The following is a 143,295-nucleotide window of genomic DNA, read 5'->3' on the forward strand; positions in this document are numbered from 1 at the left end:
ATATATATATATATATATATATATATATATATATATATATATATTATAGGTATATATAAACATTGATCCCCTAAGCATCTAAATTAAGTTAGCTACTTTTTGTTTAATAGTTTTCCCTGAAAAAAATGTGGTTTCATCAGTTTAACTCAGGATGTTAATGTATCCCAGACAGCTAAATAGTTTCTGCCCAGATCTGGGCCACATATGGTACATGTGGATTCCACGTGTACCAGATGTGGGCCGGATCTGGGCGAAACTATGTTGCTGCCTGGGATGCCAAATGCTTTTTTCTCTATTTTTTTGGGAGGGGATTAAGTTAATGTGTGCTCCAAAATGGCAAAATGGACAATATTCATATTGGAATCATTGCTCAAAATGTTTACACTAAAAATAAAAACATTTAAAAAAAAGACGAGAGTATTGTAGGATTTCACAGCATCATTCTATTTTGTATTGTCTGTTGAATAATTATCAAAATCTAATAATTTATATAAGATATGTTATTACAGATTCTAGTATTAAATATATTCTACAAAAGGATTACTGTAAAAAAAAAAAATTCAAGTGCAAATACTGTACAGCAAATATATATATATATATATATATATATATATATATATATATATATATATATATATATATATATATATATATATATATATATATATATACAGAATACAAATTAAGAATTATGAATAAGAAAGCAAATATTTAAATATTTCAACATTGTATTAAACATACCTTGCACGATGGAGGGTCCATGGATTAAAAATAGCACTGCTAAAACATAAAGACTTAATCTGTCCATTATTGTTTTATTTGGTCAAAACTTGCAGAGTTGAGGATAGCAGGCCTTGGACTGAGAAGAACTCTACACGTCTAGCTCCGTAACTGTCTCAGTATCCATTCAAGGCGAGTTTGTCTCCAGAACACAAAGGTCCTTGCTTTTCTCTTAAAATAAGCAAAGACTGGATGAAGGAGACAAAGGTGCAGCCCTTTATGACCCTGACTCTGTATGACTTTAATCTAATATTAACTTTTTCCAGTTAAACATGTGAGCATCAGCAAAAAATCTTCAATGTCATTTTTGTATAACAGGAGGATGTGTCCTAAACAATAAAGCCATAAAAAAGGTCAAACAGTAAACGAAAAAAAAAAAAGCTAAATGTATATATCTTGACACTTTTCCAGCACGCTGGTATATAAAACTTATTTTTCACTATACTGTATATTGCAGATATCTGTTTGTATAATATTTACTTCTTTGATTATACAATTTGTATTTAATCTTGGGCAAAAAAAAATAAAAATAAAATATATATATGTAATTCTCAACTCGTTTACTTATTATATGAATTTCCTTTAATGGATAAATGTCATTTTTCTTTGGGAGGTAAACACCTAATTCACAACCATCTATGGGAAAAGAACATGCAAATCTAAAATAGTGAAATAAATCGTAGATACATCTTGTTTGGGTATAAGAAAGCCTTCCATAAGCCAGAAAATAAAAGGAAATGTATTTTCAACAGAAACATTTTTCTTCTGTCCCACTTTCTCTGAGGTGTTTTTGCAAATAGGACAGGGTGATGCTAAGTAAGTTATGAGATGAGTTTATCATTAACTTATATAGAATTAAAAATGAATAAATGTCAGTGCAGTCAAGTCAAGTCAAGTCATCTTCATTTATATAGCGCTTTTAAAAATGTAGATTGTTTCAAAGCTGCTTTACAGAGATAAACGTATAATTTAAGGTAACAGATTGTTTTGGCTTTATAGCGGTTCTTGAATAATGTTACTTTCCAGCTAAAGTTAGTTTTGATAGATTCACTTCTGTCGAAAGGATAATTTGTTATTAAATTAGGGGCCGCTAAGACGACACCGTTCTCTCTACACAGACTTTAAACGTGAACCTGTGAGAAACGCTGATGGCGCTCAGTGCGCATCAAGAATGAATTCTATAGTTATGTGTGTTTGAATATATGTGCGCATGTTTGTAACTCTCTACAAACCAAGCCAATACAAACTACTTGTCCTGCCTATAAATTTGATACCGAATTTTATTTTATCACTACGGGGGAGATACGGGAAATTTCCACAATGCTTTATCTGTAGAGTGGTAAAGGGATCCTCTATAGGGAGAGGCTAGTTGGCACTTCAGCACTGCGTTTACATCGGGTCCAGGCGAAGGTCCTTCGTCAGATCTGGATACGGCCTGGATCCGGCAGGCTGCGGGAAAACCTTGGGATAAACAAAGACACTAAAATTAGCGTAGATGCCATTCTTTTTATGATGTAACGAGTACATCAGGATTTAAGGGAAGTGTTCCCAGTTACGGCTGACCTAATCTATGCAGCCTAACATTGAGTTATAGAAGTCTATAATGCATTATGTGAATGCTAGGTTAAAGAGATGTGTCTTTAATCTAGCTTTGACCTGACAGAGTGTGTCTGCTTCCCGGACAATGGTAGGAAGACTGTTCCAAAGTTTTGGTGCTAAATAGGAAAAGGATCTACCGCCAGCAGTCGATTTTGATATTCTAGGTATTATTAACTGGCCTGAATATTGAGATAGCAATAGACGTGAAGGACTATAATGCGTTAAGAGCTCGCTCAAGTACTGCAGAGCTAAACCATTTAGTGCTTTGTAAGTAATCAGCAATATTTTAAAATTTATACGATGTTTAATAGGCAGCCAATGCAGTGTTGACAGAACGGGGCTAATATGGTCATACTTCCTGGTTCTGGTAAGAACTTGAGCTGCTGCGTTTTGAACTAGCTGTAGTTTGTGTGTTAAACGTGCAGGGCAACCACCCAGTAGAGCATTACAATAATCTAGCCTTGAGGTCATGAACGCATTAACTAATTGTTCCGCATTTGTCAATGAGAGCATATGGCGTAATTTAGATATATTTTTAAGATGGAAAAATGCGGTTTTACAGATACTAGACATGTGACTTTCAAATGAAAGATTGGTATCAAAGAGCACACCCAGGTTCCTAACCGATGACGAAGACAGAGCAGCCATCAAGTATTAGACAGTACTCTAGGTTATTACGTGTGGAAGTTTTTTGTCCAATAATTAGAATCTCTGTTTTTTCTGAATTTAGTAGTAGGAAATTACTAGTCATCCAATTTTTTATATCAGCTATGCATTCCGTTAATTTTGTGAATTGATACGTTTCGTTAGTTTTTGAAGAAATATACAGCTGAGTATCGTCGGCATAACAGTGAAAGCTAATTCCATGTTTCCTAATGATATCTCCTAATGGTAGCATATACAGAGTGAACAGCAGCGGTCCTAGTACTGAGCCTTGTGGTACGCCATACTGAACTTGTGATTGATAAGACATCTCTTCATTTACTGCTACAAACTGATAACGGTCAGATAAGTTTGATTTAAACCATGCTAGTGCAATTCCACTAATGCCAACATAATGTTCGAGTCTATTTAAAAGGATGTTGTGGTCAATGGTGTCAAATGCAGCACTAAGATCAAGTAACACTAATAAAGAGATACAACCACGATCGGACGATAAGAGCAAATCATTTGTGACTTTAACGAGAGCTGTCTCGGTACTATGGTACGGTCTAAATCCGGACTGAAAATCCTCGCAGATATAATTTCTTTTTAAGAAAGGAACACAGTTGTGAGGATACTGCTTTTTCTAATATCTTTGACAGAAAAGGCAGATTCGAGATCAGACTGTAATTGACAAGTTTTGTAGGATCAAGTTGCGTTTTTTTAACAAGCGGTTTAATCATAGCTATCTTAAAGGTTTTTGGTACGTATCCTAGAGACAAAGATGAGTTAATGATATTAAGAAGAGGATCTATGACATCTGGAAGCATCTCTTTCAGCAGCTTAGTCGGTATAGGGTCTAACATACAAGTTGTCGATTTAGATGATTTGACGAGTTTGCAAAATTCTTCCTCTCCTATAGCAATGAATGAATCAAATTTTCCCTCAGGGAGACTACAATGCACTTCCTGATGTGATACTGTAGTAGACGGTTGCATAGTTATAATTTTTATCCCTGATATTATCGATCTTATAAGTGAAGAAGTTCATAAAGTCATTACTGCTGTGTTTCTTGGAAGCTTCTGGGCTTGAAGCTTTCTTTTTCGTTAGTTTAGCCACGGTTTCATATAAATACCTAGGATTATGTTTATTTTTTTCTAATAGGGTTGAAAAATAAGCAGATCTAGCAGCTTTTAAAGCCTCTCTGTAAGCAATCGAGCTCTCCTTCCTTGAAATCCGAAATACCTCTAGTTTTGTTTTCTTCCAGTTGCGCTCCATTTTTCTGGCTGCTCTCTTAAGGGCCTGAGTGTGCTCGTTGTACCACGGCGTTGGACTATGTTCTTTAATCTTCTTTAAGCGCAGCGGAGCAACTATGTCTAAAGTGCTGGAAAAGAGAGAGTTAAAAGTTTCCGTTGCAATATCAAGTTCTTCTAAGCTATCCGGGATGCTGAGATGATGAAACTGATTAGGAAGATTTTTGATAAAGCAATCTTTAGTGGCAGAAGTGATCGGTCTAACATATTTATAACACGGAGTCGGCTTTGCAGCCTTGGCTAAATGTTACATGAGACTAGATAATTATCTGAGATGTCATCGCTCTGCTGAAGTATTTCAACGGCATCAACATCTATTCCATGTGATAGTATTAGATCTAGAGTATGATTACGGCAATGAGTAGGTCCTGACACATGTTGTCTAACTCCAATTGAGTTTACAATGTCTTTAAATGCCAATCCCAATGCATCTTTTTCATTATCTATGTGTATATTAAAATCACCAACAATTAGTACTTTATCTGCAGCCAATACTAATCCTGATAGAAAGTCCGCAAATTATTTGATAAAGTCTGTATGGTGCCCTGGTGGCCTGTATATAGTAGCCAGCAGAATTTTCAGACGTGATTTATCGTTTACACTAGATATTTTTACATTAAGAACCAACACTTCAAAATAATTATATTTAAAGCTAGATTTCTTAGTGGTTTTGAAAATATTACTATAAATTACAGCAACACCTCCTCCTTTGCGTTTCAGACGAGGTTCATGTTTATAACCGTAATCTTGTGGGGTTGACTTGACTCATTTAAAGAAATGTAATCGTTTGGTTTTAGCCAGGTTTCTGTCAAACACAGCACATCTAGGTTATAATCTGAAATCATATCATTAACTATTACTAGCGCTTTTGAAGTAAGAGATCGAATATTCAGCAACCCAAGCTTTATCATTTGCTCATCCGTATATCTGTTTTTTATTTGTTGAACATCAATCAAATGTTTAACCTTAGATGGGTTTGAACGTTTTTTTTGGATTTCCAAATTCGGGGAACAGACACAGTCTCTATATGATGATATCTAGGTGAAAGAGTTTCTATGTGATGGGATTTATCTGACCTTGGTGACGTGAGGCCGCTAGCAGCAAACAGCAAAAATGATGGCATGAAGGGAAATTTTTAATAGGCATATGCTAGAAACAAGCAAATGTTGTTTAAGCTTTTAGTGATCACGTATTTCTAGTTCCTATGTCAAATTGAAATATGAATGTGCTTTGTAGAAATGAGAGCAATGTTTCATTAGAATATCTCATTTTTGTTTCCCCGAATATCTAATATTTGAAGAGCTGTTTACACGGTGGTTGATTATGATTTCACTTTTTTTAACTTTAGTCAGTGTGTAATGTTGCTTTTCGAGCATAAACAACATAAACAATGCGATTTATAGATTATCATGACAGAATATGCTAATCAATGACTAGAAGATAGTTAACTCTACATCAGTTACATAAATTCATCAACTAACCATTCAGAAATGTCTTGTTGCATTCGACATGTTGTCACTTCTTCTTGAGTCTCTCCATCACTGCCAGACTCCGGTTTGAACATAAAAGCCTATAAAAGTCTTTGATATTTTCAGTGTCTGTGTGAGGTAATCAGAGAGCTGCTAACACACGAGCCCTTGAAGCTCCGCCTTCTGTGCTCACCCTCAAAAAGTGACAATTTGAACATGCTATAAAAATATCTGTGTAGTATTTTGGGTTAAAACGTACTCGGTTACTAACGTAACCTCGGTTCTCTCTAGGAGAGGGAACGAGTACTGCGTCGAAAGAACGCTACGGGAAAGTATTTCTTTGTCGAGATTGAAGCCTAAAAATTAATCCTTAATTTTGTAAACATGTAAAACGCTTTTCTGTAGCATACAACCTTAGGCGGAGCAATATCGCTCACCCATTGGCTGCTCCGCCAGAAAAGCACAGCCTATGCGAGGCCAGAGACGCTGACCAATGAGGACGCTTCGCGCCCATTCTGCGTCATCTCCCGCCGAAACAGGCGTGGCCTAGGCCTATAAATACGAGCATAGCTGTCTAACACACCGATTTTCGTCACGAAAGCGACGCAGCGTGGGCACGCACGGCATGAGACGCAGTACTCGTTCCCTCTCCTAGAGAGAACCGAGGTTACGTTAGTAACCGAGTACGTTCTCTTACGTAGAGTTCTCTCGTACTGCGTCGAAAGAACGCTACGGGAACCCCATGTAAAACGCCGTGCGTGCTCTTGGACCGACACAGACACCTAAGGGCGCGCGCGCCCTGGCATACAAGTGCCTACCCCAAGAAGTATAGGGAGAGCGGCTAAAATAGCATCATCCCTTTATAGTAGTGCCTCTAAGGGCATAATAACATATATATGATTAATATAAATATATATATGAGGGGTAATAGCATGCTCATGGGACACCATGTCAGTGAGTGATGCTTAAACATTGAAGTGACCTGGGCCGCAACGCGGGGCAGGAACACCAAAACATAGTCTTCTAGACCGAGAGCAGTTTAGCCTGCAGCGCAGGAACCTCTAGGTTATAGAACCGTATAAATGTAGACGGGGAGGCCCAGCCTGCCGCCATACAGATATCTTGAAGCGAGATTCCACTATACCAAGCCCACGAAGAGGCCATGCCTCTCGTAGAATGTGCTCTGATGCCCAGGGGGCATTCCAAACCTCTAGATGCGTAGGCTAGCGCAATGGCATCCACTACCCATCGAGATAGACTCTGTTTCGTCGCGGCTCGCCCTTTAGAGCGCCCACTGAACGAAACAAAGAGCTGCGCCGTCTGTCGAAAAACAGCAGAGCGGGACACATAAGCTCTTAATGCCCTGACCGGGCAAAGGGAGCTATTTCCGTCCTCCGAGGCCGGCAGGGCCGACAGGGAGATGACCTGAGCCCTGAACGGTGTGTTGAGGGACTTAGGTACGTACCCATGCCTTCGGTTTCAACACGACTACAGAGTCGTTTGGCCCGAACTCCATACAAGAAGCTCTAACTGAGAGCGCTTGCAAATCCCCCACACGCTTCACTGAAGCGAGAGCCAGAAGAAACACGGTCTTGAAAGACAGGTGTTTCATGTCAACTGAGTGAATAGGCTCGAAAGGGGCCCCTTTCATAGCGTTCAACACTGTAGAAAGGTCCCAAACGGGGACTGAAGGAGGCCTTGGAGGGTTTAACCTCCTGGCTCCTCTAAGGAAACGGACCACCAGGTCGTTTCTGCCCAGTGAATGGCCAAGCGTTGGATTAACGAACGCTGATATGGCAGCCACATAGACTTTGAGCGTGGATGGGGTTCTTCCCTTATCCAACAGTTCTTGGAGGAAGGAGAGAATCTCCGTTTCCCCGCACTGGAGCGGTGACAGACCTTGGTCTGAACACCAGCCAGAGAACACCGACCATTTGGAAGCGTAGAGCCGTCTAGTAGACGGAGCCCTAGCCTGTTCGATCGTGTCTAACACTCCCTTTGGGAGGTTAGCGGGTACCCGTTTATGGCCCATACGTGTAGGGACCAGAGCTCCGGGCGAGGATGCAAAATCGAGCCCTTGGCCTGCGAGAGGAGGTCTCTCCTCACTGGAACCGGCCACGGGGCAGTACTCTTCAGCCGCATCAAAACTGGGAACCAGGGTTGATTCGTCCAGTATGGAGCGACTAGTAGCACCGAGCATCCGCTTTCCTTGATCCGCTCCAGCACTTGAGGCAGGAGTGAGACAGGAGGAAAAGCATAGAGCGGACGGCGGGGCCAGACACTGGCCAGCGCGTTCGTGCTCTTCGAAAAAAATTCTGGGCAGTGAGCGTTTTCCTGGCTTGCAAACAGGTCTATTTCCGCTCTGCCGAACGTTTCCCACAGCAGACGCACTGTCTGCGTGTGTAGGGACCACTCTCCTGTAGGAACGTTGTTCCGTGAGAGTCTGTCTGGGCCTACATTCAAGTGGCCTGGCACATGCGATGCTCTCAGCGAGCGCAGGTTGTGCTGGGCCCATACCAGTATGCGTTCCGCTAACCTGAATAGGTTTCGGGATCTCACGCCACCCTGGCGGTTTATGTAGGCTACTACCGACGTGTTGTCCGAACGGACCAGGACGTGGTGTCCTTTTATCCGGGGACAAAAACGCCTCAGCGCAAGGTCCACCGCCATCATTTCCAGGCAGTTTATGTGCGGTAGTTTGGTCCGTTCTGCCCACTGGCCAAAGAACGGTCTGCCGTCGAGCAGTGCTCCCCAGCCTGAGGTGGACGCGTCCGTGGACACCACCTTCAGGCTCGAGGAAGTCCCCAGGCTTACACCTGACCGGTACCAGTCTGACGCTCTCCATGGTGTCAGGGCTGAAATGCATTCCTGAGTGACCTTGAGGCGATAGCGACCGTGCAACCATGCTCGGCGCGGAACGCGCGCTTTCAACCAGAACTGCAGTGGGCGCATGCGCAGCAGGCCCAACTGCAGTACCGATGAGGCTGAGGCCATGAGGCCCAGCATTTTCTGAAATCTCTTGAGCGGCACTATATGGCCGCTGCGGAAGGATTTCGCCATTTGCAGGGTATTTTGCCTGCGCTGTGATGACAGCTGTGCTGTCATAGATAGCGAGTTCAGATCCAGTCCTAAAAAGGAGATCCTTTGACTGGGAAACAGTGAACTTTTCTCCCAATTGACTCTCAGACCTAAGCACTCGAGGTGATCGAGTATTAGTGTCCTGTGGTGAGCGAGTTCTGAAGGCGATTGAGCCAGAATCAGCCAATCGTCCAAATAGTTCAGAATTCGAACGCCTCGGAGTCTCAGGGGTGCCAGCGCCGCGTCCATGCACACTGTAAATGTACGAGGTGCTAGGGATAGGCCGAATGGCAGGACTGTGTACTGATATGCCCGGCCCTCGAAGGCGAATCTCAAAAATCGCCTGTGACGTGACGCAATTTGTATGTGAAAATACGCGTCTTTCAGATCTATCGCCATAAACCAGTCTCCTCGGCGAATCTGCGCGAGGATTTTTCTGGTCGTGAGCATTCTGAACTTTCGCTTTGTTAGCGCTTTGTTCAGACGCCTCAGATCTAAAATGGGTCTGAGACCCCCGTCCTTTTTCGGTACCAGGAAATATCTGCTGTACAGACCCCCTTCGCTCTGAGCTTGAGATAAAGGCTCTATGGCCCCTTTGCTCAATAGTTTCGCTATTTCGGCTCGAAGTAGATGTGCTACTTCTGTTTTTACCGTGGTTTCGACTTTCTCCGTGAAACGGGGTAGGCGTCGATGAAACTGCAGCGAATAGCCTCTTTTTATAGTCTCTAGCACCCATTCTGAGACCCCGGGAAGTCTTTCCCATGCATCTGCACGTGTGACTAGGGGTTGAATGTAATGTGGGCCCTGGTCGCGAAATGGCGGCGACACGAGAGCAACCGTGTGCTGTAACATGGACGCCGTGGCGTCTGAGGCGGGGGGCATGCTTAACACAGTATGCGTCCCGCGCGCGCTCTGTTCTCTGAGTTGCGAGAGAGCGCGCGGGGAGAGCCCCGTAGGGCTCGTTATGCTTGTGAATAAACGTGGGCGCTTGGTGGCGGGCACATTTATAACACCGGGGACACTGTGTTTGTGAACTGACTGACCGCTCGTTGGTTTCGTTTTTACAGAAACCGCGGAACGTGCAGTGTGTAGTGGTTGTGGGCGCTGGACAGCGGGCACGCTCACTACATGTAAAGCACAATCGGCATGAGCCGATTTTATTGTGTGCAAACCCTGTGTTGAACGGGGCTGTGCTTGTGTGAATGAATGGGCACTGGGTGGGCATTGCAGTTACACACATTACACCATCGGCCTTGGCCGGAACACCAGAAAATAAACTATTTTTTCGATTTATCTGGGTCGCCGTGAAAACGGCGTTTGTGTGCAGGCAAACGGGCTTTACGGCCGGTTTGTTGGCTGCTGAATACACTGGTACAAACACGGAACTTAGGGCTGTACAAGCGGGAATCTTGGGTGGAAGTCCGGCCGCGGCGGGACCCGAACACCGTCTTTTTCCTAGCATAGCTAGGATGGCGCCGAGGCCTCGGGCTTGAGTGTTACCTTGGGCCGAGGACCACGCGGTGGCGGGCGGCGTCCGGCGGAGCGAGACCGTGGTCTCTCTCGGGCCTGTTGCTGCTGGGCCTGTGCGGCGGGCGCGGGGCGCTGCTGAGTTCGGGCAGGCGGCTGTTTAGGGCGGCCTGTTGCGGAACTGGAGCGCTTTGGCAGGAAATGTTTCATGGCCTGCGAAGTCTTCTGTACCTCGGCGAATCGGTCCGCGAAGTCCTTCACGGAAGATCCGAAGAGGCCAGTCGTCGAAACGGGAGCGTCGAGGAACGCCGAGCGCTCCGACTCCGCCATTTCGGAGAGAGTTAGCCACAGATGTCTCTCGGAAACGGTAGCTGAGGCCATAATCCTGCCGATGGCGTGTGCGGCGGACTTTGTAGCACGAAGAGCTAGGTCTGTGGCGCTACGTAAGTCCGGAACACTGATCGCGCCCGGGCCTTCCTCGTCTAGCTTGCGGAGGAGGTTGGCCTGGTGGATTTGAAGCACCGCCATGGTGTGCAGCGCCGATGCAGCTTGTCCAGCGGCGGAGTACACGCGGCCGTTCAACGCTGACGATGTGCGGCAAGCTCTGGATGGTAGGACTCCCTTAGCCCGCCGTCCAGCAGAGGGTGGGCAGAGGTGAGTCGCTACAGCTTCCTCGACCGGAGGGAGAGCGTGGTAGCCTCTGTCTCGAGCACCGTCCACTACGGAGAATGCTGGCGAGGCAGAAGTACGCACTCTGGCTGAAAATGGCGCCTTCCACGATTTCGCTACCTCTTCGTGAAGCTCAGGAAGAAATGGGGCGTGTCTGGAGGGTGGCGCAGCGCGGTCTCCAGAAAGGAAGCAGCCATCCAGCCGGTTAAAAGCAGGTTGTTCGGGCGTCGACCACTCGAGGCCGAGGCTCGACACGGCCTGTGTGAGCAGACGCATCAGCTCTGCCTCAACGCTGATCTTCCCTCCTCTGCGTTCCTGGAACAGCGGGGGAGGGGAGGTCCACGGAGCTCGCCCATCCCTCGCTCTCCGAAGCGAGAAGCGAGCAGCAGTCGTCATCCCCCTCAGATACAGCTTGCTGTCTGATCGATTGCTCCTGTCTGATCGATTGCTCCTGTCTGCCTCGCTGTGACTGCTGCTGCTGTGAGTTTGTTTGCTGCGTCTAAGCCTCGTATTAGCTTCGTATTTCTTTCTGTTTTGAACCATCATTTATTATAAATTCTAGTTGTTTATACTACTAAATACATCTTACTCAACATCTCAGATTAACCTGACATTGCTAGCTTCCGTTATTGTCAGCACAATACGCTAACTCGCTAGCCTTTTAACGCACCACCCGTGCGCTCAGTTATTTATTTTTCTCTCGCGCGCCCGCGCCTTTGAGTTCATAAAAGCCCAGGTGAGTAAGAATCAGTCAACAAACACGGTGAGTAATGTCTTCTCCTGTTATTGTCACCTGCACTTCATGTCACATGTTTACCATAGCCTTCTCTGTCGGCAATATAGGATTTATATGTGATAAATGCAAGGAGACAGTCAGGCTGACGGAGAAGATTTCAGAACTAGAGACACGCATCCAAACTTTAATCGAGAATAGTAAGAAGAGTGCTAGAGCTTTAGATACTATTTTGGATGCGCCTAGCCTAGTGAACTCTTTACATGAGTCGGTTCCGGCTGAAGTAGAGCCCGTGCAGCAGGGCAGATGGGTGACAGTGAGAGATCGCTCTAGTCGCGGATCAAAAAACCCCTTTTCCGTTCCGATAACAAATCGATTTGCCCCGCTCAGTGAAACACCCACTGAGAATTATTCTGATTGTGCCCTAGTTATTGGCGATTCTATTACAACGGAACGTGAAAATAGAGACACCAGCCACCATAGTCACATGTTTGCCGGGAGCCAGAGCGCCTGACATCAAAGCAAATTTGAAAGTGCTGGCTAATGCTAAACGTAAATTCTCTAAGATTATTATTCACGTCGGCACTAATGATGTTCGACTTCGCCAGTCGGAGATCACCAAAATTAATATTAAAGAGGTGTGTGAACTCGCAAGTACGATGTCAAGCACTGTAATTTGCTCTGGCCCCCTTCCTGTTCGCCGGAGTGATGAGATAGTTAGTAGATTGTGTTCACTCAATGGCTGGCTGTCTGGGTGGTGTCCGCAGAATAATATAGAATTCATAGACAATTGGAAAAGTTTTTGGGGCAAACCTGACCTGTTGAAAAGAGATGGTATTCATCCCTCCTGGGATGGTGCTGCTCTTCTCTCTAGTAATTTGGCTCATAGTCTTAGAGCTAAAACATGACAATCTGGGCCTCAGGTCAGGAAGCAGACAGACTGGCTTACCCGACCGTCTGCTAGCGGCCTCACGTCACCAAGGTCAGATAAATCCCATCACATAGAGCCTCTTTCACCGAGATATCATCATATAGAGACTGTGTCTGTTCCCCGAACTTGGAAATCCAAAATACGTTCAAACCCATCTAAGGTTAAAAATTTAATTGATGTTCAACAAATAAAAAACAGATATAATACAAATGAGCAAATGATAAAGCTTGGGTTGCTGAATATTCGATCTCTTACTTCAAAAGCGCTAATAGTTAATGATATGATTACAGATTATAACCTAGATGTGCTGTGTTTAACAGAAACCTGGCTAAAACCAAACGATTACATTGCTTTAAATGAGTCAACCCCACAAGATTACGGTTATAAACATGAACCTCGTCTGAAACGCAAAGGAGGAGGTGTTGCTGTAATTTATAGTAATATTTTCAAAACCACTAAGAAATCTAGTTGTAAATATAATTCTTTTGAAGTGTTGGTGCTTAATGTAAAAATATCTAGTGTAAACGATAAATCACGTTTGAAAATTCTGCTGGCTACTGTATACAGGCCACCAGGGCACCATACAGACTTTATCAAAGAATTTGCGGACTTTCTATCAGAATTAGTATTGGCTGCAGATAAAGTACTAATTGTTGGTGACTTTAATATACACATAGATAATGAAAAAGATGCATTGGGATTGGCATTTAAAGACATTATAAACTCAATTGGAGTTAGACAACACGTGTCAGGACCGACTCATTGTCGTAATCATACTTTAGATCTAATACTATCACATGGAATAGATATTGATGCCGTTGAAATACTGCAACAGAGCGATGACATCTCAGATCACTATCTAGTCTCGTGTAAATTACATTTAGCCAAGGCTGCAAAGCCGACTCCGTGTTATAAATATGTTAGACCGATCACTTCTGCCACTAAAGATTGCTTTATCAATAATCTTCCTAATCAGTTTCATCATCTCAGCATCCCGGATAGCTTAGAAGAACTTGATATTGCAACAGAAACTTTTAACTCTCTCTTTTCCAGCACTTTAGACACAGTTGCTCCGCTGCGCTTAAAGAAGATTAAAGAACATAGTCCAACGCCGTGGCACAACGAGCACACTCAGGCCCTTAAGAGAGCAGCCAGAAAAATGGAGCGCAACTGGAAGAAAACAAAACTAGAGGTGTTTAGGATTTCATGGAAGGAGAGCTCGATTGCTTACAGAGAGGCTTTAAAAGCTGCTAGATCTGCTTATTTTTCAACCCTATTAGAAGATAATAAACATAATCCTAGGTATTTATTTGAAACAGTGGCTAAACTAACGAAAAAGAAAGCTTCAAGCCCAGAAGTTTCCATGCAACACAGCAGTAATGACTTTATGAACTTCTTCACTTATAAGATCGATAATATCAGGGACAAAATTATAACTATGCAACCGTCTAATACAGTATCGCATCAGGAAGTGCATTGTAGTCTCCCTGAGGGAAAATTTGATTCATTCATTGCTATAGGAGAGGAAGAATTTTGCAAACTCGTCAAATCATCTAAATCCACAACGTGCATGTTAGACCCTATACCGACTAAGCTGCTGAAAGAGATGCTTCCAGATGTCATAGATCCTCTTCTTAATATCATTAATTCATCTTTGTCTCTAGGATACGTACCAAAAACCTTTAAGCTAGCTATGATTAAACCGCTTGTTAAAAAACAGCAACTTGATCCTACAAAGCTAGTCAATTACAGGCCGATCTCTAATCTGCCATTTCTGTCAAAAATATTAGAAAAAGCAGTATCCTCACAACTGTGTTCCTTTCTTGAAAGAAATGATATCTGCGAGGATTTTCAGTCCGGATTTAGACCGTACCATAGTACCGAGACAGCTCTCGTTAGAGTCACAAATGATTTGCTCTTATCATCCGATCGTGGTTGTATCTCTCTATTAGTATTACTGGATCTTAGTGCTGCATTTGACACCATTGACCACAACATCCTTTTAAATAGACTCGAACATTATGTTGGCATTAGTGGAATTGCACTAGCATGGTTTAAATCATACTTATCTGACCGTTATCAGTTTGTAGCAATAAATGAAGAGATGTCTTATCAATCACAAGTTCAGTATGGCGTACCACAAGGCTCAGTACTAGGACCGCTGCTGTTCACTCTGTATATGCTACCATTAGGAGATATCATTAGGAAACATGGAATTAGCTTTCACTGTTATGCCGACGATACTCAGCTGTATATTTCTTCAAAACCTAACGAAACCTACGAATTCACAAAATTAACGGAATGCATAGCCGATATAAAAAATTGGATGACTAGTAATTTCCTACTACTAAATTCAGAAAAAACAGAGATTCTAATTATTGGACAAAAAACTTCCACACGTAATAACCTAGAGTACTGTCTAACACTTGATGGCTGCTCTGTTAAGTCTTCGTCGTCGGTTAGGAACCTGGGTGTGCTCTTTGATACCAATCTTTCATTTGAAAGTCATGTGTCTAGTATCTGTAAAACCGCTTTCTTCCATCTTAAAAATATATCTAAATTACGTCATATGCTCTCAATGAATAATGCAGAACAATTAGTTCATGCGTTTATGACCTCAAGGCTAGATTATTGTAATGCTCTACTGGGTGGTTGCCCTGCACGCTTAATAAACAAACTACAGCTAGTTCAAAACGCAGCAGCTCGAGTTCTTACTAGAACCAGGAAGTATGACCATATTAGCCCTGTTCTGTCAACACTGCATTGGCTGCCTATTAAACATCGGATAAATTTTAAAATATTGCTGATCACTTACAAAGCACTAAATGGTTTAGCTCCGCAGTACTTGAGCGAGCTCTTAACGCATTATAGTCCTTCACGTCTACTGCGATCTCAAAATTCCGGTCAGTTAATAATACCTAGAATATCAAAATCGACTGCTGGCGGTAGATCCTTTTCCTATTTAGCACCAAAACTTTGGAACAGTTTTCCTACCATTGTCCGGGAAGCAGACACACTCTGTCAGTTCAAATCTAGACTAAAAACACATCTCTTCAGCCTAGCATACACATAACACATTATAGACTTATATAATTAGGCTGCATAGTTTAGAACAGCCGGGACCGGGAACACTTCCCGTAATCCTGATGTACTTGGTACATCATAAGAAGGACGGCGTCTACGCTAATATTAGTCTCTCTGTCTATCCCGAGGTTTACCGCTGTCCACTGGAACCAGGCCGTATCCAGATCTGATGAAGGACCAGCGCCAGGACACGACGACGACGCCGCTGACCTGAAGTGTCAACCAGTCTCTCCTCCTCTCCACTCTGACTTCAAACAACCGGAACTGGACAAATACTCTGATTCATTCTGAACTTCATACACTGTTTACTCATTGGCCAGAGGAGAACTGGCCCCCGACTGAGCCTGGGTTCTCCCAAGGTTTTTTTCTCCCTTCTGTCACCTGATGGAGTTTTGGTTCCTTGCCGCTGTTGCCTTACCTTCTGGCTTGCTTAGTTGGGGACATTCAATATTCAACAATATTATAGATCTGCCTTAAAGGTGGATGATGATGAAATTATTTTTTGTATTATTTTCATGTTATCACTGTGAAGCTGCTTTGATACAATCTGTATTGTAAAAAGCGCTATATAAATAAAGATGACTTGACTTGACTTGACTTGGTCATCCTCCATTACGGACATAGCGGCGGGCTGCGGCTGTTGTCCGTCGGTGAGCGACTCGAGCGAAGCGTTGAGAGGAGCTAGCGGCGGTGGCGGCGGCAAACTCCTCGTGGAGGGAGGTTCCGGGACCCGCTGAGCGCGGCGCTTCTTACGGCGCGGCGCTACAGGGGGTGGGTGAGCAGCTTCGGCAAATGATGCAAGGCGAGTCCGCAGAGTCGCGATGGGCATCATGTCGCAGTGATGGCAGCCGCCATCACCGAGAGCGATAGCTGCATGTTCCTCGCCCAAGCAGGAAACACACAGCAGGCGGTGGTCCCCGTCGATGAGCGCGGCTCGGCAGGAGCCGCAGGAAACGCGAGACATCTTTAAAAAGACACTCGTGCTCTTTCTGTGAGAAAAAATGCGTGTCGCAGTAGGCGAACACACACACAAAACACACACAAAGCAAAAGGATATTCCACGCCGGAGAAGCGCAGCAGGGAACGGCGGCTGAAGGCGGCGAAGGCGGCGGCGACTTCAGATAAGGGCTCGTCCTGCTGAAGTGCTGTTCCAAACGGCTGTGGCGGCTCGAATCCAATTCAGCGATGCGTGCAGCTTCGTGAATTTTAGAAAATCGGTGTGTTAGACAGCTATGCTCGTATTTATAGGCCTAGGCCACGCCTGTTTCGGCGGGAGATGACGCAGAATGGGCGCGAAGCGTCCTCATTGGTCAGCGTCTCTGGCCTCGCATAGGCTGTGCTTTTCTGGCGGAGCAGCCAATGGGTGAGCGATATTGCTCCGCCTAAGGTTGTATGCTACAGAAAAGCGTTTTACATGTTTACAAAATTAAGGATTAATTTTTAGGCTTCAATCTCGACAAAGAAATACTTTCCCGTAGCGTTCTTTCGACGCAGTACGAGAGAACTCTACGTAAGAGAACTTCACATGCTACACACTCATCAGAGACTTATTTTACATCTTGTGAAAAGGGCATTATAGGACCCCTTTAATGTCATACACTAACAGAGAAAAAAATGGATGGAAAAAGAAGACACAAATACATTTGAAAATATATATATTTTTTAAATCAAATGCTTTATTAATGTTATAAATATAAAAAAAATTATACCTTTTATTATATATATATATATATGTTTTTTTTTTTTTATGTGAAAGTGACATGTGAAGGCTAGGAATAGTAACCCATACTCGAAATTTGTCCACTGCATTTAACCCATCCAACTTAGTTCACACACATTAGGAGCAGTGAGTAGTGAACACACACACACACTGCAAAACGTGATCAAAAACACCCAGAGCAGTGGACAGGCAGTTTTGCTGTGGGGCCCAGGGTTTGATTGGGGGTTAGGTGCCTTGCTCAAGGGCACCTCAGTCATTTCCTGCCGGTACTGAGAATCGAACCCGCAACTTTCGGGTTACCAGACTCTATATTTTAAATAATAAGTAATAAAATACATTGGCATATTCATGGCATAATACATCAAATCTCATAGTTACAGTTAGAACAGTTAATCATCATTTCTCTTTCTGCATAAATTGGGTGTATTACTGCTTAAATATCTTGATTTGTTTAGATGAATTTTATATACATGAGTTCCAGCCCAAGCATTAACACTAAAACCAAATAAAACCCAAAAATGTCAAAGACAAACATGAAAATATCTAACTTAAACATCCACTGATTTAAAAGCATGGATGTGTTTTGAACGAATGTTTTGTTGGAACCAACAACAACAATAACAACAACAAACTGTGAGATGGTAATTAAGGAAATGAAATGTATAATAGGAGCTGCTGTAAAAGCTAAGGTCCCTGCAACACACACACAAAAAAATTTAAAACAAAAGCTTAGATCAAATGAAGCCCATGAGCTGAATTTCATTAGCTGGTAATAGCATAGAATGTAAATACAAAGGAAATCTGAATTACGTTCCTGTGGTTAAAGAAAGGGGTATATAAAAATGCAAAAACGGTTTGTAGTATTTGTATTTCATTTCATTATCCTTAGAATTTTAGTCAACATAGAAATAAAAAAAAAGTAATTCAGTCCATATGAAGATGAAGGAAAATCCTCCAATTGCAGAGATTTGTCCTGATCAAGAGATGTTAATATCGGCGCGTTCTGTCATCATCTTGCCGAAAGTATGGGTTTTGGACACCATTTTCCACTCCTCTCCCACCGTGACCGGAGTACGCTGGGGGAACTTGACCCCTATAGCTCACGTCCTCGTAATCAGAGTATTGCTATGAAAACACAAATAATGATTATAAACACTTGCAGATTATTATTAATAAAGGAGATTTTATTACTTGGATCAAACTGTTAGAAACGTTCTTACCCCTTTGCTCTCTGGGCGATCTCTGGTCACCAGTGCCTGATTGCTCCCACTATTGGTCATCTCCAGATTGTTAGACTTCCAGCTGGCATCAGGGTTGGCCCGAGGGATCCTGGGAACTCCTGTAGGTTTGTGTAATTCCGTATTGCCATAGTTTGAGCTAAAGTCTACCTTGTCTGAAGAGCTGTCCTTTTGATCCCTGCAGTCGTAAGTGTATGCACAGACAAAAATTAGTGTGTTGCATCCATAGAATGTTTGTGTAAACAGACCTAGAAAATGTGTCCTTGACACTCACCTGCAGCTTACAACGATCAGGGCCACAATAAAGATGATCAGCAATGCACCCAATACAGTGGACACCACGACCACAACCAAAAGATATGCTGTAACGAGAATTTTCATTGCACAGAGATGCATAAATGTTCCTCAAAATAACTGAGCGTGCCAGAGAAGATGCAGCTTGATTCTGATGATGGCGATTATGATTACTTACGATCATTGCAATTAAATCCAGAAAAGCCAAATGAGCACCTAAAATAAGCAAAACAGCTTTCAGTGATCCTGTGCAACCACAACACCCATAATGACATATATTACATTACATTTATGTTTTGGCACTGTACACCTTAAATACAGGCAGCTGTTTCTTTACGGAGCTATTTCTGTTTGATCTTAAAAAACGTGTAACCTTTATTAGTGTAATCTCATATATTCAGATTGATTCAATCATAATTAATGATATTTGATTTGAATAAAACCACTTACAGATCCATTACATAAATTCAAATGGCTTGAACATTTTCATGGGTGAGCCTAATGAGTATGTAATATTATAGAGGTCCTTAGTGGACCCTGGAAAAACTTTAATAGAATTATTTATGAAATAATAATGAAATTTACATATAGAATCATGAAAATCTCTCATGATATGATGCAAGTGCATACTTTTCACATTTGTTATCCACTGCTTTTTCCCCATTCGGACAAGCTGTAAAAAGATGGGAGCACAATAGTAAAATTATCAGAACCAATCTGAATGTTTCAAAGTTGTGCATATAACAGTGAAACAAAAATACTTACATATGCAGGAAGTGGATGTGAAATCTGAGATGATGTACCCTTCTTTGCAAGTACACGATATAGTACCATCTCCCTCACAGTTTGTGGTGGACTGGTCACACGTATTCGAATCACACAGACTGATTTCTGTGATTTGAGTAAATAAGTAAAAATGTACCAATGTATGCTTCATTCCTAATTTTTTAAATGGTTAAACATTTCAATATTCTTGAAGGTAAACCAGTTAAAAGAAGCCGTAGAAACATACTGTTGAATGTTTGAAATTCATCTATTTGGGTTTTCATTCCATCCGCAATCAGGTTTGCAACTGTTTCAGATGTGGCAGCGGAATCCAATTCATAGAAATTCTGCACATCTGCAATTATACTGCCAGGGCTGAAAGAACGGGTACAATGAAATTATGATGAAAAACACCCATGCAACAAAACTTATTTTATATGAAATAATTCCTGTAGGGAAGCAAAATGCTGTTCAAAGTTTTAGATTTTATCTAAGGGTCAAATTAAAACCCTCTACTTTGAATCATAATGCTAAGACTGAAAGTGCCAATTATTATTTGCAATTTATTTACCTGTTATTCAACAATGGTTAAAAGAAAACTAAAAGATCAGCCTCAGTTAAATAAGGATTATAAAAAGAAAAACGAAAGCTCAGCCTCAGTTAAATCTTTAAAAGAAAGGCTATTATAACAACTGGTACTCACCTTAGACTCAACACGGTGGAATTAATGTAGCCTTTTTGTTCCTTGATCCTTGATCCCAGAATATTTCTGAGCTGTATTTTGGGTTGAAATTAGCTGTTACTTACTTACAACCATTTATTTGTATCACTCATCCTTTACATAATAGGAAGAATGGAAAATCTTTAAGCTGACATGATGCTGCCATACAGTGTCGGTTAGGACTGAATCTCTCCTCAAATCAAAAGGAAAGTCTCTTACCGCCTTCTCAATTTGATATGCTTCCTCTTGAAACAGTTTAGATGCTCCGTTAGCCATGTCTTCTTGAAATGTCTTGTTAAAAGATAAACTACCAGGGAACACCTTAGCTGCAATTGTAAAAAAAAAAGAATATAACATAAGTGAATATATTCATTGATAAATTGGTAAAAAAGTAATTATAATACTCAGTCGTGCCTGATGTTGTTGTGCTTGTATTGTTATATTCTCAGATCACAGGAAAGCAGATGATGGCAGTTTGATTCGTAATCAAGCTTAATTTCTGTACAACAGGCTGCTCGGTGGCTGTTTTATGCATATTTATGTGTCACACATCTGCACTTGTTTTTTTGATGATTCAAAACTGAGCAAATCATACCTAGAGTACACCCTCTTTCCAGATAAACCAGTCCAGGCCGGCAGGTGCAAGCAAACGTGCCCTCAAACCGTTCTACACAGGTACTGTCTCCAACACAAGGATTTGGTACACAGGGACCTTGAAAAAAAAAAAAAAAAAAACATAATGCCATTTTTACCCTGCAGGAACTTAAAATGATCTTCTCCAGCAGAAGTTTAAAGATTATAGTAAATTATTTTCTGGAAATTATATAGTTATATCCTAAAATGACAATTCTCACCCTCATGTCACCCTAACCCTGTAGAACCCTTGTTTTTTAAGTAACATAAAAGGAGAAATCCTGAAGTATTACACTGATTGCTCTTTTCCATTAAATTACAACAAACGGGACTGAAGTTTTCAAGCTTTAAAAGAGGCTCAAAGCACCAGTATCATAAAAGTAGTCTATATGACCTATGTGGTATATTCCAAGTTTTACGAAGCTAAATGAACAGACCGAAATTTAGGTTATTATTCACTGAAAATCTAGGCATCTGCCCCATAGTGTCACCTTGGCAAGTTCATTGTGTAGCAAATGCAATGTCTTAAATAAATCAGTTGATCCAGTTAACAAATCCAACGCACATGGCACCCTTTAGCGTCAATATGAGACGCAGATAGATATGGGCCAGAAGGCGCCTCCTAGCGGTCTTCGGTCTAACCCTTACCCTACCCCAGACCTAAACCCAACCATAACCGAACAAAGCTCTGTGCATGTCATATTGACGCTAAAGGGTGTCATGTGCGTTGGATGTAGACGAAATGTCAAACATGTCAGTATATGACGCCCTAGGATGAGAATGCGTTGCAAGTTCACAACAGGCATGAACTGGCCATCGGGAACAACGGGACATGGTGAGCCGGTCGAGTGGACGGTGAGCCGGTCGAGTGGACAAATCTGTGAAACGATGGAGACCTTCCCCCTTACCCCATATCCTGCGCTGTTTTTATTGGAGCAAATAGGAAACTCCAAAAGGCAAATATTTCACAACTGCATTTGTAACGAAATGGCGCTATCCAATTAAAATGTGAATCCGCAGCAGCGCAAAAGCAGAGTGCTGACAAACTGCTCTACTCTTCCGCCACTCTATCATATCATAAATAGCACAAATCTTGATCCATAGGAATAAGACACATACTTCTGTGTTAAACACTGGTGTGACATAGAAACATTAAGGTTCTGTGGTGAAGCTAGCTGAAAACAGCCACCAAAATGACAAGGTAAATTGGAAGACTTTGTGCCATAGACATAATTAAGCTTGTCAATCCAGAATCACCCTTATAGAAATTTACATTGCAGTTACTATATCACTGTACAGATATGTTTTTGCACATTTATTATATATTAAATGGAATATAGACTATTGCACTTTTATAGAGGTGGTTTTGTGGTTTCTACAGTTTAGGATATTTTTTCATAACAAATTTCGTAGTTTATGTATGCATAGTTTAAGTTTATAATAATCATTTTATAAACCATAAACCTATGGTAATTAGGAGCACAACTTTGCCTGTAACTACCATGATCTTACACTACAGTTAAAATGTGCAAACTTTTCATTATGGCAAAAGACACTTTTCAAAAGCCAGTATCCCACTTTTTAATTACAAAGCTTTATTTTCTTTACATATGTTTAGTTATAATGAATTTTAATTTAGGTAAAATGTTAATTCAACAAGTGCCTGATGAAAAATCAATATCAGTGTCTTACATCCACAAGGAGTTACCTAGAATTAGAAATGTTATTGTTGTTAATAGCAATAAATTTACGTTACTGCACTCTAGCTCAAAATTAGTGTTACTGTCAAATGTGACAAATAAAAAAATTATTTTATTTGTACATTTATTTAAGTGTACATTCATGGGGGAACCCATGGGCCAGATGGGCTGAATTTGCAGGGCTGAATTTTAGCTCCACTCCAGCCCTGGTTCACAGATTGGTCTGCTCTTGGGTTTAACTCTGACTTAAGGCCCCAATATACTTCTAGTAAAATCGAAGAACAAACTGATGTGACGTCATTTCGAGGAAAATGAGGCCAAAACTAACTTCATTTGGAGTTCGTTTGGGGAGTTTGAAACAGCTTGCCAAAGCAAACTTTCCGGAACTTTCCACCTTCTTTCACATGGAAATCTTTTCTGGTTAATTTCTCCTGTAGAATCCTTCGAGGTCAGACGTCCGTGAGTGAAAACATGAACACAGTGGAGAGCTGCTTTATAGTAAAAAATGAAGTTGATGAAACGAGACATTGACACTATTTTGTTTAATATGGTAAAGCTGCTTGATTTTAAGCAATCTATTGTATAAAGTGCTATAATAAATGAGACGTGACTTTACTAGAGACGTGACTTTACAGCCGAATTGCAAAGCTCGTCCAAACATATCCATGTTCCTATGATCAATGCTTTTCTTATGCTTTGTTCAAAAAATGCTTGCTGTTTTCTCCATTTTGTTGTGTGTTTATTTTGATATTGAGACGAAAGCGTGCAGCACATAGTATTTACATATTCAGTGAAAAAATTAAAAATACCTTCACTGTGAGTATATCAGGGCCTTTAATAATCCAATCGCAGGAGATAATAGCTCATTGGAGGGGATTCAAATGGAATAATGGCTTATATTTCATTCCGTTGAGTCAGATCTACTGTATAGCTGCATAGAATTGAGATTACAGCAAACAGCAGTGTTAGGAAGTTTCACTACAGAAATAAGTGACCTAGTCGGAAAAAAAACAAGCCCAAAAGAAGCAAAAAACAGTTTTTTTTATTCCTTAAACTGTTTCTATTCCCTTTCATAAAAATGCCTCCTACTCTCCTGGAACTTTATTCAAGGACCAAGTGAGCATCTCGTCACAGCATGAATACACTGAATTAAAATGGTGTTTTTATTGTCCTCCAAACTAACAAGACACTTAAACTCTAGCCACGTTTTGAATGAAGATATGATTTACAAATTTAATATGTGTGCAGTGTGTACTGATGATGCCTATGAACTTTATTAGTTAAGAAATGTCTTACTGTTGCAGCTTGCAATGGAATTCGATGCTGAATCAAATTACTTTAGATGTGAAAAATAGTTACAGTCAGTTTGTGGGTTCAGTAACAAAGTCTTTAAATGCATGCATCTTTAGCACGAATAACAGCACCATTTCAGTTGAAAAGTACTTACACTAGCAATGGCATTACCAGACAGTGAAACATAATCACACACTAAATAATGATAAAGCGGTGAGAAAGTATTCTGGAAATAAGTCCAATGAAACCCAATCCGTGACTGTCCAAATATGTGAGCAACTACAAAAAACAAACCCAAATTTGCTTATAATAAGCAGACGTACAACTTTTAAAGAAAGTCATATGGACCCCTTTATGACACTTCTAGGATTTTTGTCCTTTTTGAAACTTGAAGGGATCACTTCTTATGATTAAAAGTTGCTATGTGGCCTTTGGGCCTGCTAGTGGGATTTTGGACTATGGAGGTGTGAGTACCTTGTGTTGTAGACATAGTAGTGGTGGCAGCAGTTGTGATGGCAGTAGTACTGTCTGTAGAATTGGATGTGTCTGTGGTAAAATTACCAGTACTCGTAGGATCTGTAGGGAAAAGTTTTATGTTAGGGGAGGTTACTGAAAGATCACAATAAACTCCAACAGGGTAAGGACTTTGAGCTTGAGCTAGGAATTAAACTCACACAGTTTCGCTATGTGTCGGAGTGCTGCCCACGAGGATATGGGCTCCGAAGCATAATCATTCACATCACCCTGAAGGCGTTTGTTTTGTGATAATGGCCAAATGACTATAGGCTCATTGTCCCACTGGTAGCACTTTATACAGTCCTATTACCCATGTACATACTATGACTTATTATAGTTATAACAATAACTGGGTAATAATTAGGTACTACTAACCATGGACCCCTAAACCTAACCTTAACTCATGTAGTTACTTTATATGAGCCAGTATTTTCTTAGGTAAGTATATTGTAAGTACACGTACTGTAAAATAAAGTGCAACACGATTGCTCAATTACATTACACGATTGAGCAGACTGATATCATTGCCATGGACGACAGCGAATATTAAGAAATATTCGACAGGTGAATGACGTGATGGAACCATCCGAATGGAGTGATCCAGAGAGCTAAGATCAGATTAAAGACGACTTCTTCTTAATGATTACTAGTTGTTATGTTTGGGCCTGCTGGTAGGTTTCGGACTATGGAGATGGGAGTAGGCTACCTTGTGTTGTAGTTGCGGCGGCAGCAGTTGTGGCAGGAGTATTCTCTGTAGAATTGGATGTTATGCCTGTGGTAAAATTACCAGTACTCGCAGGAGCTGTAGGGAAAGGTTTTATGTTAGGGGAGGTTGCTGAAAGACCACAATAAACTCTAACAGGGTGATCAATCTCATATCACCCTGAAGAAGTATGTTTAGTGATAATGACTGTTGGTACAATATCCCAGATAATATACAGCTACTCATCAATAAATACATAGACATGAAATATTGATTTGAGTTTAAATAATCATATACCTTCACTTGTATTTTATCTTGCTTCCGCTCAAACAAATAGTAAATTACAATGTACAAAACAACTGGTCTAGAACTAGAAGAAACACTACAACAATATAACAGGTCCTCCAAAGTCATTTTCACTAGGCTTCATGATGAACGTTGCATGAAAAAAAGAAAAACAGCTCTCATCGCATCCGCTTGTCGGATAAAGTATTAATGTCAGTATGAACTGATGGGGATATCTATGGACTTTTTCTAACCTAACTAGTTATTGTTTTATTCAATTTCAATATCTAAATGTTAGTAAGAAGGAGAAAAAAAAAAACTTTTAGATATCAATCTGCATATGCAATGGACATCGGTTATGGTCATCTTTAGTGGATCCTCTGAAGGCATCTTGAATAAAACAGCTCAAGATGTAACAAAGCACATACAGAAGATTTGGACTGAAAGTGATGCAACTTGTTTTACAGAATACGCAATTTTGTTCCTCATAAGCCGTATTGGTAACTGAGACGCAAGATGGCACCAGTTGGGTTTGTACGTATAGCAAAAGAGATATGCCGTTGTCATGAACGAGTCGACGGTGAATTTTAAGAAATATTCAAAAATATCAACCATCAACACAATAGTGAATAAAACTCACGTAGTTTCGCTATGTGTCGGAGTGCTGCCCACGAGGATATGGGCTCCAAAGCATAATCACTCATATCACCCTGAAGGCGTTTGTTTTGTGATAATGACCAAATGACTATAGGCTCATTGTCCCACTGGTAGCACTTTATACAGTCCTATTACCCATGTACATACTATGACTTATTATAGTTATAACAATAACTGGGTAATAATTAGGTACTAACCATGGACCTACCCCTAAACCTAACCTTAACTCATGTAGTTACTTTATATGATCCAGTACTTTCTTAGGTAAGTACACTGTAAGTACACGTACTGTAAAATAAAGTGCAACGTCCCACTTGTTATTACGACACATGAAAGTAGCGCCGTTTCAATTACACGATTGAGCAGACTGATATACATTATTGCCATGGACGACAGCGAATATTAAGAAATATCCGACAGGTGAATGACGTGATGGAACCATCCGAATGGAGTGATCCAGAGAGCTAAGATCAGATTAAAGACGACTTCTTCTTAATGATTACTAGTTGTTATGTTTGGGCCTGCTGGTAGGTTTCGGACTATGGAGATGGGAGTAGGCTACCTTGTGTTGTAGTTGCGGCGGCAGCAGTTGTGGCAGGAGTATTCTCTGTAGAATTGGATGTTATGCCTGTGGTAAAATTACCAGTACTCGCAGGAGCTGTAGGGAAAGGTTTTATATTAGGGGAGGTTGCTGAAAGACCACAATAAACTCTAACAGGGTGATCAATCTCATATCACCCTGAAGAAGTATGTTTAGTGATAATGACTGTTGGTACAATATCCCACATAATATACAGCTACTCATCAATAAATACATAGACATGAAATATTGATTTGAGTTTAAATAATCATACACCTTCACTTGTATTTTATCTTGCTTCCGCTCAAACAAATAGTAAATTACAATGTACAAAACAACTGGTCTAGAACTAGAAGAAACACTACAACAATATAACAGGTCCTCCAAAGTCATTTTCACTAGGCTTCATGATGAACATTGCATGAAAAAAAGAAAAACAGCTCTCATCGCATCCGCTTGTCGGATAAAGTATTAATGTCAGTATGAACTGATGGGGATATCTATGGACTTTTTCTAACCTAACTAGTTATTGTTTTATTCAATTTCAATATCTAAATGTTAGTAAGAAGGAGAAAAAAAAAAAACTTTTAGATATCAATCTGCATATGCAATGGACATCGGTTATGGTCATCTTTAGTGGATCCTCTGAAGGCATCTTGAATAAAACAGCTCAAGATGTAACAAAGCACATACAGAAGATTTGGACTGAAAGTGATGCAACTTGTTTTACAGAATACGCAATTTTGTTCCTCATAAGCCGTATTGGTAACTGAGACGCAAGATGGCACCAGTTGGGTTTGTACGTATAGCAAAAGAGATATGCCGTTGTCATGAACGAGTCGACGGTGAATTTTAAGAAATATTCAAAAATATCAACCATCAACACAATAGTGAATAAAACTCACGTAGTTTTGCTATGTGTCGGAGTGCTGCCCACGAGGATATGGGCTCCGAAGCATAATCACTCATATCACCCTGAAGGCGTTTGTTTTGTGATAATGACCAAATGACTATAGGCTCATTGTCCCACTGGTAGCACTTTATACAGTCCTATTACCCATGTACATACTATGACTTATTATAGTTATAACAATAACTGGGTAATAATTAGGTACTAACCATGGACCTACCCCTAAACCTAACCTTAACTCATGTAGTTACTTTATATGATCCAGTACTTTCTTAGGTAAGTACACTGTAAGTACACGTACTGTAAAATAAAGTGCAACGTCCCACTTGTTATTACGACACATGAAAGTAGCGCCGTTTCAATTACACGATTGAGCAGACTGATATACATTATTGCCATGGACGACAGCGAATATTAAGAAATATCCGACAGGTGAATGACGTGATGGAACCATCCGAATGGAGTGATCCAGAGAGCTAAGATCAGATTAAAGACGACTTCTTCTTAATGATTACTAGTTGTTATGTTTGGGCCTGCTGGTAGGTTTCGGACTATGGAGATGGGAGTAGGCTACCTTGTGTTGTAGTTGCGGCGGCAGCAGATGTGCTGGCAAGAGTATTCTCTGTAGAATTGGATGTTGTGCCTGTGGATAAATACATAGACATGAAATATTGATTTGAGTTTAAATAATCATACACCTTCACTTGTATTTTATCTTGCTTCCGCTCAAACAAATAGTAAATTACAATGTACAAAACAACTGGTCTAGAACTAGAAGAAACACTACAACAATATTACAGGTCCTCCAAAGTCATTTTCACTAGGCTTCATGATGAACGTTGCATGAAAAAAAGAAAAACAGCTCTCATCGCATCCGCTTGTCGGATAAAGTATTAATGTCAGTATGAACTGATGGGGATATCTATGGACTTTTTCTAACCTAGCTTTATTGTTTTATTCAATTTCAATATCCAAATGTTAGTAAAAAACTTTTAGATATCAATCTGCATATGCAATGGACATCGGTTATGCTCATCTTTAGGGGATCCTCTGAAGGCATCTTGAATAAAACAGCTCAAGATGTAACAAAGCACATACAGAAGATTTGGACTGAAAGTGATGCAACTTGTTTTACAGAATATGCAATTTTGTTCTTTGCTGTAGAAACTAGAAACTAGATTTCCTTGGATACAAAACCCCAAAAAGAAACAAATATATAATGGTCATCAAAGAGATCAAATGGATAATCTGACTAGTTGAGCAACCTCAGATATATTTGCTGTTTTATTTATTGTATTGTAAACATTTTGTGGGAAAACATTATTAGATATATTATGCTTGTAGTGAATGTGTAGTTTGGATTCTTTTTTATTGTGTTATTAGGGCAAGAGACATTAAACTAATTTGGAGTAGTTAACCTTGAGCTGGCACTTCCTTGATGGTAAATGGCAATGTGAACTTTGTTATCTTCATTACGAGGTCTGAGTAACTGCTGACATTTTATTGCTTTCAAAGTCCTTACCATTTTTTGATTGGCTTTTCAAAGATTATCTACTGAAATGATTAGCCTAGATATGGTGTGACAAGACCCCCAACTAAAAAAGAAAAAGAAACCTTACATACCATAGCCTAATTGTTAGTTTTTCTTTTCATTTCTTCAAGTAACATTAATGATAACTTAAAAGCAACTAAGTTTAGTAGGGTTAGAAAAGTAAAGAATTACATTTCAAAGCAGCACACTGATCGAAAACTCTAATAAATGGTTTACCCAACTGCCCAGCCTTTCTGCAGATAAATAACAGAAAATCCCAGTGTTGATTTAGGATTATTAATTACTTGCAATGACAAAAGTTTTACTGTAATTCTATTGCTATATTTGTAGACCACCTTTACATAAAAGCTTTCAAACAATCCAAAACTGTGCATTATTTTTTTTCTCAAAGTTGTCCGGTTATTATTTCACCTAGATTAATATTTAATAACCTTAAATCTAAGCTCAAAAATCCTTTTCATCTTCCTTGAAAAACATCTTCAATGTTAACAGACATAAAATAAGTAATCATAAATTTAAGCCAAGAAGTCAAGGGAAGATTTACGTCCGATTTATAACTCATTAACAACAGGGCAATATTTACAACCATAATCATATTTTAAAACACGTGTAAACCAATTTGTAATCACGATTTAACACAATAGTACAGATGTCCATAAGAAAATATTCAACAGTAGCCTAGCTAAAAGGAACTTTTACTTTTTTGTTTAAACTAAATATGACATTCCTACCAAATTTCTCTATTCCAATGTATTATAGGAAAGAAAAACACTCACTTTCTTGTGTAGACAGAGCAATCAGTAAGCCGAAGATCACAAGTGTCTTGAGTTTTATATTCATTTTCAGATTTTAGTCCCAGTGGCAGTACAGTAGCCTACGTATAATAAGAAATAGGACGCCGTAAAGAAATAAGCAGATCTTCCTGTGACAGGTTGTCTGGCACTGCCCTAAGTTCAGTGATTAGAAGGTCTTGGATAACCTAGTTTAAACGCCGTGATGAAGGGGCAGTGCTAAAATGAATAATGACGGTCGTTGACGTCGACGGCAAAGCCACGCCTCCTGGAAGGGTACCGCGAGAGCGAGCAGATGGCCATGCTTTCGAGTCGCTCTCGCGGTACTTTGATGTCATACACTGATCGGTCTCTGTATGACATCAAAAAGATGATCGCTCATCTTTAAATAGAACACACCTAGTTAGTTACTTAGTTAGTTGACTGAATATGTTTAAAATATTAATATTTAAATATATACTTAATTACATTCGCACGTTTTTTAAATAAAGCCCTTACATCTGTATTAAAGGGTTAACTTAGTAGCCTATAACGACATCGTTAAAATAGTCCAGGTGACAGTGGTTCAACCTTAATTTTATTAAGCGACAAGAATACTTTTTTTGTGCGCAAAAATAACAAATTAATTTAAAAAAAAAATGTTTCTCGTCTGTAATTAAATGGCTGTTTAGGGATCAGAGAGCTCTCGAATTTCATCTTAATTTGTGTTCCGAAGATGAACGTAGTAGCTTAATCATTTTTATTTGGGGGTGAACTTTCTGGGCCTTGAAAGTGTAATTAAATCGCTTTTTATGGAGGGGTCAGAGAGCTTTTTTACATCTGTAGTAGAGTCATCCACTTGCTTTTTAATATGTGTAAACAGGGCTTAAGCGTAAACAATAGCCTACATTATGATTATTGACACAATAATTATTTGGAAACAGTCCCTACATTTCGAAGAGATATGCCACAACGTAAACAAACGATATTTAACTTTTCTTTACTTAACCAACTGCATCATTGCACTGATGACATGTAGCCTACCCACTTAATCAGAATAAAACTTAAACTTAAGTACAACAACTTATTATAGATCAGGCTTATGTCTATAATATATTTTTTTAACCTAATGATTTATAAACCTGATTCATTTTGGGACCTTTGACACCAAACATTTGATAAGAAACTTAACAAAGGCTGCTGATGCACAGTGACATTATACATAACATATATCAATGGTAGCCTATAACCTTCTTTTGAAAAAAAATATTGTTATATCACTGGGTGATAATACAATGCCAAATTGTGCCATAGATAGGCTACAGAATAATGAAGTGAATACACACAAAATAAGGCTACATGCCATATGACAGTTTGTGACAAATGGTTGGTCAGACTGAATCATAGTAATAAAAGATTAAAGTCACATAATCAAGTGTTTGTAATTATGTTTTTTTTTTTTTATCTAGAGCACCTAACGAACTTTGCCCCTCTTATGAGATTGTGCCGCTATCAGATCAGTCTAGCTAAATCACTATAAAAACTGTGACAGACAACATCATATATTATTTAGCCTAACTTTTATATTTCTTTTTGGTATTGAGAGCTGAATCAGAGAGGCATTATAATGTTTTTAATGTAGTAACAGACTAAATATCGCTGTTGACGAAACCATTGGTCATATAATGAAAGGCTAAAACATAATGAAATAGACTATTGTAAATTTTGACCAAAGTTCAAAGCATCATTCATAACAGTGAAGTCTGACTTACTGGAAAATTAAATTGTCCTGTTGCTAAGTCACTGACTCCACTTACCTGAAGTCCAACCCATTCTTTACCTATGCCATATAAAGAACATAAAGTACAGCCATTATGCACCTGTTTTGATTGAGATGTATGGGAAACCTGGTTCAGACTGTAATTTATACATTTGATAGCTTGTAATAGAAGAAATGTGCACAAAAAAAGAAAGAAAAATAATTATTTCCAATCAATAAACGAAGTATACGTTCTCCCACAACATGACATCTACTTGTACAAGCTCATAAAACAAAGCCGTTTATACTGTACTTTATGTTTGATAACTTTTTTTTCCACTAAGGAATACAATCATGAAAATAAGAATAAAGTTTAATTTTTCTGTAGGTATACCAGTATGGTCCTTTGTCCGTTTTATACAGTGTCATAACATTTTTTTTACAGTTGAACAAGATCTGACCCAAACTGATATAAATGTCAAGTCAGTTCACACACTCCCATATTTATGGTCCCCAGTAAAGTCTTGCCCAGAAGAACTGATGTTTACTCATGTTACAAATTCATCACATTTGACAACATCCGATAACAGGACATGGTTTTTCCATTTCAGATGAATAAATGGTAAATCACTTGTTTTGGTCTGATACGCATAGGCCTACCTTTTTGCTGCAACAAAAGAATTTGTGCCAAGGGGCCTTTATAAAAGACCGGCTAGTTTGCTGCCTCCTGGTGGTACAGAACAGATAAAGATTCAGTAAATATGGCAATCTACTTGTTGCATTGACAGCTACAGACGAAATTTTTTGTTCTATATATAGTATATTTAGGTAAACTCAAATATTTGTATTTTTATGCAACTGTGTGTGAATTGCCATTGGAATTGAATTGAGTAAATGGTGTATATGAATTAAAAGTTTGGCATATAACAACTACATTTTATAATATAATGTAGTGTACATTGCTTTAATAAATCTAATTCAAATTTTTTGTTTTAATATTTAGATTTTAAAGAAAAATATAACTAAATTAGCACTTCTAACTATTTGTCAGCTAATTATTATCCTCATTTCTTACCTTAATGTCATTTCATTTTTGGCCAACAAAATAGATAAATAGCTACATAATTTACTGTAATATAAATAACTTTTTAATTGGCCTTATACACACCCTTTTTCTCTTATCTATAAGCTCAGTAAAAAAAAACTTCACATTCTCACATTACTAAGAGCTGAGAAAACATCCCAGAATGAAAACATTCACTTCCATTTCCTGTCTTGACATCAGCTGCCCTTACGTTACTTCACTACCCTTATCTGGACAAATATGTTAAAATATATAGATTTTTTTATAACAAAAAGTTTTTATTGGCTTACCTAATCATTTATAAAGTCATCTGACACGTACAGCCCTGTGACAAATGAGACTGAAGTCGGGGACATATATGCTACAAACATTTGGTGCAATAGTGATCAGAAGAAAGCCATAAAAACAACTTCATATCATGCATATCAGAAACAAAAAGAAAACAAAAACATTTTTAGTGTTTTTGTACATTATTGTAAACAAAGTCTCTCTAGAAATCATATCAGAAGAACACATGGCAAGTAACAAAAACAAGGGGGAAACGAGACATTTCATGAAATTCTAGGATAATTCTACAATGAAACACTGCTTGGCATCACCGCTTAACAGAAGAAAAAAAAAAAAAGTACATTTGTATTCCAAGAAGCTTTAACTGTAAACACAGGCGGCATTAAATGATTATACACATACTACAATATTTCCACTACATGAAACATGTCCCTGGTTTCTCATTTTTACAATGATATGAGGTATATTAAGGTCAATCCTATTCTTCACGCCACTCTTTTATCCTTATTTTTTTCATTTCATTCTATAAAAGCATGGAACGAGTTTGGAGTGCAGCATTCAAACTTTGTTCTTGATAGCATCGCACCCATGGCATTTCTCTGGGACAGGTTTACGTAAAAGGCAGGGAAACATGGCAAGACCACCGAAAGGCCTCACACAGGACAGTCTTGCTGCATGGGCCAAAAACCAGGAAGACAAAGCAGCCCACCACTCTTTCAAAAGGACATCAAAAATTGCATTGGGAAGATGGGTGGGAAGAAAACACCTCGTCTCAACATGAAGTCTTCACCTAATTCACTGCTCATTTAAAAACAAAAACACCACAGGTTAAGGTCCTTTACTTCTGATTCATTAGGTTCTTCTTAGGTTCTCCTCCCTCCAAATATTTATAAGGGAAGCTTGCAATTGTGTCAGGCATTTAATTCAAAACCACACTATAAGAGGTAGAACTCCAAATGATGCTGCTTAGCCCAAGTCAAACAGTCATGATACTTAACACCTTCAGCACAAAAATGCTTCGGAGTAGCCCACAACTATAAAAAAAAAAAGTGTCATTCATGTCTAATTAAACAGTGTTTTCAATTAAAGGAACAACATATCACCTATACCCTCCAATGAATATTCAAAAATGCCCTTTGTCATAGCAAATCTGCCATTCCCTCCCCCAAAAAAAAAAAAATCACAGCTTTCTTCATCAAAAATAATAGTTTTACGTGTCCTGAATCTGAATTCTTGCTTTCAGTGGTTTATAAAAGTGCTTATTTGATTCCTTGAGAGATCAAAGTGATGTCAGCTGACAAAAAGTAACGTTTAAAGAAGGGGATAAGAATCACTGCTCACCCTGAGACATTAGTTATGCAAATTCCATGTAGCTACAAATAAATATCTACATACCCAAGAATGTTTGTATCTGCCTACTTGACTACCAGTATGTTTTTTTTTATTTATTTTTTAAACATGGCCCTTAGGGATGAAAGTGTTTTCACATTGATATTAGAAGTACCATAAACTTTACAAATGCACAAGAAGTGGAAAGAGTCACCAGTGTCATACCACTGAACACGCAGTTTCCCGATTGGCTTTGTCTTTTTCTTCAAGGAATTTCGAAAACAAAAAGCGTCACTGTCATTTAAAAAAGTACACCTGTAAAAAAAAGGGCGCTAACACACCCTGTTTAAAAAAAGTTACTGCTTTTTCCTGAGTAATACTTTAGATCATTGTAACAGACAATACATTTTTTTGCCATTGAATACTGGGCCACTCCCTGACATCTGTTATTATTGTAAATCATCTTCCATTATTAACTTAATCTTACAACTGGACTATGATTGCTAAGACATACAAGGTTTCTGAAAAAGTCCTTCGCTAGCCTAGCCTCTAATATCGCTGGAAATTTCCTTTAATTCTAGCCTTACATCCACTACACTAATAAAACAAAAAGACTAAACATTAAAAAACATGAAAAATTGCATTTGAGGTCTTGTAGACCTTCCCTGGTAATGTCTTCTATTGACATTTAATGGCAGTGTAATAATTAAAGTTTTACTCAGCGAGGAGAGGGACGCATTAGAAACAATCCTCATCCCACATAACAGGGTCAGGTGAGCTCCCTTAACCTTTACCTGTAGCTTTGGCTTGTGGGGGTTTTGGATCCTGAGCTAATCGGCTCGTTGACATCTGCTAAGAGACTAGTATACCCTGAGAATTCAGTCCGCTGTATCCTGTGGTCGACCTCTGTGACGCCCACTCGCGGGTCGCCGCCGTAACCTAATGGGGTTCGGCAACCAGACTTGAACTGAGAGCCAAAGGCTTGGGCGAAGTTCTCTATCTGGTAGGTGGAACGCATGTCCACTTCCTTAGACGGATCCAGGGCAGCGAGGTCAGGATAGACAGAGCCATTAGATGAGCTGCCACCGGTGCCGTTCCCGTTGTTGCTGCCATTGACCGAAGATCTGCCGTCCTTGGTCTGCTGGTCTTTCTGGCTGCCATTGGTCAGCTCCTGAGTTACGAGAGTGTATTGTGGCGAGTGCTGCTTCTCCAGCTGGTCGGTGAGCTCTTGAGATGGAGTAAGCTGCTGGTGAGGGACTGGCTCCAGACTGCTGAGATGAAAGGCCTGCTGGGAGGATGGTGAGGCATGGGAGGGTGACGGAGAACCCACCAGCATACCAAAATGGGACTTGCTTAGGGATGTTGAAGAGGAAGGTGCAAGAGGGGAGGAAACGGGCTGTCCAAATCCACAATCCAGTGGCGAGGTGGTGTAGATGTTCTTTTCAGGGAAGAGTGCGCTAACAGGGCTGCTGCTAGATGAGAGGAGGTTTGGGAAGGGTCCAGACGGGCCCAAAATGAAACTACTGCTATGGCTGGTTCTCTCCAGGGTCTGGAGCAAGAACTTGGAGTACTCGTTCATTACCCCACTCTTGTCTCCAGAGCCAGGAGATCCCTCATCCTGGCCCAGTTCAGAAGTGGTGGAGGCAGGCTGCAATTCCACATGGTGTGAATCTTGCAGATCAAATGTCACATCGTGGTGAGAGCCATCGGATTTGTGGCTGTAGTGGTCCAACAGGCTCTGCAGCACCTCATCTGGGATCCCTGATTTGTCATGCTTGTCAACGCTTACCAAAGGCGAGGTGTCAAGCAAGGCTAGTGTTGGTTCTCCTATGCCACCTTGGATGACCGTCGGCTGCGGAAGGTGGACAGAGCTGAAGTCAGCTGCCGCACTGCTGTTTGCAGCATGCAGGTAGCGTCTTTTTTTCAAAAACTGCATTGCATCGTCGTAGTTGCTGCTGGTACCTCCTTGTTTGGGGCCACCGGAGGTTTGGAGGAGGCTGAGACCATCCATACTTCCGGCTCCAGACAGGTCCATAGAGCCTTGCTTCTGCGCCAGCAGCTTCTGCTCATGGTTGACCTCCTCCATAGAAACCTGACCCTTATCCATTCCCTTGTGGCCACCTTTCTTAAAGACAAGCTTGGGTGTGCGTCCATGCTGGTGGTCCATGCTAGTCTCAGCCAGAGCCCCTGAAGAAGATGCCCCTGAGCCACTGGGCATGTCCAAAGTGTAGTCATGTGGGCCGAGTCCTCGTGCCATCTGCACTCCTCCTCCCGCAGCTGCTCCTTTCTTCCTTCGCCGCTCTCCTCCATCATTGCAACTTTTGGACTTGCCCCTCTTGCGTGGTGTGGCGCTGGTGTTTCCCTGAGTGAGTAAGTAGCTGCCTTGTCCCACGTCCTCGTCTCCAAGGTCCAGCATCCCTGGGTCCAGACCTTTCTTTATGGCTTCTCCACAGGTTCTCTTGTGCTTCAGTAATCGATCCGTCCTTGAGAAATACTATGGAGCAAAAAAGAAAGGGTTCCTGATGCTCATTATTTTGTCCAAAAAAATTAACTTATTCAAAAGTACATAAAAAAATGCAATTCATACATAAAATGACATATCTTCGATGATGAGCATATGTTAATTCACACTAGGGCTGGGCGATAAAACGGTATCGGTATTTATCGACGGTACACCATTGCCGGTAACCGCTCTTAATCAAGCGACACTGCTACTACACAGCGCTAAGAGATCCAGTAAAGAAAGCACTTGAATTCGCCACTGAAGTAATAACAATCGCTGCGAGATCGAGTGAGAAGCATTCAAATTTCTCCGTAATTAACGGATCAAACAACGCTGACGTGGAAACCAGGAGAAACATTGTGCCATGAATGAACTAGTTATAGGCTTTAAGTCCACAGAACAGCAACCTTCACCATGGATTTAATGTAGTAACACTAACTGTATCCATGGAGGTTTGGCAGAAATAGCCAAATGCTTTCAAGTACGTCACATCTTTTTCCAGCACTTCAAAATTAAAATGATCATATATATTTAAACGTTATTTTTAATGTGATGACCAAATCATTATTTGTTCATCCTACAATGATTATCCCCATTTATAAAACTAAAAGTTTCAAAATGTAGGAAAACTCAACTCACAAAAAAAACCTTTTCACAATATTCTAATTTTGAATTTGGGGTTTTCATAAGCTGTAACCCAGAATCATCAAAATTATGACAAATAAAAACAAATAATGGCTTGAAATCTCTCACTTTGCATGTAATGAGTATATATAATATATTAGTTTCACTTTTGAATTACTGAAATAAATGAACTTTTACACAATATTCAAATTTTTCGAGATACATGATATGAAACATTATATTGTGATAATTTTTTTTAGCTATATCGCACAGCCCTAACTCACACTTTTGAATTAAAATTCAAATCAGATTTTTCAGACCTGACTTGCAATTCTTGAAAGTAAACCATTAAAGTCCGCGTGAACCGTAAGTTGCAAACAACTTTTCTCCAGTGTTGTGACGTATTTTCAAGTGAAACGGAATATTGAACAGAGGGCAGGGTTTTACTTTAGCGCTCCTCCTTTCCATCTCTGCTCATAGCAGACTAACGGTTTGAGGAAAGTGGTTAAGAGTTTTCATCTAAATCGACAACATGTATGTTAGACCCTATACCGACTAGGCTACTAATAGATCCTCTTCTTAATATCATTCATTCGTTTTTGTCTCTAGGATACGTACCAAAAACCTTTAAGCTGGCTATGATTAAACTGCTTGTTAAAAAAAAAACGCAACTTGACCCTACAGAATTAGTCAATTACAGGCCGATCTCGAATCTGCCTTTTCTGTCAAAGATATTAGAAAAAGCAGTATCCTCACAACTGTGTTCCTTTCTAGAAAGAAATTATATCTGTGAGGATTTTCAGTCCGGATTTAGACCATACCATAGTACCGAGACAGCTCTCTTCAGAGTCACAAATGATTTGCTCTTATCATCCGATCGTGGTTGTATCTCTCTATTGGTGTTACTCGATCTTAGTGCTGCATTTGACACACCATTTGACCTCAAACTTCTTTTAAATAGACTCAAACATTATGTTGGCATTAGTGGAATTGCATTAGCATGGTTTAAATCAAACTTATCTGACCGTTATCAGTTTGTAGCAGTAAATGAAGAGATGTCTTATCAATCACAAGTTTAGTATGGCGTACCACAAGGCTCAGTACTAGGACCGCTGCTGTTCACTTTGTACATGCTACCATTAGGAGATATCATTAGGAAACATGGAATTAGCTTTCACGGTTATGCCGACGATACTCAGCTGTATATTTCTTCAAAACCTAACGAAACCTACCAATTCACAAAATTAACGGAATGCATAGCCGATATAAAAATTGGATGACTAGTAATTTCCTACAACTTAATTCTGAAAAAAAACCCCCAGAGATTCTAATTATTGGACAAAAAACTTCCACACGTAATAACCTAGAATACTGTCTAACACTTGATGGCTTCTCAGTTAAGTCTTTGTCGTCGGTTAAGAACCTGGGTATGCTCTTTGATACCAATCTTTCATTTGAAAGTCACGTGTCTAGTATCTGTAAAACCACATTCTTCCATCTTAAAAATATATTGACAAATGTGGAACAATTAGTTAATGCGTTAATGACCTCAATTATTGTAATGCTCTACTGGGTGGTTGCCCTGCACGCTTAATAAACAAACTACAGCTAGTTCAAAACACAGCAGCTTGAGTCCTTACCGGAATCAGGAAGTATGACCATATTAGCCAAGTTCTGCGTTGGCTCCCTATTAAACATCACATACATTTTTAAATATTGCTGATTACTTACAAAGCAATAAATGGTTTAGCTCTGCAGTACTTGAGCGAGCTCTTAACGCATTATAATCCTCCTTCACGTCTATTGCAATCTCAAAATTCCGGCCAGTTAATAATACCTAGAATATCTACTGGCTGCAGGCGGTAGATCCTTTTCCTATTTAGCACCAAAACTTTGGAACAGTCTTCCTACCATTGTCCAGGAAGCAGACACACTCTGTCAGTTCAAAGCTAGATTAAAGACATCTCTCTGACCTAGCATTCACATAACGCATTATAGACTTCTATAACTCAATGTTAGGCTGCATAGATTAGGTCAGCCAGAACTGGGAACACCTTCCAGAAATCCTGATGTACTCGTTACATCATAAGAAGAAGAATGGTATCTACGTTAATTTTAGTGTCTTTGGTTATCCCAAGGTTTTCCCGCAGCCTGCCGGATCCAGGCCGTATCCAGATCTGACGAAGGACCTTCGCCTGGACCCGATGACAACGCAGTGCTGAAGTGCCAACTAGTCTCTCCCCTGTGAAAGATCCCTTTACCACTCTACAGATAAAGCGTTGTCGGGATAATTTCGGTTTCGCGTATCTACCCCGAAGTGATAAAATTCCGTATAAAAATTAAGGCCAGACAAGTAGTTTGTTAAGGCTTGGTTTGTAGGGAATTACAAACCTACGCACATATATTCAAATGCGCATAACTATAGAATTACCGTATTTTCTTTTTTTTTTTCATAGTTTGGCTGGTCCTGCGACTTAGTCAGGTGCGACTTATATATCAAAATGAATTCATACTGACTGAGATGAACCAAGAGAAAACATTGCCATCTACAGCCGCGAGAGGGCGCTCTAGTTGGCGGAGTTGTTCAGAAGCGACACAGAGGAAGAGTTCAGTGTATTCAGTGTTGTGGAATGAGATCGCGGGAGATTGGTGAACTTGCTTACCGGTAACTTGTTGGACTCGCTGGCTAATGTTAATTAGCATATTCAGCCTCCCAGGTATATATTCTTTATGCTATTGTGTAGGGTTTCCCGTAGAAATGTGTTAGTTAAGGTTGTGGGGTGTGGTTTGTCAGAAAAAAAAAGCTGATATCGCTCATATAAACGTTTTTGACAACGTAGTTAAGGCTGCAGGCGTGTGTTGCTTAGGCTGCCGTCTTAGTTCCAAAGTGCTGCGGGAAACCCTGTGTTACGTTAACATGCCGGACACCTGATCAGCCTGTTGTTCTGTGTGCTATTGTGTAGTTGAATAACTTGCCTTTCCAGATTAAATGTCTGTTCTTGGTCTTGGATTTTGTGAAATAAATTTCTAAATAAATGCGACATATGTTTTTTTCCTCTTCATGACATTTTTTTACTGATGCGACTTATAGTCCGGAAAATACAGTCATTCTTAATGCGCACGTGAGCGCCATCAGCGTTTCTCACAGGTTCGCGTTTAAAGTCTGTGTAGAGAGAACGATGTCGTCTTAACGGTCTCTAATTTAATAACTAATGATCGTTGAGATGGAAGTGAATCAATCAAAACTGACTTTAGCTGGAAAATATCTTTATTCAAGAACCGCTATAAGGTCAAAACAATCTCTGTTACCTTAAATTATCCGTTTATTACTGTAAAGCGGGGTGGTGGTGGCGCAATGGATAAGACAAATGCCTTTGGTGTGAGAGACCCGGGTTCGAATCCACTGTGAGACACCAATGTGTCCCTGAGCAAGACACTTAACCCCTAGTTGCTCCAGAGGCGTGCGACCTCTGACATATATAGCAATTGTAAGTCGCTTTGGATAAAAGCGTCAGCTAAATTAATAAATGTAAATGTAAATGTAAAGCCGCTTTGAAACAATCTACATTGTTAAAAGCACTATATAAATGAAGATGACTTGACTTGACTTTTCAACTTTAGCCATCAAACTGACATCATCAGAAAAGGAACGCCATTCCAGACTGGAAGTAACTTTTCAGATTTTGATTAAAGATTACCACGGCAAACCATTTTTTTCTGTGTATTAACTTGCATGGATTAATTGTTCACCACAAGACTAATAATATGCGCTAACAAAGTAAATAGGCTCAATTTTGATTTCATGTCAACTAAGTCGTTTGGCATACCTTATAATTCTTTCTTATAAACGGGGGGGGGGGGGGGGGGGGGTATTAAACCATATCACTGCATATCAATATTTAATGTATGTATATGCAGTATATGCAAGATAATCTGTAAAATAATAATTACGATTATTACACACTTGTGTCGTGTGCATGTCAAAACCATAAGAAAGAGTACAATTTTAAGAACCCAGAACATGTGTCCACCTTATTTTTAACATAAAATCGGTTGTGACCATTTGTAACATGAATGTGCAAGGGTTCCCAGTGTTATCCACTTCCAGTTGTTTTAGCTGAACAAAAACAGTGTTATGCTGCTTGATGTCGCAAACTGGAATTTAACAATAGTTTTACTGTTGACTGCTCTTTGTTATTCTTTTGGCTTACCCTATAATTTATCTACAGCGGAAAATGAATGGGAGGTTTGAACATTCACAAGAAATAGCTTACTTCTGCATTGAAAAATAAGGTGGCTTAAAACAATTTCTTATTATTTGTCATCGAGTCAAAAAGCATTTTCTGTTAGGACTTACCTGTAGACATGTATCACATTTATATGGCTTTTCTCCACTGTGTGTTCTTTTGTGTCTCTCCATGTGGTACTTCTGAATAAAGCGCATGTTGCACTGGTCACAGCTGAACGGTTTCTCCCCTGTTGAGGAAGAAAAAAAAAAATCTCAGCACCATCATAATATTTGTTTTTGACAAGTATAAGACAAAAGTAAACTGACTCACCACTGTGGATTTTCTCATGCCGCTGCAGCAGATACTTCTGTATGAAGCTCATATTACACTGACTGCATCTGAAAGGCCTCTCACCTGTACAATAAAAAATAATTCACATTCATGTTGTTCACCAAAATATCCCATGAACGCTGTTTGAGTCTGAATCTTAAATTGGGAGTAAAAGCTGCTCACCTGTGTGAATGAGCACATGTCTGCGCAGATGATAAGAACTGCGGAAGGCTGCATTGCAGTGCTCGCATATGTGCGGTTTAGAGTTGGGAGAGAGGGGCCCAGAATCCCCATCCAGCATGAGTGACTAAAACAGCAAGTAGACACAAATTAAAACTTATCCATGTATTAACTTTGTGTGTAATAAAATAAACTCAGCCTTTTGTTATACATTCAATATGCATCTTGATATTTATGAATTTGTTCTGAAATATTTATCTACCAGGATTTTAATGACATTTAAATCATAGACACTATTAAAAAAAATCTCCACCTTGGCACCTAGGTTACATTTGTACATAACATATCATTATCATTATACACATACCTATATTAAATATATTGTAAAAACTAGGTGCATTTGTTATGTTTTAAGTAAATGTTAAATCAAAAGTTGATACATAAATTTACACTTCTTCAGAAGTCAAATACATTTCTGGTTTTGGCATACACTGTCATACCAAAGCATCTAAAAAATAATGTGCATGATCAATCCACAATGTTTGCATTTCAAAATCCTACAAACTATGAAAGCTTTAAAAGGATAGTTTATTTCATTAATTACTCACCATCATAGCGTTCCAAAACCCGTAAGACTTTCGTTCATCTTCGGATTAAGATCCGAATTAAAATCTTTTTAACGCAATCTGAAAGCTTTCTGTCCCTCAATAGACAGCTACGCAACTGACACTTTGACCCTTACAAAGTTCATAAAGAGATCGTAAAACTAATTTAGTCCTAATTTTGGAGTGTTTAGTACAAAAGTTTCTGAAGAGACTATCACTTTATATGATAAACATTTTGAATTTAGGCTTTTATTCACATACATACATTCATCAAATCACACATCATCAGTTGTGGTAAACGGAAACTCAAGAATGTTCGTGCGAGAACTAATGAGGTTCATTCTCATTTGTTATGCAGCACTTTTGAGCTTCGCAAAATAGGTTTGTTCTCACGCGTCAAGCAGGTTCAGTTGAGCTTCTTTTATGTTCGCTGATCAATGTTTATATATGAATTAAAGCCTAAATCCAATCTGTTCGCGATTGTCATCGATCTCTTTATGAGCCTTTTGAAGCATCAAAGTGTCAGTTGCGTAGCTGTCTATGGAGGGAGAGAAAGCTCTCAGATTTCATAAAAAAAAACATCTTCATTTGTGTTCCGAAGATGAACGACGGTCTTACGGCTTTGGAACGACATGAGGGTTTTTGGGTGAACCATGCCTTTAAAGTATCATCATGAAACACCCTTGTTTTAGCACTGGTCGTTCACACCTCAGAATTGAAAAAGACTCAAGAAATGGGAGTGTAAAGCAGGATAGTATAGGGTGGGAAGAGGGGAGAAAACCAATAAAATACCTGCAACACACTCATTATACAGACAAATTAATATTAAAATGTGTAGAAAAAAAAAAACCCAGCCCTATGACAACAAACTCACAAATCTTTGATTCACTTCCGTCGCAACGATCGTTAGTTATTAAATTAGAGGCCGTTCTCTCTACACCGTTCTCTCTACACAGACTTTAAACGCGAACAGACTACTAACAACTATAATGAACAAATCAAATATGTTTTGATAAATTATTCTTAGAAGTATCAACAAATCAGCATTATAGTAGAGCTACTGGTCTGAAAAATGAGGAAGAACATTTAAAAGGTCTAATATTTATCATCTTTACGCGCACTATAAACTCAGAACAAAGGGCACTAATCAGTTTAACAGAAATAATAAAAGGCATAGTTGTTTTTGACCATTCTTCGTTGAATATTCAGTCTAAATCATTGTCTTCTGTGTATCAGAATAATCCATTGTGTCATTGCGTTCATGATTAGACGAGTAGCTGTACCAGTGTCATTATTTGCTAATTACACCTATACATTTCATTTGAAGAAGCCATGATAAAATATGTGTGCATAGAATACACAACGCTGGTTCCTGTTTGGGGCATTACAGATATATGGAATGTGTCCGTAATAAGTTAAACGCGCTGGTCAGTCCAGAAATGAACTGAGATCCACACTGCGAGTGTTGTTAAACTCATCGCAGCGTTCCGTGCAGAAACTGCTCTCATACATGATGCGCTGCATGTGTGGTTACATATTAAATATCGTTACAGCCATTTTTACCATGTGGTAGGCAAACTCCAACTCTGACTGCATCATGGGGGAAATGCAAACAACACTTTTGTGTTACTGTACTGAGGAAACTACACTTATGATAAGTGTCTAAACGCAAAGCTAAACAGGTAGAGGTGAACTAACAGCGCCGAGACGTTTGTTTTGTGACTAGGGCTGGGTATCGATTCAAATTTCAAGAATCGATTCGATTCCGATTCTCAAGATCTTGAATCGATTATTATTCGATTCGATCCGATCTTATATTTTTAAAATCAAAAGTTTTAACTGTTCATGAACAATCAAGTGTTTGTATTAAATAACATTCACAAACATACATTAATGTTGTAAAAATGTATTGTTCACTCAATGTGTTGTTAGATAAGGCATTAATGTTAATGAATGGTATCTTAATGTAGTGTTACCAACTAAACAGGAGATAAAACGTGTTTTATTTGACTTGACTGTCCTTTTATTTAATCCAAAACTGCGTTCATATTTAAAAGGCCTTTTAAACTAGATACAACCGCACACGATACTAGAGGTCGACCGATTCATCGGTTTTGCCGATTAATCGGCACCGATTGTTGACTGGTGGAACTATCGTTATCGGCAAAAATATATACCGATAGTTTTTCCTGGTTGCGTCCATTGCTGGAGCGGCTGAGAAGCGCGCGCTGTCATTCATTACACAGTGTAAGAGCTGAGAAGGGTCTGCTGGCATCATGCAGTACAAGAGCGACCTCTAGAGGTGTAATAAAAACTATCGCCTCGTGTTGTTTATTTCGACACGTGATTCTGCGTGCTGCACTGAGAGCACATGCTGCGTGGAGAGCGCTGACATCAGATGCGCGTTTAAAGCACCGACAGCTCAAATGTATGTATACAGTACATTTTGTCATATCATTATAAAGTGATTCATTTGTTGACTAAATGCTGCATTAGTAGAGAAAGAACAGCACAACAGTATGTTTGTTTGCCTTCGAGGCTGAGAGGACGCTAACATTAGTAGTAGGCTACCTCAAGCGGTTAAAACACTGACAAACATAAACGTAAGTCCGACCCGAATGTTTAATGTCACAATTGTTACCTCTATTTGCATTTAGTTCATATCCAGCTGGTCACTTTTATGCATTAAATTTGCAGAGAAGTTGCATATTTAAAGCTAGAGACGTAAGCAAACTGATGTTCATACAGCCGACAGAAACATAAACGAATCAGAAAAGCATTCGATTTCGGGTTTTTTTTTTTATCTTCACATTTTAATACAAATTTTGTTACTTTTTTATTAATTAAGTTGGCTTGAAAAGAACAGTTAAATAGTTACATTTTGAATGTAACTGGTTTTATTTGTTATTTAGAGTATTACTTTTTGTTTCAGTTTGAATGAATGTCTTTTATTGACTTAAATATTTATTCACATTTATATATTTATTTTATTTAGCATGTTTTCATGGTTCAATACAGTTTTTTTTTATATATATATAATAAAGTTCAGCACTGTTTTACTTGGAGTGTTATGTTTGTTTTTATCCAGTATCAATTTTAAAAACTATCGGTTCATTAATCGGTTATCGGCAAGTATGGCCCAACCTAGCTATCGTTATCGGTAAAATCCACTATCGGTCGACCTCTACACGATACCACTTTAGGGGCCGTTCACATATCGCGTTTTATGCGCGTGCAAATTCAGTGAGAAGCACTTCAATGCATCTCAACAGGTCATGTGACAAACCAGCGGCCTTTCCGTAACAACATGGAAAGTTCGGCCGAACAGCGGATCATAGCTGTACAGGGCAGCTTTTTATTTCTCATCTCAATGAATATATCTAGTAGTAAAGCTAAAGCAAGGGCTAGAAATCAATTAATTATTTGATGATACATCCTCGTCATCATGGAGAGCGCAGTTTGCACCGCTTTCTCCTCTCCACAAGCGCGTGCTTTCCCGTTGCGTCTGCCGTTGCTATGCAACCATGAACAGAGGCGCGCCTGGAAAACGAATTTGCACGCGCATAAAACGGCTCTTTACTCCTTTCTGGTCAACAAGAGGATTCAGAGAAACCGCATTAGCAGCGCTGCCGGTCGCCATGTCTCAGTGTGTTTATGGGGAAAATGTAGGCCTGTTATTAAATCGATTCTCTGAGTTACGGATCGATCTTTAGAAATTAATATGAAAATCGATTCAGAATTGGTGAATCGATTTTTTCAACACAGCCCTATTTGTGACTTGAATTTTTCTCTATAATGTGATCTCATGCATAATACGGTAATGTGTAGTAATGTGGAGAAAAGCTCAGAAACCGATGACATAAGACACGTGCTCTCCAGCCACGGCAGCCAATCACTCATAATTAACACATAATTAACACATAAACGTAGGGCTGACTTCTAATAGTCGAGGATTCGACGATTCGATTCGGAGAGGTCTGATTCGACTATGAACCTCATGGTCGAATAGTAGGGAAATGTTATCAGAGCCGCTGCTATCCATTTTGGTGCCCTAAGCATAATTGCATAATTTATTTATGATGCCCCCTACCCCGAGAAACTTCGTCTTCATGAGGAACACGCGCGCTGTCTCTTGCTCTCTCTCCCTCTCTGCCGTGCACGCGCTACGCGGTTTGGAGCACAGTCTCTGTCTCGCGGGCACGCTCGCTCTAGATTCCGGAGATTTTAACTAATTCGCGGGCATCAGTGAGCCACTATCAATATGCGGGAGACTCCCAGAACTTCCTTTGGGATGTCTGTATTTCTATACTGAAATAATATCGCCATTATAATTATTGATTTTTCATTAGGCTATTTTTTTGGTGCCCCTTCACCCAGGGGCGCAACTACCCAGTGTCAGAGGGGTATGCAGCAACAAATTAGGCGCCCCCCACCCCCCAAACAAACAAACAAACAAACAAACAAACAAACAACAACAACAAAAAAAAGAAAAAAAAGTGTCCAATGTAATGAGTGAGGAACGAGTGAGAGTTAACATATATCATAAGTACAAAATTGCTATTTATTAATCAAATTGAACTCTGTCCCTCTAGGGGGGTAAGAAAATGTTGTGCTTTTTAATGTTAAATTCATCAATCTGGTGCACTTTGAGAGTTCAAAATTAAAAGCTCCAACCCATATTCAGTGTGCAAATTAAACAAAAAAAATGCAAACCTCTTTTAGTTACAGTGTCTGTCTACATTACACTACATAATAATAGTTATAATATTAATCCCATGATAGTAATAGCCATATATTGTAAAACAAATGCACTGAAAAATAAAGGAAACTTTCATAATTATTTTTGTACTAATTTCTATACTTCACAATAAAGATGTGATTGGGTCAGCCCAATGTCAATCAAGAAAAGAACCAATGGGCCGCTGATCTACGTGTTTCATGAAAAATGTCAGAAAAAAAACCTAACACTGACTTTTTTTTTTTGACCAATGGATTACACCGGCACTAACCCAACATCGCCAATTAATTAAAAAACAAAACAAAAAACGAACGGGTCTCCGATGTAGCAGCTACGAGTTTTATGGGCTGTTAAGACAAAAAAAAAAAAGTAGGCCTATTAGATGTATCGGCCCAAAAAGGACCGGGAATCTCCCGGTAGCCCCGATGGCCAGTAGGCTATGCGTGGACGTCACACTTTAAATCCTACCTGTTGCCTTTCACCATCACTTATATAGCTGCTGTCTCATCAATTGACATGCCATCTCCCTTTTCAGTCTTTCTTTTTCTATCTTTAGCCCCGACAGCTTTTTTACTTTATCCGACAACTCTACTCGTACCTGCTCGCTCAGCGCCCACAGCGCCCCCGCCCGCTCGCGATATTACCCCCCCCCCCTCTACTAATTCAAAATATGATGGAATCTTATGAGGGCGCCAACTGTAGCCAGTTAGTCCTCTAGAGGGTTATATAACATTGAGGAAATGCAGAAATTATTTAGAAACGCACAACAGCAGCTCACAAATAGAAATTGTAATTTTAAAAAAATTATAAAATATATATTTTTTACCATCGCTTTGGCGCCCTCGCTGGTTTTGCGCCCCTATGCGCCGCATATAGCGCATACCCACTTTTTGCGCCACTGCCTTCACCTCAGCTCTTGGTACGCACAGCGCGTGATGCGCGTGGTGGGAGCGGCGGCACTGAGTGTTATGTAACCAATGAGCAGCAGTTGTTGTTGCTCCATGTGCACTTTCTGAAGCCCATTCGATTATAACTTATATTAGGCCTGTTTATTTTCATTGTTGTGTAATTGTTTTTATTTATTCAGGCAGGCTTATTGTATTTTGAAAAATGTTTATGACATTTTGGACTAGTGCCAGGCTGTTGCGCTAAGTTTAATTTTATTTATTTATTTTATCCCGATTCCCGAGTGTGAACTGTGAATTAAAAGCCAAGAAATAGGTTCCTAAGTGAGAGATAAAGGCATGTTTTGGCACGTTGTTGTTTTTGAAGACAATTAGTTCCTATTTTATGTGAACTTTTCTGATGTTTGATATATGCGTGATATGTTTTGTTCATCTGGCTTTAAATGCTATCTAAAGTATCTAAATGCTATCTAGCTGCTATCTAAAAAAAAAAAAAACTATCAGTTTGACTATCAGTCGACTACGGCAAAATCTAACGAATCAGATTCGACTATGAAAATCCTTAGTCGAAACCAGCCCTAAAACGTACTTTCATGACTTTGGTTCAACTTTACTTCTTAAACCAGAAGAATGAAATGGCCCCCAAAAAATGCCCCTTTTTACAAGATGTCAAATAAGTCTCTGACGTCCCCAGAGTGTGTATATGTAAAGGTTTAGCTCAAAATACCCCATAGATAATTTTATAGAGCATGTTAAAATGGACACATTTTGTGTGTGTCCCTTTAAATGCAAATGAGCTGCTGCTCCCAGCCCCCTTTGGGAGGGCAGAGCTTCAAGAGCTCATGCTCCGGTGGTGTCAGGACTAGAGTGGTCAACTCTGTACTCGGTACTGAAATTTTTAAAAATGTGACAATACCAGCATTTCCCTGTAGCATTTTGAGCACTGTTGAATAGATTCTTAAAGGACAAGTTCAGTATTTTACACTTCAAGCCCTTTTTTCAGATCGTTTCTGATGAAATAGAATGGTTAAGATTAAAATTTGGACACATGCTGCTGGCCCAAGAATTTTCGGTTTCCCCCCCCACCTCCACAATGGCTGCATAGGTGCACTGGAATATCCTTCCTAAAACGCATTAAATTGTGTTTACAAAGACGTGAAACTCACCGAGTGGTCAGGGGTGTTCACTGATATGCTCACACAAAAATCGCTGCAAAAGATGCTTTCCAACAGGTTTTATCTTGACTTGTATTGGATGTGCTGTGAGGTACGATAAAACCTGTTGGAAAGCATCTTTTTCAGTGATTTTTGTGTGAGCATATCAGTGAACACCCCTGACCCCTCGGTGAGTTTCACGTCTTTGTAAACGAAAGTTTAATGCGTTTTAGGAAGGATTATTCCAGTGCACCTATGCAGCCATTGTGGAGGTGGGGGGAAAACGAAAGTAACCGAAAATTCTCGGGCCAGCAGCACATGTCCAAATTTTAATCTTAACCGTTCTATTTCATCAGAAACGATCTGAAAACAGGGCTTTAAAGGATAATTCCGGTATTTAACACCTTGAGTCTATATTGTAGTTTGTTTTGGATGAACAAGAGTGGTGGACAACATTTTTTTGACAATGGTTCCTCTCTTGAGTTTTTGACTATAATAGAATTGGCCATGGACCCATTTTACATTGGAGTCAATGGGCATGTCTGAAAATGTCATTAAAACAGCCAATAATGTTCGTTTACAAAACTGTTAAACTCACCGAGTGGTTAGTGGTGTTCGTTGATGATTATAAACAATATATCGTCGCAATATATGATTCCAATCCGTTTATTTTGCTATAGTAGAACTATTTTTTCAGACACTTCACAACCGTGTAACTTCCACTCAATATTTGAATCTGAAGCGTTAGCACACTCCCGACCACTTGATGGCGATAACCGATGTTTATGTCTCGCGGGACACTCACGGTCACAGTCGAGTTCAACTTCATATTGCACTGGTCAGTGGTCACGTCTTTCAATATTTTCAAGGTTTTGTTTGTTTATTTCGCTTACTCTCCCGGAGCACAGTTGCTCTGCTCGCTAGCCTTATGAGAAACGGAAGCGAGCAAAAAGACTACATCGACCAAATGTAAAATGCCCCCTTTCCATTTTCGGTAGCGCATTTATATTAACGAGCACTCAGTCCTTCAACAGAATTCAATGGGATTTTACAAAATGACGAATAAAACACGACAGAAACTGTATTTCGCAACACTTTTTGTTTCTGGAACATCAACTAACATCACTAATCACTCGGTGAGTTGCACAGTTTTGAAAACTAATGTTAAAGGTTGTTTTAATGACATTTTCGGACATGCCCATTGACTCCAATGTTAAATGGGTCCATGGCCAATTCTTTTATAGTCAAAAACTCAAGAGAGGAACCATTGTCAAAAAAATGTTGTCCACCACTCTTGTTCATCCAAAACAAACTACAATATAGACTCAATTATCCTTTAAGTGTAAAATAGCAAACTTGTCCTTTAAACACCTCTGATTGGCCATTGTGTTGATGAACTCAACATGTACCTCTGTGATTGGCTACAATGATCAACCTAAAAACATGTTGTCTTTTAAAACGTCTTTTACGGCCAATCAGAAGCATTTAAGAATCCGTTCAACAGTGTCAAAATGCTGGTATTGTCACATTTTTTAAATTTCAGTAGCGGTCAGTAGTAGGGATGGGTACCGAAACCCGGTATTAAACGGACCCCGGTGCTTAATTATGAAAGACCGCAGGATCGATAAGCTCGGACGTTATCGGTTCTGCTGTCGGTAATGGAGAAAGAGATTATCTTGCAAATTGAATCTCCCCAGCCACTTCTATATATAATAATATTGTACCATTTGTCTGTGATGCATTTTTGCTAAAGAGAGAGAGAGAGAGAGAGAGAGAGAGAGAGTGTGTGTGTGTGTGTGTGTGTGTGTGTGTGTGTGTGTGTGTGTGTGTGTGTGTGTGTGTGTGTGTGTGTGTGTGTGTGTGTGTGTGTGTGTGTGTGTGTGTGTGTGTGTGTGTGTGTGTGTGTGTGTGTGTGTGTGTGTGTGTGTGTGTGTGTGTGTGTGTGTGTGTGTGTGAGAGAGGAGCTTTCACGCGGAGCCACGGCGCGCACAACACAACAGCCCTGCTTAATGAGTGACGATGAGGACAGAAACTAAACATTCAAACGTATGTTTACACTTTAGATCTTTGATATTAAACTAATTTTATTTTAGATTTTGGCTTCCAATGATTATAAAAAATAAGATATTTGAGGTAAACCATTAAAAACTAACCACATAGCGCAACTTCCTTCCCATTCACAGCGGACATCATTTCACCCTAAAACCCAAACGTAACATCAGAATCTTCACGATCAGTGATTGTTGTAAAATGCAGTCTCTAAGGTTGCTAAATTACGGGACGTGTTTGATAATAAAAAGTTATTAAAAGCACCAAAATCGATGCAATAGACGCTGTTTCAAAGGTGGCGCGCTCCGAAACACACCGCAACGAGACAAGCAACGTAGCCTATACTTTGGGCTTTGTGTTCGCGTCTAAACGATCAAATATACACAAATATATGTAAAAATGGCTGTCTTGGAGATTCACTTAAACAGTTTATTTACTTAAATACAGTTTATGTCTTAAATGGGCATAATAGTTGGGAGAAAATATGACGTGTAATGATTAGATCCGCATTTGGTCTTAAAGGAACACTCCAGTTTTTTTCATTTTCCAACTTCCCTAGAGTTAAACAGTTGAGTTTTACGGTTTTATCGAATCCATTCAGCTGATCTCTGGGTCTGGCGGTAGCACTTTTAGCATAGATAATTGAATCTGATAAGACCGTTAGCATCTCTGTCAAAAAAAATGACCAAAAAATTTTAAATATTTTTCCTATTTAAAACTTGACTCTTCTGTAGTTACATTGTGTACTACGACCAACAGAAAATGAAAAGTTGCGATTTTCTAGGCCAATATGAATAGGAACTATACTCTCATTCCTGCGTAATAATCAAGGAACTGTGCTGCTGCATGGGTGCAGCAGACGTAATGATATTACGCAGCGCCTGAAAATAGTCCCCAGCTCGGTAAGTGACTGGAAATTACGTGCGTAATATAGGGTGACCATCTGTCCCGCTTTGAGTTGTACCGCGCAGCATTTTCACCCCTGGTCCCGCACGTCGCATATTGAGAAAATGTCCCGCATTTTCATCAGTCTGTTGGTTTTTAATTATCATATTATGAAAACGTGCATGAGTTATTTTGCCTTTTTATGGAAGCATTTTATTTATTCTTTTTGCGGCGTAGTTTTTAACAGCGCTTCGTCAGAAGTACAAATACAACAGCCGTTTTTTAAATCCTAGCCAATGGTTGAAAAGAAAGGAGCAAACACGGTCACTATAGGTTGTGACGGCTGTCAATCAAAATGTGGACCAGTGATTCGTTCCATGTGTTCCCTGTCAGAAAACAAATGGATAATTCTGTAAATTTTTATTTAACAGAATTTATCAACTTGTTGCCTGCTGTGGTTGTTTTAATTCACATCCTTTCTAAAAAAATATAAAAGTTTTTGGTTTAATATATTCTTAATATATAAGCCTGTCAATGATCTAATTTCATGTTGTTTTATATATTCATTGTTTATTTTGTTGGATTGGTCAGAACTGTTTCAAAAATAGTGATCTGCATGCAGAGGCGCCGCAATAGGGCAGGCAAGCCAGGCAATTGGCAATTTTTCCAGACATATTATCATTAGCCTGCTTTTGCGGCAAGATTTATGCATGCGCTTGAGCGCGGAATAGGCTATATTCCTCCATGCACCAGTATTTAAGCAGAAATGAATATAAACGTGAGATTAGCTGACTAATTGCTTAAATGAATGACTTCTTGTCGACTAGAAAAATCTTTAGTCTATGGCAACTCTAATCAATACATTTAGGCTAGTTGACATTTATTTAATTCGTAATTCTAGTATCCAGCTCTTTACATTGAATTAGTTGAGTTAATAATTTGTTAATGAACTAATAATAAAACAAAGATTAAATTAAGATGCTAACTATATATTTCTATATAGCATTGCTTGTTCCACCACAAAAGAGTGACAATCCGTTACACATTTGAAGATTTACTGTATCTTGAAGATTGTTGTATTGCATTGTATCTTCTGTTATAAAGATGAAGATTGACATTTCATACTTTTTGAATTTTGTATAATTATACCTTTAGGTAATAAAGACATAAACAAAAATGTTTTATATTATTATAAAACATATATAAAATACATAAAAAGGGCCTCATTGATTAATTTTGCCTGGGGCCCCCACTCAGTGTTGGTTCGCCTCTGTCTGCATGATGCCTGCTGCCTTTGGGCTCAGTGATGTTGAATTTAAATGACATGTAAAATAAAGACATGTTATGTTACATTCTGATGTAATGGTGTCTTCTGAAAGGGACTAAAGAACAAATTATTTTTATCAGCTGAAAGGCAGAATACAAATGTTTTTTATTTGATGGTGGACACCCTAGCGTAATATCATTGCGCGTGCTGCACCCATGATACGGCAGCACAGTTACTTGATTATTACGCAAGAATGAGAGTATATATCAGGCTAAAATACTTTCTCGTTTGCCGTCAACATTCAGCAAATGCGCATCTACATCATTTAGACAAATCTCTGAATATCTAATAAAAATTTAATTTCACAAACCTTGCAGATGTAATAGAATCCAGCTGTTGTGAAGTGTGCATTTGTAGCCTGCATAAACGTGTTACTGCAAGTGACGGTCGTTTGTGAAGTAGTGAAGTGATTGAATGCAAACAGAAGAACAGCTTCACAGGAGAGGCGATCGAAAAACTTTAAATTCTTCATTTTAAAATATGCTGTGCTAGATCCAGTTGCCCACTGTGTCATATTCATATAGTTTTCACTGTGTTCTTTATGTAAAATTAGCGTTATATATCTTGTCTTTATTTGAAAAAAAAAAATATTATTACCAGTATGCACGAAATTAACAGATTACTGAGTGCCCTGTTGCAGTATACTTTCTTTTTATTCACATATTCATATATTTTTAAACAATTACTAAGTGAAAAATACTGTAATAGGATTGCAGATTCAAGAAGTTGCCATCTAAAGTATAAGCATGTTTATTGTAAAGATTTGTTTTCTAATTTATTTCTAATTTATTAAATATTGATTCAAATTATATATTATTATGACCACGTCCTGGCTGAACATGAGCGTTTCTTGGGCTGAGACATCTTAATGAACGATCGAGCCCAGCAGCGACTGGAACAGGAAAAGTATGAAATACATACATAAAAATATCGGCTTTATATCGGCCATCAACCACCCTGCGCTCTAAGATATCGGCATCGGCCATCAAAAAAACAATATTGGACGACCACTAATCAAAACAGCATGTCTAATGAAACTGCTCTAGTTGAATGGGGATTTAAAAAAAAGATATGATAATAAGTATATATATAAAATAATAAGTAATATGAATGAGTATTTTTATTATTGTAGGGTGATGCCAACACACATTTATGTCCAAGCGGATTTTGCATAATGGGGACCTTTAATAATAAACAATGACTGCTATTGTTGTTTTCATTTATGTGCATCCTGTTCATATCGGTTAACAGTTTTAGGGATGTGTGACCCTTTAAATGATACGGTGACTAATGAAAAGGCATACACACCTTTGCAGAGTCCCCTTGTTTCCTTCTGGCTTTGCTCTCTGATCCTTCTCCATTTGCTCTTCTTCCTCTTCTAGGCCCAGATTCTTTTGGGTCTTTCCCCAGTCTTCCAGAAAACTGCTAATGAAGCAAAGAAAAACAGCTCAAAATAAAAACCACAAAGATAGTACAGTATGGAGTGTACCATGTATTGATATAACTCCTTATTTATTATATAGACATACGTTGCTAAGGCTTAGGTCATGCAAAAGTATATTCTGGTGGTTGCCAAGCGACATGTCCAGCATATCAGTGCTTTTTCCTCCTGGTGTCCCGGTTCCCGTTGCATACATTGGGAGGCGGTAGTCCAACTCGCTGAGCTTCTCCTGTTTGATACCCATACTGTGGAGAAAGCCACCACCATGGTCAGGAGAGTCACGCTCCTTCTTAAGGATCATCTCCTGGGGAAGATCCGCCATGGAGGTTTGTGAAGTCAGGCGTGTGAAGCTGGTCACTGGAGGTAAATGGCTGAACATGATCATGCTGGGGGGGAAGTTGGGGTCCATGCCTCCGTTCCGTAAAAACTCATTGCCTAGCTTGTCCTGGATAATACTCATGCTTGGGTCTTCCAAAGGGCAAAGTTCATTGATGAAATATGCTATGAACACAAGAAAATATGAGATTGATTAGGACATTAATGTAGTAGCTTAATTCATTAACTACTGAGTAGTTAAGTATATATATATATATATATATATATATATATATATATATATATATATAAAGTTTAGTAGTATATAATATGCAATGCATTTTCTTAATTATTCCTGGTCCATAAATGAAATTTATTTCAGTTACTACACTGGCTGGTGATTCAGGGAATTGTGCAAATTGTGTTCATTACATAACGTCATGTGATTAGGCTAGGCCAATTGTAATTGTAATGCAGCTTTTTATGACAAAGCATAATCAGATATTGTCTCTGCTGCATTGGTTTGCTATACCACCAGAGACATCGTATCTTTAAAATCAAGGTTATAATTTATTTGCAGGTCATTGACAATTTAAGACCTCTTAAAGGTCAAAGACTCCAGAGCTTCTGACTGAAGCAGTTGAGATGAAAGCTATATATAAAATAAACTCACCAATTATATCAGTGCCTTCAACTATCATTGTTATCACTTTAAAAAAAAAACGTTATCTTAGCAAGCGTTTTATATTGCATTTAATTTCTTTCTTACTAAATTGGCAGGAATATTTGAAATATGCAAGGTCTAAATGTGAATATGGGGTACATTTCTATAATCAGTTTCGTCAAGGCTGTCTAAAATGTAATAGTAAGGAGATGATGGAGATTACTCACAGTGTTAGGATCATTTAAAAAATAATAGCTTTAGTTTTGATTATAAGGTTAAAAAAAGCACAAGTTCAAGGAAATGTAACGTATATAAACAACCCCTGTGAAGATCCAAACCAGTCCTTTTTGATAATCTGTTAGCTAACCTTAGCATCATTAGATTAGAGATACTTGCTTAAAAAAAGACGACTATTAAACTCTGTTTTCGGAAACACATAGGAAATTGTTTAACGTTAGTAAATAATTAAAACTCCTTTAATATGAGATGTATCGTCTTTTCAGAAAATAAAACACGGTCCAAGCTACGAGTCTGCTGGTTGCCGCAGCATTGTTCTCTATTGTGATCAGCTAACGTTAATGGATAGCTACTTAATCTTATTGATATGGCCCAGTCTTTTAATACAAGTGATATTATAAATTAAAGCAAGTTTAGGTGCAGTGATGCTTTAATTTCACATCGTTTATAAGTTTACTTCCTACTTTTCAGAGTTAAACCGAGTCCAAATGTAATCTTTTATCAAATCCGGCTAATCTAGTCGTTCATCACAATTACCTAACACATCTCGGTCTAAATGACTCCATTAGCAGCTAACGGCTAACTAACGCTAACGAGTGAACCGTGAGAACTTCACGTCCCAAGATTTTAAACAAACTCGCGTGTGTACATATACATTTCCACAGGAATACATACGAAAGACAAAGCTTAAAAACACAACCAAAGTGAAGCGTTTTATTGAACCAAGTGATTGAACGGGGCTAGCCAACAATAGCATGCAGATGAAAGAGCTACTGCTAACAGCCCATCTCCACACCGCACGCTTTACTGCGCTAGCATTACAACAAACGAAACATGATACACTGAGAATCGGGATCTTCCAGGGTAGCTGCTACAGTTTCTTTGATAATACCTGCAGCGTTGTAATTATGCCGCCTCTCTCGTTCTTGTCCTGTACATGAGTGTGATATATAATGACCATTCATCCATTCGTCACCATCACTAATTATAGCCACACACAGTAACACAATCCGCCGAAAATATTCGGCGATAAATGCGATGTAAAGAGCACGCAGAGACTGATATGCATGTAAGTTACGCCTGCAAGGGTAGATAAAATGTTTATGCTAAAAGCGCTTCTAATCGCCACAGAATCTTGCAGCAGAAACAATGATGCTCGGCGCTGAAATGCATCTCTCGCTTGAGCGACTGTGATTTCAGTCGTGCGGGACCCCTCATCTTTAACATTACAACCTCGGGCACAAATAAATGGTACAAACGCAATCCCACTTACTTGTTCATGACCACGGCCGACTCGCAGCGTTCAAATTAATCCCGGCGTTCGATTCTTTGAGTTATTTTACAGCCAAAATATTGTTCTCTTGCAGCTGTTGGCCTCTTCCATGTTGTGCCGACGCTGGGAATTATGGGTTGAGCGGACGGGTCGTGAGAGGAGACAGACGGATACAGGCAGGACTAGTCAAGTAGGGGGCCACTATGCAAATGAAGATTGTGCCTGAGCATCTGCGACTTTGTCCTACGTGTGAATTAGTTCTTTACATAATAGCTGGCACATTTTTGTTTATTATTAGCCTGCCTATTTCTCAAATAAGGCTATATGTGTATAATAGCCTACAGACAGATATCTATCTATCTATCTATCTATCTATCTATCTATCTATCTATCTATCTATCTATCTATCTATCTATCTATCTATCTATCTATCTATCTATCTATCTATCTATCTATCTATCTATCTATCTATCTATCTATCTATCTATGATCCTTCAGACTCACTCTTAACTAATTTTAGTCATTCATTTTGTTGTTGCTTTATCTGGCTTAGGCTAAATCAATGTCATCGTGCCATTTGTTTTGTTAAACATGTGCAAGGGCATCTATTGTTCAGATTTGAATAAGGATATGAGGGACACAATTTAATTTAATCATGCAGCAATCTTGTATTAACTAATTGGATATAACTTACTTAAAAGAAAACACAATAAGAAGTAAATGAAAATAAATAAATAAATAAATAGCTTTTCAGAATTATATTTGTTTTGTAAAATATTTTTATTTCAAACTTCATTGAGGCCCATGTTTTGTTAAACTCTCGATCACTCCAGGCTTTGCTTTATTACTTTATTGCTTTCTCTCTTAAAAATGGTTGATGGTTAATTGTAAACCAATATAGGCCTATACTCACACAAATATATTTCAAATATTCAATAACAAATCATTTTACTGTTGTAAAAAAAACAACATTTTGGAGAGATAATATAAAAAATAATCAAAACATAAATTGTACAAAACCCCAAACATAAATGACCATTATGACCATATAGGCAAATTTATTTATTTATTTATTTATATAAATCTTAATTTAGGCCTACAGCAAATGCACCAGGCTACCGCAAAAAAAAAAAAACTGTTTTTCCCCTTTAAGGTATTTTGTTATTTTGGATAGACTAACATTTTAAGTTTTGAGAAAAATAATGAATTCAGAAGTAGGCTACAGGATAAGAACATGAAAGTGTTTGTATATTGTTTGCACTGCAGTAGCCTAACAGGCATAGCCTAGATGCAAACTTTTTACCCTAAACTTCTATATACATTTTCACAATTTTATGTGTTAATGTCTATTTTGACATCGCTTACCTCGGGTGTTTGATAATTGTTAACTTTAGGTATTTGATAAACAGCTCTATATTAGATGACCTTGAGCGGATGTTATGATCAACATGTTCTCAGCAGATGGCACTATAATGCTAGTATTCAGCAGACGCGCGCTCGAGTCTCGCTCTCGAGAGATATACGACCCCTTTCTCCTCACTATTCTAATGCTGCTCAGTGATTTGAACACACACACACACACACACACACGAACGAGCGCATTTGCCCAACCTCTGCCTCCCTCTCTCAGCAGAAGAAGCGCGCGTCAGTTCAGATTTAGTGCGGCAGTTTATCTACACATCTCCACACTGAGATAAGTTGCGGGAAAGATACGGGAGCACTTGCTCTGTTTTTGAGCTACTTTTTGCACGTCCACACATTTGATTAATTTGAGGATATCAGTTAAATAATCTGAACTGTAAGGCTGCAAGTTAAATTGTCGATCTATGGAGCGATGAACGTGTGGAAACGTAAACGTAACGCCTTCTAGCGTGTTTTCTAACTATTGGATCGAGCATCATGTCTGCGATCAGACGAAAATTCGGCGAAGATTATCAAGTGGTGAACACCAACCGGGCCATGTCCTTTTCTGCCCCGGCCAAAAGAAAGCGCCAGCGGTTCGTGGAGAAAAACGGGCGCTGCAACGTCCAGCACGGTAACCTTGGCGGGGAGACCAGCAGGTACATCTCCGACCTCTTCACCACGCTCGTGGACCTCAAGTGGCGCTGGAACCTGCTCATTTTCCTCTTAACGTACACGGTCGCGTGGCTCATCATGGCATCTATGTGGTGGATCATCGCGTACATCCGTGGGGACCTCGGTCACGGCCACGACGACTCGTACACGCCGTGCGTAGCCAACGTTTACAACTTTCCCTCCGCTTTTCTGTTCTTCATCGAGACTGAGGCGACTATAGGCTACGGGTACAGATATATAACGGAGAAGTGCCCGGAGGGCATCATACTTTTCCTGTTTCAGTCGCTACTGGGCTCGATCGTGGACGCGTTTCTCATCGGCTGTATGTTCATTAAGATGTCTCAGCCCAAGAAACGCGCAGAGACGCTCATGTTCAGCCAGGACGCTGTCATCTCACAACGGGACGGGAAGCTCTGCCTCATGTTTAGGGTCGGGAATCTCAGGAATAGCCACATGGTATCGGCGCAGATCAGGTGCAAGCTCATCAAGGTAGCGCTTTCTGTGGCAAATACTATACTGAAATATCAATAGAGCCCATGTGGATGGTGTGATGTGTGTGTTTGCGCACAGATTTTACTCGCAACAATGCTGTAGGGAAAATATCCGGCAAAAAAAAAAAAAAATAGTTACTGGCGTTCAGGTGAATGTAGCCTTTAGACTAGTTAACTGGTCCTCTCGGGGAATAGCAATATTGGATGTTTTGAAGCTTCTCGTTACATATGGGGAGTGGAGCTCGCGTCGATTTTAAGCAAAGCTCGTCATACTGTAAATTTGGCCATTGCTTTGCACCCCTAATGTAATGCAATCCGATCTAAACAGTCTTTGATATGCATATGTTTGCTGTGGCGTGCATAAATTAGGCTAATTGGACACATTCCATTTCTGATTATATGGATTCCCATGGGAAGCAGTCCATATTATTATTTATTAATAATAATAAAAAAAACAATTAAAGTTATGTCACCCCCATCCTTTGCCATATGTCATAATTTAACTCTAGGCCTATTTTGAACTGATTTCAATATAAAACATATAATAATAATAAATAAAAATGAAAGAAAATTTAAAAACAGAAGAATCTGAACTTGGACACTGCAAAATAAAACAAAATTTTAATGTATATTTCAGTTTTGTTTTTCAGTAAAAAAAAAAAAATAGGCCAAGGCTATATTTGCCATAGAAAATGTATAATATTGGAAATTTAAATATTCACTTGTTAATTGCTCTTTAATTATTTACAGTTTATTTTGTTACCTTATTAGCAAATTGTGTCTTTTTAAGTGGTGTATGCTTAAAATCATAAACAAGTCTTGTTTTAACACAGTTAGACTTTTACTGGAAAACTAACAAAAAAATTCTGATTAAATATTAAATATGAACAGATTTCACCAGCGCTTCCTCAGTGAGATGATATAATAGTTAGTGAACATATGGGGACAGGGCAAAGAAAATATTAGCTCATGTAATTATTACAAGAAATACTGTAAGACTGATCAGAGCAGAAAGGAGTAGAAGTGTAGAGGAGGGCTTTTGTGCTGTGTTCTTACAGAAGAGCATGATTGACACATGGCTCTCACCACTCCACAGCAGGCGCAATGCAGTGAGCACAGGATGACGGATGGTTGACTTCCCTTCTGTTCCGCCCTTTGTCTGTAAATGTCCTATGCAGAACACAGCAGCAAGCAAAAAAAAAAAAAAAACAGCACTCTCAGAGTGACCTGCAGTGTAAGCTGTCTGTCCCACCTCTACAGTCTCTTTTGCTTTCATTTACTGTTTTCTATGGCTAATGTCTGATAAGATTAACTAGACAGACTGTCTTAAGAGCGCCTCAAGAAGATAATGATTGACTTTATGGAAATTAAACTGTTTTCAAACAGTCATTGAAATTTGTAATTAAAGTTCTCCCTCAGGTCAAAGAAGTTCATTTGAGGAATACACAAAAACATCTCTTGCACTCATCTGCCTAAATTGGCAACTGCATGCTGGCCCGTGAGCTTTGATGCGTTTTCTACGGATATTTGAAGGACAATCCTGTGATCTTTTGTATGAGTAAGCATCTCACTCAGGCAGAGAGATTTGACAGGAGTGATTAAATATCACCAGGGACTTCATGCTGGGGACGAGCTTGGAGGAAGGGAATATTAGTCTCAAAGCTCCTTAATCCTGAACTTCAGTTTTTCCTGAACTCCAGAGAGCTGTCTTATACCTCCCTTGGCAGCCTCGCTTTGAAAAAAGGCATGTTAAAAGTGTCTTGTCGTAGGCTTACCGTAGCCTAATTTTGTTTTCTGTTTGAACTGTTTCTGCGAAATTTGACAAGACTTCAGTAGCTTTAGTCTTGGCTATGAGTTTGTGTGGTATTCTTCTAAAGTTAAAGCTTTACATATTTTTTGGACAGAATATCTGTCACAATAATGAGATTTTTTTAAACGTTTAAAATTGAATTTGCAGGCAAAAAAAAAAAAACATAAAAAATCGTACAAATTACAATGGTGACATTCTGATGTGTGTTTTTGGTTTGCACATGTGGGATGTGCAATCTACACTGGTTTCAGCAACAGTCAGGGACTGTCAGCAAATTGTTATAATTTATCTCCGCTACCTTTATCACACCAGGAGATGAAACATTGTGTTCCTCTTTGGTTTTGTTCTTGTGTTTAACACAGTTCCCTTAAAATTAGAATGTGTGTGTTTGGCTGTGGCCTGGTTGAACCCTGCATTATGGGGATAAAATGTCATGTTAAATGTCATTTTCTTTTTTTTGTCCCCATGAGGAAAACAGCATGTACATTTTTTTTTTTTTTTTTTTGAAAGTGTAGAATGAAAATGAAAATGTAAAAATGCAGAAAGTTTTCTGTAATGGGTAGGTTTATGGGGTTAGTGTAAGGGGTTCAAATATACAGTTACAGTTTAAAAATCATTATGTCTATGGAAAGCCATACATCATGGCTTAAAAACAAGTGTGTGTGTGTGTGTGTGTGGGTGTGGGTGTGTGTGTGTGTGTGGGTGTGTGTGCAGTTGCACTGCATCTATACTTGTGAAAGCTCACACTCTTTTCCTGGGATTGGAGCTCTCAGTCTGTTCACCATCTGTGTCCTTCGGCACAGGCAGCCAACCCCGCTGACTTCACTGCCAATCTCTAATGTTAATATGGAAACACAAGGCTATGTGTAAAGGTAGATTAACAAACCGTGTTTGTTGACTGAAGATGCCCTTTAAAAGGTTTTGTTGCATGTAGATATCTGTCCATTTTAGTAATAAAGACCAGTGGTCCATTTCGTGTAATTTTGCACAGCTTTGTCTGCGAGTGGGTAGTTGACATGTCACAATACATGACACAGCAGTCACTGTTATATTAGACTTAAACTAAAAATCTTTTAAACAGCACTGCAATATTACGCATTCAGTTTTGGATTATACTATATGTCAACTAACTCTCATTAGAGTATTAGTTGAGTGTAGTAGACTGTCAGTAGACTGTTGGGTTAGGGTTAGGTGTTAGGGTTCGGGTTAGGAGAATAAGTTGACTTGTAGTTGCCAAGTTACTTATAGTCAATGTCTGTTGGGGGACCAACAAAATAAAGTGTTAGCAAATATTAAGCAGACAATCTACTAATACTCTAATGATAGTTCGTTGACATGTAGTTGCAAAGTTACTTATAGTTAGTAGAATGTCTAAAGTGGATTATGGAACAAAAGTGTTACCCAACATTTAATTTAAATAATTGTATCTAAGCTTAGACATTTGCTGGCCAGATGGTCTCCTGACAAGGTGAAAAATGCCCACAACCCCACTGCCTGGCCAGGCTTAGAGACTAGCTAATGTCAGAAAACCATCCTAGGCTGATTTAACAGATGTTTTTAACAAAGGAATGACTGATTCAGGTTGCAGATGTTATACAGTCCCAGTAAAGTACACCAGATCACGGTAGTTTACTACAACCTAGCAAAGAGAATAAACCTGCAATGTTTGGGTAATTGCATCATGCAAATTGTGTTCAGCTTTGATTTTTGGAGTGTTTGTGCTGTTACCACATTTGTATAGTTCCTTCAATGAATCAATGGCTACAAAAGCACAGGCAGCATGTGCAAATACACATCACTATTAACGGGCACAATTCATTTTTAGTTCACCCCTGAGCACCACAGGCTGGGATCTTTATCTGAAAAATCCTGAGTGAATTAGCCTGGGTTTCCCCATACTGCCTTTGCGCAGCACGATTTTATTCACGCTGAAAGGCAGTCTGGAGACCATGGACCAGATTTTTGCCTCGTTTAGGGAACCAATCACAGAACGGGGAGGGAGCAGCAAGACGATGACGACATGCGACACAACTAAGCAGTTTGTTTATATCTATGGATTCAACATGGCAGCAGACGCGATTCACGCGAAGCTACCTTTTGATGCAGCCTTAGATATTGTTCTAAGTAGTTTAGAACGCAAGTTTATTTTGAAAAAAGAGCAGCTTTTGACGTCTCTACATACGTCGTCTGGTATAATGGAAACGATTGGCTATGAGCTACGTACAGGCGCATTTGATAGACATTCTTAGCACCCAATAAACGGCGCCGGGCATTCGTAAACCACGCCTCAAATACGAGAAAATGCACATGTGGTTCCCAGACCCAAGTCTCAACGAGAATTGGGTCTGGCGTTAGCCAGGCTATGAGTGAATGCCAATGAATGTGAAAAAGGTGAATGCCAAGATTAAATGTATTAGTACAAATGCTAGTACAGTACATGAAAGAGAAATCGTGAATGTGTCAATGTCCTAACTGCTTATCTCACCCTGTGTTTGCTTTAGTCTCGTCAAACCCCTGAGGGAGAGTTTCTACCATTGGATCAGCGGGAATTGGATGTAGGTTTTGGAACAGGTGCTGACCAACTCTTTCTTGTCTCACCCCTCACAATATGTCATGAGATCAATTCCAATAGCCCATTTTTCGACTTGTCTCAGCGTTCCCTCATGAACGAGCAGTTTGAGATTGTCGTCATCCTAGAAGGCATTGTGGAAACTACAGGTTAGTATCATACATTATCAGTATCATACATTCTCAGAAAAAAAGTGTTCTGAGAAAGAAATACAATCTTACTTTCAGCTTGACCCTTTTAACTTGCCATGTTTACTTTGAGTAACAAGCCTATTTTTCTTCACTTTGCAAGTTGATGTTAAATATAAGATGGGAATAAAATTATACAATACAATAGAAAGGCTTTTTCTTTTTCTTGGTCACACTACATCCAGGTGGCATGGTACACCTTTTTATTTGCACAACAATACGCTGGTATCTATCAAAAGTTTGTTTATTCCTAAATCCAGACAAATAAAACTGCCGTAGTGCCTTTTTATGTGATCTGAAAGTTTTTCAAATTCAGGTTTTCTCCAATTTTGACCTAAAAAACAACACAGACATGAGCACAACACATGCACGCATAAAAAACCCATGTCAGAATAGCAGTAAAAGATGCAGAGTTAAATTGGGGGTAAATGGGAAAAAAATTACATTTAAAATACCATAATGTCAAGCCATTAATTTTTTGCATTCTGTCATTAAAGTCTTTTATTTTCTTTCCATTGCCTCCAGACATCATACCTCTAAATACAATTTTTTGTCCTATTTTTCTTTTTGAATGAGGTCCAATTTATGCAAAAAAAAACAAACACATTTTTTAACATTGCTTTCAGGGTTCATGACCAATGGCCTGTTTTATATTAATCTATTCAGTTTCTGTCTCTCCATTGTAATATGAATCTATGGCTTCCCTTTCAGGCATGACGTGCCAGGCACGAACATCTTACACAGAGGATGAGGTGCTGTGGGGTCACCGATTCCTACCCGTCATGTCGCTGGAGGAAGGATTCTTCAGGGTGGATTACTCTCAGTTCCATAACACATTTGAGGTTACCACTCCTCCATATAGTGTGAAGGAGCAGGATGAGAAGTCCTCCTTGCCCTCCCCCGGTCCTGTTCTCTCCCCTACGTTGCTCGATGTTCGTAGTCGCAAAGAGCGCATCTTCTCCTTTGACGGGATTCTTCTCACAGAAGAACCCGGGTCCAAATTACCAAGCAAGCTCCAGCGTATGACTTCCAAGAATGGAAAAGTGGTCCTCAAAACTGGAAGTGCGCAGCCTACAGAAAAGGCCTCCAGTACGGGTGACCTGCTCCTCAGGGTGCAGCGGCTCGGATCCCTTGTGGGTCAGGGGGAGTCAGAAAATCAACTCCAGCTCAAACCTCTTAAGATGGGTTCAGAGGCCCACACCCGGTCGGCAGGAGAGCTGGAGCATCACAGACTGTTTCCAATCCCTGCTCCGGTCCCAGGCCCGAGCCTCAACCTGTTGCCTGCCTCCAGTGGCCACCCACAGGACAACCTCCCCCCTAAATTACGCAGAATGAATGCAGACCACTGAATGGGTCTTTATTTTTCACACAGAGATGATTAGTGAGTCATAAGGTAGGGGCACACCAAACCGACGCCAAAGAACTAGCGCTGATGTGCCGCCAAACTGAACAGCCAATCAGAGTTCTCTCTCTCACTGACGGACTGACGCCGAAAAAAATACAGCGCCATCTTAACTACAGCCAACGGTGCGGAACACACCGTAAAAACTAAGTCGGCCGAAGCTTAAAAACGGCCCGACGTTGCCCAACCGTCGGCTTGGTGTGTCCCTGGCTTTAAGAGGTAGAGATAGAGATAATTCTCTAAATCATTAATTATTGAATAATATTTATTTAAAAAAGGCCTACAGTATACTGTGATTCCTCTTCTCCATGCTTATGGAAGAGCTGCATCCATTTGGTCAACAATCAAACTCATTGCTTTGCCCTCAATAATATGAGTATTGTAGATATTCTGAATTCAATTTGAATTCAAAAAAGCTTCAGCTACTTTTAAATAATTAAGCACCTTTATAGTATGAACACAAAATATCACATGCATTTATTTATAAGTTATTTATCAAGAATTTATTTAGAGCAATGTTTATTGATACAGTGTGTACAGACTTTAAATGTTTAAGGCTTTTTGTCATTTCTGTCAGCAATACAGTATATGTATATATGTACTGTATATATACTTTCAAAAGCATATCTATTGCCACCAATGTTAAAAGAAAATCCTGGTATGTGAATTATTTACATCCATCAATACTGAGGTTAAGAAAGAAAGAACTGAAATAACTTTTTTCTTTTTTTCAAAAGAACATTTTTAAATATTTCTCAAATTGTTTCATTGGGAGATGGTATATATATATATATATATCAGTACACATATACAAATACAGTATGTCAATTATTGTGCAGTTAAATGAACAATTCTGACTTTTAATAAATTCATTATTCATTTCTACAACAGAGTACAATAACTTGGAAAGCATTATTTCTGTATTCCTGACTGGCATCTACAAGTACATTAGTTATAGTGGCCAGACAGGCAAACCATGGCATGAAACATTTAGTGTGTAATTGAACCTTTCAATCATGCTATTTGCATTAGGTCCCATCTGTGTTTAGGACCAGAGACCCTTGCACCCTCTACATCTAACACAAATTATCATCTCAGGAAACCTCTTGATCTTTACTTCAGGCAGTGGGAGGAAGTCAAAGTAATTAAATTTGCCTCCAAGAAAGAATAACTGTGTACACGGACCATGCCATAAACCAGCCATTACTCTTAATTAAATGAATAGAGGTCCTCTCAAATTGTTAATTACCCGTGCAATTCATTTTTAAGGAAACAGCAATGGCCAGAGAAGATGAAATAATACAGCGTATCCTGGTGTATCCAAAAGCATGCATTTAGTACCCATTAATGCAAATAAGCAAAAATTATATACAGTAGCTACTGAGGGAAAAAACAAGCAGACTAATGCAAAGATTTCCTAATTCAATCAGTGTCCTCATAAATCAGTGTATACTGTATCTGCCGGGAATTAAGATTGGCAATACATATTTCAGCATTGGGAAATCATTCTAATTTACATGATGAAATTTCCATATTTTCAATGAAAATGACTTCTTAATTCAACATGTTTATTTCATTAACTCAATAACCGAGGGGTCTGGAGTAAATTTTCCAATCGCCTGTCCAGGGTCGTGCAGCAAATGACCAGACAAAGTGCTTTTCCATCATGAAGGACTGTATCTGACCCTCGATCTGATGGAAAGGTTATTTTCCTCCATTTGACTGGGTGCCAAGAGACTCTGCAGTCAGGATTGAGACGAAAACATTGATCGCTGGGCGCCATCACATCACTCTGGACAAATGTTACATCTGAATAATCTCTTCTCTAGAGATGAAGCCGCACAGAAGCATAGAAATGCGCTCAGAAAGGAATCATGATCACAGAAGTCTGATATCCTGAGTCAGAGGAATACATGTGAAACTCGAAAAATTTGAATATCGTGCAAAAGTTTGCACATTTATTTCAGTAATTCAACTTAAAGGGGTGATGAATTGAGAAATCTAATTTTCCTTGAGCTTTTGACATATAAGAGGCCATCATACTACAAGAATATTCTATAAGTTTCAGAAATTAAAACATCCTTTGTCCAATAAAAGCTTTTATTGACACGACAGGTTTTTCAAAGTGGAGATCTATGACGTCAAAGGGTATCAAACACCGCCTCCGCAGAAGAAGATAAACGCCTACTTCAACACTGCCTGTTTAGCCCCGCCCACCGATTCGCACATTACATGCAATAAATAACATCTGGCCTACGAGGTGATAATTGCTAAACCGGATCGAGCTACCAAGCAAGCAATAAACTTGCTACTTACTAAATATTCTGCAGTGCCTGGTTGTGGAAGAAGACAGTTGCTGCATAAGCTTCCTTTGGATTCCAATATTAGGAATGTGTGGTTAATTAAATAATTTATTAAATCAGTAAATCACAATTTCCGAGGCCAACACAGGCTTTGCAAACAGACCTTTACGCAGAGGCGCCGCAATAGGGCAGGCAAGCGAGGGGTGATCATTTAAACAATCAGAAATGTTAATATAAAGATGCAGCAACATCTCTGCATCCCCCTTAGTGGGGCCCCTCTCTCGTTACGCTCGTTATGCTTTTACCTTTTTCAAACTGGTGCAGCGCTTACGCTTGTAGGTAGAAAATGCATGATTTGATTTGTTAAACATGAAAAGGACTTATCCGCCTGGCATGGCAGCTCGCTCTAACTTTAACCTAGATAAATGTTTGCTATTATATGGATATTAGGTGCATATCCAAAGTGTTTGTGCGGAGTGTGGAGCATGCACTGCATGGCAGGCGTCAGCGCGAACACTTGCATTTTCCTATCAACAGTGGAAACAACTACGTGTTTGTGTTCGTTCTTGTAATAAAATGGTTATTTCATGTTGTGCCGTGGGCTATGCTAATAGACAGGGTAAAGCCAATATATCTTTTTATCGAATACCATTTGATGGGGAGAGAAGGCAGCGATGGTTTGCTGCTATAAGCCGAAAGGACTGGCAGCCAAGTACTCCAGGATTTGCAGCGAGCATTTTTTACAAGGTAAGTACCAGCTAGCGTGATAGGGCTTTGCAGTCTACCCATTCACACTGATCACCCGTCTCTAACAGTGTCATCTGTATCTGACACAAATAACAACGCAGATTTTGGTGCCACTTAAAGGGATAGTTCACTTTGAAATACATTTTTGATATGTTTTAGCTTACCTCAAGGGCATCCAAGATGTAGGTGTCTTTGTTTCCACAGTATTTTCAATTTTGATATTTTTAGGTCAAACCGTTGTTGTCTGACAGTCATATCATGCAGGTCTAGTATGGGCTCCACCTCAAAGAGCATGCACAGAGAAGTCAAAATTAAACATGATTTAATGACTCGTAAATGCAAGTATACATTGATGGCCAAAGACACGAAACGAGCGGTTTGTGTGAGAAAATGAACAGTATTATATAGTTTTTACCTCTTGTAACACAGCCACGTCCAAAGTGATCTGAGGGCGCGAGCGCATCCTGGTGTGTGACGTGTGCGCAGACTGGTGCATAGATGTATACACTAGAAGTCGCCTTGGCTACGGCAGTTCATTGGAACGAATGTCTTTAATGTGAAATCTAGTATATATATATCTATGCACCAGTCTGCGTACACGTCACACAGAAGGAAGTGCCCGCGCCCTCAGAGTACTTGGACGTGACTGATTACAAGAGGTAAAAACGATATAAATACTGGTCGTTTACTCACACAAACCGCTCGTTTCGTGTCTTAGGCCATCAATGTGTAGCCTACTTACATTTACGAGTCATTAAATCATGTTTAATTTTGACTTCTCTGTGCATGCTCTCATAGACCTGCATGATATGACTGTCAGACAACAACGGTTTGACCTAAAAATATCAAAATTAAAAATACTGTGGAAACAAAGACACCTACATCTTGGATGCCCTTGAGGTAAGCTAAAACATATCAAAAATTAATTTCAAAGTGAACTATCCCTTTAAATGTCTATGCTTCTTTGATGCACATAAACTTACATAAGAGGCAACGTAAAAATTGCCGCATGAGAGGATATTTAACACTACACTTGACAGCAGGTAATTAGCTTGGATAAAAACGATTAAAATGCTGACAGGTAAACTGTACAAGTTTGTCTGTGTTTCAATGTAGAGGATTCCTCTGCAATGAAAATAATCGTATTTAAATTGTGATACAATTTTATACAGAAAGCGATCAAAGAACGCTCCCTTTTCAAATCGCCCAAGCCAATCACACAGGCACAGCGCCAGTTTATCTGGATACTCGCCAAAACTCGTTATGAAATCAATGTCGCTGCTACACTTCACAACAAAGCTCTTTGTACACGGAACGTGAAAATAGAGACACCAGCCACCATAGTCACATGTTTGCCGGGAGCCAGAGCGCCTGACATCAAAGAAAATGTAAAAGTGCTGGCTAATGCTAAACGTAAATTCTCTAAGATTATTATTCACGTCGGCACTAATGATGTTCGACTCCGCCAGTCGGAGATCACCAAAATGAACATTAAAGAGGTGTGTGAACTCGCAAGTACGATGTCAGGCACTGTAATTTGCTCTGGTACCCTCCCTGTTCGCAGGAGTGATGAGATAGTTAGCAGATTGTTATCACTCAATGGCTGGCTGTCTAGGTGGTGTCCGCGAAATAATATAGAATTCATAGACAATTGGAAAAGTTTTTGGGGCAGATCTGACCTGTTGAAAAGAGATGGTATTCATCCCTCCTGGGATGGTGCTGCTCTTCTCTCTAGTAATTTGGCTCATAGTCTTAGAGATAAAACATGACAATCTGGGGCTCAGGTCAGGAAGCAGACAGACTTAACCGACCGTCTACTAGCGGCCTCACGTCACCCAGGTCAGATAAATCCCATCACATACTCTTTCACCTAGATATGATCATATAGAGACTGTGTCTGTTCCTCGAATTTGGAAATCCAAAAAACATCCAAACCCACCTAAGGTTAAAAATGTAATTGATGTTCAACAAATAAAAAACAGATATATTACAGATGAGAAAATGATAAAGCTTGGGTTGCTGAATATTCGATCGCTTACTTCAAAAGCGCTAATAGTTAATGATATGATTTCAGATTATAACCTAGATGTGCTGTGTTTGACAGAAACTTGGCTAAAAACAAACAATCACATTGCTTTAAATGAGTCTACCCCACAAGATTACGGTTATAAACATGAACCTTGTCTGAAACGCAAAGGAGGAGGTGTTGCTCTAATTTATGGTAATATTTTCAAAACCACTAATAAATCTAGTTTTAAAATATAATTCTTTTGAAGTGTTGGTGCTTAATGTAAAAATATACAGTGTAAACGATAAATCACGTTTGAGAATTCTGCTGGCTACTGTATACAGGCCACCAGGGCACCATACAGACTTAATCAAAAAATTTGGACTTTCTATTAGAATTAGCATTGGCTGCAGATAAAGTACTAATTGTTGGTGATTTTTAATATACACATAGATAATGAAAAATTGGGATTGGCATTTAAAGACATTATAAACTCAATTGGAGTTAGACAACACGTGTCAGGACCTACACTCTAAAAAAAAAGTGGTTCTTCAGGGTTTCTTTGCATTGCTTATAGTGCTATTGTCACGAACGCCAGTGAAGAATCCTCTGTCGGCCACCGGAGGTCTCACTCTCCTGATTATTAGCGTTGGCTTTGAACTACATTTCACAAGAAGCCACAGACTGGGACTGATTACTGCACACCTGTTCTTCATCACCAGACTATTTAAACCCTGCCTGTTCATGCACAATTTGTGAAGTCTTGTTTGCCCCAGCTGCATTTCTGAGCATTATCTGGTTATTGTATCTTCTGCCTGTGTTTGGACTCTGCCTTGGTTTACTGTTTACGACTCTTCTCTGCCTGCCCCTGATCTCTGTTTCACTTTGACTCTCACTTCTGCTGTTAACTGCCTGCTTTGAACTTTTGCCAGCTTTGACCACGTTTGTTGTTTTGTCTCTGATATTGTTGTTCGCCCTGGTATTTTGACCCACGCCTGTTTGTACACTGAGCTTGCACCTCTTGTAATAAAGCTGCACATGGATCCTACTCAGTCTGAGTCTTCGTCACAGCTATATAGCACCACTGCCATTTTAAGAACCTGTTAAGCCCAGTTTGGTTCTTCAGCGGTTCTTCAGCAGTTCGTCAGCGGTTCTTTGGGGTGGTTAAGGTGCTCTTATGGTTCTACATAGCACCATTTGACAAAGGTGAGGTGCTATATGGCACTTAACCCTTTCGCACGTACGATCACACCGGTGTGATCAGTCTTGGCTGGTCCCTGGAGCGTACGATCACACCGGTGTGATTAGAACGGTCAGCGCATCACGTGATCAACTGCTAAATTCAAATGTGCTTTCGCGCGTTGGCTGGCGCTGAGCCAGAGATGGACGTGCTCGCGCTTGTCATATATCACAACTATTCAGTGTTTTCAACCACATAATGTTTATTTTAGGTTTCAGGCATTTAAAATCACATAAGTACTAGCAAACCACTGCATTTGAGTTTGTAAAATACACACAGATGTGTATGGAAGCGCCAATAATAATCCTTTCCATTATAATAAGACGACATGTTTTATTCATACCAGATACACAATGTGTAAGTAGCTTTACATTTTACCCTATTCTTCTCCCAGTTAACCTGCCACTTACTTTCATGTATTTCGTGAGAAGTGGAGGAATAGGCCCTATGCACAGCTGCACTACTTCCTGAACTTGTGCAGGCTCCTTTGTTTCCTGTCTGCCAGGATTGGCCAAACTGATTAATCCAGGTGTGTCTGATTATTGTTGTTGGTCAGACACACCTGGATTAATCAGTTTGGCCAATCCTGACAGACACCTCCTTCTTCTTATCATCGCACCGTTGTTGCATGAGGACAACAGCAGGGCCAAAAAGAGCCTGGCCTGGTTCCACTGGGGCTCCTGCTATGCGTCTTTTCTCGCTGTCGGGCAGACCAGAGAGATTGAGCAAGAGGGCGCGTTCCCCCACAACAGAAATGGCTATAGAACGTCCTCCGGCTTGGACGGCCTGGCGGGCGTTGCGAAGGACCAGGTCATTCACGGTGACAATCTCCTTCCAAAGCGTCGGCGATGGCAGGCCTTTCTCCAAATGTGAACTCATATCCTCCAACAGCTCAGCCTGGTAGGCCGAGAGTAGGGAGGAAACATTTAGAGCACGTACCGCGAGAGCTGAGGCCTTGTACGAGGCCTGGAAGACAGATGCTGAGAAGCGGTCCATCTTTTTAGGGAGAACTGGCTTAGGAGGGGCCAGTAACTCTCCCTGTGAGGGGTTAAGGTGTCTGGCAATCGAGGGCTCGATGAGGGGAGGGTCGCCCATGCCACACGCTGCCATATCCTTAACTTCCAGACCCGCCAGTTCGTGCTTAAGATCTCGGCCAATAGTGACGCATGTGCTTAGCGCACGCGGGGAGGACAGGCATGAGCTGCTTCCTAGGACCGGGAGGGGGGCCTAGGAGTTTGCCATCATACACATCCCTCTCTTGGTCGGCGGCATTCTGGAGGGCCGGCCATTCAATGCGGAGACGAGCGGCCGCTCGCTCACACACCAGTGTAGCTGAGCCACTAACCGGGGAAGCTTGAGCGGACGGGATGGTTTCCTCGTCACAACTAAACGCAACCGTCTGACAATCACGCCTGGCGGAGGCTGATCGAAATAGATATTTCCTCCTGTTGACTGTGGTGAAGTCAGCGAAAACCGTAGAGCTGCGAAGCAAAGAGGTCGCGAGAAGCGAATAACAACTGAGGAAAGATAGCGCGTACTAGTGGTTTATTCACTTGGTAAGGGCCGGTTCCATTACCAGGCATTGGTTACGCGCTTCTTTCTGTCAGGCCAGACTTGGTGCAAATTGTAACCGAATTCAGCTCAAGACCCAGAAAAATAACTCTCTGCGCGGGAGTGAAATTGCTCTTGCTCACATTCCCTCTGAAGCCGAGCGCTGTGATGTGAGCGAGCACACGAGTAGTGTTTTGCATGACGATCTCTCTCGAATCGGCTATAATCAGCCAGTCATCTATGTAAGTCAGGATTTTGATCCCCGCTATTCCTGTTTGGAGACAAACTTGGGTCCAATGGGCTGGTCGCCCGAAAACTTGGACCGAGAAGGCCCTGGGGCTGAACATCAGGTAGGCCTCTTTCTCTTCCCGTCAAACGGTGTAGAGTGGGCGGGCTTTTTGCGGCTGCAGCGAAAGACGTCTTACCCCAGGGCTTAGGAGGATGATTGTGCTGCTGGCTAGGCTGCTGGCTGGGTGGCCTGCTGCGAGCCTTGGTCTGGCTGTGTTGTGGTACGGCCATCCCGAGGCCGGGGCCTGAGGGGGCCGTGCTGGGGACGGATGTGGAGTGGCCTTTCTAGGCAGGCACAGTTTAAATGTCTCATCCTCCTTCTTCTTATCATCGCACCGTTGTTGCATGAGGGCAACAGCAGGGCCAAAAAGAGCCTGGCCTGGTTCCACTGGGGCTCCTGCTATGCGTCTTTTCTCGCTGTCGGGCAGACCAGAGAGATTGAGCAAGAGGGCGCGTTCCCCCACAACAGACATGGCTATAGAACGTCCTCCGGCTTGGACGGCCTGGCGGGTGTTGCGAAGGACCAGGTCATTCACGGTGACGATCTCCTTCCAAAGCGTCGGCAATGGCAGGCCTTTCTCCAAATGTGAACTCATATCCTCCAACAGCTCAGCCTGGTAGGCCGAGAGTAGGGAGGAAACATTTAGAGCACGTACCGCGAGAGCTGAGGCCTTGTACGAGGCCTGGAAGACAGATGCTGAGAAGCGGTCCATCTTTTTAGGGAGAACTGGCTTAGGAGGGGCCAGTAACCCTCCCTGTGAGGGGTTAAGGTGTCTGGCAATCGAGGGCTCGATGAGGGGAGGGTCGCCCATGCCACACGCTGCCATATCCTTAACCTCCAGACCCGCCAGTTCGTGCTTAAGATCTCGGCCAATAGTGACGCATGTGCTTAGCACACGCGGGGAGGACAGGCATGAGCTGCTTCCTAGGACCGGGAGGGGGGCCTAGGAGTTTGCCATCATACACATCCCTCTCTTGGTCGGCGGCATTCTGGAGGGCCGGCCATTCAATGCGGAGACGAGCGGCCGCTCGCTCACACACCAGTGTAGCTGAGCCACTAACCGGGGAAGCTTGAGCGGACGGGATGGTTTCCTCGTCGTCCGAGCCATCAAGTATAGCGGGGTCCTCGTCCTCGCCTGAGCCGGGCGGCTCATAATCGAGCGAGGAAATACCGGGAAGGATTTCCTTGAGTAAGCCCTCGATAGACTGGTCAGCCCAACTGAGAGCAGGCATGCTCAGGGAGGTCCCCGGAGCTGCAACGCTTTCACCTACTCTAACATCCGAGTCGTACTGTTCGTCCGCGCTTTGGGTGGACGCAACCTTAAGTCTACATCGAAGAAGCTTCCTAGGCAGGGCGAGACAATGGCTGCAGTTCTCAGGAAGTGAAAGAATTTCTTCAGTGTGCTTTACTCCCATGCATACTGTGCAAAAGGGATGGTTATCCCTCGCGGCAATGAGTGAACCGCAGGTGGCAGGGCATGCACGTGACTGCGAGTCCGACGGGTTAGCAGGACCGGAGAGCTTGTGATCCATGGGAGAGGTGAAAGCTAAGAAACAGGCGGGTAGCATGAGCAAATCCAGGTAGCGAGAGTGGGTGGCTAGCAAGCAGAAATAAATCACAACTAAACGCAACCGTCTGACAATCACGCCTGGCGGAGGCTGATCGAAATAGATATTTCCTCCTGTTGACTGTGGTGAAGTCAGCGAAAACCGTAGAGCTGCGAAGCAAAGAGGTTGCGAGAAGCGAATAACAACTGAGGAAAGATAGCGCGTACTAGTGGTTTATTCACTTGGTAAGGGCTGGTTCCATTACCAGGCATTGGTTACGCGCTTCTTTCTGTCAGGCCAGACTTGGTGCAAATGGATGCTTCTACAGAGGTCAGGTGCGGATGCCCTTCCCATAGGTGGATCTCGCACACGAGATGATGAAAGAGAACCTTTTTTCATGCATATAGTACCAAAATTTGGAACGATATTCCCCATCACATCAGAACAATTCCATCCATCACACGTTTTAAAAAGGCATGCAAACTGTTTCTTCAAAACAGTTACACACTCACTGATTGTTTATTTATTGTCTTGTTTGCACTGTATTTTTGTTTTATAAGTGTTTTAGATTTCATGTGCTGTAAATTGTGTTTTATGTTTTATGTTCTGTAGGGATCAGTATCTGTAAAACCGCATTTTTCCATCTTAAAAATATATCAAATTACGCCATATGCTCTCATTGACAAATGCGGAACAATTAGTTAATGCGTTCATGACCTCAAGGCTAGATTATTGTAATGCTCTACTAGGTGGTTGCCCTGTACGCTTAAACAAACTACAGCTAGTTCAAAACGCAGCAGCTCAAGTTCTTACCAGAACCAGGAAGTATGACCATATTAGCCCCATTCTGTCAACACTGCATTGGCTACCTATTAAACATCGTATACATTTTAAAATATTGCTTATTACTTACAAAGCACTAAATGCTTTAGCTCCGCAGTACTTGAGCGAGCTCTTAACGGATTATAGTCCTTCACGTCTATTGCAATCTCAAAATTCCGGCCAGTTAATAATACCTAGAATATCAAAATCGACTGCTGGCGGTAGATCCTTTTCCTATTTAGCACCAAAACTTTGGAACAGTCTTCCTACCATTGTCAGGGAAGCAGACACACTCTGTCAGTTCAAAGCTAGATTAAAGACACATCTATTTGACCTAGCATTCACATAATGCAATATAGACTTCTATAACTCCATGTTAGGCTGCATAGATTAGGTCAGCCGGAACTGGGAACACTTCCCTTAAATCCTGATGTACTCGTTACATCATAAGAAGAATGGCATCTACGCTAATTTCAGTGTCTTTGTTTATCCCGAGGTTTTCCCTCAGCCTGCCGGATCCAGGCCGTATCCAGATCAGACGAAGGACCTTCGCCTGGACCCGATGACAACGCAGTGCTGAAGTGCCAACTAGTCTCTCCCTATGGAGGATCCCTTTATCATTCTACAGATAAGCATTGTTGAAAATTCGCATATCTACCCCGTAGTGATAAAATAAAATTCTGTTTCAAATTTATAGGCAGGACAAGTAGTTTGTATAGGCTTGGTTTGTAGAGAATTGCAAACATGCGCACATATATTCAAACGCACATAACTATAGAATGAATTCTTGATGCACACGTGAGTGCCATCAGCGTTCCTCACAGGTTCGCGTTTAAAGTCTGTGTAGAGAGAATGGTGTCGTCTTAGTGGCCCCTAATTTAATAACAAATTATCCTTTTGACGGAAGTGAATCAATCAAAACTAACTTTAGCTGGAAAATAACATTATTTAAGAACCGCTATAAAGCCAAAACAATCTGTTACCTTATATTATACGTTTATCTCTGTAAAGCAGCTTTGAAACAATCTACATTGTTAAAAGCGCTATATAAATGAAGATGACTTGACTTGACTAGAAGGCGGATGACCGGGTCCTCAAACCGCACCAAGCTGCCGGGTGGCGACCAAGAGGGGGCTGAGGGGTGCAAGGCTATGCAGGGTCACACACCACCAGACTGGCCCTCTTGGGACCCAGGAATAGAGAAGTTTGCCCTTTTTTTAAAATGTGGGTACCGCTGGCCCCGTTTTACAGGAGCCAGTGGCGGAACAGACCCACACAAACAAAAAACTCCAACCGGCCCTCCACCGGCTGGAGGGAGCGGATCGGTGGCCACTCTGAGAGCAACTTCTCCATCCCTGGGTGGCCCATCCAGGTTCAACGTTTCCGCTGTCGCTTACCATCTGGCTTGGCAGCGCCTGGAACTGGCTGGGCAGCCCTCCTGTGGCTGGCTCCACGTCGAGACCTGGGTGGAGGCTGCGGCGATGGTCCGGTGGGAGCGGAGACGGCCGCAGGGGGACGCCCTCAGCGACGGGCAGTTGGAGGATCTGCCCCCGGTGGACGGTGAAGGCAGCCGCCGGGGCAGGATGTGTCGGGTGACTTCCGTCTGCGCCTGGGTGACGGAGAGAACAACCCAACCTGGGAAATTGGGGAGTCCAGGAACCGAACCTTGTCTGCATCCACCATCTCAACCAGGCTGAGCCAACGATGGCGCTCCTGGACCACTGGTGTGGACATGGCTAGACGACCATGCACGCTGCGACGCTTGTGCCTGTGAGGGCGAGGTCAGCCGCAGTGCGGAACTCACATTAATCAGTGCACGGTCTAGACTACCCTCGTGCATGTCCATGAGTGTCTTGGCCTGATAGACCTGCAACAACGCCATGGCACGCAAAGAGGTGGCGGCTTGTAGGGCTGGGTATTGGCAAGGGCCTCACAATATGATACATATCACGATACGATAAATCACGAAACGATACAATACGATACATATTGCGATATATTGCAATATATATATATTATTTTTTTTTAATCAAAAATGTACAAAAAATAGAGCTGAATATACCACCTGGGGTATGAACTTGCTATGTACTACCTGGGGTATTCAGGTATATGTATCATATTATATAATGTGAAAAAAACTTATATTCCAATTTGTTTGCAAAGGTATTTGCATTGTACAGTCACTGAACAGTGAACACACTGAAATGTATGAAGTGCATATCACTAAAAACTAAAAATGTAGATGCCACAAAAATTCTATAAAAATAAAGTGCATCAAGTAAACAAAATTTATGAAACTCAAATAGTATGTTATGTTGTAACTTGTAAAAAAAAAAAAATAATAAAATAGTGCATTAAGTAAATGCAAATGATCCAATGTGAGTAACTTTACAGTTACTCCCATCTGAAGTGAACACTAAACAAACAACAAGGATACAACAATAGCAAGCCGACTTTATCTTTACATTTTTGTTCAGGAACAGAATTTCATCAACATGTTCTGGGCTAAGTGCACTCCTCTGTGCTGTGATTATATCCCCTGCGGTAGAGAACACTCTCGCTGAGGAGACACTCGTGCCCGGTATACCAGGTATCTTTTTGCAAGGTGTGACGAGTGGATAGTCGCTCTGGTGTTGCTTCCACCAATCCAGTGGATTAGCGCCAGCAAGTGGTATCGGAGCTGCCTCCTTGTATATTGTCATCTCCTCCTCTGATTGGTCATGTATTTTTTTGTGTGAGGGTCTCACTGCGCCACCATATGTTTGTCCAAGTAGGTCAGCTAGAGTGAAAGGATCCCATGGTCTTTTGGAAGGGCCTTCAGAGATGTCCTCTTGCACAGGAATGTCCTCTATGTTTGGCAGTGGCACTATATCTGCATCAATCTCTCTCTGCTGAAAAACAGCAAAAAAAAACATCAAATTAGCTTTTGATTCTATGGGAATTAGTGAATCCGTAAATAGTCCCAAATACAAACAATGACAATTCTCGGCCATTAAGCTCTCATGTAATATAAATATTTGATCTAATATAAATACTAATATTTAAAGTTTAAAATGCTGGCAAATTGTATTTAAAAAAATGTTATTCATTTTTTTATTAACTCCAATTGGTTATATTGATTGTTTCTAAGTGAAAATGTGCATAGATTTTTTTTCTCTAACTTTTACTATCGACAAAGCAGGTTAATGTTTATTGGCAAAGCTTAACTGGCTCCCTGCAGCTTCTGCAATGACTCTCACCTAGATGTCCTGCCGTTTGTCCTCAGACAGGAAGGGCAAAGCCTTAAACCTTGGATCAATAGCTGAGGCCATGTAAAGAATATCCTTCTGCTCATCATCCAAGTACCTCTTGCTGAAATCCAGGCATATGACAGATTTGATTTATTTTGTCATGGTAGAATCACTGGGGCTCTCTTTTAGATCATGGATTAACTGAGCATGGAGGATTAACTGAGCATAGAGTGGTGCCATAACTGATATTGTCAGGGTCCTCTTCTCTGACATCACAAGTGTAGCTACCTTCATGGGTTTCAAAGCGTTGACAATTTCTTCAGCAGAGGTTATGTCTGCCTCACTGAAGGTGCAGACTTCCTTCTCAGTCTTCCTAACTTCACCTGAGAGGAGGGCTGCACAGATGGCTGGCTGCTGCTCCAGAATTCGCAGAAGCATGTCAAAAGCACTATTCCATCTAGTAATCACGTCAATCATCAGTTTATGTTCGGGTAGCTGTAGTAGCTTTTGTTTTTGCCGTAGTACATGGCTGGCTGTAGTGCTACGTCTAAAAAAGTTGGATATGCGTCTCACTCTTCCCAACAAGCGTGCGACTGTTGGGAGCTTCAGTGCGTGCTGTGAAGCTAAATTGATGGTGTGCGCGAAACATTTTACATGTGGCATTCATATGCTATGTTCATGTTTGACGCGTTGTCTGTCACGATGGCTGGGTCCTTCCCTTTTATGTCCCATTCCTCCATTGCAGTTTTCAGTAACTCTCCAATGTTACTGCCAGTATGGCTCTCGTGGATTACTCGTGTCTGCAAAACATGTGAAATGAGCTCCTACTCCTCTTAAATGTGGTGTGACGTAATCGTTACATACGACTCGGTTGCTCTAGAGGTCCACGCATCGCACGTCAGGGCGACTCTCTCTGCAGATGTAAGTGATGTTTTTACACTTATCTTTACTTCTTCGTATATCCCGGGAACTGCTACGTCCGTTATGTGTCTGCGAGTCAGGATCACATAGCGGGGCTCCATAGCGTTCACCATATGCCCTAAGCCGGGGTTTTCTACTACACTACATGGCCGTGAATCTTTACAAATAAAAATACACCACCGACGCCGTCATATTCTTTGCACGAGCAGAGGTAGACGCCAGCTTGTTGGAGTAGTTTGCCTTAAATCAACAGGTTTCTGTTGAGGTTGCAGTCCTGCTATTTCAACTGCGTGGTGTCTTGTTAGGTGAAAACGCAAGTTGGTTGTGTTTCCTGAAAATTTTATTGTAGCCAGGCAAAGTTTACAAACGGCATTGTTTTTATCTAGTTCATTACTCCCCGCCTTACTTTTAAAACCAAAGTGCTTCCACACGTCGGCTCTGAAAGCTGCAGGCATTATTACATTTTCCGCCATTTTCTCACTCCCGCTAACTTCTGAGACATTGGCCATATATATGACAGACAACTGGACAGCGAGTCAGCGACAACTACAGCAGCGGCGGAGGGGGTCGTTTGACGCACACAGAGGGATTTGATAACATTTTTTATGTAATTTAAAAAAATATATATCGATACTAGATGTTGAAATATCGATACACTATCGTGAAAAAGAAATATTGCGATAGTTAGCTGTATCGATATTTTTGCACAGTCCTAGCGGCTTTGCAAACCTGTCAAACCTGACGCGAGCTCACAGGCCTGTGAGGGGAGACAAGGATCCCCCAGATGCAGCGGCCATTGGACACAGGTGCACCTGTTGTCGCAACAGACTGTTCCACTGGAGGGATAGCCTCATAACCCTTCACCGCTCCTCCCTCAAGGGTAGCGAGGGGGGAAGAACCACTCAGGCAGTTTTCGGCAGTAAAAGGTGCCATCCACAACCTAGTAAGCTCTCCATGCACTTCGGGAAAGAAGGGCACTGGGGCGGCGGGCTAAGAACCAGCACGGCCCGCCCCAAGATACCAATCATCCAATCAAGACTGAGTGGGACACAGTGGAGGGTTCCACTCGAGCCCAACAGCCTCGGCGGCCCAAATCAGCATAGCTGACAGTTCTGGATCTGGCTCGAGCAACGTTACACTCCCAGAGGGAGATAACGCAGTCGAGTTATCATCTCCAGAGGCCAGCTCACCCTCCGATGCTGCAATCGGCGTCCTGTCCTCTGGGGGAGCCCCGGGTGAAACGGCCGGTCCACCCATTACAGATGGACCAGCACGCTCCGCGGGGGACTCCACCGGCTTCGGTGGAAGAGAGGAGTGAGGAGCCCACAGGGAATGGTTACCAGGTGAGACATCCAACACTATCCTCCCTGCCGAAGGCGGGGCATGGTAGTGGGGACTCGCGCTTCGCGGACGAAGGCGAGTGTAGCAAATTAGCTCTGAAATATTAATAATCAATCACAACTTGTTATAATTGATTATGAATATTTGGATCAGTTAATCGGATTAACTTTATGTAGCTACATTAACATTATAACCAAATACTCAGTTCATCCTGTGAACCCTCAATATTGGTTATTAATTCTAAGAAATGTACATTTCTGGGAAATGTCTTTCTTGGTTAGTACTACTAAGAGCAAGTAGTCAAAATCGATATGATTGGTGACTCCAGATATGAGCTTGAGACACGGACAACTTTACGTGTGATATGAACAAGACTTTATTAACTAGACTAAACATTTAAACTACTTTAACATACACATACATACATGCAGTTTACCAAGGGAAAGAGAGCGGAAGCAGAATACAGGAAAGCAAGAAGTTAGCAATATTTGAATTATCATCAGAACAACAGCCTTGAGCAAACCATCAGTTTAGTTCTAACACACCCTTCTTTAAAGCTACACTGTGTGATTTTTACCCCCATCTAGCGGTGAAAAGGAATATGACCATCCAGTGAATATTAGTTTCTGTTCCTCTCAATTCCGATTTCGTTTTAACTCCTACGGTGGCCAATGTAGTCCAAGATTAACATGGCTTTCAGTTCGACCTCGTCCATGAGTATTCCTTCAAGTGATGAGGTTACTTTAGAAAACTATTATAATTTGCAGTAATTTAATTTGTCAGATAACATATAGGTTATGACATCTATGTAAAATGAATAATAGTTTTATGTTTTCATTATTTTTTTACCATTTCATTGCTAACATCAGCTATCAGGTTCCCAGACGAATGCAAGCTAATCTTATTAAAGTAACTTTTATCAGTGCTATCGTTATTCTGTATATTGTACGACATCACTAGCGCAAGGCAAAGTTTAAATTGTAGGCTATATCATTTTGATATGTGTGAGCAGAGATCAGTTGATGTGACGGAGGTGCGAGGGAGAGGTAGAGGTAGAGGGAAAGGAAAAAATAAAAACAGGGCCGGTGCCAGTGAATTGCGGAGACGCGAAAGGCGAAGCTTGAATTTAACGGGTATGTCCCTCTTTGGCTAATGTACTTTCAAGATGGAGGGGCAACATGGCGACCGACATTCGAACCCCTCACCCGTATTTTCAATGGCATATTATACACTCACGAGAATACTTTATTACTTGAACGAAGTAAATATACATTAATGAGCACATATATTTTTGAAAGAACTAAGTGTTTTTAGCTAAGAATAAACTGAAAAAGTTACACAGTGTAGCTTTAAGGATACTTAATGTATCTAATAATGAGACTAAGTTCGATACTTGCATGCCTCGCCCATTTGAATTAAACTGTCCTGATGCAATTTGATGAGGCTCCAGTTGATGTTGTCTTGATGAGAGAGAACCAGTGGAAGTCGGAGGATCTTTGGTGAATAGAAAGACAAGGCCGAAGCCTGGCACAACAGTGAAGCACTCACTTCTAGCCCTCTAACCAACCGTCAGAACAAACAAACAAACAAAAAGAAATTTGATGTTGTTAAAACAGCAGTTGAGAATTTGAAAAGCTCGCGATCACCGCTGCACTCTCGCTGTAGAAACACCAACACTGGGACGTACCACAAGGCTCAGTACTAGGACCGCTGCTGTTCACTCTGTATATGCTACCATTAGGAGATATCATTAGGAAACATGGAATTAGCTTTCACTGTTATGCCGACGATACTCAGCTGTATATTTCTTCAAAACCTAACGAAACCTACCAATTCACAAAATTAACGGAATGCATAGCTGATATAAAAAAATGGATGACTAGTAATTTCCTACTACTAAATTCAGAAAAAACAGAGATTCTAATTATTGGACAAAAAACTTCCACACGTAATAACCTAGAGTACTGTCTAACACTTGATGGCTGCTCTGTTAAGTCTTCGTCGTCGGTTAGGAACCTGGGTGTGCTCTTTGATACCAATCTTTCATTTGAAAGTCATGTGTCTAGTATCTGTAAAACCGCTTTCTTCCATCTTAAAAATATATCTAAATTACGTCATATGAATGAATAATGCAGAACAATTAGTTCATGCGTTTATGACCTCAAGGCTAGATTATTGTAATGCTCTACTGGGTGGTTGCCCTGCACGCTTAATAAACAAACTACAGCTAGTTCAAAACGCAGCAGCTCGAGTTCTTACTAGAACCAGGAAGTATGACCATATTAGCCCCGTTCTGTCAACACTGCATTGGCTGCCTATTAAACATCGTATAAATTTTAAAATATTGCTGATCCACTTACAAAGCACTAAATGGTTTAGCTCCGCAGTACTTGAGCGAGCTCTTAACGCATTATAGTCCTTCACGTCTACTGCGATCTCAAAATTCCGGCCAGTTAATAATACCTAGAATATCAAAATCGACTGCTGGCGGTAGATCCTTTTCCTACTTAGCACCAAAACTTTGGAACAGTCTTCCTACCATTGTCCGGGAAGCAGACACACTCTGTCAGTTCAAATCTAGACTAAAAACACATCTCTTCGGCCTAGCATACACATAACACATTATAGACTTATATAATTAAATGTTAGGATGCATAGTTTAGAACAGCCGGGACCGGGAACACTTCCCGTAAATCCTGATGTACTTGGTACATCATAAGAAGGATGGCGTCTACGCTAATATTAGTCTCTCTGTCTATCCCGAGGTTTACCGCTGTCCACCGGAACCAGGCCGTATCCAGATCTGATGAAGGACCAGCGCCAGGACACGACGACGCCGCTGACCTGAAGTGTCAACCAGTGTCTCCTCCTCTCCACTCCGACTTCAACCAACCGGAACTGGACAAATACTCTGATTCATTCTGAACTTCATACACTGTTCACTCATTGGCAGTGTTGGGAACGTTACTTTAAAAAAGTAATTAGTTATAGTTACTCACTACTTGTTCCAAAAAGTAACTGAGTTAGTAACTGAATTACTCTATAATAAAAGTAACTCGTTACCAGGGAAAGTAACTATTTGCGTTACTGTTAAATTTTTTTTTTGCTATAATCCAAAGAATTTTGATTTTTGTGAGCAGTTTTCACAAGTCAGTTGAAATGAGTAGAACAGACGTGTGTTAGTACATCAATTTCGATATTTATTGCACGTCGACAGACAGCAAGAGGTTTATCCTGCGCTTCAAGTATTATATTTGTAAGAAAAGTAAACAGTTACACCATATAAAGTGCATAACTCTAGCAAATTAAATCAAACTCTCTTAACCTGAGACAACTGGTCAAAAAAACAACCTGGCGAACTAGCATCTGTGGTGGAGGTATCTGTGTTTTTTTGCCACTATGTAGATGCGTGTGTCAATGTGAGATGCTTCATTAAATTAGAGTTGCTTACAATGGATGTCGACAAAGTCTTCGCTCCTGGACATAATGTACACATTACATGCACGTTCTTGCTTTTGACCACAATGAATTTAAAGTAGTGCTTATATCTCCACCTTGAAAATGCCAACTTTTCATCGGATTGTTCCTGACTCGCCATCTCTGCTGCTCCGTCAAATCTGTTTAGTGGTTGTGTGTGTGTGTGTGTGTGTGTGGCGCCTGGCGCGTGTGCTGGCATGTGTGTAAAAACACTGGCTCTGATTGGCTACCATGAAACATGACTCTGCCTTAGCCAATCATAATCGCTTACCTCGTTATTAACCCACCTCCTCACTAGCTGTGAGCCAGGGGTGCGTTCGGAATCGGATTACACAGTTTATTCAATCAATGCATATAACGCACCGCATTTAACGTCCAGTAACGTTAACGGCGTTTTAACGATGGGAAAAGTAATTAGTTAGATTACCCCGTTACTGAAAAAATAACGTCGTTACCTAACGCCGTTCTTTTAAACGGCGTTATTCCAAACACTGCTCATTGGCCAGAGGAGAACTGGCCCCCGACTGAGCCTGGGTTCCCTATCAAGGCTACGGAACTTCGACATTACGGATGTCGTATATGGGAACTCCTCTCCTCCTTCACTTCCGCTGAAATCTTATAGGCTAACGCCAGCAAAGCTGGCCAATTGACGCAAATATGCAAATACTGAAACACCGTTGCAGTTATAATGCAAGTGCAGCGTCAATTACATCAGAATCTCTCTCTTCACGCTCAAATCGTGTGCTAGAAAGCTGATACTACAACTCTTGGATTATTCGCCGTCGTTGAAGTTGCACCGGAGATACTTGCACTGTCTCCCGCATCCGATGGCAACTACTTGCAACCTGTGCTCGGGCCCCATCGCCCCCCCCGACACGCACCTGTTTTGCGTCGCGTGCATGGGGCTGGCCCATGCTGAGTCCGCCCTCAAGGATGGAGGGTCCTGCGACCTCTGCGCGGACATGTCTCTTCGAGCCCTCAAAGCCAGGAGGGAGGAAGCTCGCGCAGCAGCGGGGATTGGGCCTGCCGCCGCCACCGAGCCGCTGGTAGGCCCCCCCAACCGCAGAGTCGAGGTCCGTCCCCCGGTGAGCTTCCCCGACCCCACCTTTTAACCCCCTCGCGAGGTCGCTGACTTCGTGTCCTTCGGGGCGAGCGAGGAAGACGACTCCATGTCTCTGTCAGCCTCCGAGAACGACTGGGGTACGGAGCAGGCCGCGCCGCTGGCGGCCGCGGAGCAAGACACCCCGACGGACCTGCAGGACGAGCTCTTCCGTATCCTCTCGAAGGCCGTCGAGGAACTGGACCTCTCGTGGAAAGCTCCCGATGAACCTTCGAAGAGCAAACTGGATACGTGGTTCCTCCAATCGAGCCGCCGTCAGGCCGCTTCGAAAAGAGGAACACCGTTTTTCCCTGACGTGCATGAGCACGTGGTGAAGCCGTGGGTGGCCCCGCAATCGGCGCGCACCCTCACTTCCACCCAGGCCATGTTTGCCCCCGTGGACGAGGCGGGGGACCACGGCTACCTCCGCATCCCCCCCGTCGAGGAGACCGTCGCCGCACACCTCTGCCCGTCGGCTCCCGCCCTGGGCTCGGACCGCAGCCTGCCGTCCCGAGCCTGCAGATTTACGGCCCACCAGGCTAACAAGGCCTACGGTGCTGCGGGGGAGGCGGTATCTGCGCTGCATGCCATGGCCGTTCTCCAAGTGCTGCAGGCTAAACAGCTGAAGTCTCTGGATGACGCCGCCTCTATTGACGCTGACGCCATCCGGGATCTCCGTTCAGCCACGGACCTCGCGCTCCTGGCCACGAAGCGCTCGGCTCAGGCGATTGGCCGTTCGATGGGTTTCCTGGTGGTCCTCCACAGACACCTGTGGCTCACCCTGTCGGACGTGCAGGAGGCCGACAGGAAGACGCTGCTGAATGCACCGATCTCCCCTGCAGGCCTGTTCGGAGACGCCGTGGAGAAGGTCACCGATCGTTACTCCGAGACGCAGAAGAAGGCGAAGGCTATGAGCCACGTGATTCCTCGGAGGGCGCCGCCGCCGCCGCAGCAGCCTCGCTCTCGTTCGTCTTCAGCTTCGGGCCACCAACCCCAGGCTGCGGCCAGACAACAGACAGCGCTCCGCCCGAGACCGGATGCCCGTAGAGGCCGTAGCGGTCAGTGGCAGGGTAGCAAGAGGCAGAGGAGCCCGCGCAGAAACCCCACCGCGTCCCCTGCGAGGCCCAATCAGTCGTCCTGACCGCTCGGGCAAGAGAAGAGCGCCAGGTCGGCCCCGCGTCCGAGCGGCGCGCTCTATTGCACTTGGTCCCTCAGCGTTCTGCGAGCGACGCGTGCAGTTGTGTTGTGAATGTTGTCAATGTTTCAGAAATAAAGCAAATCAATACTTCACAAACAGAGCTTTTTTTTCTCCTCTTGCACCAAACACTGTGTTCCCGCCCTGCCTTCGAGCAGCGCAGAGTCACGGTCAATAACTATTCCCAGCACTCACATAGCGGCGATGACCGCAGGTTTAGATCAGCCCACGCTCAGTCGTTTTCAGGCAGCGTGGGAGGCTATTCCGGGAATTTCGCCGTGGGTGTTGAATATAATTCGGCGCGGGTACACACTTCAGTTCAAATGCAGACCACCCCGCTTCCGCGGCGTAATTCAGTCATTAACTTTGCCCCAAACCGCTCATGTGCTGAGGCAAGAAGTGGGCAGCTTGCTCGAAAGAAGGCTATAGATCCAGTTCCCCCGAGCGAGCAGGAGAGCGGGTTCTACAGCCGCTACTTTGTGCCGAAGAAGGGCCACCCCATTCTGGATCTGAGACCTGTCAACAGAGCGCTTCACAAGCGCGCCTTCAGGATGACTACACTGAAGCAAATCCTGGCGCAAATTCGCCCCGGGGATTGGTTCGCTTCGGTGGATTTAAAGGACGCTTACTTTCTTATCCAGATAGTGAAGCGTCACAGATGATTCCTGAGGTTTGCGCGCGTCCCCCCGAGTGCGTGGTATTATGGCCGCAAGCGCATTATGGCCACCCGCGGATGCGCCCGCGCCCTGGCCCCGTGGAGGAACCCAGATCTCTTATCGGACCGACTACACTTCCGTGGTCTCGTACATAAATCGCCAAGGCGGTGTACATTCCAGAGCCCTATTCAGGCAGGCGGAATCCCTTCTGCTGTGGGCGGACCGGTTTTTCCTCTCGGTGAGAGCGGCGCACATCCCCGGTGTTCTCAATCGCGGGGCGGATATGCTCTCGAGAAGCGGGATTCCCCATGGGGAGTGGAGGCTTCACCCCGGGATGGTTAAGCTGATATGGAATCGTTTCGGCGGAGCGGAGGTCGACCTCTTTGCGACGAGCGAGAACGCGCATTGTCAGAGGTGGACGCGCTGACTGCGCGATGGCCGAGAGTCTGTCTCTATGCTTTTCCTCCGGTGAAAATTTTGCCCATGGTGTTGTGCAAAATCAGGGAGAAAAAGGCGGCGGTGACTCTGGTAGCCCCGAACTGGCCGAATCAGCCCTGGTTCGCGGATTTGGTAGAGTTACTAGCAGGACAGCCATGGGAGATCCCGCTCAGGAAGGACCTTCTGTCCCAGGCGAGCGGAACGATCTGGCATCCCAGCCCCGGGCTGTGGAGCCTCCATGTGTGGCCGCTGCAAGGTCGCTGAGCGGACGGGACGCGCTGCACTCGCGAGTTTTGAATACCATCGCGGAGGCGCGAGCTCCGTCCACCAGGCGCCTGTATGCTCTGAAGTGGGGTGTGTTCTCAGAATGGTGTCAGGATATCGGAATAGACCCAGCGAACTGTTCTGTGTCGGATATTCTACGATTCCTTCAGTTCAGGATGGACGAAGGGAGCCTACCATCCACTCTGAAGGTATATGTGGCCGCTATTGCCGCGTTTTCACCCCCATGTTGACGGACAGTCTATCGGTAGACATGCGTCGGTGACACGGTTCCTCAAGGGAGCTAGGAGATTATGCCCTGCACGGCCGCCTTCGGTGCCGCCGTGGGATTTAGCTTTGGTCTTGGAGGCTTTGTCACGACCGCCTTTCGAGCCCTTAGCCTCGATTACCATTAAAGAGCTATCGACTAACGGCGCTGCTTCTCGCTCTCGCTTCGGCGAAGCGGGTTTGGGATTTACAAGCTTTCTCTGTAAGTGAAGATTGTATTCGCTTTGGACCGGGAAACTGTAATGTAACTCTCAGACCGAGGCCGGGTTACGTTCCTAAGTCGCTCGATACCCCGTTCAGAGCGCAGATCGTTTCTCTGCCTGCCCTGTCCGCGGAGCCATCAACCTCTTAGGGTTCGGATGCTCAAAGTGCTATTTGCCCAGTCAGAGCGCTCCGGGAATACATTTCTCGCTCGGCCGCTTTTCGACAATCCGACCAGCTGTTTGTGTGCTTTGGTGGGTGCAACAAAGGACGGGGGGTCTCTACACAGAGGCTTGCTCACTGGATTGCGGACGCTATTGTTTTTGGCTTATGATCGCCTGGGGCAGGAATGCCCCCTTTACGTGAAAGCCCATTCGACCAGGGCGGTCGCTTCCTCATGGGCCTGGACTAAGGGTATGTCTATTCAGGATTTATGTCTTGCAGCTGGCTGGTCTTCTCAGAACACGTTTGCCAGGTTTTATAAGTTGGATTTTTACCCTCTGTAGCGTCTCGGATGCTTTCGGTGAGTTGATTTTATATAGCATGTGTGAGCTGCTCTGCGCTTGCTCATGAGTTGTTCTATGTGCTATTGTGTGTGTTTTGCAGTTGTCACCGCTATGCGTTGATTCTATTGCTGTTGTTGTTGCCCTGTTGCTCGACAGTGCAAACTTCCCCTAGTTAAAACTGCTCGGGATATGCAAATTCTGGCAGTATTTTGTGAGCTTGTGATTGGTCTCTTTGGACCAATCAGAGGTTTGAGGTTCACTATTGGTCAATCTCGGCCTATCAGATGCTCGCTTACTGGGCGGGCGGTCTTGGTATTGGGTTCTGTTGTTCTGTTGTAGTGGTCGCTATGCTGCCACGGCGGGATTTTATACAGTTCCCATATACGACATCCGTAATGTCGAAGTTCCGTAGCCTTGATAGGGAACGTCTCCGGTTACTTTCGTAACCTCGGTTCCCTGAAAGGCAAGGAACGAGACATTACGCTCGCCGCCGTGTTCGCTATTGATTTTAGCGTTTGTTCGATTCTGATGTAATTGACGCTGCACTTGCATTATAACTGCAACGGTGTTTCAGTATTTGCATATTTGCGTCAATTGGCCAGCTTTGCTGGCGTTAGCCTATAAGATTTCAGCGGAAGTGAAGGAGGAGAGGAGTTCCCATATACGACATCCGTAATGTCTCGTTCCTTGCCTTTCAGGGAACCGAGGTTACGAAAGTAACCGGAGACGTTCTCCCAAGGTTTATTTTCTCCATTCTGTCAATTGATGGAGTTTTGGTTCCTTGCCGCTGTTGCCTTGCCTTCTGGCTTGCTTAGTTGGGGACATTTAATATTCAACAATATTATAGATCTGCCTTAAAGGTGGACAATGATGAAATTGTTTTTTGTATTATTTTCATGTTATCACTGTGAAGCTGCTTTGATACAATCTGTATTGTAAAAAGCGCTATATAAATAAAGGTGACTTGACTTGACTTGACTGGGAGGTCTTCCCGCAAGAACACCGACACACTCGCTTGTTTTGTAAACAATAGTACTCTTCAGAGACATCCGAAAGGCTCCAAAAGCGAAAGGCAACTGGTGCGTGCGTCCACTTCCATGTTTATACCTGCGCTGCGAGGCGGAACGTGTAATCACGATTGAGGCCCAGACAGGAAGCGCAGAGGATATGGTGGTCTCCACCGGAGAGAAGGTCTTGGCACTAGGCACAGGTGGTGCGAGGAATTTGCAACAACGCCTCGGAAAATTTCTCTTTTAGAAAAGTGTGTTGCAGCAGCGAACACACTTGCATTTGAAAGGATATAGCGCGCTGGATGATGGCACAGCAGAAACAGTGGGCTGAGAGCTCTCGAAAGTGAACTGCTATGCTTTGGGTTACAACTTCACTTTTGAGAATTTGCAGCTCTATGAAGAAATCCAGCAATATTGAAAACACTCCAGCTTTCCATATGGTCAGGAAGGATACAGCCTGAGTCCTTTCCTTTGTTAATATGTTGATTTAATAAAATGCTTGGGGGGGGGGAACTAATTAAAGAGAAAACAATCATTAAAACATGTTTGTTGTCACATGTGCTTCATAAACTCATTTTGAGATTAACAAAGGGAAACCCGTTGTTGTTTCATGAAAACACATCTGTCTGACAAATTACTTTTAGCTAGTTAAAGGTGGGGTATGTAATTCTCTTTTTTGGCCATTTTTTCAAAATCACTTAAAATCCTATTCCTAACCCACTTACAGCCACTGAGTTAGAAGCACTGAAATAAAAATTAAGCAATTTAATCATCTGTGGAACAGGCAGGACTCGAAAAACTCCAGCCAATCATTTCCAAGACCACCTAGAATCATTGGACAGTAAGTGCGTCAATCAATCGGTCGTACCATCCCCCCCTCCCCCCATCCATGTCCATGTTCTTTGAATGGGTGGAGTCAAAGGAAAGAAGGTAGGACCATTTGAGTTGTGTATTTTCAAAATCTAACAGCCGTTTTGCAAATCACATACCCCACCTTTAAATGAGAGCTAGCAGTTCAGTAAAGGTTTATCAGGGTTAATTAGTCAATTTCATAATACACACAACCTTCAATGACTATTGAACATTTCCACCATTTGCACAGGAAAACAAATAGATCTACATTTAATTTAATGCACACTAACAAACTAACTAAATATATAAATATAAATATAAAAATAATGTGGCATTTCGTCACAATAAAAAATGTCTATTAATTTTCAGGAATAATCAAACAGTAAAGATATTGTTGGAAAAAATGAGGAAACAACGAAAATGAAAAAATGATGATAAAAATATGAGACAGCAAAAATATTAAATATAGGGTAAGAACAATATGTATTTACTTTTAAATTGTAACATATTTAGATGTTACAACTTACAAAGAAGTTTAGCATGTGCAGGATGATGATGCATCAGCCAATGTGTTTAATATAGGAAATAATATAAATAGCATTTGCTAATTAAGATAGTAAGATTTCCTTGTTTGATTATTTCTGTTTTGTTAAATTCTAGTTTCTTTGTTCCTGTGTTTTTAGTAGTTCTAGTCTTTATTTACTTCTAGTTCTCTCAAGCCTTGTTTTTACTTCTCTTCATTTTTTGTTCAGTAATCTTTTGTTGATTTTTCTCTAGTTCTCTGCAAGGTTGCAGTCTTGTTTCAGTTCTTTTTGTTTGTAAGTACCAGTTACTTATTTTGAGAAATTATTTATTTTATTTACCTTATTTTCTCCTTTGCTACCTCCAGTTATTATTAATCTATTTTGTTTTTCTAGTCATAGTTGTCAGTTTTTTGTTTCTGTTATCTCTTGCTGTGTGTTGGTCTTGTATTGGTTCCTGCCCTGCATCCTGTTCTTCTTGATCACCGAGACTCCTGTCCTGGCAAGCCACTCTAATGCCTAATGCTGTTTCATCTCACCTATGCCGAGCCTCTGGTTCCTTGAGCTGCTGTCAAGTTTTCATTATTGCCAAAGAGCCTGGAGTTGTCTCATCCCTGACCAGCCTGTTCTCCAGTTGTGCCCTCAACCTAACTGTTCTCCAGTTGTGTGCCCTGCCCTATTGGACTGTTCCTGTCTGTGTTTTGTCTTTGTCAATACATATCACTCCCTGTTCATTCTGCGCTGGGTCCTCCCTTCTCTGAATCCTGACATTTACAGAATGTATAAATTAATTTTGTTATAATTCGTATTAATGTATGATACAATTTTAAATACAATAGTTTATTTCATATTTTACATTAAATGACACTTTAAATTTTTATTTAGACAATTTAGTTGACAGACAAAGCAGAATACCAGTAAAAGAGATTTATTTGAAAGATAAAAATATTCTTTGACTTATATACAAGCATATGAACATTTTCTCATTTAATTGCCTTTAAAATTTTTATTGAATAATGATTTCACTCAAATAATATAATAGGTATCTTACCCCAAGGGTCTATGTTATCTTTTTACTTCAAAATAAAAACTATAACTTTTACTCCTCAAATCAAAAAACAATGTGTTCACAAATCCCTAATTAACAAATAGACACAAAAAACTTTAATATTCAACATAATACGATGCCATAGATCTCTATTTTCCAGACACAAAATTATATCATCCTCAAAACTGATTTGACTGACTAAGTGTCAGAAATAATGATACTCAGATTCCAACAAAACCAAACCCATCTTAGCCCAACATAGACTAACACAAACATGTCAAACCATTTTCGCCAACAAATTGTCACGAGTGGCTTTAGTAAAATAGCATACGAAGACGAATGGCTCAAAAAAAACTATTATGGAATTTTAAAATATATTTTCATCTTTCGGGGGAGGGAGCGGTGCGGTCACCATCTCCTGGAGAGCAGTCCCATCCATCTCTGGGTCACCCGTCTGAGGGCCGCTTACCCCTGGGTTTGCCGCCCTTCTTGGCGGGGGCCTGCCTGCGACTGGCCCCACGGTGCCGCTTAGGTGGAGGCTGCTGCTGCGGCACGGGAGCAGGGGCAGACGCAAGAGGACGCCCTTGGCGACGAGCAGACTGAGGGGCCGCAGGCGCAGGGAGGGGGGGGCAGCAGCTGACCACCGCGGCAAGATGTGTTTGATGGCCTCTGTCTGCTTTTGTACAGCCGAGAACTGCTGGGCGAAGTCCTCGACCTCGTCGCCAAAGAGGCCGGTCTGGGACACAGGGGAGTTAAAGAACCTGACATTGGAGGTGGCGTTCCTGGACCAGCATAGTGGACATCGCACGACCCACTGACCGCGTGGTGACCTTCGTCGCACGAAGCGCGAGATCCGTTGCGGCACAAAAGTTATTGGAGAACTTGTGGATCATGATCATCCTCGTGCAGGTCAAGTCATCTTCATTTATATAGCGCTGTTAGCTATGTAGATTGTTTTAAAGCAGCTTTACAGAGATAAACATATAATTTAAGGTAACAGAGATTGTTTTGGCTTTATAGCGGTTCTTGAATAATGTTATTTTCCAGCTAAAGTTAGTTTTGATTGATTCACTTCCGACAAAATCATTTGTTATTAAATTAGGGGCCGCTAAGACGACACCGTTCTCTCTAAACAGACTTTAAATGCAAACCTGTGAGAAACGCGGATGCGCTCACGTGCGCATCAAGAATGAATTCTATACCTATGTGCGTTTGAATATGTGCGCAGGTTTGTAATTCCCTACAAACCAAGCCTTAACAAACTACTTGTCTTGCCTATACATTTTGATACAGAATTTTATTTTATTTTATCACTTCGGGGTAGGTTCGCGAACCGAATTTTCCCACAATGCCTTATCTGTAGAGTGGTAAAGGGATCCTCCATAGGGAGAGGCTAGTTGGCACTTCAGCACTGCGTTGTCATCGGGTCCAGGTGAAAAGTCCTTCATCAGATCTGGATACGGCCTGGATCCGGCAGGCTGCGTGAAAACCTCGGGATAAACAAAGACACTAAAATTAGCGTAGATGCCATTCTTCTTATAATGTAACGAATACATCAGGATTTAAGGGAAGTGTTCCCAGTTACGGCTGACCTAATCTATGCAGCCTAACATTGAATTATAGATGTCAATAATGTATTATGTAAATGCTAGGTCAAAGAAATGTGTCTTTAATCTAGCTTTGAACTGACAGAGTGTCTCTGCTTCCCGGACAATGGTAGAAAGACTGTTCCAAAGTTTCGGTGCTAAATAGCAAAAGAATCTACCGCCAGCAGTCGATTTTGATATTCCAGGTATTATTAACTGGCCGAAGATCGCCATAGACATGAAGGACTATAATGCGTTAAGAGCTCGCTCAAGTACTGCAGAGCTAAACCATTTAGTGCTTTGTAAGTAATCAGCAATATTTTAAAATGTATACGATGTTTAATAGGTAACCAATGCAGTGTTGACAGAACAGGGCTAATATGGTCATACTTTATTATTTTATTTTGGATAGCCCCTTGAGATGTACCATCTCATTTTCAAGGGGGTCCTTTCAATCCCTTTTGAAATCACAATTGAAAATAACAACAAGAGCCACTCATGCTCAAAACATGACAATACATATTAAAAAGAAAAACAGCAAAAAAATAATGACCAAACTCAACAGGACATCATTCACAGCATGTTCCCCCCTAAGACCCACCACCTCCCCAAATTCTACAATAAATTACATATACAATACTTCCTGGTTCTGGTAAGAACTCGAGCTGCTGCGTTTTGAACTAGCTGCAATTTGTTTATTAAGCGTACAGGGGAACCACCCAGTAGAGCATTACAATAGGGGTGTAACGATACACGTATTCGTATTGATCCGTTCGGGGGTATGAGGCTTTCGGTTCGGTACGCATTACAAACCGAACGGTTCGTTGGACCATTTCCTGCCGACCAAAATTTAAAATGCTCATAATGTAGAGACGCTGGTGCGACCACAACATTGCCCAACATCAAATGACAAATGTAATGAAAACGGAACGAAACTGCGCTACTCGTTATTTTGTGCTTCACGGACCATTTATCAGTTTGGACCAATGCAGCGCGAGCCGATCTTGATCAAGCGACACTGTTACTACACAGCGCTAAGAGATCCAGTAAAGAAAGCATTTGAATTCGCTACTGAAGTAATAACATCCCTGCGAGATCTAGTGAGAAGCATTCACATTGAAACAGCGCTGACGTGGAAACCAGGAAGAAACATTTCTAGGCCTACTTTCAAGTAACGTTACGTCGGTTTTATTTTGTCAGTATGAATAAAATTGCTGCCCTCAAATGTTAATCAAAAAAAAAAAAAAACATTTGTTTATAACTACTACAATATTATATTTACATTTTGTTTTATAAGGAGCTGTTTTTGTTTTATATGTCAAGTATAGCTCCATCATTGCTCAAAGTAAAAAATTATCATACTTTATGATGTTAGTTTTAATAAAAAAATTTAATAAAAAAAATGTAAATCAAGGACATTTCTCTGGCATTTCTTTCTTTTTGCTGTATCGAAAACGTACCGAACCGTGACACCAGTGTATAGTATCATACCGAACCGTGAATTTTGTGAACCGTTACACCCGTACATTACAATAATCTAGCCTTGAGGTCATGAACGCATTAACTAATTGTTCCGCATGTGTCAATGAGAGTATGGTGTAATTTAGATATATTTTTAAGATGGAAAAATGCGGTTTTACAGATACTAGACACGTGACTTTCAAATGAAAGATTGGTATCAAAGAGCACAACCAGGTTCCTAAACGACGACGAAGACCTAACAGAGCAGGCATCAAGTGTTAGACAGTACTCTAGGTTATTACGTGTGGAAGTTTTTTGTCTTCCTTTACTCAATTAACAACTCTACAACTCTTACTATTCTCAATTAAAGTTTGGATGCGTGTCTCTAGTTCTGAAATCTTCTGCGTCAGCCTAACTGTCTCCCTGCATTTATCACATATAAATCCTATATTGCAGACAGAGAAGGCTATGGTAAACATGTTACATGAAGTGCAGGTGACAATAACAGGACAAGACATTACTCACCATGTTTGTTGACTGATTCTTACTCACCTGGGCTTTTATGAACTCAAAGGCGCGGACGCGCGAGAGAAAGATAAATAAATAACTGAGCGCACAGGTGGCGCATTAACAGGCAACAGTAGCGAGTTACTAGCGTGTTGTGCTAACAATAACGGAAGCTAGCGATGTGAGGTTAATCTGAGATGTTGAGTAAGCTGTACCGTAAAACTTCAAATAATAGCCGAGTCCCAAATAGACGCCGGTCTCTTTTACACGCCTGGTGTGGCTACAGGTTTGGATAAATAAAGGCCGGTCTCAAATAGAGGCCGGGTGTAACGGTCACCAGCTGGAGTGCCCTTGAGAGCCACCTGAGGGCACTCCACATCAAGACTATTATCATTCACTCACAGACTACATCTCCCATCATTCTCTGCCCGGACTCATCATCACTTGTCACTGATCACACTCACCTGTACCTCATTCACTGATTGCATTTCACCTGTGTCTCATCCTGTTAGTCTGTCTATTTATACCTTGTTCATTCATTCACTCACCGCGAAGTCTTGTCTAGTGTTTCACTGCAATTCCGAGCGTTTCCCCTGGTTTCTTGTCTTTTGGTTTTTGGATATCATTCTCTGGTCCCTGGATTACTCTCTTGCCTCTGGTCCCTGCCTGTTTTGTTTCTTTGTTTGACTGCCTATCTGTGTATGACCCTTGCCTGTACATTGGATTACGCCTCTGGATTGTCCCATACAATAAAGCTGCGTCTGGATCTCAAACCTAGTCTCGGAGCAGTTCATAACAGAAGACTTCGCCAACACAGATCCAGCAGCTGAGAAGAACCCACCCAAAGATGAATCCAGCAGCACAAATTATGTGTCTCCGTCAAGGAGATCGACCCCTAGAGAACTATGTAGTGGATTTTTTGGAGCTTGCCCCTCTGACTTGCATGGATGAGGTATGTCTAATGATATTTTTTCGTGGAGGACTATCAGAGCCACTTAGCTACCTTATGCCAGGGCATGACCCTAATGGGACTCTTGAACAGTATATTGACTTGGCCCTTTCCTTGAGCGGTTCGTCATTTACTGTGGGCTTTGCGGAGGAAGAACCCCGCAAAGTCACGAGAAACTCTAAGCTTGAGGATCCTCACATCATGCCACCCATCAGGCCCATCACCGGCTCAGTCTTCAGCGTGATGGACCCACCGCTCATGTCAGCACGGAGGGCCAAGAAGATTGGCCAAACGAGGTCTCGTCCTGCCAAAACCACCGTTCCAGAGATGGTTCACGTCCAGCCTGCCCAGCCTGAGACGATTCGCGTCGTGCCTGCCCAGCCTGAGACGATTCACGCCTGTCCAGCCGAGCCTGCACTCCCTTCACCTCTGGACCGGTCCAGCCCAGAGCCGCCTTCGCCGCTGGTCCCGTCCAGCCCAGAGCCGCCTTCGCCGCTGGTCCCGTCCAGCCCAGAGCCGCCTTCGCCGCTGGTCCCGTCCAGCCCAGAGCCGCCTTCGCCGCTGGTCCCGTCCAGCCCAGAGCCGCCTTCGCCGCTGGTCCCGTCCAGCCCAGAGCCGCCTTCGCCGCTGGTCCCGTCCAGCCCAGAGCCGCCTTCGCCGCTGGTCCCGTCCAGCCCTGCCGAGCCTGCGCTCCACGTCAGCCCTGCCGAGCCTGCGCTCCACGTCAGCCCTGCCGAGCCTGCGCTCCACGTCAGCCCTGCCGAGCCTGCGCTCCACGTCAGCCCTGCCGAGCCTGCGCTCCACGTCAGCCCTGCCGAGCCTGCGCTCCACGTCAGCCCTGCCGAGCCAGAGCCAGAGCTTCACGTCAGTCCTGCTGAGCCAGAGCCAGAGCTTCACGTCAGTTCTGCCGAGGCAGAGCCAGAGCCAGAGCTTCACGTCAGTCCTGCCAAGCCAGAGCCAGAGCTTCACGTCACGTCTGCCCAGCCAGAGGCCGATCCAGAGTCTCGTCCCGCCGAGACTGAATCTGTGCTTGAGCCTAAACCTGAATCTGTTCCTCTTCCTCTTTCTGAGCCTGTGTCTTCGGACAAGATGGCCGACTCCACACCTGTGTCTTCGGACAAGATGGCCGACTCCACGCCTGTGTCTTCGGACAAGATGGCCGACTCCACGCCTGTGTTTTCGGACAAGATGGCCACCGCATCCCCGGAGCCTGTTCCTGAGCCGGTGTCTGTCGCTGCTCCTGAGCCGGTGTCTGTCGCTGCTCCTGAGCCGGTGTCTGTCGCTGTTCCTGAGCCGGTGTCTGTCGCTGTTCCTGAGCGGGTGTCTGTCGCTGTTCCTGAGCGGGTGTCTGTCGCTGTTCCTGAGCGGGTGTCTGTCGCTGTTCCTGAGCGGGTGTCTGTCGCTGTTCCTGAGCGGGTGTCTGTCGCTGTTCCTGAGCGGGTGTCTGTCGCTGTTCCTGAGCGGGTGTCTGTCGCTGTTCCTGAGCGGGTGTCTGTCGCTGTTCCTGAGCGGGTGTCTGTCGCTGTTCCTGAGCCGGTGTCTGTCGCTGTTCCTGAGCCGGTGTCTGTCGCTGTTCCTGAGCCGGTGTCTGTCGCTGTTCTTGAGCCGGTGTCTGTCGCTGTTCCTGAGCCGGTGTCTGTCGCTGTTCCTGAGCCGGTGTCTGTTCCTGTTCCGTGGTCTCCCGAGGGGTCTTCACCGCCGTGGCCGCCCGAAGGTCCTACTGCTCCGCCCTGGTCGCCTGCACAGCCGGCTCCGCCCTGGTCGCCTGCACAGCCTGCTCCAGGCCCTCTTCCGCTCCACGGGCCTGGCCCTCCATCCCGCCCCCGGGTCCGCCTCCGCTCCACCTCCCTCCTGGACAGTTTTTGGAGCGTCTGGAATCCGCTCCTTAAAGGGGGGGCTATGTAACGGTCACCAGCTGGAGTGCCCTTGAGAGCCACCTGAGGGCACTCCACATCAAGACTATTATCATTCACTCACAGACTACATCTCCCATCATTCTCTGCCCGGACTCATCATCACTTGTCACTGATCACACTCACCTGTACCTCATTCACTGATTGCATTTCACCTGTGTCTCATCCTGTTAGTCTGTCTATTTATACCTTGTTCATTCATTCACTCACCGCGAAGTCTTGTCTAGTGTTTCACTGCAATTCCGAGCGTTTCCCCTGGTTTCTTGTCTTTTGGTTTTTGGATATCATTCTCTGGTCCCTGGATTACTCTCTTGCCTCTGGTCCCTGCCTGTTTTGTTTCTTTGTTTGACTGCCTATCTGTGTATGACCCTTGCCTGTACATTGGATTACGCCTCTGGATTGTCCCATACAATAAAGCTGCGTCTGGATCTCAAACCTAGTCTCGGAGCAGTTCATAACACCGGGTCTGTTTTTTAGTTTCGGGTTGTATTTAATCTTCTAAAACCCATCAGATCGTCTGTTTAAGCCAGTTCTATGGTGTAGATTGGGCAAGCAAGAGAGCCCTGCACATTTGGGCAGGAGCTGTTAGCGCAAGCAAGGCAGGCAGAGAGAGTTAGCGGCGCGTCGTGTCTATAACAACTCGAGGTATTGCACACCGCACGAGAAGCGCCGCGCCGCGTCTATGATTTAACTGAATTGAGAATATCATCTGAAAATCCGATAGCATCAGTAATTTTCATTCAACCAGCTGATTTCTGTAAATGAATGTAAAACTAAATGTATATTGCAGCACAGGGTGAAGTCTCAACACTAAATTAAAGGCCTGTCTCATAAAGACGCCTATCTCCAATAAAAGTCGGTGCAGTTCGGCGATTTGGGAAAATAAAAGCTATTATTTATATTGGGCTATTATTTGAAGTTTTACGGTATTTAGTAGTATAAACCAGGGGTTCCCAAACTTTTTAGCCCGTGACCCCCATGATAAATGCTCTGCTGCCCCGCAACCCTGCACCTACCCCACCCCACCTCAACAACCCCTCCCGTCGCGTGAAATGTACAGCAAATCGATTTTATGCCCAGTCTCGAAGCACACAAAGTTATATTTTATTGTTCTACGTGCAAAATCAGTGTTACAATTCTGCATGAGCCGCTCGATATCCACCTGTTTTCTCTCGGAAAGAAACTGTGCAACTATGTTGGGTTGAACTCGTTCATTGTTCTGCCATCATGAACCAGTCAGGCAGGTCTGAGCGGCTCACACACACGCTCATGCTAACCCGACGGTCAATGTGTCAGAAAAACGAATTACTCGGTAAAGCATTTCTGTGTCATGCTGAATAATTCTTCCTCATTTCTCTAAGCATCAATATGAATTGCAATACAATGCAATATCAATGTCAGGTTTACACATTAAAACATTGCCCTTCATTTACAACAAACATTTCAATGTCATAATGTCACAATATCTTGAAGCTACTTGTGTTTGTGTGCATACTACAATAAAATATAACATAATATAAATATGCTTGCATTAGATATTAAGTGTGCATAAAGCTGAAAAATGCAATGCCAATGATTTATCAAGTTAACCCTCTGGGGTCTGAGGGGTTTTCTGGGTCCTGGAGGTGTTCTGACATGCTCTAACATTTGTGCTTATTTCTGTTACTTGTGACAGTATTTACACTGTACACTGTATTTAGCACAAACTCTGCTACAATAATATGTCAGCAGCATGTTTGTAAAATTTTGTAGTTTTGAGACATTTATGCGTGGTTTGTGAAAATGACAAAAAAAAAATGTCACTGAAATAAGGCCATGAAACCCAAACTGATTATTTCTTCATAAGACTTTTGAAAATTGTATCACGTAGCCTAGAATATTTGCTCCAAAATTATGTGAAAATCACCCTGAATACTCATTCAGATAAGACAATATATTGATTTTAAATTTGTAAGACATGTCTTGTGTAAGAAAGCTTTATGCGAGTAGGCGTAAACCACCCCATGAATATTGAGTGTTTCACACCTGAGAAAGACAAAGACCCTCCCATAATGGCCCTATTAGGAGCTCTCAGGCACTATCATTACATGACCTTGATCTTGAGGAGATTTAAAAAAGAATGGCTTTTCGATTGTTTGGATTTATTTACAACACAACATAATCCAAAGATACACAACAAATGGCAAAAAAAGCACATTATTTAACACACTGAACTAAAGACAGAGACTTAACCAGTCACACACCTTGTGCCATTCCTGAAACATAGTACATAACATACCTGTCATTTCCCAGGTGTTTGATTTTTCACTTTACCATGTTCTGCTCATGTTGAAGTCAGCAGGACTGTACCTACAAAATAAATTAAAAAATAAAAACATGTGAACATGCTGATATCAAGAGAAACTAGGGCAGCAAGATTTTGGGAATACATTTTAGATTTGTTCTGGTTAAAATTGCTTTTTGAATAAAATAATAATAACAATAGTATAGCAGGCATCGTTAAAAAGGAACACTTCAGTAACACTACACTAGAGAAAAATATATTGATTATCATATGTTACTTCAAATGTTTACAATCGATATGACGTTATGACATGAGATTGGAGTAAAAACCATGATAATGTTTGGTGCGTTTTGGTTTTCAAACGTACGTCGCGTGACTGACTCAAACTCACAGCGCGTGCAGAAAACATAACCGAAGCATCAAGCAACAGTTCAAAGGAAATGTGAAGTTTATGCAACAATAACACTAACTAATATAATTCAGAATTATTTCTTACCTTAAAGCTGCCGTCGGCAACATTTTTTTGATCAAATTCAGTGAAATTGACACTATAATCTGACAGAACAACATAAATAAGGTGGTTTTAGAAAAAAACCCGAGCTTCTACTCCACCTGGAGCGTGTTATTTTGTTTTGCAAAAATCCACCGCTCCCGGATCATCGGGTCTAATCAGCGAGGGGTGTGTGAGATCTGACTGTCAATCACAGGTCGTGCACAAATCACAGATCCCCCTCCCTCGCGCAGACGCGGACGTTACAATATCACATGCACACGACACGCCTGAAGTTCGCCTGAAGATTGTACGAAGCGTGATGGCAGAGAGAAAATCTAATAACAAGCTTCCAATTCCTCGGTTATTGCTATCTATGGATAGATTAGCCAGGGCAGCCTACCTCCGAGTCTATGGTGTTGATCGATGCTGAAGAGACGGACGCGTTCACAGAAAATCAGGTACACACACGCACTGACGATGGGCGGGTGCTCGTTGGTAGTGGGGGAGGGGCATGAGAGTTGTAAACATTCAAAATTTTGTCTAAGTCCACTCAATCTGCCAGACTTGCCGACGGCAGCTTTAAAATCTTGTCTTCAAATCACGTTTTTCTTCTTCTGATGTAAATCCAATAAGTTCACAGCTAGCGTGTCTTCCAAACTCAACGAACAGCAGAGGATTGATGAAGTTTGCCGTTTTGTTTTTGAGGTAATGAGTGCGTTCGCGTGGCGCGTGGACGATTTGCATGTTAATATCTTCTGCGTGTGGGTGTGGTCACATTAAAACTGATCAGCAAGCGTTAGAGAAACTGGAAATCTTGTTGGTTTTATACAAATTACTTAAACAGAGAATATTTGTTTTCGATTTAAATCAGATCATTTAAAACGACACACTTACATGTTTATAAAGATATAGAGCTCATAAATGTGTGACAAGTATTCGCTGAGTTTTGTTTATGTTAAGAGACGTGCTCAAGAAAAAAAAATTCACGAGACGGAGAGGCAGAAAGCACACCCTGTTTAATTTCTTTATTTTACAAAAGCACAACGTTTTGTTTTGATTGTAAGTGGACACATACAAAAGTAGACATCTCACAGATTCTTTTTTCATATTTATTAAGTCTGTCTGAACGTAAATGACGGAGTATTTTAGTCTATTCAGCTAATATGTGAAAAAAATCACTCAAATCACGCCGGCGTGATTGCCGACCCCAGAGGGTTAAGGCATAAGTTAACGCATTCTGGCGGGCCGTGACGACTGCACCAGTGCCCTCATTGGTGCTTACATCACGGGCAGCCTCTCGATAGGTTGCAGCAAGTTGCCGCAGAGCAGCCAATAGGTGCACGAGCTGCCTCGCCTAGGTCTGCTCGCTGCAGTAAATGCGTTTTAAAATAATACAAAATTGAGGATAATTTTTGGTTTCAGTATTCTCAAGAAAAGGGATTTTCCCGTAGCGTAAGCTTAGCCTATGCAACACTCGTTCCCTCTTGTAGAGAGAACCGAGGTTACGTTAGTAACCGAGACGTTATGTATGCTATTGCATTTCTGTCAACAGATCCTCCTAAATATTATACAATGCACCTTTAAGTACTAAAACAAGGAAGAGAATCTGTGTTTTCAAAAAATAGGGGTTTTAACATTTAGCGTTTTGTAAAAAAAAAACACACAAAAAAACACATTGGGGTTAGATTAAGTACAAATAGATCCTTGAGGTAACAACTGCGGCACATAATTCACTATTTGGTAGTCGTACGCAGGTGGCATTAGGGGCATGGCATTCTCATTCTACAGTAATTGTGTCAATTGTTCAATGCAGTTACAAATATAGCTTTAAAAATAAAGGATTGAAAAGAGGGTTTTCACTGGGATGCCATAGCAAAACCATTTTTTTGTGTGTGAAAAATATTGTCATAATTTAATAAACATGTTTTCACTATAAAGAGCAACTGAAAGATTCCATGGATGTTAAATGTTCTTCGATGCAAATCAAAAGCCTTAATTTTTAAGAGTGTACTGTGCTAAAAAGTCTATCAAGCCCTTTAATTTTCATTGCGTGTAGCTGTTATGGTGCAAATAATTCACCTAGTCTTGCTTGAACGAGAACAGATGTTGATGTTTTACAGTGTTAGTTTTGAGCATATGCTTAAATGTAGCTTTCATCAAGCACAGCTCAGATTGTTTTACTCGCGCATCAGGCGTGAGCCCTGAGCTCAAGCGGGGAGTAAACAACAACAAATCAAAAAAGAGAAATGCCTCAAAGCATGAAATCCACCAACAGCAATGTAAAGGGCTGTGCTTCCCCTGAAATTTGCACTGTTCTCTATTGATCTCGCGATGCTCCATGAGTGACGGCGTGTTTAAAAATTAATTCGAGTTTGTGGTATACGCTGAAGGGCCTCCATGGCCTCTTGTTTGAGAGTCCTGAACACAATCAAAACAAACAAATACACACAGTCAGACACTCAGTATTACAAGGATGTTATTCTGTCTAACACCGTATTCCTCCAGTCTTCTCAGCGGGTTAGTTTGAAAATCGAGGCTGGCGGTTCAGGAGCTCAGTAGGACCGCGCAGGTTAAACGGGTGCATTGCACCAGGGGGGACAGTGACTAAATTCATTTTCCGCGGCTTGACAAATGACTCTCATTCTGGAGGGAGCCAGCGTCATACAAGGTGCCCTTGAAACTCTTTAATAGAACTCTTCTTTAAATATACTTTAATGTGTATTCAATCCAAAAATTCACACACACACAGAAAGACCCAAGGAGAAAGGTGTTGACCACTCAATCTGACAAATCAGTGTGCTAATCCCATGAGGCTTGACCACTGTGTTTTCACCCCTCAGTATCACATCATAGAGCACCATGGTAACCCAGGATGTCCTGCAACCTACCCACTATTAAGTTGTATGTTGGAGATTTGTGTAGTGGGCAGAGAGAGGAAGTCAGCTGATTTATTTCACTGAGAGTCATTAGCTTAACTGTATCCTAATGCCATGCTGTTCAGTACTTTAGAAGAGCTGCTTTGCCTAAACCGTGTGGGTGACAAGTACATGCAGTGTCTAGATAGCTAATGATGATACATTTATCTGGAAAGGTTCGTGTGTGTGTGTGTGTGTGTGTGTGTGTGTGTGTGTGTGTGTGTACGGCTCATAATGTGTTTATGGGTGTGCTGTTTGTTAGTCCATATGTGGGTGATTCTTCAATTAGGGGTACTTTTGACTAAATAAAAACATCAGTTTAATTCTGGATAGAACAGAAGCTTATAGATTTTGACAAAACTGGCATTTCAAACACTTCAGAAATGTACAAATAGTTTAAAACATTGAAAAGTATATTATTAATTGTAATCTACCATTGAACAGAATGTTTATTTTTTTAATTAAAGCACATTTTTTAAAGAACTGAATACCTTTATTTGGCAAGGATGCATTATATTGATCGAAAGTGATGGTAAAGGCATTTATAATGTTACAAATGACTACTATTTCAAATAAATGCTGTTCTGAACTTTCTATTCTTAAAAAAATCCTGAAAAAAATGAATCCCAGTTTCCACAAAAATATTACGCAGCAAAACTGTTTTCAAGACTTATAATAATGAGAAATGTACCACATCAGCAGCAGAATGATTTCTGAAAAATAAAATGACACCGACATAAATTACTTTTTATGAGAATAAGAGGCTTCTTTCGAAAACATTAAACGTATTGAACCAAAAACCCTTGACCGGTAATTATATATATATATATATATATATATATATATATATATATATATATATATATATATATATATATATATATATATATATATATATATATATTAGTATAAATCATCCTGGAAGATAGAAAGCTTCCCCTATTAGAAGTATCACCCCTGTGTTTCTCAATCATAACGACCTGCTGCATGCATGCGTCATGTATGTGAGAGATCCTTCTCAGTCTTCATTCTCATTTTAGATGGAGTCTGTATGAGTGTGTTCTCTTGACTGAGCGTTATGTGATCATCATCATCGGAGGATGGAGAGATCACCATGGCTCCCGGACACCTCAGTGTGTGTGTGTGTGTGTTATCTGTGACTTACTCTCTACTTGCTCAGTCAACACTTTCAGCTGATTAATCCGGGTGATGTTCTTTTGGAGGAGGCTGTGAGGGAAGAAGGACATTATGTGTATTCCCTTAACCCTTGTCTGCTTTATTTTATTTCCATTTTTGCACAGGTTTACCTTCAGGCAACATGCATAAAAGCCCAATTCCCAACCAAAATAAATCCTTTCATCAAAAAGTAACGAGTTTAATTATATGCATTTTTTTTTTTTAACATTTTAAATGAGGGTTTGGCACACTAAGGGGAGAAATGTACATACTCTTGCTCTTGCTGTGAATGGTTCCCTTGAGATTTCATTGAGATAGACTAATTTATTTGATTGAATCAGTTAATTCGGAAGGCCTACATAAATTAAAGATTCAAAAATAAAAGATTAACTGATTCAACTTCTACTTTATTTTATTCATTCAGAAATCATCATTTAAAAAAAAATACATTTATTCAGAACAGCACTTTTGCTCAAAAATATATGTTTTGCTTTAGTTGCTTTAGTGTAGATATAGCTACTTTTTGTTATAGCTGGCAGTGCTGCTAACTGCTTTTTCAAAGATTATAGCTTGATGTAAGATGCTTATACAGTATTTGCAAAATACTTTGTGTTATTCAGGGTCACATTCAAGGTTTTGTTGCTCTGGTTTGCTTATGTCCTGAAGAAGAGCAGAATCAAACCTGCTACTCCAGCACTCTCCCAGTAAATAAATCATTCAAGCATATAGTGAAGTGCTTTGCTTGACTGAATGAACAGATACAATCTTTTAATAGGTTAATAGTTAATAGGTTGCTCTAGAGAATAATGCATGAATGTGTAGTAGATGTGTACATCTTGTTGTGAACTATTTAGGTCTAATTTTAACTGTGTTGACCAAAAGTCTGTGTATGCTGTATTTGTACATTTCGCCTCTTCACATGCTTCAATGCCCATTTTGCAACAAAAGAAATTGCATTAAATATTTTTTTTCCCCAATAAAGTTCAGGTGAATGGCAGTCTGTTTGCATACTAAAAAATGTTTTACTGCTAGATTAACAAGTCTTTTACGCTTATTAAGAGAGCCATTGAGATAGGTAAGTGTCTTTGAATCGGGAACCAAGTGAGCAAGGACCATCATTGGTGCCCCCTCAAAAAACTGGCACATAAGGCCAATGCTAATGACTATCATGTATTCTTTCCGTTTTTTTAATGCATTTTGATGTGCATTATATTCTAATGTTCTATTTAAAGTTCAGACACATTTGTTAGTTAAATGTGTTGAGCAAATCAATGTGTTGGAGTGAGATTTTTGAGGCGCAGCTTACCTGCAGATGCGGCTCATTGGCCTGCAGTCATGATTGGCCAGTTGCTCAGAACAGCAGCCTGCTCATGTAACCCAATAGAGGCCTGTCTGCTTATGTAATGTCAATATTAGCTTTTCTCATTAACAGCACACATGGAGTTCTCTGAAACAAATGTTCACATTTTCAAAGGCAAGCTCATTGGTCGTTAATTTCCTCTACAATCAAAAGGTCAGTCCTTTTTTGTTCCAGCATACTATAAAACGTGTACAAAAGGATTTGATTTGATACATTAACATCACTATTAAGACTTGTTAAGTCTGCTGTCACGCATGACAATTTCGGGTTACAACTGCTTTTTCAAATGCCAAGAGTAAAGAACAAACATGATTCTAACTTTTTTCTCCATACCAAAATATCAGTTGGGCAGACAGCGATTCCACTTTTCGGAATCATTAAAACATTGGGAACTGGGATTCCGTGAGCCCGGAGACTGTATAGTGTACACCGTGAGTTTTTAAAAGCTTAGCTTAAAGCTTGCTATAAATAAATAGTACTCATAAACAGCTGTTGCATTGGAATTCTCACTTGAAACCGAGTAGAGGCTTGGACCTGGGAAACATTATTTGTGAAATTACAAATTAAGTAGATAGCACTACCGTTCAAAAATGTAAACTACCTTTTTTTCTGTAGTCAATAATTGCATCCCTTAAAACTCATCTTTGATCACCAAAATTACAAATTTATTACATATTTTGCTTAATTTACTATGCGAAACCATGAATATGCCAATTAACATAGTTAATGATATGCTAAAGCCCACCGGCACGTTGACGTGATTGATTACAAGGTAGTTTGTGACGTAAGGAACACTGACGATTTCAAACCCCATTTTTGAGACTGTCTTTGGTTGACTGCAGCTAAAGAGAAAATGCTCAGCAATGGTATTGACTTATGAATTTGCACAGTTTGTCTTAAAGCATATTAAAAACACCACATAGACATATAAATAACATTAAAAACTTGAACCCTCCCACAGGGGGTCTTTAAAAAAAAGTATATTAAAAAAGTATATTATGCACACCAAGACTGCATAAAATACAGTAAAAACAGGAATATTGTGTAATATTATTGCAACTATTATTGTTTTCTATTTTATAATTTTTAATTATTTAATGATAATTGTATATATTTATTTATATATATATATATATGTATATATATATATATATATATATATATATATATATATATATATATATATATATATATATATATATATATATATATAGTGAAATGTAAGTTATTCCTATGATACATTGAATGTTCAGGCTCCAGCCTTGGAAACCATGATAGTTTTTTTTATTTTTTATTTTTATTTTTTTAGTCTGGACAGTTAATAACAGCATTTATTTGAAATGGGAATCTTTTATAACACTATAACTTTACTTCCACGTTTGATCGATTTCAAGTGTCCTTGCTAAATTAAAATATAACTTTTTGACCCCAATCTTTTGAATGGTATGTTCCAGTTACCAGAAGTATGAATAAAACCCACAAAGAAGGGAAATGCTGGGAGCAATTAAATACAGTAACAGGCATAACGTCCTCGATTAAATATTAAACATAGTGTGAGACTAAGAATATTGTCAATATGAGTGATGCCTTGAATTACAATGAACCCGAGGCTAGTTCATTTGTGTGATCATTAAAGCTGAAGTCTAATTTTTTATCTTAAAATAGTATTGCCTATATCCCAATTTAATGTGACAACTAAGTAAGCATTTTTATGTTTTGACATCCTGAAATGTAAACACAGTGTTTTATTTCAGTTTGGTGCCTAGTGGTGCAACAATTACACACTTTACCTTTAAATTGCTAGATGGGTTAGATGGGATGTGGTACAATGGAGTAGCTTTGCTTGTTTGATTTGAAATTATTTGGCAAAAAGGAGTATTTGGAAGTGGAGTAACCGATGATCAGAGCTGTATACAGCTCCTTGGCTTCTCCTGATAGATGTAACATGAAAGTCCATCAGGCAATGTTTGGGTGATCTAATTTGTCAAGCAATTATTATTATTATTTTTCAGAAAAACAGACACATGTGAAGTGAAACCTTACTGCAAGATTTATTAACACCCCAGTGGCAAATTTAATTTATAATGGTGAGCGATTCTATGCCCGAGCTCTGGGGCTTGGTAGATTGCTGCTCAGCCAGATGTAAAATGCATTCATATATTAATAAAATGTGAGAATTATGTTGTTACCAGTTCAATGAACATTTGTATGCTGGTCAAAGCAGCTTTTTGAGTGTAGAAAAATAATATATTTTTTTAAATCTCCAACACTCAGCTGTTTTTTCAGATCACTCTCATGGGCTGTTTTGGTTATGATGTTACCCACGGGGTGTTGTGTAGCTTGGAGCCTATGGAAGGACACATCAAAACTGTACAAACAGATATGTAATATTGATTGGGATTGAGGCATTATTCTGGCAGGCTCTTAAGTGACTCGTCTGTGATAAGCTGTGATGTCTGATTGAGGTTATCTTCTTTCTTTTGGTCTGTATGCCAGCGTTTCTGTGTTTGTCTGAGATCAATGGAAATACCGATGGTTCATGGTATCGATGGAAACATCTGTGTTTACTGTGCAGATACATCTTTGATTGAGCTTTTACTTTTTGTTCCCTTAAAGGACAAGTTCAGTATTTTACACTTAAAGCAGCACTAGGTAATTTTTCAACCTTAATAATATATTTCCAAATCTCTTGTGATGGTACATCGACTTACAATAGGTTGAATGACACGTCTGCCATAGCCTGACGGGGTCTGTAGCGTTTTTAAGCGTACTTTTAAACTTTTCGGTTAGTAACCGGCGAACAAAGAGAACTACAAAATTCGACTGCTTTACGGCATATACGTCACTTCCACCACCACTCCCACTTCCTTAAAATCGGACGTGCGAGCCAAACTTGCGTTTGTTTGCCAAATGTTATAGTCATGGCCGAAGCAGCACAGAAAAGCAAGAAAGCAAAGGTTTTGTCGGAGGAAAGCAAAAAGAGGAAACGAGAAAGTGATCGCATTAAAGGCAGAACGAGAATCAACATTGGGCTAGCGTTTTCTCGCTGGCATGAGCTGAAGGAGGAGGAGGGTTGCCCGATGCCACCCGTCCCGGTTTTCCAGGGATTGTTCTCTTTTTTGAGCGACAGTCCCGGAAAATTTATATTCTTTCCCGGGACACGTTTTTTTGTGAAAATGTACTTCTAAAGTAGAATTTCCTGGTTTCAAGTTAAACCATTTCCGTCTACTGTTACTGTATTTTCTTCATAGTTGTGTACAGTACATCCAATCCTGTGTCCGTAAACGGGTAAAAACCATGGTAAAAACGGGTAAAACAGTGGATTGGCCAATGCCAGGCGTTTACTTTTATTTGATTGGAAGCTCAACTTATCGCCTAGCAACTGCCTGTGCTGTCGGTCGCGCGCGCACATCAACACACATCCAAGATGATACAGTGTGAGTTTAGTTGCTAGCTAGCTTTTTAAAAACTGTCTATTTACATCTATTGTGTGAAATGGGGGGAGAGACGGACGAGGAGGATAACACAACAAAATCGGATGAGCCACCAGTGTCAAAGAAAATACTATTTACAACCTAAAACTCAGACCCCCCCAAAAAATAAATAAATCACAAATCAAAGGTGGCAACCCTACCGACCAATGCGGAATTTCAAATATCAAATGAAAGCCTATGTCTAAAGGGCGTGTACAAGTTTGGTAGGGGCTACATTCTTTCAAGTAAATATATAAGATGTACAAAATCATATTTTAGGATACCTAACATGTCTGTGATATTTGTAATTTGTCTTGCCTTCAAGCTATAATGCAAATCGATTTGTAAAATTAGCAGATTCATCTATAGTAGCTTGATATTATAATATTGACGATATATGGTTATTATCTACCACTCAAGATATGGTTCTACCACTCCACACATTGCATTGAAGTATCATATAGATACAGTAAAACGTTAACCAATAGACTAGGCTACTATAATGACGCTGGCTTGTAAACGTGAGCATCACGATCATTTGTTGTTTGAAAAAAAATCAAACCCATGAAATTATATTCATATGACATGCTGAAATATATGCCACTGTACCTGGGATGAAGACATTTCACACACAACGCAAGCAGAACACCTGCATGTGAACTCCTCCTACAGTGTTCAGGGTTATCCATAGACAGTATATAAGAGGGGCTATCATGGTTGTCAACAAATGCACGTGCATGTAGGATGACAGAGTTTACGACAGTAGTAGAGGACAATACTGCTTATCAACTCTAGGGGGACCCCGAGAGCAAAAGTTACCTGGTGTTACTTTAAAGCCCTGTTTTCAGATCGTTTCTGATGAAATAGAATGGTTAAGATTGAAATTTGGACACATGCTGCTGGTCCGAGAATTTTCGGTTTCTGTGGTTATTTGTCATTGTTATTAGATATTTGTGCTCTCTCTCTCTCTCTCTCTCTCTCTCTCTCTCTCTCTCTCTCTCTCATCTAGCACAGGTTCTGGCGCTGGTGCTAGAAGAAGCTCTAAATTATTGCATGTATACTTTTAAACGGATCATGCATTATTAAACTGTCCATTCTGGTGCTCTCCTCCAGGATTCATTATTATTTTAGTTAATTTAAATTAGACCTTCGCAGAACTATTCTCTGGTTACACATAGTCTCTGACTCAACAGTTGTTTATGTGTGATGTATTAATTCAGTGCAGATTAAATGGGGTTGTGAATTACTCACCCTCATGTCATTCCATTGAGGTCTGTTCTCGCGTGTCAAAGCAAGCATGGTTGAGCTTCTGTGTACCTTGACTAATGAGCTATGCATGTGTGTTGATCATATTTTAGATATAATTAAATGTCTAAAAATCAAATCTGTTCATCATCAACTGTGTCTCCTAAAAAGGCTTAGATTATACTGCACAATTCATATGGATTCATTTTATTATGTCTCTATGCATTAAAGTTTTGATTGTGTGGACTTTCAATGGATATACAAAAATTATGAGAATATTGTAAATATGTTATAATATTGTATATGTGAGCGGAGGCTAATGCCACCTAAGGGGTAAACATATTTTATACACGCTCCCAACTACAGGGTTTCCAACCAAAAGGAAAGGACAAGCAGAGATGTGTACAATCTTTATTTGATGCTCAGAGATAAGAGAATATATATTATACAATCACACAAGTTGAGAACAATGCAAAAGTACAATTCCATTCACACAACAATAAATAAATAAATAAATACTGATGTTATACTGCGGTCACCTGAAAAATTTGGATCTTGGACACAACAGTCAATATCAATATCCCATGGGATAAGGTAACATTTGGAAATGAGAAATGAAAATTAAATTCAAGCCATCTCAAATCACACCATCATGCAATTGTATAACCAAAACCACAATCCACCCAATAAATAAACAAAATAAATCAAATAAATCCTCCCAGTCCCAACGGTAATCCTTGATGGTACAAGCAAGGAATTGACCAATAAGATCTCAAGAACACAATTCACAAACAACAACAAATCAAAGAAAAATACAATGAGATCAAATTATAACAAAAGTATCAGATCAATTTTTTTTTTAAATCGACCAATATAACAAAAAGTTTATCAGAAAAGAAAATACAATTAAATCAACCAATATAACAAAATAAATCCATATCAAATAGTCTCAACATACACACACACACACACACACACACACCAAGCTCACTCAACCACGCACTTGCATCAACACACTCACATAAAACCCTGCGCACATAACCGTGTGCGTCTATCACAGTAATCAGTGGAACTTGAGCGCACAACTTCTCCAGTCTCTACAGCACAACACCACCGGTCGCCTAAACGAGCCGCCACACAGCAGCAAAACCATAGCAGGCAGATATCTGCAGCACAATTGACTGGCCCTCGGTACGATCGGTAAGAACGGTGAACAACCACCAATACGGCCTTGATCACACTTAAAATGTTTATGTAGCTGGACATTCACAGGCCCACGGCGAGAGTCAAAAGAAGTGAATTTCCCACTTATGCAGTCTACTATCTCACTCAATGCTTAACGCATATTAGGTAACTTCTTTCTGGGACACAATGACGCCACCTGCATACCATGCCGGAGGGAAAACGGAAGTAAAAGTAAATCTGCGCGTTTTTAAAGGAGCCGTGAGCTTCCGCCCGGCTCCACCCACCTTAAAGGGTCACCCCATTACATATATATAATAAAATATTATATATATAAAGTTTTATGGGTTTGGAACGACATATGGGTGAGTAAATGATGACATCATTTTTATTTATGGGTGATCTTCTTAAGTTGCAGCTCATTGTTCATTGTATTGTTAGGCTATATGTTCCCGGTGACATATTTGGAATATTGTGTTATTTCCTGTCTCATGTACCAAGTTTGTAATTATTTGTAGTTTCGTTTTCTTGTTTATTTCCCCTTGATTGTCTCTCACAAGTGTTCCTTGTTACCTTGCTAAGCTTGTTACTCTCTGTGTATACAGTAGCCCCTGTCCCAAATGGTACCCTAAGCACTCACACTCTTCCTACAAGTCCCCATGAAATGCGCATCGAGGGCGCATATCGACCGCAAAGAAGGGCGCTCACGAGCACCCTTTTGAAACCTAAAATGTCAAATGGGACACCCTATCGTCTAATACCTAACAGACACGCGCACGAGGCAGCCATTGTAAGTCCACAAGTCTGAAAGTGCATATGAAGTATGCCATTTGGGACAGGGCCACAGGTTCATGCTATGTCGTAATTAACCTAACTGTTCTGACGTGTAAAAAGCATCCACGTCATCGAACTCTTCATTACAACTTTAGACTCGTAATTTTCGGAGAGCTACAACTTGTTTCACATGATCTCTGTACCACGCGACCACTGCATATTTATTTTGAGTATTAGTGCAAGATAAATATATAAGTCTGAATCTGAGGAGGTTAACAGCTGCGATTACAGCCTCGCGTGTTATCATCTCTTATTTACGGTAATTACGACATGGCGTGAACGCAGCATTATACCCCAGTGTTTCTAATGTTGGTTTTTGTCCATATACCTGGGTGTTGTGTGCCATCAAATTCAGATTGCGTTTTCCCTGTGTTCCTCCGTTTCCTTAGTTTATCTTGTTTGTATGTTTCTTTTTTTTTCATGTATTAATAAATGTATACCGTGTGCATACACACTCTCCTGAATGTATGTGCTCACAGCGCATTACATGCATACAGCAGCAAACAGTGGATCCAATTAATATCCGTATGAACATATATCCAAAGTTAGCCCCCTTTCTCAAACCCGTTATACCTTGAGTAATGGTTGAATCCATAGTGACAGTAAATATCAAGACTTTGTTGCATTTTTAATAAGGATTTCATTTTTATTCTCATTTCTATACTAAATTATTCTGCGCAGCTCCCGCTACTCTCATCCTCTCTGATATGCAGCCATAATCTCTCCAGCTCTGTCAAGTTCTTTCTCTTGTACCAGGAGTTTTTTCTCTCTTTCTCACTCTCTCTTCAACTACATAAAACCCTAATTCCTGCGACCTGAAATTCAGTTGTGCATCTCCCTTGTGAATGCAATAAATTCCGGTTATAAAATCTCTGGAATTGCTTGTTGTTACGTCCCAGGGTGTTTTAATATAATTTGTTGTGGGAAAATGCTTGTGTGCCCTGTGTTGTGCTTTCTCTCCTTCACACTCTCTCACTTAGGTTAATTACCATCAGCTGCAACTCGTTGCGAGCATGCCTGAGAGCAGAGGAGTATAAGGCCCTGTCCCAAATGGCACCCTAAGCACTCGTGGTCTTCCTTTGAGTCTGCACTTTTGTGACGTAATGCCGCTTTGACTGTCGGGAAGAAGTCTCCCACGGAAATGTAGGGAGAGGGTGCCTTTTTTTTAATTTGTATATTTTTCTCCTGCTTTTGGGTAGAGAGGAAGCTCAGTGAAGTTTGTGTTGATTTTCATCTTTGTTTTTTGTGCAGGGGAGGTAGCTCCCTTAAACCTTAGTTAGCTGTTTTGTTTATTATTTTAAGTGATAAAATTCTGTATAAAATTAAGGCCAGACAAGTAGTTTAAGGCTTGGTTTGTAGGGAATTACAAACCTGCACACATATATTCAAATGCGCATAAATATAATTCATTCTTAATGCGCACGTGAGCGCCATCAGCGTTTCTCACAGGTTCGCGTTTAAAGTCTGTGTAGAGAGAACGATGTCGTCTTAAGCCTGGTTCACACGGCAGGATAATTAGGCCGATTTTAGCCCCGATTCCCCCCTTCCGACAATCTTAAGGATGCTCCGATTATCGTAAAATAATCTGATCAGATATTCCTGCCGTGTGTGGTGTGTTAAGACGGCTCTCGTCTGCTCGGAAGGACGTCGGGACCGCTCCGATCTCAAATCGGGGATATCCAACATGTTGGATTTATTTGGCCCGATTTCTCCTCGTGTGTGGTGTCCCCAGGGGACAAACGAGCACGAAGCCTGTGGACTGTGGCGTGCAGCCAATCAGAAAGCGAGGTCACGAGGCGGCGAGGAAGCACCGGGAAACAAAATCAAAACAGCCGGCGGCATGGCGCACCAGAAAGTCCGGTGGACGTCGGAGATGGAGGATAACGGTTTTTTTTCGGTTAAAAACAAACTACAAACGATCGCCACTGCATCCTCTTCGTCCGCCATGATTGTTTACTCTGAAGTCACGTTTGATCTCGAGGGATTTTGAGAGATTTCCAGAATGCTCGGGAGTCAAATCGGTTCGTATGTGATGTGTTGATTTTGCCGTGTGGTTGCGCACCACACACTGTACGACCAAAACTGTTAGACCCGTGATTTTTTTATCGCCGTGTGTGGGGTCTCTCAGGTTTGGAAAATCGGCCGACAATTTTAAAATCGTCTCGTGTGAACCAGGCTTTAGCGGCCTCTAATTTAATAACTGATCCTTGTGACGGAAGTGAATCAATCAACTAAACTAACTAACTTTAGCTGGAAAATATCTTTATTCAAGAACCGCTATAAAGCCAAAACAATCTCTGTTACCTTAAATTATCCGTTTATTACTGTAAAGCCGCTTTGAAACAGTATACATTGTTAAAAGAGCTATATAAATGAAGATGACTTGACTCTCCTGAAGACTTATTCCCATCCTTTGTTAACCTTTTTGATGTATAAAGGAAATAAATACTTTTCCTTTTCCTTAAAGTTTTCAAGCAGTGTAGTAGACCACATTAACAGGATTACAGGACACCAACAGGATTAACAAAAACACCTATTGCTTGGAAATAATGACGGTTCTTTGTTCATAATGCATATATTTGAACGTAAAATAAGACGATTAAAGGCAAGACAGAGGCTCACTGACATACTTTAAAATATATTTCAGCATTTTGTTAATCGACGGCCCCTGACTGAGTAACTTTACCCCAATCCCATCGCGACTCTCCTGGTGTTAGTTATTCCACAAAGTTTATGGATAAACTGTTTGATTTATAATTATTAGATTATCTTCACATTTCACTTACCCTGTTGTGCACGAACATAGCTGTTCCTCAATTTGTGTGTTTCCCATTTGAATGGTCAGCGTATGAGGCGGCTGCTGTGTGCGCTAGGACCTATAGGCTTTAGCTTAAACTTTTATGAAATTATTATCTAATCGGTTGCATATTATGTCGTGGATATATCCCTTGAATGCATACTGCAGTCCCTTTTGACTTGATCTCTCAGATATTTCACCTGTTCGCCAAAAATTACTAATCTCATTGGGAATGTCTGACACTGGTGCATTCATACTGTAATAGACGTGCCAGGCGCCAAAGCTTGTCAGGCGTAGCAACAGTAACTAGGGAGGGCGGGGCTTAGCGAAGGGTCAATCCCTTTTGAGGTCACAGCATTAGGCTGTGTTTGCCACCAGTCATGGTTTTCTCCAGATGATGTTTCATTAAAAAAGTTCGGCAGAAGCACGAAATAATTTAGCATTGAAAAAAATCAATCCAATTAACTTGTCATTAACAATAATCATGACTATCCCATCAGCATGAGAAGAAGCATATATATATATATATATATATATATATATATATATATATATATATATATATATATATATAGGCACTCAGTCGACTCCCCTACATTCCTTGACAGTTTTTCAGCATCCCTCCACCACCCCGACACCACTTGGCTTGTTCCTTCCACAGCCAGGAATTCAGGGGGAGTACTCTGGGTTCTGGGTACAAAATAAATTTTAATTGTTCTGAACAGTTTATTTGAAATGACCATTAACCGGTTAATAATGTTGTTTTATCGTTCTCTTTAATATTTTAATTTGGTAGTGACCAATCATGAATTGAGTAGTTCAGCATGTGACATTGATGCATCAAGTGTGAGTGAAATGCCCGCGCAGCAGTCATCTGCAGACAATCTCTCTGGCACGATAAGATTTGTCTTAAATAACCACAAAGTAGGCCACCCCATCCAATGTTCAGAGGTATGTTTAAGTTAAAACATGCTTAGAAACGTGAAGATTAGCCATACAAAGTAATGCAAACTATTTTTTGTTTTGTTTCTCTTCTGTAATTAATGTAAGCTAATTTGTGGAACGTAAAAAAATCATAGGCCTATATAATAGCTTATAACACTGTCAATTACTTTTCTAGATGGGTCGCAACCAAGAAAATCCTTTTCGTCATTATTTCTCATATGACAAGTCATCTAACAAGTCTGTCTGCAATATTGAAGGATGCGGGGCAGAACAGAAGTAACTGTGAATCAGGGAGGTAACTTGCAGAGGCATATTCAATGTAAACATCCAGCAGAGTATGCTGATTCAACCAGCAATAAAAGACCAGCATCTACAGCAGATGGACAAACAATTGGATTCGGTCATAGTTAAAAAGCCAAAGACAACAGGCCTACATATTCAACTGAATCCCGATGTTCTAAAAAATGCAAGAACCTATGCACAGAACAGAGATTGTAGGTAGGGCGGCTAATAGAAATGGTTCTAGTTTGCGCTTATCCGGGATGTTTAAACCGATGTAAAAAAAAATAAAAACATTTACGTAAGCTCGCGCGAACTCACCCGGGAGTGTTGAGTTTTCACTTATTCCCAATTTGTAAGCCTTCTATCTTGAAGTTGTGGTTGATTGCTCTTCGGCTGGATATCAACACACCCATAAACTTACTAAAGTTGCGGAGGGTCTGCAGCGATCATTTTTCCCCTGATGATTTTATAAAACAAGGAGAGGATCCAACGGAGGTATGTGAACAACGTCTTTGTATGTGTCCTTTCTATTTGTAAAGCTGGCATTACATGAAATGAACAATAAAATGTATTTTTGATGTAAGTTAGTAAAAACCATTTTTTTGGGTGGTTACTTGAATTTCTATAACTACTACTTTTTTATAATGGGCACCATTTGGTAAGAATGGTTTTACATGAGAGAGATATGTAGTAAAACCAATGTGAAACTATGTGTACTACGCATAAGGGTGCAGTCAAAGCTAATACTACTACTACTAATAATAATACATAGTGTGAATTCATGTTCGTGTAGCTCTACTTAGTGTTGACTTTGTAATGACAAGTAATTTTTTTTAGGAAAGCGTACAGGAACCATACCAGCCAACAGGACACGAGTCAGATGAAGATCAAGAAACTGAGTGCCTTGGGGCATACCTCAAACTAAAAGATGTTCCACAATCAACACCTCAGAAGGCAATGAAAAGTGTTGCTGAAACATGCACTGGACAAGAAAATAGATCAAAGAAGCATTTGCTGTTACAACTAACAAGTCCACAGTCGTCTGCAAAACATACATTTCCCTCCACATCTGGGACATATTATGCCAATCCAGCTGTAAGGAGTCAGCTTGTAAGTATGAGACTGGTTCTTAATTTTACATGTCAGCAAAAAAATTATTCTGTGTCCTGGTAACACTATCACCTGTAAATCTAATACAGTTGTTTGTAATGTTACATTTTATGAATTGTTTTCAAACGTATCTACACAAACTGTCAAAAATAATTCCTTTTGTCTTTTAGGATGAACCAGCTGCTGTTTACAGCGAGCCTGATGACCTAAATATCAGTATGCTTTCTTTAGATACACCATCTGAAAAGAAGGATGTTAGTTTTGTTCCACCCAGTTCCACATCTGCCTCCAGTACAACCACTACGACAGATGAAGAAGAGGAACAGACATGGCAAGAACGTAAATGGATTGTCAATGAATCAGCTTTGATGCAACAATTCATAAGATGTCAAGACTGTGGTGCATTGATCTGTGATAAAAATATCACATCTGTAGGGAGTCTAATCAGCGTTATTTGGCAATGTGAACAAGGACATAAAGGACATTGGAAATCTTGTTCTGATGTGCGTGGAATGCCATCACACAACCTTTTAGTTTCAGCAAGAACTATTTTACGGGGTCCATTCGTGACAACATATGCTCTCCACTTCTGTTGGCATCTCACAACACTTGCTACAAGAACACCACCACTTTTGCAGAGATCTCTGTCTCTCTGAGGCTTGAAGATCTGCTGCTGCAGCGGATGCTTCCTCATCTCTCTGAGTTCTTGATCTGTATATTCTGGTTCAAATAAATACGGTTGTGAAAAAAATTCAACGTTGTCTGTTGATTTTTCAAAATCGTCTTCCATTGCGATATCTTGCACGTCTAAATAAGTTTAGCTCTTCACAGTGAAAGGTAACACTGCCGAAATCTCTGTGTAAACAATGAGTGACATACACGCGCGAGAGACCACTTCCGGAGCATTCCGGCGCTTTGCGGCGCTTGCGCAGACTAAGTAAACAGATCACTTGGACGTGGTTGTGTACAAGAGATAAAAACTATATAAATACTGTTCGTTCTATCACACAAACCGCTTGTTTCGTGTCTTAGGCCATCAATGTGCACTTACGATGGGGAATTTTTTAATTTGGACTTTTCTCTGCATGCTTTTTAGAGACATCTCTGCATGCTTTTGGAGACAGTACCTACATACCTGCATTATATGACTGACAGACAATAACGGTTTGACCTAAAAATATCAAAATTTTAACTACTGCGGAGACAAAGACACCTACATCTTGGATGCACTTCAGGTAAGCTAAAACATACCAAAATTAAATTTCAAAGTGAACTATCCCTTTAAAATTGATTCAGCCACATGCAGAGACTGATCTGTTCTTGGCATAAATGTACAGTACACTGACGGATAAAAAAGTGTGTTGCACACTTTGGCCGTAAGGGAGCTAACTGAACGACACACAGCCCCATACATTTACTCCATTGTGAAGGATGTCTTGCAAGAATATAATGTTGAATTACGGCAAGTTTACTCGGTAACCTCACATAACTGATCGATTGCTCCTGTCTGCCTCGCTGTGACTGCTGCTGCTGTGAGTTTGTTTGCTGCGTCTAAGCCTCGTATTAGCTTCGTATTTCTTTCTGTTTTGAACCATCATTTATTATAAATTCTAGTTGTTTATACTACTAAATACATCTTACTCAACATCTCAGATTAACCTGACATTGCTAGCTTCCGTTATTGTCAGCACAATACGCTAACTCGCTAGCCTTTTAACGCACCACCCGTGCGCTCAGTTATTTATTTTTTTTCTCGCGCGCCCGCGCCTTTGAGTTCATAAAAGCCCAGGTGAGTAAGAATCAGTCAACAAACACGGTGAGTAATGTCTTCTCCTGTTATTGTCACCTGCACTTCATGTCACATGTTTACCATAGCCTTCTCTGTCGGCAATATAGGATTTATATGTGATAAATGCAAGGAGACAGTCAGGCTGACGGAGAAGATTTCAGAACTAGAGACACGCATCCAAACTTTAATCGAGAATAGTAAGAAGAGTGCTAGAGCTTTAGATACTATTTTGGATGCGCCTAGCCTAGTGAACTCTTTACATGAGTCGGTTCCGGCTGAAGTAGAGCCCGTGCAGCAGGGCAGATGGGTGACAGTGAGAGATCGCTGTAGTCGCGGATCAAAAAACCCCTTTTCCGTTCCGATAACAAATCGATTTGCCCCGCTCAGTGAAACACCCACTGAGAATTATTCTGATTGTGCCCTAGTTATTGGCGATTCTATTACACGGAACGTGAAAATAGAGACACCAGCCACCATAGTCACATGTTTGCCGGGAGCCAGAGCGCCTGACATCAAAGCAAATTTGAAAGTGCTGGCTAATGCTAAACGTAAATTCTCTAAGATTATTATTCACGTCGGCACTAATGATGTTCGACTTCGCCAGTCGGAGATCACCAAAATTAATATTAAAGAGGTGTGTGAACTCGCAAGTACGATGTCAAGCACTGTAATTTGCTCTGGCCCCCTTCCTGTTCGCCGGAGTGATGAGATAGTTAGTAGATTGTGTTCACTCAATGGCTGGCTGTCTGGGTGGTGTCCGCAGAATAATATAGAATTCATAGACAATTGGAAAAGTTTTTGGGGCAAACCTGACCTGTTGAAAAGAGATGGTATTCATCCCTCCTGGGATGGTGCTGCTCTTCTCTCTAGTAATTTGGCTCATAGTCTTAGAGCTAAAACATGACAATCTGGGCCTCAGGTCAGGAAGCAGACAGACTGGCTTACCCGACCGTCTGCTAGCGGCCTCACGTCACCAAGGTCAGATAAATCCCATCACATAGAGCCTCTTTCACCGAGATATCATCATATAGAGACTGTGTCTGTTCCCCGAACTTGGAAATCCAAAATACGTTCAAACCCATCTAAGGTTAAAAATTTAATTGATGTTCAACAAATAAAAAACAGATATAATACAAATGAGCAAATGATAAAGCTTGGGTTGCTGAATATTCGATCTCTTACTTCAAAAGCGCTAATAGTTAATGATATGATTACAGATTATAACCTAGATGTGCTGTGTTTAACAGAAACCTGGCTAAAACCAAACGATTACATTGCTTTAAATGAGTCAACCCCACAAGATTACGGTTATAAACATTAACCTCGTCTGAAACGCAAAGGAGGAGGTGTTGCTGTAATTTATAGTAATATTTTCAAAACCACTAAGAAATCTAGTTGTAAATATAATTCTTTTGAAGTGTTGGTGCTTAATGTAAAAATATCTAGTGTAAACGATAAATCACGTTTGAAAATTCTGCTGGCTACTGTATACAGGCCACCAGGGCACCATACAGACTTTATCAAAGAATTTGCGGACTTTCTATCAGAATTAGTATTGGCTGCAGATAAAGTACTAATTGTTGGTGACTTTAATATACACATAGATAATGAAAAAGATGCATTGGGATTGGCATTTAAAGACATTATAAACTCAATTGGAGTTAGACAACACGTGTCAGGACCGACTCATTGTCGTAATCATACTTTAGATCTAATACTATCACATGGAATAGATATTGATGCCGTTGAAATACTGCAACAGAGCGATGACATCTCAGATCACTTTTCTAGTCTCGTGTAAATTACATTTAGCCAAGGCTGCAAAGCCGACTCCGTGTTATAAATATGTTAGACCGATCACTTCTGCCACTAAAGATTGCTTTATCAATAATCTTCCTAATCAGTTTCATCATCTCAGCATCCCGGATAGCTTAGAAGAACTTGATATTGCAACAGAAACTTTTAACTCTCTCTTTTCCAGCACTTTAGACACAGTTGCTCCGCTGCGCTTAAAGAAGATTAAAGAACATAGTCCAACGCCGTGGCACAACGAGCACACGCAGGCCCTTAAGAGAGCAGCCAGAAAAATGGAGCGCAACTGGAAGAAAACAAAACTAGAGGTGTTTAGGATTTCATGGAAGGAGAGCTCGATTGCTTACAGAGAGGCTTTAAAAGCTGCTAGATCTGCTTATTTTTCAACCCTATTAGAAGATAATAAACATAATCCTAGGTATTTATTTGAAACAGTGGCTAAACTAACGAAAAAGAAAGCTTCAAGCCCAGAAGTTTCCATGCAACACAGCAGTAATGACTTTATGAACTTCTTCACTTATAAGATCGATAATATCAGGGACAAAATTATAACTATGCAACCGTCTAATACAGTATCGCATCAGGAAGTGCATTGTAGTCTCCCTGAGGGAAAATTTGATTCATTCATTGCTATAGGAGAGGAAGAATTTTGCAAACTCGTCAAATCATCTAAATCGACAACGTGCATGTTAGACCCTATACCGACTAAGCTGCTGAAAGAGATGCTTCCAGATGTCATAGATCCTCTTCTTAATATCATTAATTCATCTTTGTCTCTAGGATACGTACCAAAAACCTTTAAGCTAGCTATGATTAAACCGCTTGTTAAAAAACAGCAACTTGATCCTACAAAGCTAGTCAATTACAGGCCGATCTCTAATCTGCCATTTCTGTCAAAAATATTAGAAAAAGCAGTATCCTCACAACTGTGTTCCTTTCTTGAAAGAAATGATATCTGCGAGGATTTTCAGTCCGGATTTAGACCGTACCATAGTACCGAGACAGCTCTCGTTAGAGTCACAAATGATTTGCTCTTATCATCCGATCGTGGTTGTATCTCTCTATTAGTATTACTGGATCTTAGTGCTGCATTTGACACCATTGACCACAACATCCTTTTAAATAGACTCGAACATTATGTTGGCATTAGTGGAATTGCACTAGCATGGTTTAAATCATACTTATCTGACCGTTATCAGTTTGTAGCAATAAATGAAGAGATGTCTTATCAATCACAAGTTCAGTATGGCGTACCACAAGGCTCAGTACTAGGACCGCTGCTGTTCACTCTGTATATGCTACCATTAGGAGATATCATTAGGAAACATGGAATTAGCTTTCACTGTTATGCCGACGATACTCAGCTGTATATTTCTTCAAAACCTAACGAAACCTACGAATTCACAAAATTAACGGAATGCATAGCCGATATAAAAAATTGGATGACTAGTAATTTCCTACTACTAAATTCAGAAAAAACAGAGATTCTAATTATTGGACAAAAAACTTCCACACGTAATAACCTAGAGTACTGTCTAACACTTGATGGCTGCTCTGTTAAGTCTTCGTCGTCGGTTAGGAACCTGGGTGTGCTCTTTGATACCAATCTTTCATTTGAAAGTCATGTGTCTAGTATCTGTAAAACCGCTTTCTTCCATCTTAAAAATATATCTAAATTACGTCATATGCTCTCAATGAATAATGCAGAACAATTAGTTCATGCGTTTATGACCTCAAGGCTAGATTATCGTAATGCTCTACTGGGTGGTTGCCCTGCACGCTTAATAAACAAACTACAGCTAGTTCAAAACGCAGCAGCTCGAGTTCTTACTAGAACCAGGAAGTATGACCATATTAGCCCTGTTCTGTCAACACTGCATTGGCTGCCTATTAAACATCGGATAAATTTTAAAATATTGCTGATCACTTACAAAGCACTAAATGGTTTAGCTCCGCAGTACTTGAGCGAGCTCTTAACGCATTATAGTCCTTCACGTCTACTGCGATCTCAAAATTCCGGTCAGTTAATAATACCTAGAATATCAAAATCGACTGCTGGCGGTAGATCCTTTTCCTATTTAGCACCAAAACTTTGGAACAGTCTTCCTACCATTGTCCGGGAAGCAGACACACTCTGTCAGTTCAAATCTAGACTAAAAACACATCTCTTCAGCCTAGCATACACATAACACATTATAGACTTATATAATTAGGCTGCATAGTTTAGAACAGCCGGGACCGGGAACACTTCCCGTAATCCTGATGTACTTGGTACATCATAAGAAGGACGGCGTCTACGCTAATATTAGTCTCTCTGTCTATCCCGAGGTTTACCGCTGTCCACTGGAACCAGGCCGTATCCAGATCTGATGAAGGACCAGCGCCAGGACACGACGACGACGCCGCTGACCTGAAGTGTCAACCAGTCTCTCCTCCTCTCCACTCTGACTTCAAACAACCGGAACTGGACAAATACTCTGATTCATTCTGAACTTCATACACTGTTTACTCATTGGCCAGAGGAGAACTGGCCCCCGACTGAGCCTGGGTTCTCCCAAGGTTTTTTTCTCCCTTCTGTCACCTGATGGAGTTTTGGTTCCTTGCCGCTGTTGCCTTACCTTCTGGCTTGCTTAGTTGGGGACATTCAATATTCAACAATATTATAGATCTGCCTTAAAGGTGGATGATGATGAAATTATTTTTTGTATTATTTTCATGTTATCACTGTGAAGCTGCTTTGATACAATCTGTATTGTAAAAAGCGCTATTCTGCTCTAGCTTTGACAGGTTAGCGTAGCAGATAGCTAACATAAGATCCATGAAATAAAGACTCAGGAAACCGGAGTATAGAGAGGCCTTTAGTAAGGATCTTTCCAATTTTGTAAAACTGTGAAAACATAATAATATGGCATTACAAACTGCCCATATATACATATACATGAATATGCAACTCAAATCTAACATATATAGCTATCCCATAAGAAAATGTGCCATTATAATGAGACTTGCAGGACTATTAAGCATTTAAGCTAACATTAACATGGATGTCTATGGAGAAATGCTAATCGCGATTAGCATCTATTAATACAACATACATACATATGCTAAAACGGACAATAAACAAAGACTATAGAAAAGTAATACTTCCTACAGAAATACTTACAGACTTAGACCTTCAAAACTATCAAAGGCAAAGATAAAAGAGTAACTGCTGCATGTCCTCTCAGTAGACCAGAGTCAGAAGCAAACAGGAAAAAACAACGGCAAGAGAGGAGGGACTAAATATGAAAACTCAAATGCAATACAACTTTACACCACTGGAAGTCTCTAATGCAACACAAAGTGGGGGCAGAACACTCCCCGCCTGGTATTAAATAATACCACTATGTCCCTTTACTGAGAAGCAGCACAACGTCTGAAACAGGTCTTGAATACACCTTGGGAGAACCCTGTCTCATGATCTTCACATTGACTTTCCGAATCCTGCCATCACGGCTGGGGATGGTTTCCGCAATAACACCTGTGGGCCACTCATTCCTTTTCACTTGAGTGTCTTTGAGGAGTACCACATCTCCAACTTGCAGGTTTGGTCTTTCTGATTTCCACTTCTTGCGGGACTGGAGCGTCTCCAAGTACTCTTGCTTCCAGCGTCTCCAGAAAGTTTCAGCGAGGCTTTGGACTTGCCTCCATTGCTTGCTATAGAGATCTTTGAGATCCATGTTCCCCAGAGGAGCAGATACTGGGTCAATCTTCTGAGTGAGCAGCATTGCTGGTGTGAGAACAGCTGGCATCCCTGGATCAGAGGACACTGGAACTAGAGGTCTTGCGTTCATGACTGCCATGACTTCCGCCATGAGAGTTACAAGTACTTCATGAGAGAGGCGACAGTTCTCCTTCAACAACATGGCATCCAAAATGCGGCGTGCAACACCGATCATCCTCTCCCATACTCCACCCATGTGAGAGGAGTGTGGAGGATTGAATGTCCAGGTGCAACTTTTTTCTTGCAGGTGAGCTTTCAACTCTGGATCTTCTGAGTTTATTTGCAGTTCTTTGCAAGCTCCAACAAAGTTTGTGCCCCTATCAGAACGGAGCAGTCTTACAGGGCCTCTGATAGCGGTAAATCTCCTCAAAGCATTGATGAAGCTGGAGGTTGACATGGTCTCTACGACCTCAATATGCACCGCTCGTGTACTCAGACAGGTGAACATAACTGCCCAGCGTTTGTTTTCTACATGACCACCTCTGGTCCTGCGCGACGAGATGGTCCAAGGTCCGAAAACGTCAAGTCCAACATTCGTGAATGGAGGATCCATGGTGAATCTGTCCTGAGGTAAGTCAGACATTTTTTGTTCTTCCAACTTTCCTCTTAATCTTTTGCAGATCACACATTTGTGAATCACACTTGACACCAATCTCTTACTTCCTGTTATCCACAGTCCAGCTGTTCGAACTGCGCCTTCAGTGAAGTGTCGTCCTTGGTGAGAAACCTGTTCATGGTAGTGTCTTACCAGCAGAGTAGAGACATGATGGTTTTTTGGAAGAAGGATTGGATGCTTTTCTTCCCAGGACATGTCTGCTGACGATATTCGACCTCCAACTCTCAGCAAACCATTGTCATCAATGATGGGATCCAAACTTCTGACTGAACTGTGTCTTGAGACTTCTTCTCCCTTTGAGAGGTTTTTAATTTCCTCTTTAAAGAAGTCCTGTTGTACGCTTCTCATAATTATGAGTTTTGCTTGAGAAAGCTCACCCATTCTCGGTTTATGGTCTGTATTTTTGGAGTAAGATCTGGCCTTTTGGATGAGCCTGGCTGTTGCACGGGTAAGTGCTTTCCAACTGGAGAATCTACTAAACCGATGAGAACCGATACCTCCACCTGTAGCTTTTGTAGCATAGGTTGAAACTTGAGGGCGAATTTCTGCATCAGACTCTGGATGTAGAAGGTCAAATATCTCTGGCTGAGGAGACTCATCCGACTCAGGTTTTGTCAGAAAGGCTGGACCTGAAAACCAGTTGGTGTCTTTTAGGAGAGCGGCTGGGACAGACCTGGATCCATGATCTGCAGGGTTATGGCTGGTGCTGATGTAGTGCCACTGATTAGAGTGCGAGGATTTCCTGATTCTTGTCACTCTGTTTGCGACATAGACATAAAAGTTCCTGGACGTGTTATGAATGTAGCCAAGTACAATCCTGCTGTCTGTGTAGAATTTGACTGTGTGAATCTCCACATCGATTTCATCCATTATCAGGTCTGCAAGCTCTGTTGCCAAGACAGCTGCACACAGCTCCAAACGAGGGACGGTGTGCGCAGGACGTGGAGCCAGCTTGGACTTCCCCATGATGAACCCGACATGACTGTGTCCTTCTGTATCAACTGCCTTAAGGTAGGCTACAGCGGAAATAGCTAGAGTCGATGCATCCGCAAAGACACACATTTCTCTGTGTACAGTGGCAAGCAGAGAAACAGAAAGGTAGGTCCTCTGGATCTGGAGTAGCTTAAGTTCCATCAGGGAATCTTTCCAGGCTTTCCACTGGATTGTTTTATCGTCTGGTAGTTGAGTGTCCCAATCGTACTCTTCTATGGAGATATCTCTCACCAGAGCCTTTCCCTGAATCGTGATTGGAGCCACAAACCCCAAGGGATCGTAGACACTGTTGACCGTCGAAAGGATGCCCCTTCTAGTGAATGGCTTTTCCTCATCAGACACGCAGAAGGAAAAGCTGTCTGTTTGCAGGTCCCATATGAGGCCTAGACTGCGTTGAAGGGGCAAAGGATCAGATGACAGATCCAGATCCTTAAGATCTTTGGCACGATCTTCAGATGGGAAAGCGTTCATAACAGCGCTGCTGTTTGATGCTATCTTGTGCAACATGATACTTGACTCCGCTAACATCTCCCTTGTTCTTCTTAGAATGTCGATGGCTTCTACTGCAGTGGAGAATGAGGCGAGTCCATCATCCACGTAAAAGTTCCGCATGACGAACTGCTTAGCATCTTGGCCATGTTCTTTTTGTCCTTCTTGCGCTGCCCGTCTCAAGCCGTAAATGGCCACAGCTGGCGAAGGGCTGTTACCGAATACATGTACTGTCATACGGTATTCAGTCACTGGTTTTGTGAAGTCGTTATCTTCGAACCACAAGAACCTTAGGAAATCACGGTGTTCCTCACAGACTGTGAAACAGTAAAACATCTGTTGCACATCTGCTGTGACTGCAAAAGGCTCCCTGCGGAAACGAAGAAGGACGCCAAGAAGAGTATTATTGAGGTCTGGTCCCTTTAAGAGGATGTCGTTGAGGGAGACACCTTCGTGCCTGGCACTGGAGTCAAACACCACCCGTATTTGGTCTGGCTTCTTAGGGTGGTAGACACCAAATGTTGGTAGATACCAGCATTCTTGATTCTCTTTCAATGGCGGAGCTAGTTCTGCCTGGTTTGACTCAAAGATTTTCTGCATGAAATCCATATATTGCTTTTTCATGTCTGGCTTTCTTTCCAGTGTGCGACACAGAGATGAGAGACGTTTGGCTGCTTGCTCTCTATTATTTGGGAGACGGCGCCTTGAGGAACGGAATGGTAAGGGAGCTACCCAACTGTTCGCATCATTGATGTAGACGTTTTTGTCCATGATCTCAAGGAAGGCTTGATCTTCAATAGACAAAGCGATTTTCTCATCTTCTTTTGTTCTTTTGAATACTGTGCTTCCAAGATCATCGGTGTCATCTGCCAGTATGTCCATCTCTTTCAAGGTTTGTATACTGTGAATTGATCTCCTCTTGTCAAACTTTTCTTGGATGTGAATAACACTATGACATGGTCTAAGGAAAGATGTGCGCCCAGAAGGTAGAACATCAGTCCTGTAAACATTCACGCTGCTAGGCTTGTGGGCTCCTCTGAGACATACTTCTCCAACAATGACCCAGCCGAGGTCAAGTTGTTGGGCATATGGAGCATTGCTAGGTCCATTATACTGTTTACGTACTTTGTGTACGCACAGTATGTCTCTGCCGAGTAGAAGAAGAATGGCTGCATCCGGATCAATGGCTGGGATTTTATCCGCCACTGGCTTGAGGTGGGAATAGTGATGTGCTATTTCTGCTGAGGGGATCTCTGAACGGTCGTCTGGCATCATGTCACACTCAATGAGTGATGGAAGCGAGATCTGTACATTTCCATCTATTGACTCAACTATGAGGTTGCTAGCACGTCGTCCTGATGTTTCCACAATTCCTGAGCATGTTTTAAGGGTGTATGGAGCAGCATTTGCTCCAATACCCAAAAGGTCGAATAGCTCGGTCTTGGCCAGGGACTTATTACTCTGCTCATCAAGGACAGCGTATGCTTTAACAGCTTTCTCTCTTTGGCCTGCAGGGTAGACTCGGACCAAACATATCTTGGAGCATGATCGGGAGCTGAATGAGTCCCCACAGACTTCTGTGCACTTTGACATAACCTCTGGAGTCTCATCTTCCTGTTGCTCCCCGCCGTGATCCTCCTTAATAGCAGAGCTCAATGACTTCCATGGCACTGGCCCTGGGTGAAGTGCAGCTAAGTGTTTGTTGCTGTTGCACTCTTTGCACTGCACAGATTTGTCACAGTTCTTGGCGAGGTGACTTGTTGTGGCACAACACTTGAAACAGATATGTTTCTCTTTGAGGTAAGCTTTTCGTTCATCTAAGGTCTTGCTGCGAAAGCCACGACATTTTCTTAGAGGATGGGGTTTATTATGTAACGGACATAATCTATCTGGATCCTCAACCTTTTTCTCCATAATGTTCTGCTTATCACCATTTTCTGAAGAAACCTCGGTCTTCCTGGTGAACACAGATGGTTTGGTGGATTTCAGAAGTTTATCCGTTTTGACTGAACCACTCATGGTCAGTTCGGCAAAGCTGGGGTCATTTCTTGTCTTTGCTTGGTCTCTGATAAACTTTACAAAGACGCAAAAAGGGGGATATTGAACCTGATGTTCGTCTTTATATTTAGAGCCAACTGAGATCCATTTCTCCAGAAGGTTATAGGGGAGCTTCTGTGCGATGGGATTGACTCCCCGTGGTGTGTTGAGGTAAGATAGTCCAGGTAAGAATCCATCATTCCTAGCTGCCTCCAGCTCTAGCAACAGGTCCCCTAGCTCCCACAGCTTCTCATTGTCCCTGTTTGATATTTTTGGAAACTCCTCTAACTTCCTAAGCAGAGCGTTTTCTATCATTTCTGCTGATCCATAGCATCCTTCCAATCTCTGCCACACCATTTTGAGTCCTGCGCTGGCATTATTGATGTGAACTGCACGGATGCGTTTAGCCTGCTCTGCAGACTGTGGTCCCAGCCATTTAGTCAGTAAATCTAGCTCTTCCCTGGGGGTTAAGTTCAGATCACTGGTGGAGTTGACAAAGGAAGCTTTCCAGGCCCAGTAGTTCTCTGGTTTATCGTCAAACTTTAAGAGCCCAGAGCTAACTATTTCTTTGCGAATCAAGTATCTGGCTAAGTCTGTTGTATCTGACTGATCATGCAGGGGTGTTCTGGAGGGCATGAAGTAGGTTTTACCTTTAGATTGTGTGGCGTGAGTCTGTAGAGGGCGGCGTTCATCTTGGTAGAACTTCAAAGGGCTTGCATGGCTTTGCTGAGCGTAGGCTGTGCTCGTGCTCTGGCGTTGTGCTGTTAATCCTTGGAACATGACCTCGCTAATATCTTCCAAACTGTGTGTTTGGATTCCACGATTATCTATATCACCGTTGTCCATGTTTGTCTGGTGCTCTGGTGAAAAGATGGGTTGTGGTTCCATGAGTTGAGACTGTTGCTCCCCATGCTCCTTCGAATGTACTTGCACATATTCACTAGTGCGTTGAAGTGAGTGATACGGAGCTAATTTGGTCACATTCTGCTGTGTTGGTTTTCCAACTTCATCATAAGCTGCTTCAAGGATTTCAGCCTCTGTAATAGCTGCTTCAGCAGCACCCTGTATTTTCAGTGCTTTGAGGTTGGCTTGTAACTCAGTTGCCCTACGTTTCAGTTCCACTTCAAGCTCAGTTTTTCTCTTAAATTCTTCCGCTTCTATCCGTGCCTGCTTTATTAGCATGTCTGCTTCTTTTTGTGCATATGAAGCTTTGACTTTTGCAGCTTCCGCTTTAGCTCTAGCTCTTGTGGCAGCAGAACTGTGTGATGAGGCACGACTAGAATGGGTTGAGCGTCTGGTATGGTAGGAGTATTGAGACAGCCCATCTTCTGTGTATAGCAGAGGTTTTTCTTCTCTTTGTTCCTCCATGATAGATTGATGAATCTATGCTGAGCTTCTGGGCTGCAGTGTTGATAACTCACTCTTCTTATGATAGCAGACTGAATTTTAAGTCTTTTTACTATTCTGCTCTAGCTTTGACAGGTTAGCGTAGCAGATAGCTAACATAAGATCCATGAAATAAAGACTCAGGAAACCGGAGTATAGAGAGGCCTTTAGTAAGGATCTTTCCAATTTTGTAAAACTGTGAAAACATAATAATATGGCATTACAAACTGCCCATATATACATATACATGAATATGCAACTCAAATCTAACATATATAGCTATCCCATAAGAAAATGTGCCATTATAATGAGACTTGCAGGACTATTAAGCATTTAAGCTAACATTAACATGGATGTCTATGGAGAAATGCTAATCGCGATTAGCATCTATTAATACAACATACATACATATGCTAAAACGGACAATAAACAAAGACTATAGAAAAGTAATACTTCCTACAGAAATACTTACAGACTTAGACCTTCAAAACTATCAAAGGCAAAGATAAAAGAGTAACTGCTGCATGTCCTCTCAGTAGACCAGAGTCAGAAGCAAACAGGAAAAAACAACGGCAAGAGAGGAGGGACTAAATATGAAAACTCAAATGCAATACAACTTTACACCACTGGAAGTCTCTAATGCAACACAAAGTGGGGGCAGAACAGCGCTATATAAATAAAGATGACTTGACTTGATAACGGCGCTAACATTTTAAAGGCAGTGTCTTTACTATCCGATATGCAAGAGGAAACCCCATCTAATGAAGCGAATTAAACTTATCCCTTGGGCGCAGGAATGGATGAGGATGAGCTACAATCCAAGGCAAAACACCGGATGTGGTAATTGAACTTGACTCTGTGATGTCAGGACATGTGTTGCGCAGTGTGAGGTGCTTGGCTCACACCCCTGCAGTTTGGCAGTTGACGACGCGTTAAAAGAGCAACGGTCATCCAATTTGATTTCTTAAGGACATTTCACCAATTAAAGAACTACATTTAGGTGAGAATGAATGGGAGACAATATCCAACTTGGTGAGTGCACTGAAACCAGTGAAAATTGCTATGAAAAGTCTCCAGTCGGACCTGGGGCCTGTTTCAGAAAGGAGGTTAAGTGAAAACTCTGAGTATGTTAACCCTGAAATGAGGGAAACTCTGGGTTTTCCATTTCAGAATGGGAGGTATATCAAACCCGAGAAAGCAGAGTAAGTCAAACCCGTTTCTGAAAGAGAGGTAACTTATACTCAGAGTCAGTTACCATGGTAACTTACTCTGTGAACCTAACCTGGTTGGGAGCAGGTTTTCTTCGGCAAACCCAGAGTTTCTTGCGATCTCCTCCCCTTTTTTAAAGAGGAAGCGGTGTTTGAACACCTCATTCATTCTTTCTGTACATTTATGTATTGCTGTTATTACCGCTGTTTTTTTATTTTTTATAATAAGATTAAGTCTATATAACTCCTTAACTGGCAACTGAAAATACAGTAGATTAGATGTACATCATGCAGTTCTAAACAAATTCTACAGAATTAAACTGTGGCATTTACTGAAAATGTGTTCATCTGTGCACCAGAAGTTGATGGACCGTCCTCCTGCTGTTCTTCCACACTCTGTCTGATTGTCTGTTTATACTTAGATATAAACTTAGATTCTATAGGCTACTCCACATAAAAATGTGAATGTGTAGATTGTCTGATGTGTAGACACATAATATTAACATTACCTCTGTAGGCCTCTCTGTGGCAGCAGAAACTTCATTGTTTCTTCATCCCCATCATCATGTGAAGATGAGCATTTGGTTGACTATGCTTTATAACACTATTTGTCATAATTTCTGGTGTTTTGAGTAGGCTACTTACAACTGCCTGGGGTTCTGTTGGGACAGGAGGCTCCAAAAGACAGATATTACCATCAGAAAAACCCAACCCAAAGTAAAATAAATGGAAATATCAAAAATACCCTATATAAAAAATAACACATATGTAGACCTCTTACATTTTATGAAGGCCCTTGGATCTCCGGGAGTGACTGGCTCTGATGAAGTCCCTTCAGGAATTCCCTCAGCCAAAAATGCTGCTGCACTGCTAGACACTGGATGCTATTAAGTTATTTAAGTCAGGTAGCCTACACCCATGATATGCTCAAGCCTTACCTGATTGAATTATGTTTTTATATTTCATTTTCAGCTGCTGCCACATTATTTTAAAGCCTGCAGGATTGCACCTAGCCTACATGAAAATGAAAATTAGGTTCAATAACATGTTCTTCCAGTTTCACCTCTGATATTATAACAGTTGGGTAAGTTACTCTAAAATAGTTATTAATTACTAACTAAATGACATCTTCAACAGTGTAATTAGATTAATGTAATAATTACTATCTTTAGAAAGTATTGGTCTACTTATTACTAATTACTAAATCCCATATCAACCTCAACCACTTGAACAATACAATGCTTTCAAATTAACAATATACAATTGCATGAATTATTCTTGAATTGACCAAAGTGTGTAGAGGGAGAAGGTTATTAAAACTATACTTAAAAATGTATGTTAAATCCACTAGTGTTTTATACAGAATTGTTGTATATATATAACAATATTGTTCTATGCAGTAGCCTATTTAATGTAATTACATCAGATTTTATTTTAAATTACAGAATAATTAAGAGTAATCCCTTTAATTCAATTACAATATTTAGATTACTTGGTAATTAATTACACTCAACACTGTATAACAGTAATTCCTCTTTTTGTCTGGCGCTGTTGCCATGGTTACTCATAATATCTGTGCTCCATTGATAATGGCTTTTTAGTTGTGGTGCACGCGCTTAACTCAGAGTCAGTCAACTTAGAGTTGATTGAACTAACTAATTTCAGCTTATCTGTAACCGAAAACTCAGAGTTTCCCATCTCAGGGTAAGTCAACTCAGAGTTCAAGTTTTAACTCAGAGTTGGTTGAACCTCCTTATTGAAACAGGCCCCAGCTCACAGCAGGTGACTTCTATGGTGTTTAGCTTCAGTGTGTACTGTGCACAGACAGAATTGACAATCCCTTTGCAAAACGCCTAGTGTCTCAAATCACGACAAACAGCTCTCTTTGACAATGACGCCTTTGTGGCTGCTTTATTTCTCAATCCTAGAGACTTTTTCTCAGTGACCTTCAAGCCGAACGCGCAAAAATTTACTTATGTCGTGTCTGGGAAGCCATTCAGACTTTATCCGGCAGCAAAGCAACTACACAGCACACTCCATCCCAATCATCCGACGATGATGACGAAATAGAACAGCTGTTGATGGCAAAAGAAAAAGAAAGCACAACAGTAAAACGCACTCGTGTTTCCATCTCATCTGTTTTGGATATGTATTCAAGAGAAGCACGCCGTAAGAGGAGTGAGTGTATTTTTAAGTACTGGGCAAGTGTTGCTCCCACTAACCCAGATTTGCACAAACTTGCTATGCATGTAAGTGCACTACCGGTAACGCAAGTCAGCGTAGAGCGCGCATTTTCATGCCTCGTACATTCTATCCCCACTGAGGTCTTCAATGAATGGCTCAGGTATTGGAGGACATTCTTTTCATACGTTTAAACAAGCACTACGGACTTTAAGCTCAAATAGACTGATTTAGTTTGTGGATTTCGTTTAAGCCTATCCAAGTACTAGCAACTATCGCACATTTTTTCTATAGTCTTTCAGGTAGCCAAAACAGGACAGGTCAATGTTTTCTTTATAGACTGTTAAAGGGGTGGTTGAGTATAATTTCAGTTAGTGTGTAATGTTGCTGTTTGAGCATAAACAACATCTGCAAAGTTACAACGCTCAAAGTTGAAAGCAAAGGAATATATTTGCTTTTAAAGAAAATGACTATATCAAACGGCTGGTATAGACTACACGACATTCCTCCCGGGTTAGTGACATTACCAACCCTAAAATGTACATAATCCCAGCCCCCGGGAACACACAGTCCAGGGCTGCATTCCAGCCCACTTTTAGACACGCACTTGCGGACTTCCCCAAGCACTTCCCCTCGGGGGAATCCCTGCCGCCATTTTGAAGTGCGTTCCACTTCGTGAAGTGAACGAGGGAAGTTTATATGGACAGACCCTTGTTCCCTCGATTTTGACAGAGGGAGCGAGTCTTCATTAGTACACTTCAGGCACCTATGTCCCACAATGCAGTACGATTGTGATGTCACCACAGGTCGCGTCTAATCACTACCACAACAAACAACTCTATGATATATTAATTATATATATTTTATTTAAAACAACCCAAACACACCTTTATACATTTGGATGCTGCATTAAACAAACTCTTAAAGGAATAATAATAATACATCAACTCCATAGCTGATTCCAAGTGATCAAGGATGTTTCAATTCATCCCATTGCAGTTTCCGCCAGAAGTGGGCACTCGTGCAACGTAAGCAATGACACACATCCGAGTGAACGAGACGGAGGGAAGTTAGCGAGTGAAGGGCATGACAATTTTGGACTGGAACACAGAACATGTTGAGAAAAGGAAAAGTTGTTGTATAAGAGTACATTTGTGAGTCTGCTCAAACATTAGCATCCGTCTTTTCACATGCAATAGAAAGTTTTTCTATTTTTTAAATGTATAGATTACCATGACAGAATATGCTAATTGAAGATAGTTAACTTCACATCAGCAACATAAATTCATCAACTAGCCATTCAGAGACGTCCTGTTGCATTCTACATGTTGTCACTTCTTCTTGAGTCTCTCCATCTTTGTCTGACTCCGTTTTAACATTAAAGGCAGAACAGCTTCTGTCATTTTAGTGTGTCTGCGTGAGGTAATCGCAGCTGCTAACACACACAAGCTCTTGAAAAAAACAGATGCGTCAACACCTCTTTCCTCTTTTTGTAATCTTTACTTTCTGCATTATTGAAGCCCTGATATGGCATCCCGAGTTTATCTAACAGTGAATGAAAAAGCTAACATCCTCGACTTTGCAGCAAGGTTATTTGCTTGTGCCAAAGGTGAATCTACAAGGATTTTCACTTTCTCTTAAAGCTTAAGTAATTTGTGCTCTCACATATCAATGAATTTAATGCAGCAGAAATTATTTAATCAGCTTTTTATTGATTGATTGATTGATTGATTGATTGATTGATTTTCTTAATTTATTTATTTCTGTTGATTCAGTCACCTTTGAGACATGCACTGAGTGAACAATGACTGTAAATACATGCCTTGGAGCAAAGTATGTCATATTCCAGTGCTGAATGGAAGCATCGGCTGTTCAGTGTTTTGTGATTGACAAAAACATTGTGTCAATTCCTGAAGTCCAAAGCTATATTACATGTATGTAACTTTTTTCTTCTTTTTTTTATATATTTTTCTTAACTCCAATACTGGCACTTTTATGTCACTGTTTGATGCTTTGGTAATATTGTGTATAAATTAGAGATAAATACATAATGAGCCAGACATCAGTTCTGTTTTGAATAATAATTCATAATAATGTAGACTTTAATCGGTGCGGTACATGTTAGAGATGGACATGAATTTAAGAATTGCTACAATAAACCATCAATCATGGCATTATGCTGAACACTACATGCAAAATAAAACACAGAGGTGGGTCATTTGTTGTCGTCAGGTTTTTCCCAATGGTCGTATTTTCCAGGCCAATTTGATTACTTAATGCATTTGTCCCATTGAATTTCCTGCATGACATTTCTGTCTCGTCAGAATTCCCCCTCTGCTCGGGCTGGTCTATTGACACTTGAGCAGAAAGAGTCATTAGCACTGATTTGATCATTCATGCTCCCGAGTGCCATTTTGTCCAGAGGCTAACAGGAGGAGAATGGGAACAATCTAGAGCAAGCAGTTGTAGAATACTGATTCAGTATTGAGGCGGTTCTCAGAGCTTTAGATTCTATCACAGTCCAATTTTAGATTGCAGTGGATCACAGTTGGCTTTATTTTGTTACAAAATATAATCTTTGTTATGCATACTGATGAAGACAAAAACAACAACTGACTTATGCATTCAATTATCTCAATTATATTATTATTATTTTTTATAAAAGCTCACCATATTTATATATATTTATTAATTTTATTTTACCAGTGTCTCTGGCACTATCAAAACTGCTCAGCCTCCTGAACAGTCGCAATGCACGTCCGATTTACTAGTGTGTTTTTTACCTTTCGAGATGTCTTTTGACAATACCAGGAGTGTGTTGAGCTGAGTGGAATATGTAACATATTGAATACTAATAGGAAACAACAACAAAAAAAGACTGAACTGACATCCTGTTTTGAAATGGCTTATATGAGTTGCTCCTGTTTTGTATGATCTTTATTCATTTAGGCTGATCCTGAGCAGATGGTGTTTGCCTTTGTCACCGGTTGCTATGCTTGATTTTCATTAGAGAACAAGAGTTCTGTGCCCTTTCATTTGAGCCTCATAAAAACATTGATGGAGTGAAAGACAACCCAGCTGTCACGGTTGTTAGATCCACTGTCTTCTCTCGTCTAGTGTGTATGTGTGTGCGTACTGATTGTTTTGTGTGGGCGTGACCACTGATTACCTGAGGCTACGTTTACACGTGGCCGGTTATTTTCATAAACGGACATTTGACCCTCTCCGTTTTCAGAAAAGTGTTCGTTTACACGAACCAGTGTATATGCCGTCAAGAGCATGCCAAACCTATAGGTGGCAGTGTAACGAGAAGCTCAAGCCCACGTTAGCCAATCAGAATCCCGAGAATATAGGTTGCACTTTTGACGCAGTGCAAGTTCTGTCGCATACTGTGACGTCGACTGCCTAAAACTCAGTTTTTCTCAGTTTACATGCAAACGTGCAAACGGAGTATTCCAAAATTTCCACTCTGGCCGAAGTTTTTAGAAAGAATCGTTTTCAGAGGAGAATTCTCCGTTTGGGGGCACAACCGAAGGGAAATGTCTCCGTTTTTCAAAATAACCATGTATGTGTAAACGGGGCCTTAGTCTCTCATCAGCTGCACCCCATATACCAGCCTATTAATGCCTTGTCTTTCTTCTTGTGTTTGTCAGATCGTTGTTGGAGCTTTCCCGTATTGTTGCTGTTATCTTCGTGTCTTCTCTATTGGTCTTCTGAGTTCTTCGTGTCGGTCTGGATTCCGGGTTCCTGTTCCTTTGTGGATTCGGCACGCTGATAATCTTGTATCACGCCTGGGAATTCTGCACGCTTATCATCACTCCGGGTTAGTCTATCGAAGTCCCTGCGCCACCACTCTCCTGCTGTCTGTGGTTTTTGGACTTGAGTGCTACTTTATAATAAAGAGATATTTTACTTGCATCTTGCATCCACGTATACTTTACGTAACACCAGCTCAGGGCTTCTTAATTACTGGGTCAGAGATGAGCACTCACAGAGATTGAGATTTGAGTTTAGTTTCTCTCAGAGTTAGAATGTTAGGCGTGACACGGTTCTAAATATGATAAATGTGTTATTTAAATCAAATGCTTTTTTTAAGAAAAGAATGCTACAACTAAAGCAAAGTCTATTTTTTCTGTCTATTTTGTTGTAGAGCCCCAATCTGCAGGACTGAGGATTATTTTTTTCAACAAATATGGTCCATTATCAGGTAAAATACATGGCAAATTTTCTCAAGGAAAACAAATCTCTTAAAGGGGTGGCTGATTATGATTTCACTTTTCTAACTTTAGTTAGTGTGAAATGTTGCTGTTTGAGCATACACAACATCTGCAAAGTTACAACGCTCAAAGTTCAAAGTCAAGTCAAGTCAAGTCAAGAATATTTGTATAGCGCTTTTCACAATACAGATTGTATCAAAGCAGCTTCACAGTATTAAATTAAAATAATAATAAAACGTCCATGTTTGGTAATGCTAATCAATGGTATTATTGATTGATTCATTAAATTGAACATCCCCAACTGAGCAAGCCAAAGGCAACAGTAAAGGTAAAGGAAGATATTTGCTTTTAAAGAAAGGGACTACAACAAACAGCTTGTAGGGATTACACAACATTCCTCCTGGGTTAGTGACCTCACCAACCCTAAAATGTACATAAACCCTGCCCCCGGGAACACACAGTCCATGTTGAGAAGAGGAAAAGTTGTTGTATAAGAGTAAATTTGTGAGTCAGCTCAAACTTTAGCATCCATCTTTTCACATGCAATAGAAAGTCACTGTGTGCATCTGACAACAGTTCCTATACGAGCGATTTATAGATTTACCATGACAGAATATGCTAATTGAAGATAGTTAACTCCACATCAGCAACATAAATTCATCAACTAACCATTCAGAGACGTCCTGTTGCATTCTACATGTTGTCACTTCTTCTTGAATCTCTCCCTCTTTGTCTGACTCCGTTTTAACATTAACCTTTTGGGGTCGGCAAACGCGCGGGCGCGTTTTGCTGTTTTTTTTTTTAACATAGCAGCAACATAGACTTAAAATACTCCGTCATGTATGGTCATACAGACTTAATAAATATGAAAAAAGAATCTGTGAGATACTTTTGTATGTGTCCACTTACAATCAAAACAAAACGTTGTGCTTTTGTAAAATAAAGAAAAAAAACAGGGTGTGCTTTCTGCCTCTCCGTCTCGTGAACTTTTTTTTTTTGAGCACGTCTCTAAACATAAACAAAACTCAGCGAATACTTATCACACATTTATGAGCACTATATCTTTATAATCATTTAAGTGTGTAGTTTTAAATTACCTGATTCAAAAAGAAAACAAATATTCTCTGTTTAAGTAATTTTGTATAAAACCAACAAGATATCCAGTTTCTCAAACCCTTGCTCATTATTTTTAATGTGACCACACCCACACGCGCAAAATATATAGACATGCAAATCGCGCTTATTACCTCAAAAAATAATGCACCTCACCTCATCAGTCCTCTGCTGTTCGCCGAGTTTGGAAGACGCGCGTGAGCTCATTGGATTTAAATCCGAAGAAGAAGAACGCGATTTAAAGACAAAGATTTTAAGGTTAGAAATAATTCTGAATTATATTAGTTAGTGTTATTGTTGCATAAACTTCACATTCAGCGGCTCCATCGCTTCAGTAAATGTTCTCTTGCACGCGCTGTATGTTTGAGTCAGTCGCGCTGTCTGTTTGAAAAGCAAAACGCATGTTTTTACTATCTCATTTCATAACAATTGTAAACATTTGAAGTAACATATGATAATCAATTATATTTTTACTCTAGTGTAGTGTTACTGAAGTGTTTAACAATTCATAGGCTGCCTGGCTGCTATAGGCTTGTTATTATTATTGTAAGCAGCACTGCATGTATATGCCTACAAGACACAACAAGGTGTTCATTACATAGGCTATATTTTTTTTAAATCGCAATTTTTACCCAATTTTAAAAAACTAAAAATGGATTCCCACAATCGTGCAGCCCTATAGTTTATCTTGATATCACCATGTTCACAGTTGTTTCGTTTTTGTTTCGTTTTGTTTTTTTACAGGGACCAGATGAGAGACCACTGATGGAGTCCTGCTGACTTAAACATTCACATGATTCTCTGTACAGTACATGTAGGCCTACATGGTAAAATGAAAAATCAAACAACATGGAAATGACAGGTATGTATGACACCTATGTTTCAGGAATGGCACAAAGGTGTGATCAGTGTGTTTAATAATGTGCTTTTTTTGTCCTTTTTTGTGTATCTTTGGATTATGTTGTGTTGTAAATAAATCCCAAAAAGCCATTATTTTTTAAATGCAGTCATTCTTTGTGCCTCATAATGATATGGCCTGAGAGCTCCTAATAGGGCCATTATGGGAGGGTC

General features: G+C 41.0%; 4 protein-coding genes across 7 annotated transcripts; 1 reads left to right on the forward strand and 3 right to left on the reverse strand.

The window, feature by feature from the left end:
* Nucleotides 1-17,512: 17,512 nt before the first annotated feature.
* muc13b (mucin 13b, cell surface associated) lies at nt 17,513-30,319 on the reverse strand. Its single transcript, XM_079596352.1, has 15 exons — nt 30,109-30,319; nt 28,355-28,423; nt 26,853-26,948; nt 25,352-25,447; nt 24,604-24,705; nt 21,099-21,215; nt 20,723-20,829; nt 20,486-20,556; nt 20,030-20,157; nt 19,783-19,908; nt 19,648-19,690; nt 19,196-19,233; nt 18,998-19,085; nt 18,706-18,901; nt 17,513-18,610 (listed from the first exon to the last, which is right to left on the reverse strand). Exons 1-15 carry the CDS (start codon nt 30,170-30,172, stop codon nt 18,473-18,475), a joined length of 1,479 nt encoding a protein of 492 aa, XP_079452478.1. The 5' UTR covers nt 30,173-30,319; the 3' UTR covers nt 17,513-18,472.
* A 2,890-nt stretch (nt 30,320-33,209) lies between these two features.
* znf281b (zinc finger protein 281b) lies at nt 33,210-58,259 on the reverse strand. Of its 3 annotated transcripts, none has more exons than XM_079596244.1 (7): nt 58,022-58,259; nt 55,621-56,033; nt 55,400-55,516; nt 42,432-42,555; nt 42,249-42,332; nt 42,047-42,165; nt 33,210-37,056 (listed from the first exon to the last, which is right to left on the reverse strand). In XM_079596244.1, the coding sequence occupies exons 2-7, from the start codon at nt 55,990-55,992 to the stop codon at nt 35,353-35,355; spliced, it is 2,520 nt and encodes an 839-aa protein (XP_079452370.1). In that variant the 5' UTR covers nt 55,993-56,033; nt 58,022-58,259; the 3' UTR covers nt 33,210-35,352. The 3 variants fall into 3 exon arrangements, with proteins under 3 accessions (XP_079452370.1, XP_079452368.1, XP_079452369.1); XM_079596242.1 differs by lacking the exon at nt 58,022-58,259 and adding an exon at nt 57,641-57,964 and having other exon boundaries at nt 33,216-37,056; XM_079596243.1 differs by lacking the exon at nt 58,022-58,259 and adding an exon at nt 57,641-57,837 and having other exon boundaries at nt 33,216-37,056; nt 55,400-55,513.
* Nucleotides 58,260-59,668: 1,409 nt separating this feature from the next.
* Nucleotides 59,669-67,446, forward strand: kcnj19b (potassium inwardly rectifying channel subfamily J member 19b; the record flags this gene model as incomplete). Of its 2 annotated transcripts, XM_079596324.1 has the most annotated exons (3): nt 59,669-60,586; nt 64,900-65,116; nt 65,867-67,446. In XM_079596324.1, exons 1-3 carry the CDS (start codon nt 59,921-59,923, stop codon nt 66,502-66,504), a joined length of 1,521 nt encoding a protein of 506 aa, XP_079452450.1. In that variant the 5' UTR covers nt 59,669-59,920. The 2 variants fall into 2 exon arrangements, with proteins under 2 accessions (XP_079452450.1, XP_079452451.1); XM_079596325.1 differs by lacking the exon at nt 65,867-67,446 and having other exon boundaries at nt 59,783-60,586; nt 64,900-65,121.
* Nucleotides 67,447-126,994: 59,548 nt separating this feature from the next.
* Nucleotides 126,995-134,136, reverse strand: LOC306989945 (uncharacterized protein). The gene is made up of 2 exons (XM_079596058.1): nt 133,978-134,136; nt 126,995-133,701 (listed from the first exon to the last, which is right to left on the reverse strand). The coding sequence occupies exon 2, from the start codon at nt 133,485-133,487 to the stop codon at nt 127,605-127,607; it is 5,883 nt and encodes a 1,960-aa protein (XP_079452184.1). The 5' UTR covers nt 133,488-133,701; nt 133,978-134,136; the 3' UTR covers nt 126,995-127,604.
* Nucleotides 134,137-143,295: the final 9,159 nt, after the last annotated feature.

Source organism: Phoxinus phoxinus (assembly GCF_949152265.1).
Source record: "Phoxinus phoxinus genome assembly, chromosome: 21".
Lineage (NCBI taxonomy): Eukaryota > Metazoa > Chordata > Actinopteri > Cypriniformes > Leuciscidae > Phoxinus > Phoxinus phoxinus.

Excerpts from the sequence above, each read along its gene's own strand:
- znf281b (XM_079596242.1), bottom strand. The coding sequence starts at position 57,713 with ATGAATGGTCATTATATATCACACTCATGTACAGGACAAGAACGAGAG. Across the intron at positions 55,517-55,620 it reads ATGACCTAAGCCTTAGCAAC|CAGTTTTCTGGAAGACTGGG; the intron begins GTATGTCTATAT and ends TTGCTTCATTAG. Across the intron at positions 37,057-42,046 it reads AATGTGATACATGTCTACAG|TATTTCTCAAGGACGGATCG; the intron begins GTAAGTCCTAAC and ends TTTGCTCCATAG.
- muc13b (XM_079596352.1), bottom strand. The coding sequence starts at position 30,172 with ATGAATATAAAACTCAAGACACTTGTGATCTTCGGCTTACTGATTGCT. Across the intron at positions 26,949-28,354 it reads CGCCGCAACTACAACACAAG|CTCCTGCGAGTACTGGTAAT; the intron begins GTAGCCTACTCC and ends CTTTCCCTACAG. Across the intron at positions 19,086-19,195 it reads TGGATTTAATTGCAATGATC|CATATCTTTTGGTTGTGGTC; the intron begins GTAAGTAATCAT and ends TTCTCGTTACAG.
- LOC306989945 (XM_079596058.1), bottom strand. The coding sequence starts at position 133,487 with ATGGAGGAACAAAGAGAAGAAAAACCTCTGCTATACACAGAAGATGGG.